The sequence below is a fragment of the Fringilla coelebs genome (assembly GCF_963513975.1).
Source record: "Fringilla coelebs genome assembly, chromosome: 6".
Classification (NCBI taxonomy): Eukaryota; Metazoa; Chordata; class Aves; order Passeriformes; family Fringillidae; genus Fringilla; species Fringilla coelebs.
This window is the reverse complement of record NC_140034.1, coordinates 16,465,330-16,609,508: the sequence shown is the minus strand read 5'-3', so window position 1 is coordinate 16,609,508 and position 144,179 is coordinate 16,465,330. Positions and strand designations below refer to the sequence as shown.

The window sequence follows — 144,179 nt, the reverse complement described above, 5'->3', positions numbered from 1 at the left end:
CTATTTCTGAGTATGTCATTAGTTAATTTAAAAGAAAACAAGATTTTCCCCAGAAATCAGTCTTTTTGTTTAAAAATGTGTATCTAATTTTCCGCAAAAGCTGTTTCAACCAATGCTTGGAATTAGTCACTGACAAAACTACTTGAAATGGATTTCATAATGTAGAGTAAAATCCAGACAATTTTTTCCAGATGACTTTAGAGTGATGTTGTTATTACTCCTAAACTAAAAATGATAAACCAAGAAAACTTGTAATTAAGGTTAATGAAAAAGTAGCACATTAAAGATACAAAAAATACATCATTTGACCATGAAAATTACTTCAGTCTCTGCTTTCTCATGCTTTAACTTGATGGCTATGAAAAAGTGGCTTATTTGGTTTGATTTACTTTGGAGCATTTTAAAGCAGCCAGAGCACACTGAATAATTAAATTGTCTTCAGAAATCGTTGGTATTGCCAGAGTAGCACAACTGTCTAGCCAAGCTCAGCTCTATTGCTTGTGTGTCAGCTGCCTGCTACCTTTTGGGCTTTGCTATTCTTCTGGGCGCCTGCATCTACACACAACTATCTTGTAGTCTTTCTACCAGCTTCTCCTACGGTTCCTTCTGCAGCTTCCTCTGTAGATACACACAAACCAGATGCATGAACTCACACAGAGAAGTCCACATCATTTTTCTACTACCCCTTAGCCATTTGGGCATGGTGTGTTCTTAAGTCTTCTGCTTCTTTCTTATTCTGTCTTCGTGGAATATAACTGATGCAATGAATAATCAATCAAGAAAATAAATAAAATTAATGATTATTCTGTAATTTCTTATTAACAGACCTATTAACAGCATTAGAAATTACTTTTCAGTAGTAACTCCATTGGTTTCTAAGGGTCTAGGACCTTACCTTGAGACCTAAACTTTTTACAAAAAATTAGCAGTGGAGCTAAATAATAGTAATTCTTTGTTTTGTCTGTTCCACAAGAAAACATCTTACAAAGAGAACATGACAATAAGTACTCAATTAAGTCACTTAATTCTGTTCCATTTAACAGAGCTTTGCATACAAATCTTGGAACCATTTATGGCCATTTGTTTTTTTAATTTAAATTAATACTCATTCCAAGGAAGAAGGTCTAAGTAATTATAAAATAAGCTAGATCATTTGCATATTCATTTTCATCTGTAAAAATATCTATTAATGATTTCTGTTGTGGTGTTTTTCTTGCTATAATACAACCTATGCATTTAAAAGCTTTCTGTGCCCAGAGGAAAACTCACAAGATCAGCTGAGCAGAGGTTGTATCACAGGTGTTATAAGAGCACTTAGCAATACTGCATAACAAATGGAAATGGGAAATTGATAACCACTTTAAACAGCTTTGGAAATTAATTTGATGCTTGCTAAGGCCAAGTTATCATAGTTGGCCTTTGTCCAGAGTATACATTTATAGTAGTTAGGTATTTGGTATGAGCTAAAATTTGTTTATGAACATGAACAAAACTTTTACTTAAGCTAGAAACTAAAGACAGAAAGGATTTTATAGCAGAATTCTTGCTGAAATTGATTTAAAAAAAATTTTCTGTTCTACTTTGTGTCTCTGAGAGTATCTAGGGTTGTGTGTGAGGTAGGTACTCAAATGATGTCACAGCTAATGCTTAGCATCATTTTCTCATAGACCAAATCCTTTCACACCCTTTTTAAACAAAAAGTTGGCATTAGACTGCACAATACTACAAAAGACTATATGCCATTCACATAGTGGCACGTTGCCAACAGGAAGCTCTGTAGTAAAAAAAAAGAAATGGTTTCAATGCATAAATGAAGTGTAATAAAGTATCATAATCAGAAAATCAACATGAGACATGGTAGGCCCAGTCCTGTTATACCTGAACTTGTTCAAGAATCAGCAAACTGCTTGTGCGTCAAACTCTTAACAAACATGACTGAATACAGAAGGGCTTTGAAATTCAGGATGTGCTTATTCAATTTAATCTGGATTATGATACAGACTATACTATAAATGTGGATAGGTTGGGACTGAAATGAAATAAATTAATTGTAAAAGTCTCTGGTGGTGCTGCTTGGGTTTCCAACTATGCGGTACAGATACGTAAGCAAAAGTTCCCTTCTTAAACTTTTCCCCATGCACGTGTCACATTAATACAGAATGTGGGAGTTTTTAAATTACCTTTTACTTGTTAACAAGCCAAAACATACTCAAGTTCAAAGCAGCCAACAGTTCACCAAGTTAAGGCAAATTCAGCTTAGAACCAAGAACAGACTATATTTTCTTGCTGCCTGTGTTCTGTTCCAAATTATTAGCATAGCTGCTCTCTCTGATGAATTCCTTGCCATCCCCATAGACAGAAACATCAGATTCCAGATTCTAAGTGAAAAAGAAACTGATGGTACCAGAGGATGACACTTAAAAAGAAAAAAACCTCTGAAATTTAAAGCATTTTTACTGAGTTCAGCCTGGTCCCATTTGTTTCAGGAGAGGTAACTGGAACAAATTCCATGCTGGTCATATGCCACCATGATTTTATTGCAGGCATCTTCATCTTGTTTCATTTAAAGTCACTGTTAATAACTACAATGATGAAAGTGGACTTGGGCAGTGAAAATCACTAGAAGAGCTTCCAAAATGAGATCAGGAAACAACACTTACTACACTTTTTCAATAGTACTTTATAAACTCATATTTCTGACTGATAGCCCAGCAAGGAACCCCGTGTGTGCTTGACACACCCCTTGCAAATAAAGGTGCTCAAGGAAGGTGTGATGAGGCCCCTGACTGAGGAACTCAATGAACCTTTGTTTTAGCTTTTTGTTCATACCTGATGTAATGGAAAGCTTTTACAGAGCAATGTTTGTGAGACAGAACAGACAGTAGGAAATTAGTGGGTTAAACAAAAGTGGAGAAGCTGTGTTTGCTGAAAGTTGTACTTTATGGTAATACTACCATTATATTTACCATGTGGACCATTACTGTATCAGAAATAAATATCTACCCAATGGGTGAATTGTATAAGGTCATTTCCTCATCAGTGGTGATATGAATGCACCACACTCCCTTTGCAAAATTAACTTTTGGTCAGTTTTATTTCTGAATACTGCCAAACTGCCATGAAAGGATTAAAAAGCCAGTCAAAAAGAGATGTAATTTTGATGTCACTAAAACTTCCCATATATAATTTTTGGGCTGCTGGAAAGAACTGTTTTTTAAAGACTCTTCTGCAGGACAGCAGACCAAAGAAGTAAAGAAAACCATCTTCTCATATGTTCAGTAATAATCAAACTTTTAAGATACTCAGGTTGTATCTGAGAACATTCTTTTTGCTTCAGTATTTTATAGAGATGGTGAAATATTGCTGGGCCATTTAAAAAATCAAAGCAGATATTTTCTAGCTGAAACTTCCTTGTAATCTGTGATGACATGAGTATTCAGTCATGTGAATGACTGACATGGAGACAGTGACATGGACATGGAGAACAGTCAACCTTTGTCTTCCTTTTCCACAAACGTACATATTAGAATATTAGAATTTTATCTCAATGCTTTCTCTTTTCCGTCTTCAACCACCCAGTACCTTACTCCTTACTCACAGGTCAGGTTTTCTTGTTCTTGATATCATAATTTCCTTTAAACTAGCTCTATTTTGCTCTGTATCTGTCTTGAAAGATGATGACTGCAGCTCAACACTGTCCTGCATCTGGGGCTTTCCCAGTAGAAAATGAAGCAATGCATAACTGTGTCATCTGTGCAAACTCTTAACTGTGGTCTCAGGATGGTACTTTTTTTTTTTTTTTTGAACATTAATATATTGCCAGTTCAAGAATCTTCATTCTGAAGCACAAAGTACCAGTTTCACCCTTTGAAAATGTGTGCTGTGCTCATTTGTGCTTTCAGTGTCAACCTCCAGAAATTACTGTGCCATAGTTTTGTCCTTACCATCTCCTTCCTGTAAATTACAACAGCAGGCTAACTTATTACAGCTGTCAGGAGATGTTTCAAGATTTTAAGGTTGTATGTAATTTGGGAGGTCTGCAATCACCTTTGATAAACACAAATTAAGCAATTAACCTCAGTACACTGGAATATTATTCCTGACATGATTGCACACTCAAAATTGAATGGACTACAAAGAATCAGTGTGATCATGTCATACCCTAATGGCTGCGTGGTACCAAAATGTGCCTTTCCTTCTGTCTGATAGTTGGCTGAATCTGTAGTGTCTGCATACAGATGTAATACTGTGCTCCCTTTGCACTTCAGATTGTTTTGCACCTTCTGCCTACACTTACCAAAAAGGTCTGCTGTCAAAGTGCTAAACAGCCTTTTCCTGTGGAAATACTCAGCATAGGCTTGTGAGAAATATATGTATGGGAGTAAATGACTGCCTGGTTGATAGCTGTAGAGAAAGATGCAAACTTCCCTGGGGGGGATCATAGAAATTCTCTCTCCCTAAGCAAAGTGTACTCTTTGGTGGTGTGGCATTTGAAGAAAGTTGGATTTATTTTTTTTGGCTGGTTTACTTCTATTCACAGTAACAAACTCACTCAACAGCAGGACCACCTCCTGGGAGGCTGCTGCCTAAACCATTTGTCCCCCAGTCTATGGGTGTGTGCATATGTGTGTGTGTGAGTGTGTGTTGACAGGTCCCAGAACTCCAAAATATCAGGATTTTTTCCTTTGTCATCTCTGGCTCTAACTGACACCAAGGCAGTTGGATGCCAGTTTCCAACATAAACACAGTCCCATTAATTTCTTAGCTTTCACTCTGTGACCTTGTCTGATAGCAGTCAGTATCTTGTGTGCTTTCATGAGAACCGTGTGCTTTACCTGTCACAACACAGTCCCCTGACCCTTCCACCACGAAGAACGCCTTTGGTAGTGGCAGTGTCACTGCTTCACCTCTGCCCAGGTTACTGGCATGAGCAATCTCCTGAGTGGATGTCCAGTCTACTGCATCTTTATCAAAATGCTGAACATTGTCTGAGGTTGTGCCATTTGCTGCAGCATGGAGATTCAGTGTGGGCTTTTCTTCTATAACCTCTTCATTAGTGTTACCTGCCTTTGTTCTGCCTTTGTTCTTTAGCCTTCTTCTATTATTTTGGTTTGCCTATGTAATCATAGCCATAGTAAACCTAGAGGAGCTGGATGTTGCTGCTTCGCACAGTCCAGTGGAATTATCCCAAATTTATTTTATGGTTTCCAGTGTCACAGTCTTTTATCTCAGTTTCCAGGTGGGTTCTGGTCTCCTCCTGGGGCCTCAATGAACTTCTCCAAATTCAAAGATTATAACATACTTCACTCTGTCTTTCTAAAAATGTGATTTTAGTAATTTTCCTGATTTCATGTAATGCAGTCCGTGTATTTCTGTAAGACACTTTCATACATGGTCTAAGTTAATCTCACTAACTAGAAAATAGATCTCTTTTGAGAAGTGATAAAAGCCTCACCACCACTTTGTCAGGTGGTGTCAGGAGACCAGACTCAAATGCCAAGTTTCCCCCTTTCCTATTTCTCTAGGCACGCTTTAAAATTACTGAGATCTTTATGTGTTGCAGATTCAGAACATTTCAGATTCTTGTTAGTGAAATATTTTTTAATGTCCCCAATTCTCTAATTTTATCCTTAGAACTAAGATTTGTTACATAGTTCTATTGGCTGTAGCCTGTAAGACATTAGTTACCTGTAAGACTGAGCACTGTGGAACTCAGACCCTAGGGTGAGGACTGCTGGGCTAATGGCTTAGCAGATGCATTCTCAAGTATGTGTGTTGGCTCCCCTGTAAAAGTCTGAGTGACAGAAATGAGAAATCTGTGCACAAGCACTTTACTGGAACATTTCTGGTCTTCCCTGTTGTTTTGTAACAGCTGCAGACACCTTCTGAGAGGAGATATCCTTGGAGTGAAAGCATTGCATTATTTTGCAGACTGTTGAACAGCCTGAAACACTACTTCCAGGGATAATCAGCCGGAGTCTTATTTGTACTTGTTGGAATTATAAGTTAGTAGCCAGTTCTGCATCCCTCATGACCTACCCTTCCTGTACATGCTTTGCCATCCTTGCTTCCAACAGTCTACATAATTTTTGTTTCACATACTGCATACTGATAAACAGGTATTGTAACGTAAAAATTAAACCAAAATTCAGATTTTAGATCCAATTCATTAAAACAAATTATTAAATATTCTCTACAGATAGACAGTTATTGAATGAGTACTGCATGAGAGAAGTTCAGTCTCACTCAGAGGAAATACAGCCAATTTATTTGCATTGCTCAAAGTCAGAAATGCAGGAGTTCAAATGAAGAAAAAGTAAACATCTGAAAAAATCATTGCTGGTTTAACTCTGAGTTATTTAGTAATATAGATATTAGTATATAATACTATATTTTAATGAATAAGCAAAATATTTGATGTTCCTATATTCTAATTAATAAGCATTGAATTTTATGTAATTATTGATGTAGGTCTCTTCCATAAGGCAAGAAAGAATTGTCTTTGTTGCATCACATGAAGAAAACAGATTTGGTGCCAAAGCATTAGTTTGTTGTTTTTGTGGGGGATAGATTCATAGGAAATCAGGCATAATTAGGTGTAGAGCTCAAAGGTCAATGAACAGCAGAATGAAGCCTTATATAAATAGAGAGGATGAATCCAGTCTCATGCCAGGAAGTGTTGGTAGAACCTAAGCAAATACCTACATGCGTAAGCATCTACCTTTAGCTATGTCAAATAAAAGCTTTGTCAATAGTTACAGGCATGTTACATTGCTTTGAAAAGCAATATTTTTCAAAACAAAAGCACTGCTTTTATTTTACCTCCTTCACTACCTCTCTTTCAACAATTCCCAACCCAACTTGCTCTTACCGCAGGAAAAGACAGCTAAGCGTATACAGTTCCACCTCTGTGTTGAAAGGACTGATGATACCAATGCAGAGGAAATGCAGCCCTGTTTTGGGCTGTATGTGCCCTTTTCTTCTGCTGTGTTCCACAAAGCAAGAATCCACTCCTCTCCTATGACAAGTGACAAAGCTTGGCTATATTCAAACTAAGTACATTCCTATGAGTGCTTTTTTAAAAGACCTCCAAGATCTTTTAGTCAGTTCTCTGCTTCACAGAAACATGTAAACCTTTTCATTCCTCCTATGGAAAATATCTCTATTTAGCCATTCCATAGCTCCAGAAAGTTTTGCAAGCAAGGATAAAAAATACAATATGCATCTGACAGGGGATCCCAGTCCCCAGGCTAATGAGGGTTTCCCAGATCATGCATGAAGGGTGTACAGGCTTCCCTCCACCTGAAGGTGCAGGTTTTTATGACTCTTCCTTGAGCCTTCCTCTGTCTCAAAGCACTGCAGTGGCAGTCAAACAACACTACTGTCCTCAAAGGTCAGAAGCACAAACAGTTTGCTCCTTCTCATCACACAAAATGATTTCCTAAGGTAATTTTTGGAGGAGGAAAAAGGCAAATGAAGATACTTAAGTACACATGAAAAATTACAACTGATTTGTCCCGTTGTTGTATTCAATAGAGGTAGACAACAAAGAAATTTGGGAAGCACCAAGAGAACCATAACATTGAAGCTGTGAACAAAGGTAGCTTAGACATGAAGAGCATCAGACAGAAGCCAAGCCCTGGAATGAAAGCCATCTGCTTATAGCTAGTTCTTTAAACAGCAAATTACACATGTATAATGTTGGTCCCAGTACTAGGTAAAGCAGGGGGAAACATTACTAGAAATGCAGAAAAGTTCATTGCAAAAAGCAGACTTGTTTACAGACTTGTTTATGCTGAGGGAGAAGAGCAGCCTACAGTCAAATCAAAGGAAGTAAAAAACTGCACGCTCAAATATGGGGGAAGAGTAAGAACAGAGGATTTATTTTAAAGACTCTGAAATGTATGGGAAGAATTGCTTTACATTAAGATATATAGGTCTGCTTTCATGAAATTAATTTTCTACAGAAACATCAGTGTGAAGAGATTTTCATTGATTTTAAAAAGAGATTTAAAATAAAGATGTGTGTAACCTTTTGTTAGATAAATCATACCATCACTAAACCAGCTTTGAAGACTGGTTGCTTCTGCTGAGCACAGTGGGAGTTCTGCCATGGACTGAGAGCCAACGGCCTGTTCCTCAGTGCAAGCTGGAGAAAAGAATGTACATGTGCTGGAGCAGTGTTTGTGAAACATGGTGCTGATTTTAGTGATGGCTTTTTCCATGCACCAAGCATGAGATGATGTACAGGGCTGTATTTACATGGTGATGTAATTTTGCAGCAGAAGCTGGAAAAACAAGGAGGGTATATTCCACAACTATGCAGCCACGTCATATATATGTTGGCAAGATGAAAATCAGATGTGGGACAGCCCTGCCCCAAACTTCTAGACAAGCTTATGTTTTGGCTGCAAAATCAACTTATAACTCTAAAGGGAACTTTCATCAGGCAAGCAATTTTGGAGTCAAACAGCATATGTACTTAATTGAATGCTTACAAAATCACCTTTTGTTTTATACAGATGTTCTGCCAACAAAAGGAAAAACCAGAGATGCCTAATAGATTTAACAACATGGCGCTATTTATGTTGTGATCACATAAGATCAGATGCTCAAATAAAATTATTTTCCACGTAATGTATGATGATGTGGTTTACAAACTGTTACATCCACTCATCTTCTGTGGTAGAATCTCATGTATTTTTCCTTAAAAAGGATGCCATGATGTGTCACTGAGACATAAAAACTTGAAAAATAAATTGGTTAACCTTGTTTACATACAGAATGCTATTAGCTATAAATAAATAAAACAGGATTGTTTGATTAACCAATGAAATTACACACACACTTTTTGGAAAATCTGATCAAGTTTAGTCTATGGGTGGTTTCTAACTATGCAGGCACAGATCTCTATATGAATAATATTTAATATAAGATCATAATTGTTCTTCCAGTTCACCCACATCCATTTGGGAGCTGACCAAAATAAAACTGGTGCATCTCTGAAACTCTGCTGCTTTATTAGAATTGCTTTAGGTTAGGAAACTGGGTGAGTCACTGACTAGAAGCAAGAGCAAATGCAACTATAAACCATGTGTGCCTTTTATCTACAAATAAAGTGAACTGGCAAAATAGCTTTAACAGTATTTTCAATGACAGTAAACTTGGATGTAACAATCAAAACACTGGCTGAGAATGCTTTAGAGGGACAACATACAGCTGTGACCAATGGAAGAGTGTCCCAGGACACCTCTTTTTCCTTCTTCTTCCTTGTCAGCTGTTGACTCATAGAATCCTTAGCTGAATGCACTCAAATGCAGAACATGCCAAAGCCTGGGAATGAGCAGAGGATGAGGCAGTGCCTCAGAGCAGCTCTTCAGAGTGCTGCAGTACCTAGGTGCATCTTGCATGCAGAAGCTTTATTGATCTCCGTGTGTCAGCAGTTAACTCTCCTACAGACAGCTCTACACAGAACCGTGTTTGTTAGCTGTTTTCTCAGAGAAAAAAGTAGGAATTGAACTTCACTTTGAGATGCTGTTAAACATTAGTATAAATGATTGGGGAAAAGGAATATTTGCTGTTCATAGATTTTATTATAAACATCTAGATTAAATATTAGCATAGCAAAAAAAAAAAAAACACAAAAAAAACCAAAAAAACAAAAAAAAACAAACGCTAGTTAGGCCTTTAGATGGGTAAGTCTCCTAAAACAGTCCCAGAAATCCATTTTATACAGCATCCACTGAGTTGGCAAACTCTGTAGAATCATTGCTGTGGTAATTGAAGTCTACAAAACACTGGGATATTCCCTGTTCTCTCTTTTAAACAGAACAGCATTCTGCATCAGGAAACAGTTAGTTTGCACTTTTGTTTATTGCCACAATGAATAAAATGTTCAGCCACAATGAATAAAAAAAGATCCCTGTATTCAAATAAAGATACTCCAAAAATATCAGTTCAGCCCACTTCCTTTTTTCCTTTTTTCCAGCAGGCCAGGCTCCTCCCGGCTGTTTTAACTGGAAATTATCAGTGTCAGTCAAGATCCTCTGGCCTACTGGGAACTTTGCAGAGTAAGAGCTAGAACCAATGTTTGTTCTATAAGTAACATGCAAAACCTTTTTTCAGTTCTTTTATAATGACTGGTTGAAAAGCAGAGTATGTACGAGTCTGCAAAAATCCTTCTGTGTTGAAAATATTAAATTTCTACAGCAACACAGTGGATGATTGAAGTTTCCAATGTTGCAATTATCAACTGATGAAAAAAAAAACAATTGTAAGTGATTCCATTTTTTCCTGACACTCAGAGACAAAAAACTTGAAGTAAGATGCTCTGAGCTATATGCTTGAAGAGGATGTGCTTTCCTGTTACAGCATTTTCTCTGCTCCCCATGTTCCTTTGCCTCCCAGCACTGAGTGCTCTCACTGCCACTCTAGCTCCTGTCAGATGGTGCAATTAGATCCCAGTTATGAAGAAAAGTAGATTTATTCAGCATCTATACCAACATACATATTTGTACAGGCCAGACAGCCAACAGTATGTATGTAAGCAGTGGAGTCAATTAAATATGTATTTTTTAATCAGGTAGTTTAGGTAGTGCTAAGAGATCTGTGCTTTTAGATTTATACATTATCAATTATATACTTGGTGTTTTCCCCCCTTAAAAATAACTGGGACTAAACACCTAAAAATATGGCAACTAATAGAAAATATAATCTTAGGATTTTGTTGGAAAAATACAATTTGCAATAAAAAATGTTAATTTCTTCTCACTCAAACAAGTAATAAAAATATACTCCCATACATAATTTTTTAGCATCCTGGACATGTAACAAATACTTTGGTAGTAGCAGCCCATCCTTTAGAAAAGTCTGAATCCCTTACAGTGCTGCATTTAAATTAATATCAAAAAGCACCTATGTCAGTAAAGTTTTGCTTACTCCTGTGTACTTGTTAGCTTGTTTTGGCAATGTAAGCAAATGCTAGAGCGTGTTGACTAGATAGGAAGTGGCTTACATATGAGTATTCTATATAAGAAAGCAATCTACAAATACTGGCTCTGATCCTAGGCAGGGTCATTGCCTCTTTGTACTATTCCATTGATTCCAGCCAGAATTTACCCAAACACAGCAAGTCTGGAGGAGTCTTGTAAAGATCACTAAGAGGAACTTTTATCTTTCCATCTCTCTGTTTTGGGAAAAGGTTGGGGGCAAGCTCAAGCTACAGCCTTCTGAGCAACCCTTCACCCAAAATGGAGATCAGAAAAGCCTATGGGTACTGCCTTATTGTGTACTTCCCTTTATGCCTTCTCCTGCTGCCACAGCTTCCCCACTTGCTCAGGCACATGTTATCCTGATCAAATGGTGTCAACAAGCCCAGATGCTCACAGGTACCCAGAATCAAGCCGCTGACACAACCCATTCCCTGGACTTTGGAGTCTGCCCAAGACAACAGTGCAGATGAGCATGATGTCAGTGGCTAGAAACAGAGTTGATTCAAGCTGCTTCTCTCCAAAATTGAATTTCTGTGCTTTTAGGAAATCCAAAATGGGCAAATATCTTATTTTCAAGATGGATTTTGTGAAATCAAATAAGCACTTTTTCCAGTTCCTGTTCTTCTTTTTAGTAGCATTTAGCCAGTATTTCTCTTGGTGAAACTGAATTTTCCATTTCCACAGAGGCATGATGTAGAGGAGAACTTCTGAAGAACTTGCATAGACAATATCTTTATTTTTAATTTATACTATTTTAGATAGCATATGAATTTCTGTAGAAAAATCAGTTCTGAATTTAATCTCCAGTCTTCAAGATGGGCCAATGCGGTACCATTTAACAACAACTTTTTCAGGATTTGCAATGGTATCTTTCCACTGCTCTGCTGCTTCACTGTTGCTGCTATCAGAACTTAACCAGATCTGCATTAAGGAAGAAAAAATAAAAATTAGTTTACCTGATATAACAAAACCTAGCGTTTACTAATTCCAAATAAATACCATGGAAGTGTAGGACAAGATACAATGTATACTGTGACCAAAGGATAACAGCAACAAATACAGTTCTGCTAGTACTAACATTTTGGCTTTCAGCTGGAGTCTGTGTTTAAATTTAGCCTCTAAAACAGTTTAGAGAACCCAGTACCTAATAATGTTTCAGTACTTCATAAGATGTTTTAAGTGAAGCATTCCTTGCTGCATTCAAATGCACATGCTGGGGCCAGGGGCTCCCCAGGCCAGTGGCGGCTCTGTGTGTCGGACACAGCTGGCTCCAGGCCATGCAGCATCCGGCACGAGCTGTCCAGCACTTTCATGAGCATTTCAAACTGCACACTCCCACAGCCAGGGCCAAACCTGCATTCCACAGAGGTTACTAACATGCCCATACCACACATAGTCACGTAGTAAGAGTCCCCTTCTTCTCAGTATTCAGTTAGTGGATAGTGGCCATTAAATGAGGAAATGAAGTACAAGTAGGAAAATTTCTCCCTTAACATTATCACCCGCCCCCATTGCCAAAAGAATGCTGCTTATGTAAGTAGGTAACGTTATTTACAGGACTCTATTTCCTCAAGTCTTCCAAGAATGAGTCCTTTTAAGACTTCTGAGAAACCTTGACCATGAAGTACATTTAGCCTATACTGCTGGGGCATGAGTCCTCAAGAAGTGAGAATAATGTCTTCCAGAATACCATAGACAGCTGACGTTTCATCCACAGAGATTCAATGTACATCTTGCTCATGATTAAAGACATGCCTGTAAAAGCAGCCTAATCTATGTATTGTCTGCTAAGAACAGCATCCAATTAAACACCATTCTCTGAAGAACAAAGTTAACAGATCCAGCTATATTCATTTTTTTCCAGCTACCCAGCCAATTGCTCAAAGTACATTTTTCCCTGAGCCATATTTTATGTCTTCATGTGTTATGTGGCAATGTCTGCCTTCATGAGCTGAAACAACCTTTTCCAAAAAAACTCTGAGGAGCACAAGTTTTCCTCCTCCTAAAAATAAGATCCACAATGAAATGTAACTCATCAGACTGAGACTACCTCACATATTGCTAGATGACTGCAAAATCATACTCAGTTATTCCCCCCCCTCCCCCCCCAAGGCAGTACAGCCAAGAAGAACAATTGTTTTCTTTTCCTATTTCAAATCTAATTCCACCAACAGGAAGATGGGACATGTGCAACATGAGGCTACAAAAAATGGAAGAAATTCACATAACTCTTGCTGGCACATCATTTCTATATCTTATAGCACATGAGCATGTCCTGTAGCTGCATGTCTTCAGCAGGCACAAAAACCATCACCAGAACAGGACAGTACCATTTTTTGTACCTAAGACAGCACATCTGACATGGGATGTTACAGCTGGGGTCTCAAAATAAAGTCTACATTATTAATTTATGCATTTATTAAAATTCTGCTACTGCATTTAACTGGGTTAAGAAAAGCACAGAGCATTAATAACAGCTATGGCTCACTATATGAAGAAGAACAGAGATAGAAAGTACAGGATGATGGTAAATTAGAACGAGCAGGGGAAGAGGATTGAAAGAATGATGAGACCAGATTACTAAGTTTTATGGTGGTTAAATAAATATGATCACACAAATGCTTTCAAGGAGATACTACTGAAATCATGTCTGTTAACTGAAAAACAATCAAAAAATATTTTGGATTTGGACCCTTATAGTATTACTTGATCATACATAGACTATTGTACTGCTTTCAGCATTGTTTTACCCAGGAAAGGAGTCTCATTGTAGCTGTTGGTAGTTCCTTTTACAGACCCCTGGTGTGAGAGTATTGGTACAGTAAGCCAACACCCCCCTGCTGTTCAGGACCTTGTAGGTTATGGAGCTCCTGTGAGTGATATGTTTTTCTTTAGAAAGCTAAAGGCAACCAGGAGATCCTATATCTTTTGGAAGGAATTTGTCACATAGTAAATACTCCACACAAAACTGACTTTAGGATTTCTTTTTGAAAGAAAAATCAAGTGTCAACTCCCATTCTCATGCTAGTGCATGTTCAAGAGCCCAGCAGCATTTTTGCTTGGATTACATACAGAAGAGTTTAGTAGAATTTACTATTTTGTTATATGTCACCTCATTTAAAGAATTTTAAAATTCATACCAAGAAACCTGTGGAACTGGATTTTAAGTAAAGGGTATCGGGCTGTCCAGCAGAAACCAACCTGTCCTAGGAAGTGTTTTCTTCTCACTGAGCTTTTGCTGTAGAGCTTGATGAGAAAGCTAATTCCTTGTTCTGCTTGGCTAACTGGAAAAACCATCATTTCTCCCCACTTCACTTGGCCATTCGTGGATTTCAGAAGGTGAGTCTTCTTTTTATAGATAATCCCTTCTGTACTAAACATTCCAACTTTCACAAAGAAACCTAGGACAAAAGGGAAAGAAAAAGGCACAGCACATAAAGGGTTACTCACAACACACCCAAAAAGGAGCCAACAAGATCCACATGTATGCTTCAAATTGCATCAATTTCTCAAAAGTCTGGCCAAAAGAACGCTACAATAGCTTTCCTGACCAGTCACATAAACAGAATATGTTCAGTAATATTGGACTGATTAACACAGTATCCAAACAGCAAGTTCGAGCTAATGCTCTTGTATGTCAGGATTAATACCGGGATAAAAATCTTCCAAAATACATAAACACACATCTTCAAACCAAACTTAATGTAATCAAGTAAGACATCTGGGAAAACAAGCCTTGGCAATGGAAATCTACCACACAATGTGTTAGTCTGAGGTTCTTAAAGAATGTTATGAATTGCCAACCCATTTGAGCAGCAATTTACCTGTTACAAGTGCTTTCAGGGAGGAGGCTGTATGTAACTTACTTGAAGACAGTGGTGTAGATGAAACAGGAAGGTTTTGTGCTTCAAGAATCTGTAACTGTATCCTCCTGTTTATTGCTTGAAAACAAGTTCCTATTTGAAGTTCTGCACGGCACACCTACGAGCAGAAGAATGTTACCATAACATCTGGATTAAGTTGCTTATAAACTCAGGAAACACAGGAATTTTGTCATATGTTGGGCTCCCACATTTCTATCTGGGATTTCCTGGACAGAAATATAAGCATGTGTTGTATACAGAACCTGCAGATGCACAGTGAGTGCATCTTGCACTTGTCATAGCTGCAGTACATGTGCTGCTGATGTGTGGTGCACAAATGGCCCTCGTGGGCTGCAGCCAGGGATACTGGCCAAATCCCCTAGTCCTCAGTTTTTACCTGGAACAGATTCTGCAGTGGTAAGAGCAGACACATAGAGGGGAAACCAGACATGCCTTTGCAACTCTTCTAAATCTGGGTGTGGAAGTGAGAGAGCATGTAAGCTCCACTGACACAAAAACCTCCCACACTTCTGAATTTTGCAACATGGAGATAAAAGCAATGGTTGCCATTGATACGAGGCCCTGTCACTTAATGTCACGAGTGCTTAGGGTGACTGCACACTGTGTAGTTTCCTGTGCTGTGAAAGCACTCATGTTCTACATGCCTGCACACATACACCTCTGCCACACACGCAGTGAATGCATCAAGATCTCCACTCTGATTCTTGGTGGGTTTTTTAGAATTTGTGCCAGTGGCAGAGTTGCCCTGAGTCATCCTCTTTGCTCTCCTGTCACACTCTAACATCCTCAGAACACTGTAAGAGCAGCAGGAAAAGGCCAGTGGAGACCCACCTTTCCTGACAGCCTTCATTTAAATGGACTCTGTTATTCGTTGCTGCCTTCAAGTTTTAATGCACTTTAATGAACCAAAATGCACTAAGCAAGAGAGCAACAGGTTAGATAAAGAAAAGTCAGGCTCTAGTTCATCAAAGAGACACAAATTCTCTTTGTAGCTCAGCCACAAAATGCCTGTGTAACCCTGTGAGGAAGCCACTTTGTCGACTCAGAGCTTTGTCTTTCTATTGGCAGAGAGGTTAGGGTTTGCTGCCTCACAGGCTACTACAGGGATGAATCCCAGAGTGTCTGGAGGGCTCTTGGATACCAGCTTCCTCTGTCATGCTATCTTACTGCTTTTGAAGCAATATGGTTATTCACATTAGAACTAAAAAATGTCAAGTGTAACTTATGTTAGAAATCAAGAGTATCATTCATATTACTCAGACGTACTTAAATAAAATTTGCTTTTGAATTGCTAATTCAAGTTTAATTTGTTGAAAATACAAATGTCTAGACACAATCTATAAAAGAAACAAACAAAGTGAGGGTAGGGGGAAAGGAAATCCCACTGCGAAAACCACCTGCTTCTTATTACACTAATGGAAATGAACTGTCTGAATTATTACTTCACAGCATGCAATCTGAACATTAAATATATGGCTGTCTCTGCAGTTTCAGGCCACTGAAGATCTTAGCACTTTTCTTCCATAACAAAAGCAGATTCCACTTGCTTTGAGGTCTTGCTGTGAGTCCTAAAGATCTTCTGATGCTTTTTTGGTCAGAAAAGAAAATTACCCTGTGTTCTTTGCTGAACACTTCCCCAGAATGTCCCTCCCTCAAGCTGTGAGCCATGGTGTGGAAGAGCTTGCTCTAGCTCTTTTCCTAGAAACATCTGCAGTTTATGACCAGAACAGCTATGTGCAGAGTTCAAAAGTCTGCATTTTTTCCCCATCAAAATGCCTTTCTCCAAGGAAGTAGAGTAAAGGGAAAATAAAAAAAAGAACCCCTCTAGTTTTTACTACTGAATTATTTTACTTTCATATCCAACAACCCCTTCTAGAAGAGATAAGAACATTCACAGTATTGGCACTTACAGGTGCTTTGGAAGGAGGAGATATATCCAGCCAATGATTGGACTCCTGTGAGCTCAGCTCCCGCAGTGCCAAGGAACATTCTCCAATCGTTTTTTTCCTGGGAGTCTGTGTCTGGATTTTAAATACCAATCTGACAGCTTGCAGGCTTTGCAGTTTAATGGCAAAAACAAAAGTTTCCATAAATTCAATGTCCTAGAAAGAAAAACAGATGAGTAACATTATCATTTTAAGAGAATCCCACTGAGCCCAAAACCTAGAAACCAAGGCATCCTGACTCTATAGCTGCTCCTGACTGCCACTTTAGGTTGCCATGGAAAAGTGTGCTTTTAGAGTGCAAAGTCCACACACACTCACCCCTGTGTTGTACACCCTGGCAGGGCTGAAGTTTTGGACTATTTTTCACTACCATAACAAGTTGTGGCCATCTCTTCTGGAGTTTTACAACAGCACACACATTGTGATAACAGATTCTCTAACCTTTTGCTATAGTCTCTCCAGCTAATTTTATTTTCTTTCACCTTTGGCTCACGTTATGTGAGATTTATGTTGCTTTACTTTCCACCCCCTGAATATTCCTTTACTGCCACTATCAGGAATCTTGTCCCACATGACCAATTTTTACTATTTTCTGTAGAGGGAAAGTGTGAAAATTGTCTCCTGCCAAATGAGAGGCAGTACCTCAGCTACCTTCCCTGGGATGAGTGTGCACCCACAGGTTCACCCAGTCTTCCTCTGGTCCCGATATCTGTCCTGCCAGCTTGTGAGAGAAGGAGAGCAAGAGTACAAAAAAAAAATGCAAGGCAGCATGTAGGAGGAGGAAGTGGAATCAGGCTTTTAATAGGATTTTGAGAAGCTGGGAGAAGTAAAACACACCTAGGCAGTTACTACAGCAAATATGACATAGGAGTGGATGTTTGGTCTATTTAAAAAAATCATTTATCTGTCACGTTTAGTATTTGTGGGGAAAAATATTTCTCAGTATTTTGCATGCCTCTACTTACATTGCAGCCCTCCTTGGCAGAAGATTTGAAATGCACTGGCTTGGGTAGTGTGAGAATTCCCTTGACACAGATACGAGGATTTTCCCCACAGCTAGAAGGCCAGCTCAGGTCCTTGCACTGCAACATTGAAAAAAGCCAGTTTAGACAATGCAAGACTTATGATTTGGTGTACTTACAAGGTTTCTGTCTACTCAAAGTTCTCTTGCCTGAAAATTATTCACAGTTCTGAAAGTACATACAATCACCATAACAATATCACATTTACTGACAAAAAAGCCTCAAGAAGCTTTGTGTCCTCAAAGTTCTGTTAGGGTTCTGCCCTGAAGGAACTGTTAGATTTAAAGTCATAGAATCACAGAAGTCACATAAATGGTGTCTCCACAGCTGCTCCCATTTGTTGCCTTCAGATTTTCACAGGAAAATGTCCATAGCAGGACCAGCCTGTGACCAGCTCGGCTTTCTAATGTGTGCTGAGTAGTTCCTCACTTCACAACTTGAACATATGTTAACGTATGTGTAGTAACAGAAGGAGATAGATACTATTTCTAATTGACTGCAGCAGAACAGAGATTGCAACAGAAAAAGAATTAAAGGGGAGGAAAATGCTTTGAAGCCTAGTATTACATTTGACTGAACTTTGTTTATATTAACACTTATAAATAATTTAATTTTTTTCCTAGAAGTATTTATTGAAGTAACATAGAGACAAATTTTATGACATTTAGCACTAAGTATAGTAGAATAGTCATTGGTTATTGAATAGTCATTATTTGAATAAATAACTGACTTATTAATATTTGCTTACATGTAAAATTGTGATCCAAATCTGTTCTACAGAAGAAACATAACACAACTTCACATTCAGTCTTCCAAAGTCTCGTTCATCACCTGATAATGTAATAGTATCTATGGAAGAAAGCCAATTAATATTTTTATAAGTAAAGCAGTGTCTTAAAAGTTCACTTCAGAAATAAGGGAACTCATTAGTAAGTGAACTGCTTATCTTCACAAACTTCTCTCAAAGTAAGTTTGAAATATTTTAACACCTACATTTCAAGGACAAAACATCCACCAAGTCCAGTAACCTGACCTTCTGCATGGCTAAAGGCCATCACATTTCATGGAATAGAATAATGTAATCATAGAATATCCTGAGTTGGAAGGGACCAACAAAAAAACATGTTCCTGAGACACCCAGAACACATTTATATCCTATCACTTCCCTTAATCTCTTTCACTGTTAAGTTTGTCAATTGGTCTCTTCTTTCTCAAATTTCCATTCCAGTCTAGTAAACATTTTACTGTTATGCTGTCTCCAAGTCAGAAGAGTCATTTAATATCCAGCATTTCTCTGTCATGACTGGAACCAGGTCACTGCCTCAGTCTTCTTTTAGAAGGAGACTGGGTCAAACTTTGACTTACAGCAGGGTGACTTTTGTGAGAACCTGATTAATTTTTGAGGGTTTATTTTGCTGTATCTCCACTTCTTAAGCATTCTTTCATAAATAAGGATACTGGGTTTGCACACAATATTCTTGTCTAATTACCAGTGTAATATGGATATTGGATTTCAGGCATCTCACACAGAAAAATACTGATACATGAAAAAGGACTAGATCTGGGACCTGGTGCTGCATTCTATCCTAAAAAGGTGTCTGTGATTTCATAGCTCACTTGGGTAGTATATCCAAGAATGAACTTCTCTAAAGCATGAGAACTTTTCAAAGTCTCATCTGCTCAATCTCCAAACAACAGGACAGTGCAAGTTCAAAACTCTTAATTTCAAATTGTCAAGTCATTTCCAGCTGATCTCCTAGTCAGACTCATCTCAAAAAAACCCAAACCAAACAAAAACATCAACGGCAGATTAATGTTTCATGTGCAAAGAGAAATATTTCATTACAAGGTAAACAAACAAAACATTACCCAGACTCCTGTTACTGCCTTGTGAATCCTTCCTGGAAGAAGAACTGCTGGGTACACTGGAGACTGAATCATATCTCTGGGGACAGAAAAAAAGGAATCAATTCAGAGCAACAGATGCAAAACCCAGAGATTATACCATCAGACATGATATGATGAAAACTAAATAGTCCATTTCAAATAACTGCCTCACTCCCTACTAGTTTCTTGATCCAGCAGCATGCAATTACTATTTTGATGCGACGAGCTAATTGAGGACCCATTTAACCAGCAGACATTTTTTTTGCTCATGAATATATACACAACTCCATTGCTATGTAAGACATGATTATTATAGAAGAAATAAATAAACACAGTGTTTTGTGTCAGTGGAAACTTCCACTGTTCCACTGTTCAACTGATGGGAGAAACCACAAGGTTATGAACCATGACATGCTGTCTGTCCTGTCCTGCCTGACTGCCTGCTGGGGCTTCCCAACAGCCCCACTGGGCCAGAACAGCAAATATTAGAGGAGACACCAGGAAAAAGCCTCTTCAAGCTGGTCAAGATGTTGAAATTTCCCCTCCAGTTGTCCCAGTGTACAGGGCAATGCCTCCAGTGTTTACTTTGGAAACATGCAGTGGGGACAGACACACTGAGTAAGCTTTGCAGTGTCACCTTGGCTCCAAGGGGAGCTGACCTTGATGAAGCGGTGAGGTGGGCTCCTGAGATCAAACATCGAGCGGCTCACATCGAGGGATCCAGGCAAGGCGCTGGGTCTTAAATCACTAACTAGTAAGACAAAAAGAACAATAAAAATCACATTAGCACCACTGCTAGGAAAAAAACCTAGCTCAGAATAACTTTCACAAACTGCTGGAAATTATTTGTTCAATCCTATAGATTACAAATGACCAAAATGGTTTAAAGGCAGTATGATCTGCTGTTATCTACTAATGTTTTTCAGGAACATGGGGATGGGGCAGGGGGGAAGAGATGGTGTCTTTTTCAAAAAATTAAATTTTTAATGAAAAAAAAAAGTCAATTTTTGTACAGAAAGCTCCCTGTAAAATATATAAAAGCTGAAAGATTTAATAATAAAAATATGTTGTTTACCAATAATAAGTAGAATTTCAGAAAATCATTAATGAGTTTACTTTTCAGTTTGTTCGTGTGGAGTTTTTTTAAGATTAAGAGAAGGGGTTTCACATTAAAATTCAAGAATTTCATTTTGTACCTTCCAAATAAATACAATCTGGAGTTCTAAACCCACACACATTAAAAATATCACAGCACTTGCTGTGACAAACTAGGTTTAGAGTTTTGTTTTAATTGTTTATAGATGTATGAAGATCTAAGTTCTGAAACAGCTGTCTGTAAACTCTGGAAGAAAAATTTTAGAAATGTACTCTAGACGCACTAGAAAAACCTTTCTTGTGTTTAAACTTACTAAGACAAAACTAGTAAAGTGTTCTCTTTGCTTGAGGAAAAATGGAAAAAGAGATGATGGACTGAAGGGAAGATGTTCTAGACAGTTTAATAAAATCCATTTGGCTCCCACCACAGGTGCTTACAAAGCCTGGTAAAACCATATGTGTTAAAGGCTGCTAAAATTCTACATGTGCTCTGTTCTCTTAAAAAATATATGGAATAGTCTTTTCATGTAGTCTCTATGGTGATTCAGAATTCTTTTAAAACAGAACACAGACTGAGACATTTTCCCCCAGCTGAAAATAAGAATGCTCTACCATCCTAAATAAAACATCTTTAAAAATGTGAGCTGTTGCCGGCTTCCAATTTCACGGAGAGCGTGCGCCTTTCCTGGGGTGTTGGAGTTTTCTGAATGCATTTGCCTTAGCAATCACAAGCAACTCTAGTCATTTACTTCAGTCTGAACAGCAGGCACTATAGGACACATACACCAATGAACAGCACAGAAGACAATTTTTACCTAGGTAGCCAAACACTTTCTAGCTAAACTTTTACAATCTCACAGCCCTCCCTCATTCTTACACACTGAGAAGTGGGGACATTGCTGTAGCTTCACAAGCAAACGACAAAAAAATCAGCATATAGCATCATGCCCCATTTTGCACCTGTTCTTATCCCATCTGCTCCTGAATGGTTTTTGGTACTTGCTCCTCTCCCCATATATGTACTCCTCAGGCACTCCTCCTACTCAACATACTGCCTGGCTGCCTTTTTCCATCTCCCTCACTCCTCTTACTGGCAGCTGAAATCTCCGGTACTGCATCCTGGTCTAGATCAGAGGCAGCTACAGTATATCACTTTGCCAATTTCTCTACCTTCGTGTGATGAATACAAGCCTTGTTAATCCTCTAAAAGACAAAAAAGTAACAGTGCAGCTGAAAACTATGCAGAGATTGATTCCCCAGCCAAGGAGTCTCTGCAGCACACCAACCACCTCGAGAACTGCGATAACCAAACAATTCTTCTGTAGACTAATGGCTTTTATTCCTCCTACCTATAAACCCTGAAAAGGGGAGGAAGCCAGAGAAGCAAGGGTGTGGTCCTTCTCACCTGATCCATACAATTTCCTGCTATCTGCTTTTGCTTGGCAGCGCCTGATGAGATCTGGTGAGACGCGATGCTCCAGATAGAAGGGGTTGTACACGTCACAGCCGGGCCACTGGTACGCGCCGTGCAGCTCTGCCTTCCGCTCGCCAAACGAGGCTCTGGCTGACTCTGTGCAGCACAAGCAAACATCATATGCAAGAGTTCCAGACATAACACATGCTGCCCGGCTTCAAAAGGCAGGCAGAGTGCCTTCAGGGCAAAGGACAAAATATTTCAGTATTATCTACTCTGGGTAAAGGGGGAAAAAAAGAAAAAGAAAAAGAAAACCCACATTCATGTTATGTCAGGTTTCCACAGCGTGTGAGCAAACACTGGAATTAAATTGGCCATAAAAAACTATGCATACCCTCTCTTGGGGTTTTGCAGTAAATGCCTAAGTAGTTAAATACAGAAGGTTCCAAAGACAGACAGCAAGACAGAAGTTAACAGGAAAAGTAGCACTCTGTGTATAGAAAACCTCCAAATTATTTAGTTACCTATCCTCAGCATATTCTTACTGAACTAATGGACCCCCAGACCTTCAGGAAGATCTTGTAGGGAAAGATAAGGCAGCTTGTGCTTATCTACTTTCCATGGCAAGTCTGTCCATGGTAAAATCACTGGTCCAAAATGACTCGAATTGTGGGCTGAGGCATAAGCAGACATATCGAGACAAGAGACTGCTTGAATCTCACCCCTTTACTCAGCTGATAATAATTTCAGAAAAAACATGCACGCCTCAGTCAGCAAAACAGTGAAGAACACTGCTGTAATGTTCTTAACTGTCTGGACTGAAAAGAAGCCATACCTAACAGCACATTAGAGAATGGGATGACCTGGATTCTGCCCAACTCTGATATTTGTTTCCTTCACTTCACCTCCCTGGACTTCAACTCATCTCTTAAAAAATTCTTTACCCCGCATTAAAGCGCCTTCAGTTCTGCAGGTGTCTTGCACCATAAGAGGCAAACTACCACTGCTCAAGAGTCCTCTCCTGCATGTGTTAGTAAAGTAAAAAACTTAAACACTGAGATGGAACATGGGCAGTGATAAAGCAAGAACTCAAGCAAAATGGGCTTGAGCATGATGTAAATCAGGATGAACACTAAAAGTGAGGTCATAACGAATTGCTACACAGCAGATGATGGAAAATCCAGTGTTCCAGACCAGGAGCACTTCTTCCTGTGAGCTTACTTCTGTGAGAGCATGAGACACACTGCAGTGAGCACTGAAGAGAAAGGCTGCCAGAACTTAATTGCTTTCAGAAGGGTTGCCAGCTAACACTAAGCATGTTCTGTTTCACTAAAGGAAAATGCCCAGACATGCACAGAAAATGGTGAGGAACTGAGAGCAGCACTTGGACTTCTACAGATATTTAACAATGGTCTAAGAAAAAAGTACTCTGAATAGATTTTTTGAGTATGCTGGTGCTTTGGCTAATGTGAAAAAAGAATGACAGCACACTTCACTCTATTTAGTAAATCTACCTTAAAAGTAAACACTGCATTTTTAAGCACAGCTTTATGCAGCTTAAAGCTGTACTTAAAAAAAATAGTATTTATATTTGGAAAGAGAAATGAAAGTTGCCTACTTGACATAAGAGTCACTTTTCAAATATTTGTTAAAAAATTTAAAATATTAGCTCAAGACTCAATTATAAAGAGTCAGGTCATCCTGCCAGAAGATCTAACAGCTTGTAGCCTAAAGGACCACTCTGTACAGGTCACTCAGAAATTATCACAAAGCAGAATTCTCAATGTAGACAAGTCAGTGACAGCTAAGATTGTGTAAGAACAGCATGAACATGGAAAACATTCATCTAAAGGCTGTTAGACACATCTTCCTTCTCTCTGGAGAACATCCACACCACAGAGTCCTCGATGAACTTCTCCGTACTGTATCTTGAGGATGAGATTAGACTAAGCAAGGCAGAGCCTAAACCTAGACCCAGTAAGAAAGGGGATAATAAGCAGCATGTCCTGCTTTTCCATAGCATATCCAACCACAGACTTACAAGAACTAGCTACTGAAATAGCAGGCAACTGGGGAGCTCGGGCTCAGAGATAAGGGGACCTCACATGTTCTACTTCCAACTCTTCAGCTGCCTGTTAATGGCTGCTGACATGCCAAATGAAGCCCCCTAGAAGGTGGGGCACAGAATGGCCAGTCTGTACTGAACAGCTCTGCTAGGCTGCTTAGCTTGGCTATGGTGCCAGTGGTACATGCAGCAGTGGGTGGGGAGGAAGTTTGGTAACAGCTCTGCAGGAGCAGGAAAGAAGCAACAGCAGGAACCTAGGGAGAAGAAGAGGGAAGGGTGGGAATAAAACCCCACAAACACAAAAAAGTTAGGTAGTATTGGATTAGTTGTTATGCAACAAATGATTGCCTTCTTTCAGTTATTAGGCTTTTCACCTTCAGAAAGGAAATAAAGTCACATGGGACTAAGAACATACAACCAGCTTATCACGTCCTTGAGGCAAAGCAATCCTAGGGAAAACAACTGCTCAGGTATGTCTCTGTGCCAAAATTTTCCCTTGCCTAATTCTATGCATCTCCTTGCAGGACTGAAAGCCTAACAGTAGCATATGCTCTGTAACTCACATTAGTGGGACAGAATCCTATTCTTTTTAAATGCCACTGTGTCTAGATTGCATGTACCTCATTTTGACAGTTTGAGTATGGGAGTAACAGAGGATGAAGTACAAGATTGTTGTGAAGCAGAAAAGAAATAACATCATATGAAACCTTGCAACAGGAGATCTGTGCCCCCTGGTCTCCCAAAACCAGCAAAAGGAGCAGGAAATAATGGGGACAAAAAATTCTGCCAGATAGTAGCACCTGCCATCTATTGGCAAAATTTGAAAAGGAAGATGTGTCAGTATGTTAAAACATACCAGAATATTAACCATGAAAGCCAGAACACCCTCCTCCTTTTATTTGAGAGATATAGATACTGGGGATACGTTAGGCCTTTCCTTGTCTCCACTAAATTCAATAAATTCCTTCTAAAGATTCCATTTCTTTTAAGCATCTTCCATTACTTTTGAATATGAACACTGATGTGCAATCATCCCATTCAGTTTTATTCATACAACATCACAGAGATTCATAGTTGGAGGACATACTTCCCAAAACCTCTCTGGGTGTCCAGAGAGAAAAGAAACAAGCTCCCCATACTCCCCAGGGATGTGGTCACAGCAGCAGCCTGACAGAGCTCAAGTGCTTGGACAATGCTCTCAGGCACCTGGTGTGACTCCTGGGGTGTCCTGTGCAGGGCTGGAGTTGGACTTGATGATCCTTGTGTGCCCTTCCAACTCAGCATAATCCATGATTCTTTGAAACAAGACCAGGCTTCTAGCAAAGTTCTGCAAACATGTTTTCAGTAGGAATACTTAACATTCAAGGTGCAGCAGAAGTTAAACAACAATTTCAGCAATACTGTCTGTATTTTACCTTTAATCCCTCCAGTATGTGAGATACTAGGAAGCTTCTTTGGCTGTACATAAGCCATTCTGAATGGAGGGACCACAAATGGTACCTCCTGACCATCCAGGGGCAGCTTAGAAAGCAAATAATCCTCAGAACAGCCAACTTGACGCTTCACTGACACAGAAGACAATGGAGGCTGCTCTACAATTGTTGGCTTGCTTGCAGCTACTGCTTCAGATTCCTGCACCATGGAAACTGCTAAAAATAAAGAGCAAGACAGACAGTACACATGTGCATTAATTTTTGAACAATACTATGAACAGATCTCTTTTATTTAATAGTATGTCTGCTTGATATTTTACTTAACAGCTGCTAGTATTCAGTTTTACAGCATTCAGGACTAGCACCAGGAAAAGATATTTATCCTCCTGACACCTGTACTGATCCAAACTCTTTGCTGCCCAAGTTTCTATATTTATAGCTACCTTCTTCTTAAGTGAATTTGCACAAGAGCTACACTTGTATCACAGAGGAGTTCTTCAAACAAACAAACAAACACCAAACAAAAACCTAACAGAGTTAAAAATACCCAGAGTTAAAAAAAAACCAAAAAGCATTCAAATTCTCAGAGTTTGAAAGATATAAGACCTTTACACAACCATGGGTAAAAAAGCTGGCTTTTTTGGACACTATTCTGGACTGCAAAGAGCAGACTTCAGACAACTGTTATTTCTCAGTTCCAATTCATAATACTAACAAGCACAGGTTCAATCTCCAAGTGGAGGTATGGAAAGAATTTTGGATGTTGTAAGAGAAATCAAGTTTATCAGGGGTAACACAGTAATTCTATTAATGGGAAGTCTCATCACTAATGCAGCAAAACTTTTATTAAACCCTCATTATGCCAGAACTCACGATCATTTCTTTCTTTTTCCACGCAGAAACACAATTTACAGCAGGTTTTTATATATTCTGTTGCCATTGTTTTCAGCGTTATAATTTAGAGGGGACCTCAATCAGCGATCCAGTGCCAGTGTCAGACCTGAAAAACACAATAAAACAAACCATAGTAGATGGAAGTAAGTAAAACCAGAATGCAGTATTATCAGCCATTCAATATGCAGTTGCTTTTTGTACACAGTCCCAGGATCAATCAGAAAGTTACTTCAGTTATAAAAGGATCAGAGCCATCAGATTTCTCCCACTGAGAAAAATCACTTTTATATAAAAGCACAAGGAAAGAGGTAGTTTTAACATATGGCATTCAAATACTTTCAGTGATCCACCCAGACAGGTCCCTGTCTTTTGGGAACACGAAAATTCTCCTCATATTTGTCTGTGCCACTGGGCTTTGGAGTTTACTCAGCTTTACAACTGTTTTGACTTGGTATTGTCAAGCCATTTGCAAGATGTGTTTTTAATTCTGTTTCCCTTGTTCATGTTCCTCCTATCCTCTTTCACTCCCCTACTATTTTCACATACATCTATATATGTTTACATTTTTCACTTGACATACTCCATACTTTTAACTTGAAAACAGGCTTTATGAATGATGCCAAAATTGCCTTCTTTGAGAAGCTACTGCTTTCTCATAATTGTATACACATGAAACTGAAGACCTGGTTTATTATATAATTGTTTGCTGTGCACACAGAAATAAAGCACGCTGACTTTCAGCAAAATAAGAGGCATGTAATCTACAAAAGAATGAGAACAAGTCTCTAACAGCTGGTTAACATTATAAGAACTTTATGACAATGCTAACTGGCCTCATTTAAATGTCTTTATTCATATCCTTATGTTCTCTTTTCAGAGAGACACAGACAGCTGTGCTGCCTCCTGTCCAAAACTTTAGCTGTCTAAGTCTAGTCCTTTCACATCCACCTAAAGTACATGAGGTTCTTAGGAGAACATACCCAAGACACAATTCTAACTCAATGAAGATTAGAAGACACTAAATAGAACATAAACATAGGTTGAAGGGATAAGGAAGATAACAAGTAAGATAGAGGGGGGAAAGCATGGAGAAAATATTCAGTTTTACCAAAAAATGAAAAATGGACATGTTTGCTCAGTTATTTCAATTGCAAGAAATTTTGAAAGCATCTGTGCACCAACACAGAAACCATTCCCACTGCAGCTTGAACAGTGCCATAATTTTCTTTGTAATCACACAAAGTCTATGGAAATAGCTCTAATATCCCCCAAATTTTTCTTGCATTAAAAGCCCCTCAAATTCTGTAGATGTCAAGTGGACTCAGCAAGCTATGGACACGTCCTCTAACTCAAAGACCATTACTTGGCACAGAATCCCTCTCTCAGTATTTGCCTTCATCTTAAAATTGCCCATGAGTGTGAGTACAGCAAGAGATCTGCATCAAAAATCTCCAGAGGCAATGCCACCAGCTCCAGAACCTTCTCTGCATCTTTACAGAAGCATGAGAATTTCTCATTCAATTCTCCCTGGTTCAAATGATCAGACTTTCACTGTTGCTCCTCCCTTGGAGTCATACTCATGATAGCCAAGGCTGCTAATTTACTTTGGGCTCCCTTGCAGTGATTTTCCTTCCCAGCTGTTATCAGTATACAGCTGGAGTTAATATGCTTCACTCTTGTTCACCATGTTTAAACTGGACTGAAACAGCTGCTCTGTTTGCTCTAAGCTTTGCAACAATGGTATCTAAGCCTCAGTGGCAGTTTGCACAGGCAAAACAGACTTTTATCTCAAAATGTCCTGATAGAATTTATTCACTACTGCTGATGAAGAAATCAAAATGTTAGTACTGCCCTACTTTCTAGCTACGTGAAGTAGAAAAATTCATTTTTCTGCATCAGAGAAAATTCAGTTCATGGTAGGGGATTGTTTAGCTGGAACAATTAATGTGAGCAAAGAAACAAATGGAAATCATCTGTCACAAGCAGCTGCCTTTCCTTCACAGGGATGAGTGCCTTACCTAGAAAGAAAGGGCTTCCTGTAGGTGTTGAGGATTTAACAGTCATAATGCACTTCTACACCTCCTGTTCTTCTATCATTAAAAACCACCATGTTTTTCACAGTAATGCCAAGTCAGCTGTGATAGTCTTTAACCATTAAATTTTCTCCCCATTTATCAACATGCAAATGTTCATACATTTTTCTTCTATCTAAAGACAAATATAAAGCAATTCATTACTGCCTACTGCAAAGAAGAGTTAGGATTACAGATTGCTCTTTAGCAACAGGCAGGGCAATATCAACAGTGAATGCCAAAGTATATAGACACACATCTTAAAGGTCCATTTCAGTTTTAGCTTAATTATAGGAGTTAGAGAAGAAACTTCCATGACTAAGAGACTAGAACACTGTTTACACTTCTTTAAGCTTACAAATGGAATGGTTTCAGCGACAAACCTTGCACTTGGGTCCCCAGACTTACACCACAGCCACATCACAAAAAAAAATCCTGCATTTGGTGAAGGACTGGCCATTTAGACACAGCGCTCCCTCATTCTGCTTGGAGCACTTTATGGAATCAATAACATGGATGGTCTCAATTACTTTTATAAAGTTTTAATTCACTTAATTAAACTACCATGATAAATATTGTTGGGTTTTTTTTTTTGTCTGAGCAATCCTGGCAGTAAATTAGATGGCTTGGCTCCCACTTAATATATTTTCTTGTATCTGTATTTTCCAAATTATGTCTACAGTTATTTATACAACTTTCACTGCATGCAAAAGTTTTCTCTTAACCACATGGGAGAGAAAGAAATTTAGCAGGTTCTGATGTATATTTTATGAACTGAAAATAAACAAAAACATTGAGAAGACTAAGCAAGTATTTCATGATCTTGACAGAAGTTGACATTTCTATCAAAGGTTAAACTTATCCCACATGCCCGATCCTTTTGCTGGTGTTTGCTACCCAAAAATCCTCAGTATATAATTTAACAGTTGTTAAAAGGTTGTACTAACATGAATTTATCTGGGAATATATTTATGAAATAAACCAAAACCGCAGAGACATTCGTTAGGTGCACCACCAAATCCCAAAGAATTACTGACTTCCCAGCAATGTCATCCATTTTAACAAGAAGGCTCCTTGACTTTCTACTCTACTTTTTGGGGTCAGTTTTTGTTAGGCAATATGCACAGAACAAGGACATCCTCAATTTTTGAGATTCTAGACTGACAAAAGGATGGGGGAAAAGAGAATTTGCCCTCATTTCAGACAAATAAACAGAGAGAAATCAGTTTGCAGAGGAGGGAACTGAACCCACATCTTGTCACTTGTGTGTCAAATTTTCTCTTTCTTGGTGTTTTTCACCAAATTCAGTAAGCCATTTCATTTCTCTCTTCTCAGTATCAAGCCAAAGTCAGATAAGCAAATGAAACTCAGCAAGAGTATTTCCACACTAAGGCAAAAAGAGAGCCAACCTTATTAGAACATCCTGGAAACAGCAGTTTAAAACCTAACCACACACATACACTGAGCCGAGAGAATTATAATAACTATTATTTTAATGGGTTTAGATGGAAAACATAAATTATCTTAACGATTTCCAGATTCCTCTGATAGAAATTTTGACTGAGCTAAAATCAGATAAACAGAGTATCAAAGACTTTAGTTCCAAATGCCTCCAGAACGATTACAAGACAGAGATGTTTGGAGAAGAAAGTAAATATTTTCAACAACTCATTAAACAAAAAGAACATGATAGAAAACTGATGATAGCAATATTAAATATTAAAAGCTGAAAGCAGTCTGAAAAGAAATGTCAGGTCTTTACTGCCTTATGAGGAAAGGGTGTTTGGCAACAAGACTGCAGGTTGCCAATGAATTTTACTGCATTTAGTCACAGCTCTGCTCCATAGGAGTTGAACAGGTAACACATTTATAACTGCACAATAGAAACAAAGGTGAAATAGCTGTTCTCAGACAGGGAAAGCTGGCTAAGCCAGTGGTTTCAAACAGTTTGAGATTTATTGCCAGTCATAAATGTATATAATGCATTCTCAGATCTGCATTTCAGAAACATACCACAGCAAAATTCTAGTAGCAGTAAGTTCTCACACAGCAGGATGTGTAAAACAAAATACCCAGAAAAAAGGGATTACCAGTTGTTATAAAGCATTTGGGACAGATCTTTGAATGACAAACTTGTCTACAGCTCCAGGAGCCCCAGAGGAGCCAGGACACTTTGCAACATACGAGGATTTGCCCTCTGGAGAAAGTGAGCTCAAGCTTGCTCGCTCACACCTCAGCCAAACACCTCATTTCTGATACCTCTCCTGCTACCTGTTTATGCTGCTCTATCACTTTCTGCCTTTTGGATCCAGAGGATGCAGTCAGTCCCAGTCATATAAATCCTTCAGAGAGCATAACAGCACCAGCTCAGGTCTCCAGATGTTTTACAGAAGCACAGCCCAGCAAAAGCTGCTTCTGATGTAGGTCAGATGGATTATCTTTTGATGGTGCAGATGCTGCTCAAGGCTTGGCTTCCACAGCCAGCTGTTTTGTGGTTTTGCTTCTGGGGGAGCGTGTCTGGGAGCTGTGCACCCCTCTCAGCACAGCTCTTCAGCTGAAGAGGGGTGGCTGATGGCCACCATGTCTCAAAACCAGCCAAGCCCAGTAAAACAGCCTAAATGGTTTTGAGACATTTGCCTGCACATACTTTGCTACTACAGCAGCAAGGACAGCACATGTACCCACACACACTTACCAAAAATATAATATAGCCCACAGTTTAAAAAAAAAATAATTAAAAATACTGTTTTTTTGGGGACTGTAGGCAGGTCTGACTTGTACTGCCCACATAGGAGAGACAGGTACTTCAAGTGGGTCTGAGCATGTGAAAAGAGAGGACACAGCTTTCATTCCTATTCATTATAAACTTCAGCAGTAGCAGGACGTCTGCAGCAATTACAAAGAAAGGAAACAAAAAATGTCATGCCAACACACGCCTACCAGGTGCATGATAAGAAGCTCCTTTCTGTACCTATTTCTGGAAGAAGCCCACAGCAGTGATATATGCAGGAACTAGTGGGTGGGTGTGTGCATACATACACCCCCTTCTCTGCTTCTAGCCACAGCTCTTGCAAGAGCACAAAAGCTCTGGAAATTTGCATGCAGAGATTATTCCACTTCTTCTGCCTTCCAAGAAAATTAAAATAATGGGAGATTTTCTTCTTTTTTTTGTGACTGGAAAAGGGATTTCACCCTGAAAGCAGCAGATCACAAAGAAGATGCTGAAATAACACAACAGAAAAAGAGAAGTTGTGAGAACACAACCAGAAAGACATTCTTGTGAGAGACATGTTACAAACTGTTCAACAGAAACATCATGAAGAGATGCAAAACTCTCCCAGTCCAGCAAATGAAAACAAGAGTGTAATTGCATATTTAAAACTGAAGAGAAGACCATGCATCATTAACCTAGTTTAGCTGATGGAGATTTTAGGACAGACATAAAAGGCACAGCCTGCCTTGGGCAAAGAGGCTCCCAGTGTTGTTTGAGCAGTTGTGCAGTGGAATCAGGTAACAGAAATAGATGGTAAAGTCACACTCCATGATGCAAACAAACCACCAACTGCCTGGGCTCAGGAAGCACCTTCCCACGCTGGTAAATGATGACACAGCTGCACATCAGGGGAAGTTTTACGTGTTCGTCTCACTGATCACAGAAACAGGAAACTGACCGGAACAGATCACGGGTCTGAACTGTCACAGTCCGGCGCTGCAACCTCCTCTCCTTCACTTACAGTTTGCTAAAGCAGAATTTTGCTTCTGAAGACCAGAAGGCCCATTATGTGCCCATGTCCCACTCCCCTCAGCTTCTGACACCTGTGGATTTCAACAAGTTATGCCTGCACTACACTCAGCAACTTTAGCAGAAAGACATGTTTTTATTTCAGAAAATATTACAGTAATTAATTTCCTTCACTACTAATATTTTAACTATCTGCAGGAACTATCCACCTCAGCCTCAACAATATCCCAAGATAATCTAAGGTGAGAAAATATTTCATTTAATAGCACTTGTAAAGACAAGCTTGCTGTCACTCTCACAGCACTGTACTGACATTCCAAACTACCAGTCCACTACTGGCTCTGCATCCTTCTGACTGTGTTTTGAGCAAGTGAAAAAGATGAGGAGGGTGGGAGCCTGCAGACAGCATCTCCACACTCCCTTTGGTGACTGCCATAGCATTCAGGTAAGATATTGTTTGCTGGGTTCTCTGACAGGTAACAGTTGTAGGCAATGTTTAAAAGTCTCGTAATCAGCAGGAGTGCTTAATATGTTGCTGCTATCAGTCAGGATGTGACAACTGTACAGAAATATTTAACTGCAGCAAACCTCTTTCGAGGGAAAGAAAACCACCTCAGATATCAGTTCTTGGCTTAGGTGTCATAGCAGTAAAGGCAGAGCTCACTGTGAGCCCACGAGCTGCTCTGCATCTTCTCCTGCCAATGAGGTCCAGCTCTAATTGTGCCAGGGCAGAAACTTCTCCTGGAGCAGCCACATCTTCCCAAATGCACTCTTGAGGGAACATACCGTGTCCCACTCCAGCTTTGCTTTCTCTTTCCAGCTTCTCTGCCCAGACAAAGATGATCTAATGTATGTCTCTCTTTGTGCAGGCCCTGAGCTGAACCCTAAAGATCACTTGTGCAATCTAGCTGTGGTCTCATTCAGCTCAGCAGCTGCTTCTTCCCAGGGCTCCAGCCTGGAGGAAGCCAAATGGCTCTGAGCACATCTGCACACGCAGCCCAGGCACAGAGCACCAGAGTACATCACAGAGAAGAACTAACTGCTCCTGCCTACTTGCCCTAAGAAAAATAAAGCTGAGCAGGTGTGTGTGCTGGAGCTATTGTGCTGCAGGAACAACTGCTTCTGCTTTTCAGGCACCCCTTGGAGAAGGGGAACAAACCCTGGCACGAGTACAGGATCTAAAGTTGTCCTTCTGACAGGGGCCCCAGGGACACCCTGCCTCTGGTTTAGCTCTACAGCCTTGCACCTGCAGCCCTTAAATGTAGACTTAATCCAATCCTACCCCAGTGTGCAAAACATTAATAACATAATTTACAAGTGCCAAAAGAAAAATTTCTGTAAATCTGAACCAGTTTTTCTTGTGTGAGATTTATATTTGAATTAAGAAGGAAACATTATAAATCTATCCCATGACAAAGCTTAAAACTTGGGATTTGAATATGCTGAATCCCCTCTTCTCTGGGCTGTAAAAGTTGATATAATGTTTCTTCCTAATGTTGCATTAGGCAAGCAACCAATTCATCCAATTACTGATCTGACAACACTGTTCCTGTGAACCAAAGATAAATTCACTGACTTGGACAAGAATGTACAATATTGTATGTATTGGGGCAGTAAACAAAAGAATAAATCCATTATGTTGGACTGCAGACCTTTCTGGATTCAGATGGAAAACGGCAAAGCAAGAGTTGAAGTCAGGACACCAGCAAAGAAAGCTGAAGAGACTAAAATATCCATAAAAAAAGAACTTGGCTTTTGATGAGAACATGGAAAGAATTCAACATAAGATAAGTCCTTAGCTCTAAGCAGATTAGGAACAAATTACAACAATCACCAATTGTTACTTTATAATCTAAGACTTTCTTTATGTATTCTGTGTCAGGTTTTAATCCAATTTTTTTTCTTTCTGCCGTTAATGCCAAGAAGCCATGAAAATAGAACTGTCAGCAGTCCTTCTATAGCTCTGATACCAAACAAAACTGGAAACATCTGGATTCATTTTTCAACAAGACAGCCAAGAAGAAGGTATTTTAGGCAAGAGCATCTGCCTGTGGAGTTCCCTAACATGGCTAAATGTGTCTAGTTTTGAAAAGATGGCCCTTGGAAACCAACTCAATGCAACACTGAAAAAGAGCATTAAATGGCATTCAGGATTCCTCAGCTGCTGCCATGACCACAGAGCCATACAGAAAACACATGGATACACATATACCATCCAGACAGCTAATGCAAACAGCTCTTCTGTATATTTGGGGAAAAAAAAGAAAAGAAAATAAAAGAAAGAAGGAAATCCAAGCAGTTTTGCATGGAAAAATAGTTTCATTACCACTGAAACAAGAATGAAGATGGACAATTTCTTTACATGTATGTGGGCACACACATCTACTGCTTTGTTTTAGGTGGAGCGCTATTTTAGAAGTTATTTTACACATAATTGTTATCCGTTTCATGATGAAGACAAAAAACCTGTCAATTATGGAGTTTCCAATAGGTGAGGCTTCCCAGTTCAGCAGTTCTGTCCCATACTGTCATTGTAGAACCAGTTACACAGGGCTGAGAGGAAGCAAACATGTAGGTTGTGGAGATGAAAGCTGAAAGACTGTGTCTGAGATCAAGAAAGGAAAGGTGACTCAAGTACATTTCATGTATGAGAACAGGTTAAATGAATGAATCAAGAACAGGAAATGGGAACTGGTCTTAAATAATTCAAATCCAAACCAGACTGGGAGTATGGCTCTGCAGGGCATGTGTACTGAGCTCAGGAAGCTGCCTAAACACACACTGAAATAAAAGTCCAGAAGGATACTGTCCTTATAAAGTACAACTATTTATTACTTTTTGCATGAAATCCACGCAGACCAGGAACCCAGAACCACTCTAACAGCCCCAGCAGTGCCTCTCAGAGAGCTGTGCTGGCTGGAGTTGCTGGCAGCTGCCCAGCCAGATGAGTGGTAACCAGGATTGTGTAACAGAGGCATTTTTCAAGGACTTTCCACAGACATGGGGAGAAACAGCAGAAATCAAAACTGTCTCAATTTAATGGCAGTATCGAAGATCCCAATCATTATTGGCCAAATGCTGCTACAAATCTGGGACGTGGTGGTGGGGCTCTGCTCCCTTCTGAGGAGACAGAGGTCCTGAGAGCAGAAGGCAGCATGAAGCTGCCATTCTCTGTTTTCCCTTAGGACAGAACTGTTGAACACAGTGAACAACTGCTACACCATAAATGGTTTTTTTAAAAAATCCTATGGGTTTTTAAAAAAAAAAATATTTTTTTTAATCCTATTGAGTTTAAATCAGCATTCTTCCTAAGAGATTTTGGACCCATGATTTCACACCCTGGTCAAACTAGATCTGGAAGTACATATACCCCTGAACGGAATGTAAGCCAATGTAATTTAGGCAGATGCTCTGTGTTTTATTAAGGCTTTGTGGAAGAAATTTTTTTGCAACTCTGGTCACTGCTGAGAAGACAGAGAACCTGAATGGGAAAGTCAGAGAAAGTTCCCAATCTAGAGGCCAACAACTCCCTTTTGCAAAATAAATCATGAAGAAAGAAAACCCAACAAAACCAACACAGAATTAAAAGTTTTAGAATTTCTCCCTACTGCAAAATTAAACTGGTCTTGAGAATGTTTTGTTGTCACTTGGAGACTTGTGAATGTTTTGTTGTCACTTAGGAGTGCTAAACAACAGAATTTCTCTCAGAAACAGGATACAACTTGCTTTTGTATCAATTCACCACTAACCACAAAGGCACTGCTCAAGTGACTTTTAAACCTTATCCTGACCAACCCTCCTCTCTGCATGGCAGGTGTGTTCCTTATTGGAAGATGTACAAACCCAGTGGACTGACTGCAGGCCTGACCTTTATAAAGAGAATTCTGCCATTGCTTATAAGGAGAATTCAGCCTTGCCTTTCTCTGCCCTCTCCAGCCCCTGTCAAGTTGTGGTCAAGGGCTGGGCCATCTCTGGCCACTTGAGCCACCTGACCCAGCTTCAACACGCAGGGTGGGCAAAGCCGCCTCCAGCCCCCTCTGCCCAGAGGCGTGAGAACTCTGTGGGAGAGAGGGGCTGCATTCCTTCAGGGAGAAGGGACCCCCAGCTCTGGAGATGAGGCTGTGCCACCAAAGGCAGGCAGCCTTAGCTCTCCACGCCTCAGCCAGAGCTACAGAGGCACTACAGGTGTGCACCCAGGCAGCCCCAGCAGGCTCTGCCAAGCAGGCTGCAGGGGCTGGGGCCAGAGCCAGGCACCCCTGCCCAGGCTCTGCACCCTGCACCTGCTCACATCCACGTTCCATCCTCCAAAGCACAGGTGCTAAATTAGTGGGGTGCCATGGAGGTTTCAAAGTCATTGGGACATGGCCCTTCCAGACTGCTTTTTTTCAAAGCTGGTTTAGCTGCCAAAGGAGTATCTCCAGAACTCACTCTTCAGGCCGTGGCAGTCACCATAAGGACCCCCCAAACATCAACACCCTTCATTTGGGACCTAATTATCTGTTCTCTTCAGTTTAAGTCTGCTATTAGATCACTGGAAAACAAAGATTCAAAACAAAATCACCAGGGTACAATTTACAGGAAAGATAAGCACCGGAGTGACGACGTAATTTTATTTTTGGCACTGAATTAGTGCAAACTTCAGCTGCAATGACCCGCAAACAAATACTCATGCTAAGCTTAAGTCAAGTATCCTCACCAATTCTGCATGGTTTGGTGTATTAAGATCATTAAAAAACATAATGGAACTCAAAGAAGCTGAAGCAAACCCAGGTTCTGAACCTCTTCCTACATGAGGCTTCTCAGTTTAGATGTGAAGATCCGTCCTGGCTGCAAGAGGCTCCCAGCCTAACTTCCCTCTGCACTAGCAGTCCTCCTGATGGAGCCTGAGCAGCATTACTAACTAGAACAACAACGTGGCTCAACTCTAACAGAGACTGGTCTACTGCAACTCAGAGCTTGCTCTGCCTTTCACTTTAAAGAGATGAGATCTTAAGTTCTCTGCTGACAGAGACTGGGTGTTGTCCTACTTAGATTAGAGAGAATATTTACCACATTTAAGGTATCTGGGGAGATAGAAATTCAGAGTAAACAAAGACATTCTTCTATAAAATTAAACAAGAGTCCAAAGAGAGGAGAAATACGTCAGGATATGCATCACATAAAATTCACTAAATGAAGTAAATAGCACCTTAATCAAGCAAAAAAGTTCAAGAAATGTTTCACCAGAGTCAAAGTGTACAGCTGGTATAAGCCACAGCAGATAGAGACACGGAGTCAGGAGGCCTAAGCTAGCCAAAGTCTGGCTCCCAGGCTGAGGCTGTCCTGGCATGGCAGGTCCCCTGCCTCTGCCTGTCCCAACCTTGCTGAAAGGGCTGGCTGCTACTGGGGGGGCTGTTCAGTCTGCCTTGCCAACAGCCACTCCTGCAGGACCCAGTAAACATGCAGCTGCACAGTGAGCTGGCCCAGCTCACTGATTAGATACAAAATCAAATGACCAAAATAAACAACTTTTTTTTTTTATTATTCCTTTAAAAAATAAGTAGTTTTTCAGCTCTCCCTGTGGATGACTGCACAAGGTGGGGTCAGAATGCAGTGGGGGAAATGGGGGGCCAGAGCAGGACTGCCCGTTTCACAGCCAAGCTACAGCCCTGGGGAGTGCACTTGGAGTAACTCACAGCTGAAACTGAACCACCCACCAGTAGGATGAGTGAAAAGCAAACCAGCAGATACTAAACAAGTGACAGAACAAACAAGGAAAACAACTAAGCCTGAGGTTTAGGACAAAGAAAAAGAGACCAATGCCTAAACTTTTTTTCCAACGTTGTAAATTAATAGCCTACACACACATGACTGAACAATCCTGCCCACATTCATTCTTTCCACAGCATAAGAAGAAAGAGGAATTAATCACCTGGGGATCCATCATCTAAATTAAATGCAGGGGAGGGCAGTGGAATTCATGTGACATCTGTGAAATCCAACATATCCTCTGGGTGCAACGTTTTTAGTAGGTGTCATTTTTATAAGTATTGGCAAGAATCAAGGGACACTTCAGTAATAAATGTATTCTCTTGAAATTAAGTATTGCTTAACTACATGTATTCTGAAAATACATATTTTAATATTTAGCATACAGTTGGAAAAGGATGAAAAATGAAACTTCCCCACTCCTGGATTTATGCCCTAGCCACTGAGTTGTAAGATCACAGCTCACCTAATGAATATTTGTGTACTGAAAGCAAGGTGAAAGAGTTTAATAAGTAAGAAGCCAGAGACCACCAGCCCAGAACAGCACAAAGGTTTATGGGTCTAGCACTCCCTTGAGAAATGAAAGATGCAAAAGCAGAACTTGATTCTTCACATGTGTCTCACAGCTATAGAAACAACCTAGAAAGAACAGGAAGGGGGGGAAGGCATGGTAAGGTATTCATTCCTTTGCATGGTTTTTAAGTAGCCCTGATTCCCTGATATGGACTTGGACTCTCCAACAAGAACTTATCAATGCTTCTGAATGCCTGGACAGCTTGGACACCCAGCTAATCACCACTGAAAAAACTAAAGGCACATAAAGCAGCAAACCTCAATGCATTCAGCAAGTGTCACTGAGCCTGCACTGAGGGTTGGGACTGCAAGGGTCCAGCTCCAAGGTATGGGTGCAGACATCCCTGAGACCTTGTTGTTTTCCTGCACAATTACAGCAGGCTGACTGGAAGTGTGCATTGTAGGAACAGTCACAATACCAACCTTCTCATTCTTATCTAGAGAAATCAAATCCACATCAAAGGAGAGTTACAAGACCAGCTTAATTAATGATGGTATTTATTTCAGATTGCTGCTCAACAACCAGGGTGATCCCAAACACCCAAGAATCCAGCTTCATAGTATGGATTTAACAGCTGTGAGCAGGACAGCTTGAAACAGCTTACAACTATACCTGCTGCTTTAGCAGTGCTCTTGGACATAACTTCAATAAATATGTGTTTTCTGATGCTAACTTCCTCCCGCGAAGAGGGAAGCTGTCTAGCTATATTCACAACTTCCTTTGGAGTTGTGGCTAAACCACATCTCTAATTACTTGAAGTGTAGATGATCTAATTAGCTATTGCTGGCCTGTGACAACACTTAGCTGCTAATTCACACAGAACATTTGAATTTTAGAAGGCCATTTTCATGCAGCAATACCACGTCGAAACTGCTCTAAGTACAACTGAACCTCGGACCTAATTTGAATGAAAATTCAATTCCCCAGTACTTCAAAATAGTTACCACTTCCCTACCTGCCTACACCTCCCAAAGTCGATGGGAATCACGGACACTCGGCCGCCTCCGCCGGGGCAGCTCCGGCTCCCCGCACCTCCGTGCCCTGCCCTGCCCGCAGCCCCCGGACGGGGATCCTGCCCTGGCCCCGCTGCCGGCCCGGTACCGGTACCTGCTGGGATGGCGCTGCCGGCTCGGTACCTGCTGGAATGGCGCTGCCCGGTACCGGTACCTGCTGGGATGGCGCTGCCGGCCCGGTACCGGTACCTGCTGGGATGGCGCTGCCGGCCCGGTACCGGTACCTGCTGGGATGGCGCTGCCGCCCGGTACCGGTACCTGCTGGGATGGCGCTGCCCGGCCCGGTACCGGTACCTGCAGGGATGGCGCTGCCGCCCGGTACCGGTACCTGCTGGGATGGCGCTGCCCGGTACCGGTACCTGCAGGGATGGTTCTGCCCGGTACCGGTACCTGCTGGGATGGCGCTGCCCAGCCCGGTGCCGGTACCTGCTGGGATGGCTCTGCCCGGTACCGGTACCTGCTGGATGGCTCTGCCCGGTACCGGTACCAGTACCTGCTGGATGGCGCTGCCCGGTACCGGCACCAGTACCTGCTGGATGGCTCTGCCCGGTACCGGTACCTGCAGGGATGGCGCTGCCCGGTACCGGTACCAGTACCTGCTGGATGGCGCTGCCGGCCCCTCTGCCCGCCGGAGCTGCCGCACGATGGGGACGGAGCCGGAGCCGGAGCCGGTGCCGCTCTCCCCGCCGCTCCCCGCGCTGCTCGGGCGGGCACTGCCGCCCGGCCGGCCCGGGGCGCTCCCCCGGCGCTTACTCACCGATCGCTATCGCCCAGGGGGAGTTTCCCCGGCGGCTCGGGACTCTCCCGCCTCACCTGAGCCACTCGCTGGGGCAAGCTTGCCTCCAAATGGCTGCCGGGGACTCTTCCTTGGCTCTTGCTGGACCGTGACACCTGCAAAGTCGGTCCGGAGCTGCCCCTCGCTTTGCTAGAACACAACCAGGCTTCTGTTTTAGAGCCAAAAAGCGAATTTTTAATGTTTTACAATGTTCTTAGAAAACGGCATGTCCAGTCGGAATATGGATCCGTGTTAGGCTTCACACGGACACGTGAGAGAGCCCCTGCCACTAGAGTGCACAGTTTGTAGGGTAATTTAGGGATCACACACAGCCGATTGGTTTAGAACTTTCAGCAGGAAGTTCTGGTTTGGAAATTCCTTTGCAGGAAGGAAAAGTTCTCAAAGTGTCGAGGTGGTTTCTCCTTGATTCTAGTTTTGGTAACTGGAACAATACCCCAAGAGGCAAATATGAGGAAAAGGTGGGGCTGAATTAGTAGGGAAAAGTGTATATTGCCCCAAAGAAATGTTGTTTACACTCTGAGAGCATTTAAATTTCCAGTCACTGAAGTTTTGCACAGTTGTCCTAACAGGTCTTGATTTGCAGTCTTTAGTGGCTTCCCCCTTCACCAAGACCGTATTTTTTCTTGTTACAATATTTTTCATTTTAAATTTAATAACACCACAGATCTGCTGCTAACTAAGAATTTCATGCCTGTCATCATGCAGTGTAACACAGCTACTTCAAGCTCCAGAGCCACTGCGAGGGGAGAGAGACCCTCTGCCAAAAGCACAGACTTATAAATTCTGAGCTGACAAAGCATCTCTGTTCATCTCTGCTCAGAGCCAGTTGCAAGTGCTGGTATCACATAGCAGAGAGGCTCTGCCTCCTGGTAATGGAACTCATGAGGTTATGAATGGTCACTGTTTAAAGAAATACCAGTCACCTGGTATGCTTCCAGAACGATCTGAGTGCTCCTGAGGTGCGCATTAATCACACATTTCAAGGCATCTCACTGGATTAATTTACACGACCAAACAGCTTTATTTTCACTGTTCACAGAAGTGTGTTGTTAAACTACTGATAAGGCCCCTGTATGCAGCTTGCTGCTATCAAGTTACCTCGGCATTGTCGTGCTCCAGGGTTTTTTGGGCTCTCAATGACTTCCAGTCCTGCCTGAACCCTTCTCCAGCTGCTGGAGTTGCAGGGCAGCAGCAGCCGTCCATTGGGACTGCAGGTTGCCTCTGTGATGAAGGAAAAGACATTAAAAGCGGTATTTTTGACAAGGCAGTTAGAGGAAAAAAACCAGTTTGCAACATGACCTTCCTTCTTCATCCAGGCAAGACCGTGCCCTGTAATTTGAGAGGGCCTATTAACACATCTCCGTGGCTCTTCTGATGGTTTGGGACATCTTTCAGTCTTTTCAGCTGCTTGAAAATTGGGAAGTTTGTTTCAATACACACAGAATTCAGCTGTGCATGGTAAGGGATGTGGACAACCTGATCTTGTGTGCATGGGGAGAGTATTACTGTGCTGTGATGTTTATAGCTGGGATGGGAGACAAACCTCCCTCCTTCCTTGAAAGGTTTTTGTTGCAAACAAACCTAGGCTGAAGATCAGCATTAAACCAATTTACCTCTTTTCTTGTCAGCTGCAAATATGATCTCGCTTCCCTGCCAGCCTCCTGGCAGCGCCCAGAGCGCTCCCTGCTCCGCTGTATCTTTCTGTAACTACACCTTGCCTCACAAAGCTGGTGATGTTCCCCTGCCTCCCTGGCTCCTGCTGTCGTCTCCCCTCTCCTCTGGTGACCATTCCAGGCTGTCATTGCAGCCGCCCATCCTCACTCATTCCTGGGTCTCTGCAGCTGCTCCTGCTCCAGGCACCCCCAGCACTAAGAGCGAGCTCATAAACTGGGCTGCTCTTGGCTGGCTCTCCCAAACCACAGCACTCTCAGCTCCAGAAACGCAGGGCTGAAATACTTGAGCAGACCCATGCAGGGCCAACAGAAGAGAATTTATTAGTCTGGGCTATGCTTCACCTCTCATATTCCCCAGTGAGGCCTGTCTCATCTGTTTTGAACCTCTGCACCACAGAATTTTTCACTTGCTGCTGAGCCTGTTTATGCTATTGGATTACAACTTCCCAGTGTTTTTCTTGTTGAAAGAGAAGTAGCCAGAAGACTATAGAAAGTAGCTGCAAGCAGGAGTCTGTATTATCATCTCTGGGCCTCAAACCTTTAGGAACTGGACCTGAAATAATAAAAACCCCACGTATAAATACTGACACAAAGCTTGAGTAATTATTTACATCTGCAAACACTTTCAAACAGATTAAGACCCTTTTTCTTCACTCTCTGCAAATGCTCCAGTGAACAAAGTTTTCAGCGGGAATGCTGATGGAGGCTGCAGCTTTGAATAAATTCGGACTGAATTCTCCCACGTGATCCTTTGCATCGGAAACCTGATCCCACCACCTGTGCACACTTACTGACATGCCAACTTCCATGTCAGAACTCAAGGAGTTCAGAGGTTGGATCAATGTTTGCACAGAGCACACTGAAATCTTTTAAGCACAAAAGTGGAAGACATAATTGCTTAGAAGTTCTTGCCTAGTTTATGAAGAATTACATGAAATTAAGCAGCTGATTCCAAATAGCTTTCCCAGCTCGCTCCCAGCTGAGAATCCTTCAGAGCAAGCAAGCATTTAACACCACTACTTATGAAATATTTTAGTTGCAAAAACGAACATCAAGTGATGTACTTGTGATCAGAGTTAAATTCCAGTGTACATGGCAGTAGCCAAGTGATGAGCTCAGCCATCAGGACCTGAAAGCAGGGCGTTATCAGGACAGTCCAGCACACAGCCTACACCATCTCACAGCCCAACTCCCTGTGTAACCACTGATTTTGGCTTTCTGAGGCTGAGACTTTTTGAGAGGAAAAAAAGGATTTCGCAACTTAGATTTCAGTGAAATGGCAGAGCGGTTTTAGCTAAAGTCTCAAAGAAGTTAATACACCTTTGTTACAAACAACTTCTGCAGCCAGAGGATTTTACTACCATTAAAGTTTTTGCAGCAGTAATCTTTGTCCCCTGAGGGTGTTTTGGGAGCAACATGAAACTGTTTCCTCATCCTCCTTGTCCTGCTCTCAGCTGGAGCCTGGTTTCTTTCCATTCCCATCATAACCTTTGGGTTTAGCTGACACCTTCCCTCCTCTGCCACAGATGCTGGGTGTGGTCCACACACTTCATTAGAGAAAACTGCTATAATTCAGTCCGTGACTATTATTTTTTATTTTCTCCTTTTATCAAATGCATGTTTAACATCACACTTTCTTGACATTACCTGTTGTAATTCTGCCCACCATCTGAGGCTGTAGCCAGTTGCCTTCTCCCAGAGCTGCAGAAGGACAGCTTTATTGCACAATGTCCAGTACCATTTGAAAATGTTGCTACAATGCCTAGACAAGCAATTACATGGAGATACTCTGCTGTTCAAATTAGACACTCTCTTTATCTCATTCAGATTTGCTGCACTGTGAATTTGAAAATAGATTTTCTGGCTTGTTATGTTTTGCCTTATGCTGTAAGGCAGATTTTCTTTGCATGCACACATCATTAACACATTCTGATGATAAATCCGAGGAGGGCTCATCCTTTGTGCACCAGAACACTTTGGTCCTGTCTCTCCACAGCCAGTCCCAGGTCTGTGTGAGCTGCAGCAGTCCTTCTGTGCTCCACAGTGGCCTTTAACATCGTCAGTGGCTGCCGGCCCCAAGCTGTCCAAAGCTGAGGGAAGGTTCCAGGGTGGATAATCACCGAGGCACAATCTGCTGCTCTGCACAGGCCATCAGCTTCAGCCCAGAGGGGTGAACAGGAGTAACTGTGGGTGCAGGAGCAAATGGTTCTGTTTCCTCCTCAGGAGACTTTTGCTGCTGCTGCTGGTGTCTATGGATCCAAGATGATGAATCCAACAAACCCAGGAGGTGTTATAAACCTTTATGTGTAGTTCAGAAAAGGATGTAACAGACCCAAAGTGTGCTCCTTGCAGCGTTTTCTAATCTTATCCTTTTCTTGCCTGACTTCATTAAGAGCCAGATGCTCTTAATCTGGCACAGGTTTGGGAGGACATTGTCACATCTACTGAAAAAAGATAAGACTAAATGTTATCAACATATTGACCCCTTCAGATACTTTTTATAGGTCTTATACCTGGAAGATTGTGGATAGGTTGTTCTAGCCCAGCTCTAAAATGAGCTTGCTACATCAAAAATCAGTTGGCATATCAAATGTATAATTTAGATCCAAACAATTCCAGTAGTTTCCTCTTTGATTCGATGCTGTAAGACAATATATTTATATAGTCTGCAGTTTAAAAATTAAATTTTTCAGGGTTCAGGATAAAAGAGAAAGAACCTTATTTGCTGCTGATTTCAGGAAAGATATGAAAGATTAATTATCTTAAGAATTCCTGTCTACCTTTCAGTGCAGTAGTTGGACTTGGTTCAATAACAGGGTTTCAAACTGTTCCCAAACCTTCATTGTTAGGGGAAAAACACCCCTACAACAAAACAGGAAAGACCTGTTTCAGGAAAGGCTGTTGTATCGCTGAAAAAGGGCCCATGGAACACCTGACTCTGAAATATGCTTATTTATTATAAATAATTTCCATGGCGTCACATTAACAAACATAAAAGGTCACGAACTCCCGTATTTGAAGAAAATGTGTTTGACATCTGGGATCTGGCAGAAGTTCCTCCTGTGGGATGGATTGTTTGTGCAGAGCTTTATTGAAGAATAATATTAAGAATGAATTACGAAATATTAGTGTAACCTAGTAAGAAATGACTGCATTTTACAAGCCAGAGACATAAGAGATCTTACAGAACTATTTCAGTTGCACCTGATGTAAAAGCACATCAAGGAATGCGAGCTGTGACCAGTCAGCAGTGCAGATCTGTGGGGCTGAAATGCTGCAGTTAGAAATGGACTGAAGGGGGAAGTCCAAATGCAGGCAGAGCCTTACACGCTTGTCTGTGCTTTCTTACACCCTGCTCTATGAAGGGAGGGAACTGGCAGGGAGCCTCAGGAGCTGGGGGAGCTGGGGCTGAGTGGGAAGCCAGGCCAGCCCTCTGCACCCCGGGCAGTGAGCTGGGCAGCATCCCCAGCCCGAGGCATCCAACACCTTCCTGGGGCTGGGGGGAGCTGGAGGCTGTCACTGCTGCACTTTATCCTCTCTCCCCTGTCTCAGCCATGCCAGTGAAAACCTCACAGGCACAGCCCTTTCCCTGCCTGGGCACTGCTCCCTGGGCTGTTTTTATCCCAAGAAAACGCTCTCCCACTAGGCTGGGGTTGTGCCACCTCGTGGGCTACTTCTGGGATGTCTTCCCAATCCCTGTTACAGTCCCACTTGCTTGTGACACTGCCCAAAAATGCCCTTTCAGTGTGGAAGAGGGGGTAGGAGGCAGCTTGCCCTGTCCCAGGCTACTCAGGTCCTGGGTCCCAGCCTGTCCAAGCAAAGGGCAAGCACCTGCCTGGGCCCTCTCCTCCCCTCTCTCTTCCTGGGACCTTGGGGCCAGGTGCTGCTCCCTGCCCTGTATTTTCACACCACCATCTCTCTAGAGCCTGCTGAGAGCCTCAGGGCTGGCCTGTCTCCCAAAAGCAGACACAGGGCTGCCCGAGGAGGAGCAGATGTTCCCATCCCCAGGAAGAAGAGGCCAGCCAGGTGTCACCCGTGCGCACAAAAGATCCTTTCTGAAAGGGACTGAGTCAAGAAAAAGGCCCAAAAGCACAAACATAATTTACTGTTTCCAGTTGTAAAAAACTTTTTTTTTTTTGCCTCCTATTTTCAGGTGAAAGCAAACCTCATTTACCTTGCTGAGAGGGGGTGATGACAAATAGCCATTACAGAAATCACTGCAATTTAAAGCCTCCTGGTCCCATTGAAGTGAGGGAGCTCAGAAGAAGATCCATGGAAGCCAGTGACTGGTTGCTCACAGAAGCTGGAATGCTGTTCTTCCATCAAAAATTGCTTGGTTCAAAAGGAGAACACACACTGACCTCCAAACTAGAGCTTTGGGCACATCCCTCTGGGAAAGGCAAGGTACTTACAGCCATTCAAGAAATGCCATAACTAGAAACAGGAGTTACCAGCCCACTCTACCCTAATGTTAACACTTTAACCCAGCTGCAGGTTGTTCTGCTCCTTTCCCAGGTAAAAACACCAGAATGCAGCACTCTTGAGGTACGGGCAAGAAGGGAAAACCAACCTGCTGCCCACGTTCCCAGCCTTGCCTGTGCTGCTCCTCAGCCTTGCACCCAGAATCACAGGGAGGTAAATGTGCCACAGCCCTTGCTGATATCACCAGGGGCTGCAGGGCAGGAGTAAGGATGAACTCTCACTGCAAAGGGGAGGATTTGCATGTTTAACCTGTTTGGTTGCATACAAAAACATTCAGAGAGGAGAGAACATACAGCCCTTGAGAGACACTAAAATGGGTTACATCTTGGTACCACTCAATGATACATCTGAGTGGATGGGTGCAGGTGTCACAAACCAGTGTTTTACCAGGAAGTTTAACAGCTGAAAACTGCAGGTTATTTATTCTTGGTAGTATTTTCTTCAGAGATTATTTTCAAGAATCCTGAGTCAGCCCCAATAACTGTAGGTACAAATATTTGTTTGTGGGATACAGTATCTTTGCTATGCTATTTACCCCAAGCCCAAAAGTTTATAAATGTATGACTAAGGCTGGCTTTCCATGGTGACCAAATACCCACTTGCCTCAAGTATTTTCAGTCCTCACTATTGCTTTAACTCAGCTCTATAAAAACTAGATTGTATGGTAGCAAGGAATTCAAGGGTGAAGGGTTAATTATTTCACTGCAGCTCAAGGATTTATTTAAGTTCACATTAAAACCATGTGCATTTGTATCCAAGTGACAGAATGAAAAGCGTGGAGCTTTTCTTTCATGGAGAACGTGGAAGGTGCAGTCATACAAGCAAGTAAGGATTTATTAAATTAGTTCTTCAAGATCTTAGAAAACCTGACCAAACACTTCTCAGCCAAAGCTGTGGCTGTTCTTTTGCTTCAACTGACATGGTGATCCCATGAGTGACAAGGGTTTTTATTAGCAGGCAGATGGAGGACGTGTTTTAGTACTGGATTTTAGGAGGCCTTGATGATGATTTTGGGATGGTATGGTGACTGAGCCTTGCCAGAGCCCAAGAAAGGAGGAATAAAACAGGCTAGAAAGAGTAAAAATGTGAGTGCAGAAGTGCTGTTAAAGATCAGCAGCCAGCTACCATTCAGAACAGTCCTTACAAACAGCGCACAGACTATAAACATCATTGTGAAAGAGCTGAGATCACACTTGCTGTCCTAATGAGTAACTGGCGTGAGAAAGTGTTCACCTGTATGAGACAGGGAGCTGCTGTCTGACTTCCTGGAAAAAAACACGTAGGCTCATTTTTTCCATCGCTGATTTGGTTGTGTGCAGGCTGACACCAAGGACAGGTTAACAACATTCAGCAGTACTTGCAGGGCTGAGGAGGAACTGGTGCCACCAAAAACACAGAGGGAGGAGATAGCAGGAGTTCTGGTACACAGAATACAGCCCGTGGGACTTCTCAAGGAAATACAATTCAGAGTTTACCCTTAAGGAAGTGCAGCAGGAGGTTAAAGCCCTGCAGGGTGTCAGTTTTATAGCCCAGCAAAACCCCAGCAGTGCTGTGTCCTTTACCAGCTGGCTGGATAGCACTGACAGAAGATTGAGTACAACCTATTTCAGGTTTGTCCACATTCGTGAGTCAGCTTTGGAGAGACAATTTCCTTATCCACAGAGCTCCACCTCCCTAGCAGGGAGGACACTGTCAGAACAGATTGGCCTTGCACAGTGAAAGAGCAACAAAGGGGAGGGGATCACACTATTCAGTCCCTGTGCAAGCCCATGTCGGACAGACATGGTAGTATGTGAAATAACAACATGAAAAGCAAATTCTAAACGACTAGATAAAGTGACTCAGGGGTGGAAAACCTGTATTGGGCTACTTCAGATGTATGTCAACAGCAAAGTCAGAGCAGCTGTGTTTTGTGAAGTGTCCATTCTCTGCCACATTCAGTGGAGCACCAGCCCCTTGTTACCTTCACTCATCAGGCCATTCAACCAGAGTGGACTGTAGAGCTGTAAGCCTTTGATCAAGGGTCACACCTACTTTCTCATTTTCTTTGAGTAGTTCTAGAGAGTTGTTTTCTTCTCTTGAAGAGAAATTTTGTAGTTCAGCATTCCTGCACTGGGCCTCTCCTCTTTCAGTTTGCATGTGTGCTCATTTCAGTGTAATTTTTCTTGAGCATGTGATTCAGAATTAATGTGTTTGCAGTGTAGTGAAGGGAAATGACGCCTTCTGGTGACACTGGCAATGAGCGGCGGCGCTCTCTTTGAGTGCAGATCAGCTTGCAGAGTGCCTTGTAAATCATCACAAGCCAGTCAATGGCCTCCCTCACTTTGCAGTGAGTTATTTGAGTGATGAGAATGTGAGAGAGACACTGTGTGGCCTAAGTGCCTTCACTTTCCACAATGCAAACCAGCTCCAGTTTTGGCTGTCCTTGCAAATTGCTGAAATAAGAGCATTCCACCTGCAAAACACAAACCCAAGCAAGAAACCCAAACCTCATTAGGCATGGGTCATTGAGTATCATGTGGGTGGAAAAGCCTTTGTTGTACTGAAGTCATAAGAATTGCAGTGCAGGCAGGAGTGAGAGCTAGCCTCTGGTTAATGATTTATATATGAGGAAACCAGTTCAGTCTAAATTATCTTTTATTAACACTACTTGTTATGGAGACAAGTTTATTCTGCCAGTTGGAAGCCAAATTCTGGCCGTAGCTTCACAGTCACTGTACAAACCCCTGCCTTCAATGGCTCCAAAGACCCAGGGCAACTGGGAGAGGGGTATGGCACCATGTCAGGCTGGGAGGAGAGCTCATCTCCTGGGATTCTCTGGGAATACTTCCAAGGCATGCAGCCTGCACACCCTCCTGTACACCCTCCAAATGTGGTGGGTAAAGCATAGCTGGTGCTTGAGGGGGAATGGGGCAAGGGAGCCATCCCCACCCTCAGAATCAGTGACCTTCTCCATCCTTCAGTGAAATTGCAGGGGGAAGAAATGCCTCAGATACGTCAAGCTCCTAGTACAGATAAAGCAGTATTACACAAAATATTAATTTGAGCCTTATCACATATAAACCCACCAGGAAATGAAGGTAAAATACACACAGGTACCTCCATTTATGGACAACTGCACAACATAAAAACTGTGAAAGAAAATTAGCCTCTGGAAAATTAATTGTATTTTGCTTTGAAGTTTTCTCTGCTAATGCCCATATGTTACTGGTGTTTATGACCAGGAGGTGTACCAGTATCACTGATCCCCATTCACCTTGCTTTCCAAACAGGCTACATAATTCTCTCATGCATACTTGCAGTGATCTTGTATGAACACCACCAAACCATTTAATGATCAAAATAAACTAGAATTCAATTATTATTTTTGTTAACAACATATTTATTTTAAAAAAACCCTTTAAAATACTCCCTACTGTTATTAAATGCAAATTGTTCACGAGCTGTAGAACAATACAAGCCTTAAAAGCTCATTTTCTGCTAGAAATCAAGTAATGGTTATAGGCCAAAGGGATAGGATGAGGGACATTAAAACTATCCTTTTAAAACTACAATACAAAATTATTCTTAAAAAAAATTAAAAGAAAAGAAGGCTTCAAAATATAACATGCTTATTAATCCAGACAGGTTGCAAGTAAGAGTTAGGGGAAAGACTGTTCCAGCAGCAACACTAAGGAGCATCCTTTGAGCTGGGCAGTGAATCCTCCTCCTTCCATCTCTACTGGCTGCAGGATAAACTCTTGGAATAAGGTGATACTAAAGGTGCTACACCTAAAATTGCACTTAGAGGTTTCTGGTATCCAATGCATCTCATTAGGTGACAGATTGGCCAGGGCATCATTTTTTTGTCAACTGATTCTGCATTCAAACACATGAATTCTGCCATCCTCCCCCATGCCCTGCCACCCATTTTTTTTTAAGTGATTGTATTTCCCAGGCAGGGCTAAAATGCTTCATACAGCAGGAGAGATCTGTCTCAGAGATCCTGCACACCGAGAGCATTCTTTAGGACTTTTACATTATCTTAGTGTGGCTCCCCCTTGCCTCTGGCCGTGCCTGCCTCTTTCTTGGCTCCACCATCAAACAGCCATTGTGTCTGTATCCTGATATGGATCAACTGTGCTTAATCCTGCTGTGGGAGACAAGGTCAAGGAGTGAATTCTTCCTTTTACAGATGTTGTCTGGGATGTCTTAATTCCAGAGCTATTTATAGGCTATATAGGTACTTATGTTTCTAAGGAGATAATCTCCTTTTTAATATTTTGTGTTTCTGGTTGAATATTTTTGTCCATGTCAATGACATCATAACCAAAGTACTGAAGGTTAACTAATCACCAAGCTGTTTTTTATTAACTTTCTGGTTCAATTGTAATTGTATCCCTCTGTAATTCTCTTGTATCCATGGGTATGACTACGCTGCTGTAAACCAAATGCCGTCACTTACACCACTGTGAACTTGCACCAAATCAGGCTGGGTAATTCCAAGTGAGCACAACCCTGAGGAAAGGCAGAGAGATACACTAAAGCTTCCTGCCTGTGATATGTGTGTGGTAGGTAACAGCTTGGTCCTTTTAATTTTGGTAATTTTAAATTTTGCCTTTATACAGATGCATAAATGCAGTGAGAAATTTTATAGACATTATGAAGTAAATCTGCACTTGATATCATTCAGAAGTCAGTGAAATTACCTCTCCTTCAGCTCTATGTCTCTAAGAGCTTTGTTTGTTCCTCGCTGACCTGGTGTGTAGACTTGGGCCAGCAGGTGTTTCTGGTCACTGTAGGAGCCCAGGGATCTCTGTTGAGCAGCTGCTGTTGTTTTGGAAGGAGTCAGTTTTTCTGTCCCCCTGCTCTTCTCGAATGGCATCAGATGTCAGGGTCCAAAGGAATATTTTTAAATGATGAATTATATTCCAGTATTCTTGGGAATACTGATTTTAATAACAAATCTGTGTCGTCTTGGCAGGCCTTCTTCCTTTTTGTTTGCATTTCACATAATCTACAAAGCAAGTTTACTGACCAAAATGTTTCTGAAAAACAGGAATTTCTCATGAAGACTGGGGAACTCTGGTCCTGGAGTTTTGAATTGGGTTTGCATTATGTGTAGGCAGCCAAGAAACACCATGCTTTGAAGACTTCTGTCAAAAACTAACCTTTGTAGCTATGATTTCACATGTTGGTTGGAGAACATATGCAGAAAGTTGATGATGAACAATCTCCAGACTAAGGTCCCAGTCTGGACAAACACATGCATGGAACACTGCAGAATCTCAAGGAAGTCAACAAAATCCCTCATAGGTTACAGAGGGGAACCATTCCTATCCATGATGTGACTCTGCAGAGGCTTGGGTGTAGCTTCATGTTTTAACAAAACAAAATCTAGTGCCTGGGCTGGCCTTTGAAGAGCAGGAGTGAGGAATCATTCATGGAAACACATCCATGTGCGTCTTGAAATACCAGAAGAAATGTTATCTCAGGAAATCACAAAGAACCCAAAGATAGTGCCCACAAAGAAAGAGATCCTGCAATCACACTATTTTTTATTTACAGGAAAGAAGCTTTCAGCTCTACTCTAAAAATAATACATATCTGCTTACATTTATACCACTGACACTGAGATTTGAGACTTGAAATAAAACTGGGCTAAATCCAGACCTGAGGTGAGGTGTTTAGTGATCACTGACTTCAGGACAGTGATGATCACATTGAACTCCTCTATCTGACTTGGGCCACGTACTCTGTTTGCAAACTGGAAAAACCTCATCCAAGGTTTGTAAAGCCTAAGGGTGTATTGCATAAGCATGTCCTTATCAGACTTCTTCAAACACCCTGAGACTATCAAGCCAAGACAATAACAGATGCCATTTCCAGAGAAAATCTGTACTCAGAAGAGCATCTTTCACCTTCAAAACTGAGGAGTTGTGGGGTTTTTAAAATCCTATTCATAAAGCCAGGCTCTACCAGCAGGCTGGGCAATCCCTTCAGCCATTCCCAGCTCATACTTTGTTGTAAGAGTGCTTAGAGCATGGCAGTGCCTGCACCTCCAGTGAAACACATGAAAACCTTGAACAGGTGGTGGCTGCAGAATAACATGGTGGGAAAATAATGGCTCTTCCCTGGGTATGAGAAGAGTAATTGAGGTCAGTCAGGCCCTAGAAAAGGCAAATGGCCAACAACTGATCTCCAAAAGCAACTGTTAAGTGCCAGGGAAGTGGAGTTAACTCAGCATGTGCTTGCAGTGCATGAGCGTAATGAGATCATTTGTCCAGGACAAACCAGAAAGGGAAAATGAGTGAGCTCAGGGATATGGGAAAGGGAATTGGAAGAGATTGAATATTTCAGGAGTTATTAATTGCTGTAGTGTTTCCTACAGATCCCTTTGCTACTCAGATGCATTCCTCAATTCTTACAATGAGGTTACTGCATCATTATTTACTTCCTGGTGTAAAAGCTGTACCCAAACTCTTCCTCGTGTGGCTTCACCAGTATTTGTTGAATTACCCAGGGGGATCAGTTTGCAAACTACTAGAGGGACCTCAGAAGTTTGAGCTAAGAATGGGAGTTGGTGAGATTTCCACAGCTGATGTGCACAGTTAAAAACTTCAGTTACACTCTGCACTGGCACAGGTGAGGAAAGGGGCAGGTGCAGAGAGCAGTCAGCTGTCACTGACATCCCCACACAAACGCCTCTGGACCATTACACCCCCTGTGGCACTGACCCTTTGGCACGTGTCACCTTTCTGAGGCAGGGTTCTGCAGAATCTCCAAAAGTCCAGTTATGGCCATCATCCTCAATCTTCATGCATGGCACCTGCTTTGGGGTTGAGCTGTTCAAAATTGGTTCAAAGACATAAAACAACAAAATGTAACAGGTGTAAAACACTTGTCTGGACCTGTGTCAGATGAGGAAACAGAGTTTGCTTGTGCCGTGTTGCCTTACAGCTCTTTGACTTCCACATGCAGAGCCACAGCACCACTTCTGTAGCTTCTGTAAATTCTCCTGTATACAGATACATGTCAGTACTTTACACAAACATAGGGAAGATTCTAAGGATGCTTATTGTCTTTTCATTGAAAAGCATCAGTCATGCAGATTAACACCACCTGAGGGGCTTGTCCATAGAGAATAGAGATGTATTTTGACAATTAGGCCTGTCAAGATTGAATAACATTAGGGCATACTTTTATTCCTTTTTTTTTTTAAACATCTTTATGTTATTGTGTTTATGTATTTTCCTAGTGCTCTAATACAGCTCCATGCTGTGAAAGATACACAGTAGCATATTCTGTGAATAAGCCAGACTGGAGAACTTGCATGACCACAAATTGTACTGATTGTATTGTTCTGCCAGCTCTAGACAGAGAAAAATTATTATACAAGTTCTGCTGATGCTGATACCATGTTTATGAGACAATAAAATTTGGCTCTTCTGAAGGCTAAGTCAAAAAAAAGGTAAATGTGAATACAGGACTCCAACTGAAGAGGAGAGAGCTTGTATGAACACTACACTCAGTGATGGTAGGTGACCAGGTTCTCAAAAGAAGTTGAGTTTTTTAAACAAAGTTATTGTAGTCAGTGAAAATCACCAGCTGAAAAGCGATTCTGGGGGTTCCAGGAAACCCTTGGGTGAAATAACATTTTGTTGTCGGTGTCAAAAAGGCCAATTCCCTAAAAATATCTCAAAGTCAAATAGGCAGATGATAGGGTTCATTCTACTCCCTCTGCACCTAACCCAACTATCATGAACCAATTTTTTCATTTATCAAAACAGCTTCTCCTTCCCAGTTATTGTTATCTGTATCAAAGATTACTGCCATATCTGCTTTCTTTTACCTTTATTCCAGTTATTGCATAGGCAATAGGCGCTGTACAAACACACAGTGGAGGGCAGTTTTTCTGCTGAGAACCCATGTTCAAACAGACATGACAGCTGACAGGCAGGAGAGGCAAAGAGCTGTCCCTTCCCTGCTTGGCAAGGGAGCAGCTCTGCCAGCCTGAGCAAGCAGAGCCAGGGGAAGCCCCACACACCCAGACCAGGCTCTGTGCTCTCCCTTGGTGCTGGGCACAACACTGGCCATTAACCATATGGCAAAACTCTTCATGTTAGAAAATCATCAGCAGTGGATTAGAGTAAAGAATCATTTTCTGAGCAGACCTGGAATTCTGTCTGCTTTTGAGGAGTCCTGGCCTCAAAGAAGAACATGAATATATGAAACAGTTGCATGTTTACATTTTAGCTTTCATACTGTAAAAACCTGACATGCGTAGCCTGCTTTTTTTTATTTGGTGAGAATTGCTGTAATATTTGAGTCTGCAATGGTCTATTGAAAACAGACCCCTGACTAGGAAATAGAGAGTTTAGATGTTATAAACTGCTAGTAATTTATTATTTTGAGATTGGCATATATTTTGGCAAAGTTTAAGTTGGCTGGAGTGATAGTGAGTGATGAAAGATGTTATGGCGGTTGAGAAGTGGCTGAATTCCTTTGTTTCCAGACTTTTCACTTTTTTTTTAAGGCGCAGAATGTTTATATAGAAAGTGTAATATTGTTTTATCAGTATTTGCTGGACCCTGCTAAAACCAAGCACTCATGCTTTACCCTTTTAACAAAGTGTTTTGTTATGGAACTCCTCTGGGTTTTGATGTTTCTAAATTAGGGTTAAATCAGGCTGGTATGTGGGGGCCATGGGAGAGAGGCCAGAAGTGACAAACTGTCTGATGTCTGACAGGGTGTGCTCCCACTCCAGGAGGTGATGTGGTGGCAGGAAAAGAGGACTCCTCAACTAGGCATGAAGAAGCCATAACACAAGGGCACAAAAAGGGGGGAAGATGGGATTTTAAGCACTGGGAAAGCTGTCAGCATTTTAAGAGTTGGACATTTTCAGTGCAAGACCCTGTCTGCCCCACGGCTGCCCTCCGGTCCACCAGAGCCTGCATGTTTCCCATGTTTTACTTCCATCATTTGGAGCAGGAGCACTTTAGTCCCATGGTTATAAATTATCATTCTTCCTTCCCAGTCATCTCTATTTTTCCCTCCAAGACTGTGGTACTAGATGAGCCATGATACACTCAGGAAACAAATTCTTGTTTCTGATATTTCTCTGCCCATTTCCTCTGCATTTATCTCCTCCAAGTCGGCTGCTCATAAAACTCATTGGCTTTCTGCCTTCAGCTTGGCTCACTAAACCCTGGAGTCAGTCTCCAGCCTTTTTGTTTTTACAATAAAGGACAGAGCTCTGAGCCACAGCATCCTGGGATGTTGTAGCAGCAGAGAGAAAACCTTTAAACCATTAAGAAACGGAAGCTGCTAAACTCAGTGTTTCATTGCTGAGAGCATCAGGGCTTCCTTCAAGCTGAGTACAAGGAAAAATAGCAGAGTTTCTACTAATTCACAAATCTTACTAGGGACAAGAGGCAGTTTTCTGATTGTATCATGCAGTCTGCGTTGTGTAATAACTTTCCATGTCTGTATTCTCCCATTTAATACTCCACTTTAATGAAGACCTCACATTGCTACTCTGCCCCAAGTTGCTCACATTATAATCTCTGTAAACTTCTCCCAAGTAGCACTGAGCACTTCCAGTTCTCAAAAGAAAAGCAAAGGTTATCCTTCCTGTCCTAGCAATGCTAGTGCCAAAAAGCCAATAAGGAAAAACAAAGTAAAAGAGCTTGTTTCAAACAGATTTAAGAACAAGGCATATAAACCCTCATCCCTATTAAAATAAAAGACCAAAGTTCCAGTGGCTTCAACATGCATTATACCTTCCAACTATACAATTTTTAATTTTTTTTCAAACTATTAAACATATGTATAGATTTAGCTTAGCACTGAGAGGCCTCAGCTGGAATACTTTTCACAGTTTTGGGCACTGTGCTTCAAAAAAGATGTGAACCAACTGGAGAGAATCCAGATGAGAGCAACAAGAATGATCAAAGGTCCAGAAAATGTGATGTATGAGGAAAGACCAAAAGAATTGGGTTTGTTTAGACTGGAGAAGAACAGTCTGAGGGGAGACATGACAACAGTCTTCAGACACGTCAGACTGCTGCAAAGGGGAAGATAAACTGTTCTCAATTTCTACTGGAAGTAGGCTAAAAAGCAACAGATTACAATGGAGATTCAGATTGGACTTTAGAAGAAACTTTTTTTTTTGGTTACAGCAGTCATACCTGAGAAGACAATGCCCATGAAAACTGTGGGATCCCACTGTTGGAGATTGGGGTACTGGCATAGGCTGGACTGCTTTGTGGTAGAAGCATGAATGAGACTGCTCCTGGTCCTTTTCAGCTACTGCTTCCCATGTTAGAAGTGTAGGAGAGAGATTGCAAGTGGAAAAAAAAAAAAAATATTTTCTGAAGGAATATGGACAGGTCTGACCTGCGTGGTATTTGAACAGGAGATTAATTAGCCATAACTACAGAGCTAGTATTACTACCTTGTAGCCATTACAGACTGTTTGCTACTATCACACTCAGGAAAACAGGGAAAAATAAAATTCTGATTCTTATCAGCTCCAAAGTCTCTACTTATGCTGGACACTATTCTGGCAGTGGAGGCCTTTGTCAAAAATCTTGAGTGTAAGTAAGCATAAAATCCTAAATGTTGTAAAGCACACCATCCAGTGATAGATTTCTATGAACTCTGTTATATAGAAAGATTTAATACAGAAAGGAACCCAAACATGTGACACTTTGTCAGAAAGCAAAAGATTACATAATACAACACGTTTTTTGGAATGAATTTACAATGAATTTTAACTATAAAATAGAATGAAAAAAACCAGGTGAAACTAAGACAAATGCAGGGTGAATTGAAACAAAGTGCCTGACTGATAATTCCAGAGATAATTGGGAATGCAAATTGGGACTCCTGAGGTCCCTTGTTTCAATAGGTGGGTTTTTTGTTTCTGTTTCTGCTTGTTTGTCAGCTTTTCATTTATAGTGAAAAAAAAAATTTAAAAAGGCAAGATTGCAAAAGCCAGCTTTTTCCTCAGTTTTTTTTGGTGCTTTCTGCTAAGCAGCCTTGGAGCTACAAAGGTTCACAGTCTTTCACATAGACTCATGCCCTAGAAGTGTTTACAGTGAGAAGAAGAGTCCTTTAAATACATGACCACACAGACAATCATATGGGATCTTCAGAGGTTTGCATCCTGCTCGGGACTGTGCATGAAGAGGCCTCTGGACAGGCATAGGTCACCGGCTCTGTGGAAATCGGGATTTGGTCTGGAGCTGCTATAGGTACTGGCTTTGGAGGAGAGAGTTCTGCAGAGGAGGAACTGTCTCTTTTGACTTAATGTTTCCAGGGCACAAACTGGAGGTTTAGAAGGAGTACTGTGACACAAATATCCTCAGCCGGATGACAGAGCTCCCTCTGAAGTTGATGACGGTGTTGACAGTGATCATTTCCAAGTCCAGCTCGATCGTGCGCGGCCCCTTCACGGGCCGGGTCATCACCAGAGTGGCACTGATGGGTCCCGTTTGCTGGGCACGAAACAAGAGAGAGCAGGTGAGTGCCAAAACTAGTTCTTCAAAACTACTGTCTCACTAGTCTTCAAGCAGCTAAAACAGGTTCATTCTTTGAAACCACTGCAACTGATGGGACAGAGTTTCATTGCAGCATTTGGCTTCTTTTCAGTGTGAGCTGTCACCTCCTACAGTTTGTAAAGCCTTTGGGAGCCCTGCACATTGAAGGAGCTATTGAACATAGACACTTGCTATTGCCCAAAGAAGAAAAAAATGAAAACATGGATGTAGGGTATAAACAAGTAACTATACATTGTTTGTTTATTTCTTTGTTTGAAGTACTCCTTAGTTTGATGTTACTGTGAAGCTGCAGACACCCAGAAGGGCTTTTGTTAAAGAACCTGGAGAACAGGCGTTCTCATGTGAATGGGGTCTGGGTTTGTGGTACATTGTGCATGTTAATGGTACAAACCTTACACTTTGAATATGCAATGGCGCTTCAGAAAACAGGTCCTTTATTAAATGGAAGCAGACCTTTGCAATAGCTGATCAGAACAGAGCATTTAAAAATCAGAATGTGCCTTTAAAAATCAGAACTGCTGATGTTAAAACCAACTGCAGTTTGTTTTCCATCAGGAGCTTACATAGGCACAGTGGGTCCTTCTTTACATGTCCAGTTCTACCTCAAAACTGGGTGTTTGTTACCTTTGATCAGAGAGGGCTGACACAGCCATGAGGAGGTGCCAGGCATGTTGCCTGGTCCGTGCCAGGCTGAGTCCTGGTGCCTCAGCAAGGGCACAGTGTCCCTCCCTCCCAGCTGGCCATGCCCTCCCACTGCCCAGGGAATCACTGGAACAGCAGGCTCGGGCACTGGGGGTGGGTGCTGGGGCCTCAGCACCTGCTAGATTGGCCCAGATGAGGGGAAAAGGTCAGTGGGATCAGTGGTGACTTTGCAACAGGAAAGCTCTTGTGAGATAAAAATGATTGTAACAGGACCGCTTGTCAATTCAGGATTTTGAAACATTTTCATTTTCTTACAGTGGGAATCTGAGGTTCCTGTGAGAAATATGTCCTGGAATCTATCCCACTACCCGTGTCCATGAGGGATGGGAGCCTTCAGTAGCCACAGAAAAGGACTTAATGTGAACAGGACTCCAGTTGTCAGAGCCAGGTTTTGCCTGGAGCTGAAAATCAACCTTCTGAGAGTTGATTGTGGATGTGCCCATTCTCTGCAGACACCCCTGTAACCTCTGCATGTGGGCGGTGTGGCAAAGATGACTGGGAAATACAGAGATCTCCTGAGGAAAACAAATTTAAAAACCTCAGGAAATTACATTTTCTCTAACAGTGTCTACATAAAGTGTGTGTTCTCAGTGGAAGGAAATCAGAACAAAAGAAGGCAAAGAACCCAGAAAGTCAATGGTTGGCATAAAGGGGTGGGTTTTTTGCTTACTTTTTTTGTTTTCATGATTTTCAATTTCCAATGAAAAGGTTTAATAAAACAGACAAGAAACATTGAGTCTTTTGGTCACAGTTATACATGGTCCATCACATAAAAAACAGTTTGGCACAATAGTTTCTCTTCTATACATTGTCCATCACATAAAAAACAGTTTGGCACAATAGTTTCTCTTCAGCTTGGGAAACCTGAGCTGTTCTTAGATATGGGTACAGCTCTGGGCTTTCCTAACCCTATTGTCTCATAGGAGAGGCATGTTTGCTTTGGGTAGGTTACTCTCCTGAGAGATCCAGCAGTTCCTGCAGATCAGCACACTGCTGTGCACATCTGTGCATAAAAAAAAAAGCCTCATTCTGAAGGTTTAAGTGACAGTCACAAGAAGCTCAGTTGTGCCATCAGGACATTCAGCTAAGGACAAGATGCTCCCTGTTTTCCCCCAGGGAGCACTGGACTTACCCGCATGTAGAATTCCCTGCCCTCGTTCCCTGATTTGATTTGGAAGATGTAATAGGCTCCAGGGTAGCGAGTTGTTGCTTGCATCTGAAAAATATCCGAAGGCACAGACCTCCCAGACACCATATCCATCACTCTGTACAGGATGGTGAAGGGCTGGTCTCTGCACCCAGGGTTTTCAGCTGGACACATGCAGCGGCTGGTTGTCAGAGAGAGGATTGTCAGAGACAGAATTGTCAGCAGGGTTACAAATTGCTATAATATTTGATTCTTTATATGCTAATATAGGTGCATAAATAAGTAAACAAATAATGTTGTTGACCAGCTAAAAGAATCAATGAAACTTGTAATGCATTTTCTCACTTTCAGCATTTTCTGTGTTGCTGTTCTGGCCTATGTCCTGCCTCCTTTTTCTTGTCTTCTCAGCCAAAATACCTTGGCATTCTCCTTAGATCACTCAATAATGTGAATTTTCTTTGAAGCAGCCCTGCAGGTGTAGAATACTCTGTACCTATTTGTTTTGATAGTAATTTATACTGAACCGTCCCCAGAATATTATTAGATAATTTCACTGGTAGTACTACTAAACAGTAGTGATTTTTGTTTCACTATATTTTGTACACTACCTGAAAAAATACAGTTGACAACCTGGATCAAACCAGAGCTCTAACATCAAATGCAGAGCCTTAAAGAAGAGGACTATACAACAAGAATGTGACACTTCCACCAACAGTCTCCAATTGTTTGTGACTCAGGGAATCCTTGAAACAAAAATTTCTTCTTTTTGTTTGTCAGCTTTTCTTATCCATCAGCTTTTCCAACTTCCCACATGAATGTTTGGCATCCACAGCCCCCTGTGGCCAGAAGCCCCACAGCCCCCTTCATCTCTCTTTGCATGGCCTCTTTCTGACTTTAGCTGGTGCTCCCAGCTGTTCATCCAAAAGGAGAGCAGCCAGTCAATCCCTGCTCATCCTCCTCACCCATCTCAGGCCTTCATTTGACCCTCTTCATGGCTGAACTGCTCTAATTTGGCTGTTATTCTCAAGGAAGATATTCCATACTTTTGAGCATCCTCATTGCTTCTTGTGAACCTTTATCCACTTGTATTTCTTTTGACAGGAGGGGAAGGAACTGCAAAGTCTTTAAGACGTGGTACACCATAGCATGTGCTCCGAGGATATTCTCTACCTATTAACATCTGAAATTCAGATTGCTTTTCTGACCTCTAGTGAGTACTGCAGATCATGGAACTAGAACCCTCAAATCTCAGTTTGCATGGACTGTGATCAGATCAGTGGTCCTTATTAATTTGTGAATTTGGGATTTTCTTTTTACTTTTAATTCATCTACACTGAATTTTATCTGCCATTTTAATTGCACAATCATTGAGGCTTATTCTGTAGTATTTTTCTACCCACTTTTATCTACTGTCTTCAGATATTGTTGCAGACTTTGCCCATCTCATGGTTTATTCTTTTCCCCAGGTTGCTTATGATGGACCAAGGAGGTCCAGCTCTGACCTCTGCAGAAATTCAGCATGAAAATTGACAATTTAATACTATCCTCTGTTTAATTTTTATCTTTCAGCTTCTTATTCTTCTGTTCCAGGGACTTTTCTCTGTTACTTATGACTGCTTGATTTCCATGATAACTATGTGTGGGTCTTTTCAGAAGCCTTTGGAAATGCAAACAGACTGCATCAGTCCCTGTGCCCTAGCCACATGCACAGATTTCTTCAGAGAACTCTAAGGAAGTTGTAAAGCAGGATATCCCTTTATAAAAGCCATGTTGGGGGAATTTGCTGGGCAAGGGTCTTTCTGACTATTTTTTCTATAACCTCCACTGCTGACATCAATTTCAGTCCCCCATCAAGAGGCTCTTGGCATTATGAACACCCAATTCCTTCCACAGAAAACACAGATGCAAGGAATTCACTTGGCTTTTATACTGACCACTTCTGGACATATGTCACTAATTAAGTGCAGGCCCATCTAGACATGAGCCAAAGCCACCAAACACAAAGCTCAGAGATCTTGTTCTGATGCAAGCTGCTCTGCAAGGACTCTGTAGCTGGGCTCTGGGGAATTTAGATACAGAGGATTCAGAGGATTCAAATTTCAATTTAAGACACTATCACCAAGGTAGGAAAACCCAGAACTAGACAGACACTATGTATCCACCCTTCAGCTGCCCTAGTTCAGAAAACAATGTAAATGCACTCATAAATTCTAAAGGAAAGAAGCTAATTACTAATTTTTTGCCTTTCTATAAAATATATTAGGCTACCAAGCAATTCCAGGTTATTTGGTTTAGTGCAAACCTTGTGGATGAAATAATGTGGACTGCAGCATATTGAGATCTGTCTGGAACTGAAATATTTTGAGCACCAGCAAATATATAGAAATGTGGAAGAAACAGGCTATTTTAAGAAATGGAGGGTTTATTGTTTGCCTGCTCAAATAATTCCCAGTTGAGACAGTAACAGTACTAACAGCCTCATCCAGACATACCCAATTTCTGGGCAAGGTGGATCAATCTGTGAACTATTCAGAACTTTTAACCTTTAAGCAATAAGAAACAATTTGTATCCTGCTCTAATTAATATTTTAAAGTACTTTCCAGGCACAAACTAGTTACCATTTGCAAGAAATATTCCTACTAATAAACAGGCTGCATTTGAGCATATATGAAGTCAGTAATGTAAGTAAATATCTCTTATTACATCACAAGCCTTACTGTTTTCTAAGTGATAGCTGTGTTTCCAGTCTAACTTCACATACATCTGAGTATGATATATCATGTCATATTATATCACATCGTACCTGGTGACCTGTAAAGCAGTTGCAGTTTATTATTTTTATAAAGCTTACCAGTGGTGAATTTAGCAATAGCATGTATGTATAGCTGTTTAGACAGACTTCATGGCTGTAGTAAAATTGCAGCTTCTTTGGTTTACCTTAGCTACAACTTTCACAGACAGAATTTGCTTTTGTGGCTGTGGGTATGTTACTCACTTCTCATTAATCTGGAGATAAGGCTCCTCGCATCGTACTGGGTCTAAACATTTATATTCTCCTGGGATATTGAAACATGTTTGCTGTGAAGTGCAGGTGAAGTTTCTGATTTCACATTCATTGATATCTAAAACACAAGGAATGAGAGAATGGCTGAAGCAGGGAAATATGTACTAGATACCATTCCTACAAACTGGTTTCCATCTTAAAGAATTAGCCCAAAGTTCATAAAACTCTTGCACTGTGGGAAGTGGCTTTTTTATAACTGTCCCCTCTGTTAAGATCAGTTTTTACTCCATTCACTTCTGCTAATTAGAGTGCTCCCAGATGCTAAATGCTGAAAAGAAAAGAAAAAAAAAAAAGGAAAGGAATTGGCTACTCAACCTCTCTGACCTTAGAGAATGGGAAAAGTGGAGATGTACAGCAGAGGGGAGAGCATTTGAGGTCTTTCCTGTGTAGCTGTTTCCTAGCCAATGAAGTCTTACTAAAAACAACATCCCAGTTCACCTCAGCAGGAATATTCACATGCTGACATTCTTACCAGAATTGCATAATTGGCCCCTACGAGTATTTCACTGTGCAATGCCAGGACCAAGCATCTCAAGTCTTGAAAACCTCTTTCTAGACACAGGATCTGCTTTCTGGTCCCCATGGGTTTTAATCCGTGCAGAAATGTTACCTTGGCAGCTCCTACTGTCGTCAAGCAGGTTATAGCCCGAAGGACAGGTACAGTAGTAGGAACCAGGCCCGTTCACACATTCGTGCTGGCAGAGGAACTCTGAGAAGCTGCACTCATCCATGTCTGCAGTGGTAAAACAAAAACCAGAGTTCAGTGTCTTTGGCTTTACTGTCAAAAGAGCAGTCCTGCAGGCAGGTGGCCACCCAGACTACCTGCCCATTACCTCAGCTGGAGGCTGGCACTCTCCAGCTCCCTAGAGCTCTGCAGCAGCCTGACAAAATGCTATACTACAGTTCTTCATGAAACCCTTTTTTCCTGAGGAAACCAAAGCTGCTGCTGAACACAATGTATGGCTTTTAATTATTTATTTTTCTTTTCTAATACCTGTCACCACTTGGCCATGTTTTCATTTCTGTTTTACGTCAGAGATAGATACTCTGACAACAAAGCTGCGACTGTAATTTAAAAGGAAAGACTTGGCAGCACTTTTATTTTATTTTTTTTCCCCTTCTTTTGGAGAACAAGCTTCACGTTCCCAGGGTTTCAGCCACATGGGTTACAACAGAACTCCTGCAGCCAGCCCTGTCTGTTTCATATTTTTTAGCCTCCAGTCAGTTACTTCCAAGTCATTCCAGCAAGACTACAAGAGCCCATCCCAGCCTGGGTCAGACACACTGGAAGACCCAGCCCTCTCCCAGATAGCCGGGAAGCCAGGCTGTCAAATACTGATTGAAAGCAGAAGCTGTGCTCTTTGCCCCTTGCTCTCATGAATTGACCAGTCATTGTGTTCTGCAGAGCTGCACTCAAGTGAGAAGGATGAACTTCAGAGCTGCACATGGAGCCATGGCTGACTGAGGGGAAAACACATGTAGAGGCACTAGGTCGAGGGAGGCTGCCACTAATCATTTCCTTATTTCCCCGTTCAGGGGAAGAAAGAAACAAAGGCCAGAGTCCCAGCCAGAAACTCCCAAGTTCTTATTCCCAGCTCTGACATGTTGACTCTCCCAGGGAAATCACTTTTACTCTTCAGACTGAATTTCCTTTTCTTCTAAATTGGGCTTAGTCCATTTATTCACTTCTGGTGTTTTGTGCAAATGGATTGGAAAGTATTTGAAGTCCAAATATATCCAAATGGCTTTAGGGCTGAAATCAGATTCTCAAAAGGGAGATGAAAGGAGCTCTTCACCTACACAGTCCTGTTACTGCGTGAGTTTCCCCAGTTCACTGCAGCAAACACCTTCCTGCAGCTACACGGACTGAGGGCTGACTCCATAAAGGGGCTGAGATATCAGCCACCCTCTGGCATCCTAGCCCAGACCTCCAGCGTATTGGATTTGTACAACTGGGGCTTGGCTGCTGTCAGGTGCTGAGGGACTTAGAGCCCCAAGGGCCCCACGTTCCTGCTCTTGGGCCACAGTGTTCCTAAACACTCCTGGCAGCCTCCTGGCTGGCTGTGTGCAGACAACAGGGTGGGTGTCGTTTCAGAGCACATCCAATGCGCTTGGAAGACCTCTGTGATTGGAAAATAATGAGGATGTTGGGAAAGCCAGGTTGAAATCTCTGCCTCTCTCCTTGAACTGGGGCAAGAATGCCTTCCAGCTTCGAGGTAAGTTGGCTGCTAGGGCATGGACTAACCCCACTCCTGCTGAAATAAATCTGAATCCTGGGCGTCTCTTCAGAGTGTCCCCCTGGCCAGGCATTCCCTTTGTGAGCCTGAGATGTCCAGTGATTGCTGTGAAGGAGCTCATCCAAAGAAACTTGACCTGCTTTGTCAAACATCTCTTGCACAAGATTGTCAGGAAAAGGTTTTCTGGTCTCTGTCTGGATGGTGGAAAGACCCTTTTGCTGGCTTAGCTCTCAGACATGGATGGGGCTCAAGCACCACCTTCTTGGGCATTGCAGTGAACTTCTCTGGTTCAGACACCCAGGGAGCTCAGGAGGTGAACACATAAAAAACATTCAGGAGTCTAACTTAGAAGAAGAAATCCATCAGGATGCAGGACACTAAGTTAGGTGTTTAATTCTTAAGACCCTTTAGATATTTAATATTTGTTCTTCCCCTTATAACAAGGAGATTTGCAGGGAAAATATCTCGGGAAACACTAATCATATACACTGCATCTTACATGTCTTCTCTCTCAGAAACAGCATATTACATCTGTTTACTGTAAATTAAAACTCAAGTATTTTCCAGTGTATTTTTCCAAGGCATATTGGCTGAATTTTCTAATTTTATCAGACCGATGGTGCAATAAGCAAAGAAAGAAGTTTTGCCTTCAATTAAAATAAAATAACAAAATAAAAACAAAGTTGAGAAAGGAAAAATTATAGTGAAATAAGCACAATTTATTCTGCTGTGTGCTGAACAGGTCAGCAATAACTGTACTAAGAAATCACGTATTGTTTTTAAAGTGAAGCCAGAGCCATACAGGGGAAACTTTCAGGCAGAAGTGAGCAGTTGTTAAGAGCAAGGGAAATACATGCATTCAACAGACAAATGGAAAAGTGCTTTCTATAAACTATTTCTTTAGTCTTGGAAGAATGTCCTCGGACTATCTCTACTTGCTCTAATAAAGCTTCCTGTTCAGCATTACAGAGTGCTTTCTTATGTTTTGCTGTTACCTTGGAGCTTTTGAATATTTAGCTTATTTCTTTAAAACCATTTGTGGCCGCCTCCATGGAGTTTCCTGGGTATTTGCTGAGTGCTTTAGCTGGAAAGAAGATCATATGGGTTGCAGCTATCCTGATGCTACCATGGACCAAGGCAAAAAACTTTGAAAAAGTACACATAATAGAATTAAAGAAACCAAAACAGTAAATAAGACAGTTACCACTGCAGTTAACTCCATCAGCTTCCAGTTCATAGCCGGGTTCACAGCGGCAGAGAAAAGAGCCGTAGGTGTTGACACAGGTCTGAGTGCAAGGGTTTTCACTCGTACATTCATTCACATCTATGGGAAAACAATGCCAAATTCATCAGTGACTTCTCCCCAAACTCCATTTTAATTTTTTTTCTGCAGAGGATTTCAAAGAGTTTAGCTGTACAGTCAGAACAATTTGTTCTGAAAAAATATAACCTAGTCAGTGTTGTTTATTTGGATTCAGGATGGTGCCTGGGAATAGCATGTTGGAAACAACATGTGTGGAAGTGAAGCATTTTGGGAATGACTTCAATTAAAAAATAACATGGAAGATGGGGATGAAATTTTTATTATAAATGTTTCTCTTCTTATCCTGCAATTTGAAAACCATTGAACTGATATTGTCATAACAGATCTGAGAAAACTGCAGCAGGATTTTCCTGAGAAAGATAATGCAATGATGAGGGGTCCTTATGGAAACTTTGGGCTAAGGCAAAAGCAATATTTTTTTCCTTGTAGGAAATTAACAACTTCTGGTCATCATGAGCACAGACCTTCTCCTGCAGCATGTGGGAAGATGCTCTCTGCTTTGCTAGGGAGACTGTGAAGAGGTTGTGTTGACTTTGAGGTAGCACATCACAGCAAAAGGTGGTCTAATGCTTAGGACTCCAGTCTGGATCTTGGGAGACTCCACTTTACTGATCTGACAAAGGTTTTCTGTCTCACTTGGGTCACACAATTTCACATTTTAATAATATATTCAGTGCTTGAACACTTGGTAATTCCACTGAATTGAGTGAATTGAGGTTTGGGCCTCTGTGCATATTTCTCCTGATACACCAGTCCTGTTGCACCCGAACCCCTTTGAGGCGAAACTCCAGAAATATCTGTCTGACAAACCTGTGAACATTTTCAAAAGCAATGCTGGGAAGGTCACTTGTGCTCTAAAAACCAAGCAAGTCTTAAGGGTGTGGCTGAGGGGGCACCAAAGGTTTCAGGGCTGGTTCCCCATGGTCCTACCTTGGCAGGATCTCCCATCGTCATTGAGGGTGAAGCCGGGGTTGCAGGTGCAGGAGTAGGAGCCGGGCACGTTGGCGCACAGCTGCTGGCAGTAGCCGTAGCGACATTCGTCTATGTCTGCAGGGGGGAGGGAGGGAAAGTGGAGTGGTCTGCATTTCCTCATGACACACCAAGCAGCCAGCACACTGAGCCAACAGAACTGATAACACAGAAATACCCCAGCACGCTGGTCACGGGTGTCACAGCCAAACTTCCCGGCATTCTGACGTGGAGTTAGAGTTAAAATATACCTCTCCCCAGTAAAATGTGGTAACGTGGCTTTATCCACATCTGGCATCTACCAGTGTGCCTGATGAATTGATTGGCATTGCTGTAACCTTCAGTTTAAATCAGGCAGCCCAGTTTGTTCCTTTAAGCAGCTCCCTCCAAGGATACCTGACAGCTGGCACAGGCTGCCAGCGCAACCACAGCCAACATTGCAGCGAAATTTTGGCAGAATCAAAATAGAAACCTTCTTTGCCTCCACATATACCAAAGCTGCTCACTGGAACAGCAGTGTTTGTTACTACAGGCTTCTTTTTTTGAATGAGGATATTTTTGAAAGATTTTTTTCCAAATAGTCACATTCTCTTTTTATATGAGTTTTTAACTGACAAATTACAGACTGTATAAACAGTTAGTTTAATGCCAAAATAGCAGTTTGGGCTGAATTGCAGCATTGGCAATGCATGCAACTGAGTGCTATGAGCACAAGAAAATGCTCTAAGATATGTAAGATGGTAAGTGCTAGAAGATTTTTGCCTCAGAACCAAAAACTAAAGTGAAGCACCTAGAATAGCTGTCCTTTCAAAGCCTGAACATTTTCTTTGGTATCAACCAGCTTTTGATTTATGGAGATTTTTTTAAATGGCTGTGTTAAAGCTTTGAAGCTAAATTTATGCAATAGAAAACCCAGTATATTATATGCAGTCAGTAAGATAACATAAAGGCCAGGTCAGTGGTGATGAGTACACCAGCAGCAGGCTTCACCAAATCCTGCAAAAATAACAAGGGTTTTAAGTAAATTAATACCTCATTCACTGGCACAATGCATTACATTAAGTACATGCTTTGTCTTTTCAGGACTGTTATCTGAAGAGTGCTATATTTTGAGGATAAGGACCTCTACAGGGCTGCTTCTTGTGGGTGGGTCATGTGGATACTGCTGCATTGGCTTCTCAGTGTAAACTTTACAGGATAATTGCAACAGATAGAAGTGCAGGTTTTTGTAATGATGATTTATGAACAGTAATTGGTAATTCCACTGAATTCCACTGCACTGCTAACAGTGCACTGAAAAAATTTGTCTCTAAACACAACTTGGCCCTCTGATTACAGTAAGTACTCCTTTACTGCTTTATTGCAGCAAAGATCACTTCTCCAAAGCCAGTAGAAAGTGTGGAAAATGGAGACTTCTTTGAAATTTAGGGGAAAATATAGCAATTCTAAACACAATTTGCTTTTCCTTTTTCACATTGCCTTGCAATAATCCCCCCCATGATTACTTAAATAGGGTGATACTGGGATGTTATTCCCCATTTTAGATAGCATAAGCAGGTACTCATATCAATTCATCAGTGCAGCCTTTTCAATTCTCTGCTATAACCATCAAGCAGAAGAGTATTTTAGATCTGTGTTAAAATCTTGAATGCTGCACACAACCCTTTCATTTGGCCTGTAACTGGGAGAAGTGAATGGGTAACAGAACAGGTGATGCAGATCAGAATCTGCCTTCCTTCCTTCCCTCACCCCTGCCCTATCACATATGCCTGTACATTCCCCAGCACAAACTTTGAGAAGCTGATCATAAATTAAGGAGCAGGGGCCTTGGAGACTTCTTATCCCAGGAGAACTGCAAGACAGTGGCTCCCTGAAGTGGCTATGGCTGCACAGACCCCAGCTTGGACAGGGCTCAGCCCGGTGCCTGCCAGGTGAATTACACAGCAGCTGTCAGCAGCACTTAGGAAAGCAGCCATGAATTCATGGAATTGGTACTTGGGAGGACAAAGCTGCAAAATAACTGGAGATTCTCCAGGGATGAATGGGCAGGGAAAGCCCATTCTCCTTCCAGTGGAGATGTGACAGGATGGTCCAGCTCTGCAGAGCTCGCACCAAGCGGCCTGCACTGCAGGGAAAAAACTAATAATGGGTAAATTTTCTTTAAAAAAAGTTGTATGCTGATTCCTAGGTCCTACCTGTGTACCTTAAATTAACATCTACAGCATCATCCCATGTGTATGTCAAGTGAGGGGAAAGGGCTGGAGGAGAGGAGAGATGGAAGCTTTGTTTTCCTGAACAATATTTTTTCAACAGGACTGAGCTAAAAGGACGAACAGGACATTGCTGCAAGGAAAATAATAAAATTGAAATAAATCTGCATGGAAGTTTGTGAAATGGCACCCAGTTCAGAGGTAATTTTTTTCTCACCCCTAAACAAAAGAATTGGTTGACTTAGGATTTACTGTCATTCCCATTTCTTGGTATCAAATATGGATCCCTTCAGGTCCACACTGTCACAGATATGAAAGCACAAGTCTGTTTGGGCAAAAACCTTTATGCACACATGCTTGCAGTTGATCTCACATGAAAGGGAATCCTTCAGACTGGGAATATGAAAAGCCCAGTTATTACACTATTATGATGCTAGTCATATGGCATTTACAGCTACAGTTTTGTTCCTTGAGGGAGTGTCTCTGCCAAACACCTCATTGGCACTTCCAGAGACAAAAGACAGTTTCCACATAGCTGAAGGTTTAACTGTGTCCTTGGCAAAAGGGCTTAGTGACATTAATTCAGGGAGTCCCAGATACTCAGATACTGTAGCAATTGAGGATTTTACCTAAACACTGGCCTTCTAACAGCCAGTAGCCTTCAGTGCAGGAACAGGTATAGCCCCCTTCAGTATTTATGCAGATCTGGGTGGGGTTACACTGGTGAGAATCTGAAGCGCATTCATCCACATCTGCAACACAGGAATACAGAAGGAAAATGTTAGAAATAGCAACAACAAAAGGTTTTTCATATTGTACAGTGCAAGGAATCAGAGTTTGGAGGAGTAGAGAGAATGACCATAACCTGAGGGAAAAAATCACAATAATAAATGTCTGAAGGCAGTGGGAACTGAGGATGCACATCAAATCTCTCAGTTTTGCAGGTGACCCTGCAGTGTTTTAGTTTTTCTCCTTGAGGAAAGTCTCCCATTATCTCGAACTTTTTGTAACTTCCACATTTGCTGTGTCACTGAGCTGGGATTTTCATGCTATAGAGTTGTGTTCAGTCCTAGGGAGAGGCTGCTGAAAGGGTTGTGCAATCCCATTGAAAAGTAAGAGATGAAGGGGAGTTTGAGAGAAGTACAAACACGACTCAGAGACATTAAAAAAAATACTTCCTACCCCCACCAATGCAGACCATCTCACTGTAATTTTTCAGACAGAAGGTTCAACCAAAAATCAACTTTTACCTGACCAAAAAATGTATACTTCCCTGGAATCAATTTCCTGGCAATAATACTATTTTCTTTTAATTTCCACCCCCCCTCCCCACTTCACCGTCTTTACTGGGTTTAATGCATTTGGGTTTTTATTGCAATCCCTTAGGGTGTTTTTGTTGTGGGCTTTTTTTTCCCCCTATTTTTTTGTTTTTTGCAAGGGAGGTGAATAGCATTCTTACATTTATATAAGCCAGGACCCTGGAACCTAACTGATTAAAAATGCCTTTCAGAGTCAGAAATTCATTTTGAATCACGCCTTGCTCAATATCTTTCCTGATATTTCAGGCATCAGGTTTACCTCTAGATGTCAGAAATGGAAATGCCAAAAGATAAATTGTGTCATTTTCCCAGCCAACCTAAATTTTTGTGTTTTATTTATTGATATCTAAACTATTTTTCATTCCAGCATACTGTGCACTGGCCTTTGCTGAAGCACTATGTCATCCTAGCAATGCTACTCCCTTGATCCTCCCCTGATTCTTATTAACCCAGACTTTGTTAGGTCATGACTGAAAGTGTCTCCCCAATGCCCTGGGCTGGAGCAGGCAGCAGAGGGCAGGAATTCCGTCTCTGTACCTGTCCCCAAGGCAGCAGGCACAGCCAGTGTCAGCTGTGCAATCCTAGCAGCCATGAAATAACTGATCCAGCCTACCACAGCAGCATATCTGACATGTTCAGATACATAAATAAATACATACATATTATACATATGGAGGGAGTCTAGGGTTCTTATCTTGCCAACATCTGTACTGGGGCAATTTATGGTGAGTCAAAGCTGGTAAGATAACAAGAGGGGCACAATTAGAGGTAATTAACTCTGTCAGAATTCAGTTCCCATGTATTTATTGGCCAGATGAAGATTGGCAGAATGGTGGGGGAAGTGGGAAAAGGGTAAGATAACAAGTCTAGACTATATAGGTCCATAAATATGTTCAGTTCAGCTATTGCTTCTGTGATTTGAGCTAAAAAATTTGGATCCTCCCTTCATAGCATATCACACATAATTGGTAGTATCTGAACAGAGATTTTATCTGACCATAAATTTAATAACAATGACATTAATGTTTTCTAAATGAAAAAGCTTTCTATTTGTCATGCTTGCTTATTGTTTTAGGAGTGGTACCTTGGGATCTGGCCAATTCTGCTTTTTCTAGTCTGCACTAAGCTTATAAAGGAGATTTTCATTTTCCATGTTCCCTGCTTCCAGTAATATTAATGGGTGAAGCAAAGTGATAACAAAATGAGGGCCCTGGTCTCACCACATATGATAGCAAGACAGTTTGAAGACAACAGATCCTCCACTCTTTTGTGGAGCATTTTTCTTGCAGGAATACAACGCCTTTCACTTAAAGCGACAGGTGGCTATGGGTTTGGTCTTGTTCCCAAATCATCCTTGTAGCAGCTGCTTGAGCTCCACTCCAGGGAAGTAAAACGTTGATCCTCTTCCATTTGTTTTATAACAATCAGATTTATTTGCTTACTCCCAGTCTTCACCTTTTGTGGTAGTGTTTGGAAGCATATTTCCATTTGAATGCAACATTTTTTACAATGAAGGCCTCCTGTGGAGTTTCTGCCAGAAAACCTGATGATTGTGAAGTTGTCTATGCAGAACACCTTGACTCCTCACATTTTGCACTGAATATTACCTTAGTGACTTCACTAAAGAAGTTTTATGCAACCAACAAGTGCAAACAACTTTACTGGTAGCAGCAAATCTTTTTGGTTGGGCCTGAGCACGCACACCCAGTTCTGTATTTCGTGTCTGGCATTCTCTAAGATTGCCCCTTACCATGAGGTGCCATTAAACTCTTACTGACACAGCCAATACAATCAAATGAAGTATTTCTGGCAAGCAGCCTTCACAGTTGAGACAGGTAGTATAATCCCAGGCTGTCTGCCCTGGATTAATCCAATTATATGGGCTCACTGAGAGCAGATATTTGTGCACTGAAAAAACTATTGGTGCAACAATTGGCCAGACATTAGGGATCTTCTTGAAGGATATCAGACCTGGGAGACATAAGGTGTTTTGCCCATTTGCGCAGCGCAGCACACAGTAAGAGCAGATTGTGGTTGGTAAAGTCAAGACTAGACATTTGGCAGGAAAAACAAGAAACAAAACAAAAGGAAAAAAACCAAAACCCAAACAAGCCCAGATTATTTCCACTGGGGAGAAAACTAGCCATAGAACTTCGAGAGATTGCCTGTAATGGATAGACATAGAAGTTACATCAAAACACTTCCAGGGCATTTTTGTTTGAATGGAAAATTGCAAGAGGTTGCAAGTGGAACATGACAATCCATCAATAAGGCATGAATAATTTCTTTGTCTAGTTGCACAGCTTTATTTTGCACAGCTGTCCCATTCAAGCATAAGTCTTAAGTATCTTCATGTTCTGCAACTTCAAAGCCCATTTGTTCTGCCTCTGTGATGGGTCATACACAATACCTGAGCAAGCTAATTGCACATGATTATAGATTTTCAATAGTTTTGTAGGTTCAAAGCAGATAAGACAAACTCAGATAATAAAAAACTGTAAGGCCTACTCAATGCAAGGATAGCACAAGTGGCTAAGAAATCCCTGAGGTGCATTTTCCTGAAGTTTGGAAGAATGTGTCTGACACAGCACAACTTATGTCACAGTCTTCACCCTGGACAGAAATACTGCAATGAGTTGTCACCTGAGCCCCAAGGTAAAGTCTAATCAGATGGAGAGCAGAAGAGTTATTAAAGGGGAGCATGAAACCCTATAAACTCCACTGCTCTCCATTCCAGATGTTAACAAATTGTGATATTTGATGATCCCAGCATCAGTGCCATGAAAGCATCAGATGCTGTCACCCATCTCTGATAATCCAAGGATGGTTTTCATTATACCAAACCTGCTTTTAGTGTCTTTCATCACCAAGATCCTTAGAAAATCCTACCTGCATTCAAACAACAAGTCTAGTCTTTAATAATAGCTACTGTTAAGGGATACCTCGTGATTTTGGCTAGATGACTCAGTATGTGGCAACAAAGAATTGCCATGAGGTGGACTGGGAAGGAAATACAAATTAGATCTGTCCTCAGTGAAGATGGATTAAAGTACCTGGTGGTTACTGTGCAGGACAAGGAGCCAGCACAGATACACTGACCACACTGTAGGTCATGGGCTGAGAATTTATCTTTTGGGAACTCTTCCTTGCTTTGCATCTTCCCTGCTTCCTATTTGAAAAGCAGGGATTACAAAATCCATGAAAATCCATTATCTCTGCCATAGTCCAGTCTCCCTCACTGTTTGGCACCTAAAACTCTTCAGGACAGGGCTTGCCCCTTTTATGTACAAAGCTTGTTCACAGTTAGTCTATTTTTATTTGATGCCTTCCAATCCTAATACAAATCAAGCTGGACTACAAAACCCTGCAATATCCCACTTGGTGATAAATACCAGTGCACCTGGATTTTAACGAGGAAATTCAAGATTAAGGAATTAAAGGACGAGCCTGTGGCCATTTAACAAAACAGAAACAGGAGCAGGTGACAGACCTTTCTGTCTTGTAGTCTCTCATGTACAACCTGCCCCTATTATATGAACATTTCAAGATACCACTTTTTCAGAAACTTTGTGCAGACTCTACACTGGCTAGTGACATCTAAAATAAAAGATTAACCATCATTCTGAAAGCATTAGGTTCTACTACGGTACCTTGGAAGCATCAAAGTTTCTTTCAGCTAAATTCTATGGAATGTTGCTGTTCTACCCTAATGTTACATGGAATGTCAAAGATTCCAGTAGTTACTGAAGCAGGAAGAGAATTATTGATGTAGTCTATGGCAACTTAAAAGAGTAATCTGGCTTTCATACCTCTTCTTACCCTGACAGACATGACTGTGAGTGTTGCTGTGAAATTACATATGAAAACAGTGAGGATGTTAAAGGTTGTCATACCTAATAATTTTGAACAAACTTAGATTTTTCCAAATGACTAGTGGCTCTGGGTGACTCCTTTGGGAGAGCAGTTGTTCAGCACTTTGTAAGCACATTAGAGAACCAAGGCAGGATAGATGGATCACTGTTCAAAACTTCTCTTGCCAAGGAATGCTTGGCCAAAGGTTCTAGTTTTTAGGTTCTAATTGTTTCAGTTCTTGAGTATCCTGCTGTGTGCTATTAAATTAGTGGTCATCTATATTCTCTCACCCAATCATTGTTGTATTCACCCAAATCATTGTTGTATTCACTTCTCTTATCCATCTTTCCAGTTGCTGTATTCACATTACTGTTCCCACAGCTAATTCCAAAGGCAGAAGTTCGGGCAGGACTCCAGATAAATTAAAATCTGACTTGAAGTGGGAATGATTTACTTTGTTACTTCCCAGATGAATTCTGAGAGCAACCACATGGCCTGTCCAGACCACTGCTCTCTGCCTCCTAAGAAATACCACCTACAATGAACAGAGCCTCATGGCTCCGAGCCATGAGATTTAAAGATCTCTGGGTTACTGACAGAAGGAGAGAAGAGGTAGATGGCATCTCCACATTCCTTTGTAAGGAAACATGGGCTGAAAGAGCTGAAGCCTGAACACTTCAAAATTAACCACATCCCTCTCTCTTAGATCAGTGTGTCTGCCTTAAAAAATTATGGCTGTGGTGGTTTGGTTTAGCAGCTCTGGGGTGTGATGTTGTCTTTACTTGACATTTTGACAAGAGGTGAGGTGACTGGGGCAATGGGATTTCATTTGGGGATTGCAAGGGTGGAGAAAGTTTTTTTTTAATTTCTGGCTGGCTGCCTGCCTTTTGTAGGATGTGATGTGCTGATGCTTTATTTTTATTGGTACACATTGTATTTTTAATGGATGGCAGGATGCCTGGTGGCTGGATAGATATCATTTATAATGTCAAAAAAAACCCCATGAACTCATGGTGTTTAACATGCAAATTACTGGCTTTGTGTTTTATTATCTGTAAAACCTAATATTAATAGATATTAGTGGATTCTTTAGAATTTAGCCACATCATAGAACAATGAATGAAATTTTTAATTCATGGCTCGTAAATTAAAGAAAAAAGAAATCATTTAAAAGCCATGCATGCACAAAAAATGGGGCAACATATTAATAGAAAGGAAACCTAGATGTGAAACTGCAGCACAACACAACATCTCACCAGGGAGGCTAATTCTTATCAGGAGGTCTTTTTATGGTACTGACTCATGTTCACCAAGAATGCAGGACTGAGAGCACTCTTATTTGTATTAATTATACTGCAAGAAATCACAGCATAAAAAGAAAACCAACACTCTAACCCTTTGAATTAAGACCAGATATATTCAGTACTTTTCAAACCAAAGAGATTAAGACTAGGAGTTCAATAATCTCAAGAGAGAATCATAAATGTGGAATTCTGAGGATCTGCTTTTGGCCCACTGTTTTCCACATTTGTGATAAAATGCAGAGGATCACAAGCTGGTGCAGTAAAAAACTAAAATGTGAAATGAAGTCTTATATGAAAGTATTTCACTAGTTATGGTGGGCACATTTGAAAGTGCTTTTCAAGACAGACAAATGCAAGGTCATGTATCAAGAGTAAAAAATGTAGGTCAAAAAAATAACTCTGGGGTTGTTACAGGTAATCACTTGAACATGAACTTTTCCTGACATCATGTTGCTGAAAAGACAAGCATTACCATGAGCACACTGAGTAGACACAGGAAATTGTTCTTACCACTGTACATTGCATTGGTGCAATAATTACTGAAATACGTTTCTGGCGTCAACACTTTAAAAAATGATATTGCAAAAGAAATATCCAGAGATTCCAAAGAGTTGTTCCAAGCCACAAAAATTTATCTTAGAGCAAGATAATGCTCCATTTAGTAATCTATTTAAGAAAAAGTTCAAGGTATATTTGCCTGTGATTTGTAAGCATCTTTGTGTAAACTACTTCTTATCTGAGATGGCTGCGAAAGCAAAAGACAGATATAATTCAGTGTTCAGAAGACAAATTCAAAATAAAAATAAGACACATAGTTTAGTGCTTCTGATTAAGCATCTGAAAAACATAATAAAACACATGCTAGATGGTGCATGGAACCTCAAAGTTTCCAGTAGTTACTGAAGCAGAAAGAGAATTATTGATGCAGTCAGTAGCAAGTTGAAATAATTATCTGGCTTTCACACCTCTTCTTACCCTTACAGATAGGACTGTGAGTATTGCTGTGAAATTAAATATGAAAAAAACCAGGATGCTGAAGATTGTTCCTGCCCTTTGGGGTCTTATACCTCAACAGCATTTATTCTTTCAAACAAGCTGTAGCAAAAAACCTGTGTTTTCAGAACACCATTTGATAGGTAAGGTTCTGTGCCCTGGGTCACAAAAAAGACAGATTATGTGGTCAAAATGGCATCTTAAAGTTTTCACTGAATAATCTAACACCTTTTAATGTTTAGTTATTTTTGTCTAGATCCATAACCATCATACCTGAGATTTTCTGTTTGCCTTACCTCATTTTCCATTTCCCAGGCCATTAGGAAATCTAACTGGGCCAGCAAAAGTACTGAAAATGAGAAGAGGAATTTGAAAAGTTCTTCCAAATGATTTTTCCATTGCAAATATTTAAATGTACATGTTTACATTTTTTTTTTATTTGTAGTTTAATCAATAAAAATAATTTTTAGTGAAAGAAATTGTACCTCTAATGCTTTTAGTAACTTCAGAAATATGTGGAAAACATAGAAAATGTTAATAACATTTTTTTGTGGTAGAAGATGTTAAGTCATCAGCCTAAATATGTTGGGTGTGCCAACCACCACAGACAATTCCTTGAATCAAAGAGCCTCAAGAGGACTAAACTGAAGGCTAACTGATGTGGTCTTGCAGGAAGTAGTAGATTTTTCAGCAAGCTAAGTTAACTTTATGAGGTGGATAGCCAGGGAAAGAAGCCAGCAGACAAAAGGAGAAGGAGCAGAGGTATTTAGGAACTGGGAGCACCTGCCCTCTGGAAGGTGTGGTTCAAAAACTGCAAACAAAGACACTGCTTTTCTTCTGCTCAGAAAAAAAAGAGGATTGTGCGTAAAAAGGACTTCATGCACTAAAGAATGCATGAAGGAAACAAAGTCCTTAAGATCACCTCATCAGTTCAGAGACTTTTCAGGTAACGAAAGATTTTCTTGATAAAAAGCTACTTTTAAAGGATAAAAAAAAATACCAAGATTTTTACGGGCATGTGGTTAAATGCCACATGACAAAGTAAATGCACAGAGTGGAAAGTTTACCACGGGAGTTCCATCCCAAGGAGATGATTTGCACCTGCCCCATCAGGAGCAAGGGAGACTATTGTCCTTCAGTGCATCCAGGGGTGTTGGTGGGACTCTGTGATTATCACACTCTCCCATGGCAGCTCCTTTCCCAGCTGGCTGACAGTGGAATAACAGCACTAGCAGAGAGCTGTTATGGAAGGATGTGGGCTTATCTTCTCTGAGCTAGAACCACGCTCTTGGAGACCATGACATTTAGAAGTGAAACTTTGCTTGGACTCTGTGATGAAGGGGGAAGCCAACGTGGACAGCAGATTTCCAAGACAATATGCTTTTGGCAATGTGTGCTGTTTCACAGATGGACTGTTACATTTTGTTCTCTTTGGAACATATTTAGCATGCATGACTTCCTTTCTTATATTATATTCTTATATTATTCTTATATTCTTCTGATAATCATGCTACAAATTTCTGTGGGTCACAGTAGTAACTAAGGTTGCTTTTCCTTCTTTTGGTCAGCCATTGACAAAAGTGGGTGTGCTTTGCCATCATGACTACTTGAGAGCCACTAGTACCATGGGGTTCAACACAGCAATACTGGAGTTTAATTTGACAGTTGTGAGAGCACAGGTCTTGTAGACTGGAGAACATTTACCATGGAAAATCTTCTTCCCCTTTTACAAGGAGGTGTGGGTGATTTTGGGGCCCTATGTCTTTATTTTATTCTGTCTTTCTTTTAGTCCCACTGTTTTACTGTCACAACCCCAGGAGCTAACCTGGCTCTTAAGATGCAATGATCTGGAAGAGAGGCTCAAAGCTGACAGCTTGTTCCAGAATCTCTGTCTGCTCAAACACTAAAGCTCATTCAGTCATTTATAACCCTCAGGGCTCCATTTTAAAAAAATACAAAGATTGGATGTCTGTTTTTTATAGGCATAATTGCAGGCCAGGACTAAACATCCGAGCTCAGTAACATGGGTATCAGGTCCAAGATTACTTGGAACAGAGCACTTTCCCCAGACTTCTCCCCCACTCCTTATTTGGACACTGAAAAATAATTTCCTCAGTAGTAGATTTTTACTCAGTGAAATCACATGTTTTCTCAAAACTTTTTTTTTTCTCAAGATAATTACATTTGATAAGAAAAGGGAAGAAATAACAATGCCACATTCCTAAAGTGCAGAGTGAAGCCAAATTCAAACTGCTGCTGTGTGGGGTCAGTGTTTTTTCCAAGGACAACTGACCCTGCTGAGCTTGGACACAATCCAAGATCAACTCCCTAAACACCTGTTTAATTGCATATTTCACTGTCTGAGGACTGGCCATTGATTGCTGAATTAATTTTCTATCTGCATCCCATATGCATTAGGTTATTGGCTGATGGCTAAACAAGGATAAAGTGAGCTTTTTCACACAGAGGGTCAGTCTGGAAATGGATACTAAATAAGTGTGAGGCATGAATCTGTAATTTTGCTCCCTCTGCCTGGTATGAAAATTGCTCAACATGTGTCACAGGTTCCAGGTCTCCTGCCAGCTATCTGAGCCTTTCCTTAGTGAGCGCACTTTTCACATTACTCAAAGATGATAAACAACAGCTAAACTGTGAAGGACTTTGCTCTTTGAACACTGTTCTAGCCCTGCTTTTGTGGCTGAGATTTATAGGACAGCCATGCAAAGAAGTGCATAGCAAGGGGACTAAAGGGCCAGCAGCCTCTCCCCTCTCTGCTCAGAACAGACCTGTGCATGGTTCGTACTCTTGGCATCACCTGCATGACCACAGATCCTCACTCCCAGCAATTCCCAGGGCTCTCTGTTGGGACAAGACTATTCCTGGTGTCCCATGAGAGCTTTTGCACAAATGCACAGTCAGTACGCTGACTCTGGGATCAAAAAAAAAGACAAGCTACTAATTTCAACCAAGGGCTTTGCTTAAAGATGGAAACTCCATGGGCTGGAATATAACTGTATTCTCTTGATTCATGATTTCCTGCTGCAGATTCTGCACATGCATGACCAGTGCCTGTGATTTGGGACTCTCAGCTATTTCCCTGCTGCACTTATTCGATGTCAAATAGCTGCAGTATAGCAGAACAAGAGTGACCCAAGTACCCTGCAGAAGTGAGGCAGACACATTGCCATTCCACTGATGACACTGAACCTGCTGAATTAGGAAGTACAAAGAAGTTTTTGTTCAACATGGTTCTATCTTCATAATCAGGAAATATATTTTTCAGCTGAATAAATGAAGTGTTATTGTGGTTTCTCAAATTACCTATTTTGTACGACCATATGCTACACTGTGATCTGCTGGCAGAGTGGTAAAAGGAGACAGTGAGCTTTTATTAAGAATGCTCCCAGTTGCTGGGAGGTTATCTAAGTGTCACTTTCTATTGCAATGGAAACAAAAAATGTGCAGTCAGATCCAGGAAATGCATGCTCAGAAATAAGAAAAAAGATTCTTACAATCATCAGTTTGCTGCATGATATGAAATAGTGTCACCCTAGAATCTCTAGAAAATGCTTATAAAACTTTACAGAAGAGGTGTAGAACTATTAATAGTAAAGAAATGAGTTTTGTATGGCTGAATTGTATATTTTCTCTGCATAACTATGGGTTAGTTAAAAAAGACCTTGAAAGAATGAATATATCAAAACTATAGGTGTTTAAAGCATTATTTACAAAGCTTTAAAACATGTCCGTCAAATGCTATTGGCTTCTCCTCCAACAAATTTTTTCACTTTTCTGTTAGGGTACAGAATATGAGAGAACTAAAAGCAGAGGACTGCTATTCCCACTTTTATTCCCTGGGGAGCTTTGAGAAATCTCAAGCACAAATAGTCCAGCCAGCTGGTTTAGCCAATTGGTGGTCAGTTTACATTTCCTCTAATAAGTGAACTTCTTGACCGTACATTTTAACTGAGTCATTAAGAGCTCCTTTTCCAAGTGTTTTGGCAGGCTAGAGAGGTCTGGGACTGTGAATAAACCACAATAACTAGTAAAGAAGAGAACAGTCTGACTTTTAATATGGCAGAAGAAATTGATCCAAATGGATCCAGAAATTAAAGCCACAGTGAAAACAATGGGATACAAATATCCACCTGCAGGTTATAACAGAAACTTTTATTGGAAGGGCTGCTTCTTCCACTAAAATGCAGCCACTTTTGATATGCAACATCAAGCATGTGGTGCAAATAACTGAAAAACCAAGTGAGATTCTAGGTGAGCAGTATGTACATACCCATAGAGAAAATTCAGTATGATGCTGTAGTCATTCAGTATGAATGCTGCAGTCATTCTGACAGGATAACTTGAAATCTTCAATATATACGAAAGAAGACAACAAGGGATCTCTGTCATGGGATATCACGATACAGATCCCTTGTATGGGATTTGTCACTAAGTGATCTCCCACAAAAGCTTCAGCAATAATCACCAGCATCTCCTTCAGTAAAGGAGTGGATTCAAAACAGCTTGGCTTGAGCATGCAAGGAGGCACTGCCTGGAGGTGGCATGGCTATAGATTGCCTCATGTCACTGGAAGCTACATGAGTCAAACACACATATCATGGGAACTTTGACTTTCTCCAAGAGGCTAACACCTTACTCCTTTTACATAGCCATTAAACCAGGGAAAAGAGCCTGGCTTGCAGAATGTGTGTCAAAGTTCCTATAGTGAAGTATTTTCTCAATTTTTGAGTGAAAGGAATCTTCAGTTTCATGGAGAGAAAATTCAGTCAAGACCATCCCGATGAAGACTTCTGTTTTATGCCAGGATCAATACAGAGAAAGATCTGCCCTTATCTCAATTGATTTATTGATTGACGGGTGGGGGACAGGACTCTTACAAATGTTAGGCAACTTTTATTAGAAATTTTCTTTGATGCAGTTGCAGCCTAACATCTTGTCCTGCTTGGGAGTTTTGCAACCATCTAGAACCTGGTCATGGTCCTGCTCAAAACTGGCAGTTCTTGGGGCAAAACAAAGCACAACTTTCTGCCTCTAAAGGCTCAGCACATCTCCTTTGAGATCTTGCTATATCAGAATTTCCCAAATCTAGAAATTTTCTGTCTTAATTTAGGCCCTACAGGTAACTGAAAGGGGCTACTGAGAGTGAGAGAATGGGAGAGTGTGAAAAAGCCCTCTGAGATGAAACGCCTCTTTTTCCAGGGAGCCATGAACTGAGAGTAAGGAGAGCAGGAAAACTGCCAGTAGACATCCACATCACACACTAATTGGAACAAAGTAAACCTCCCATATCCACACAGTTTTCATTTATCCAGGACAGTTTGCAACTCAGTTGGCTGGCGGTAGTTTTTGGAACATTGCAAGAAAATGTGGTTCAAGCATTATAAAGCAGTGAATGCCAAATCTGAGTTAAAGCCAGTTATTTGAGCAGGGCTTATAGGCATTTTCCAATGATCACCACCACTGAAATAAATAAATAGATGGCTTGCTATGTATACACTCAGGGGGGAATGTTGCCCAACATTCATAGCTCTTTGCTATTAAGAGTAATGAGGACACAGCTGTCTGAGTCTGGAAGCCAGTATTTGCAGAGATTTTTCTTCTCCACTGGCTTTATTCCATTACCCATTCTTTGCTTGTAAAAGAGCCCAAAAGGTCCTCACATTTATACAAGAATTACCTTAGCTTTGTGGCGCTTTTGAGATTGTTATAAAACATGCTGACACATGGACAGATTTGAAACTCAGATGAAATATGAAAAACAAGTTTCTCCCTGGTAAGGTCCCCAGTGCCCTTAGTGCCAAGGATAGCACTCTCTTTAGTCAATCATGACAGCTTCTGGAGCAGTTGGCAGGAGTTGCTGCCATGGGCAGAGATCTGAAGGTCTCCCTTCTTAAAAAGGACCTCTAGTTCTCACTGCAGACCCTGGGATGGTGATGTAAATTTTGAGTTACACTTAACTGGTCGGCTCAACAGAGCCTCCAAAGCAAGTACAAAAACACCCCACTCCATTCAAAGATCTGACAGCACTTTAAAATCAGTGCTAAAACTCATAGTCCATGTGACAAAGAGAAAATCACTTTCATTTTATGGGAGCCTTCGATATATTAAACCAGTATCAGACACCGGCTACTGCACTTCAGGCATTGCAGTTTCAGAGCTGTGGCACAAGGCATGTTGAAGATGGTTTCTGTAAATCATCTCAGCCTCCACTCAAAGCAGGGGCAATTCAGTCAGGCTGCTCAGGGCCTTTTCCAGTTGGGGTTTGAATTTCTCCAAGGGTATGACCTTTAGCTACAAAGTTTTTGAACCTCTTTTCCAGTGTTTGACCACCTCACTGTGATAAAATTTCTCCTGATAGCTAATAAGAATTTCCCATGTTACAACTCTTGCCCATTCGTGTCCACATTATCTCTGAGATGGATCTGGCTTTATCTTCTCTAACACTCACATTAGGCAGTGGAAGGCAGCAAGCAGCACAATTCCCTCATACGCCTTATGTTCTTAAGTGCAGTTCTCTCAACCTCTCCTTGTATAACATGTGCTGCCACCCTCTAACCCCCACAGCGGTCCTTTGCTGCATATCTTCAGTGTGCCTAGGTCTTTCTTATGCCAGGATATCAGAATGATTGGGAGAATTGGGTGCCTGTGAAGCCAGAAATTGACCACACTTTGAATTCTCCCCTGGAAGTAGTTAAGAGTAAATAATAAAAATGTGAATCTCTGCTTATTTTAGTAGCAACTCTTGAGGCTGGTGAACCATTTCATTGGATGCTGAACAAACAGAACCAGACTGCACTACTCACACACACAGACCTGCACACATTTGTTCCCAGATCTCCAAGGTAAGCCTACCTTCCATATACCAGAACTCAGAAATTCCTGACTAGTGCTACAAGCTGACCAGACTGGCCACATGAGCCAGGCAGTCCCACCAGCTCTCACATTATCCATGAAAGCTCAGAAAGACATGTTCACATTGAGCATTCCCAAACCAAACAGTTCATTTTCAAGTGGCCTGGCCTGAAAAAAACCCTATGTTCTCTTTGGGTAATTAAAAAAATGAAAAGTAAATAAATAAACAAACAGAAGAGACAATGTTCCCAACCAGCAGGAACATTTAATCTCTGTGATTATTCCTGGAGCAAACTCCTGCTTTTACTCTCTAGAAGGTACATCCCAGTGAATTTTCCATCATGTGGGCCTGCTGTAGTGGAAAGTTAATTTACATTTTTTTTCTTTATCATAGCGCATTATTTTATTAACCCTTATCACCACAAGGTCTCAGGTCATACTGAGTCACGCAAGGGAGCAGTTCCATTTTAAAAGGCACAGTCTCCTTTGCTAGAAGCAGGCCTAGCAAATTCTTAGCATGATTAACATTCTACAATTCCTAGTCTTTCTAATCATCTCCAATCAGATACTGTAGACAGTGCTTAGTTTAGCATTTCATGTCCCTCCCCAGGTCAAAGGGAATGAACCATGGATGGACCATGTATTTATGAAACAGTTTCATGTCCCAGTTCTCTAGATGTCAGCTTGTGACTTCTGTGGAGCAGATTATGATAGCATTTTGTATCTTTAGTTGATGAACATCACTTACCAGCTCCAGAATGCATGTGACTTGCTGGGCATCAATAGATATACTGCAAATTGTCAGACACTCATTATCTTTAGAGGCATTCTCTAGTCTGTATAGGACACACATATGCCATAGCTCTCTGGACTCAAATCTATATGTGGGCTTATTGCCTGAGAAACATGGAGATAAAGTTTTTATTTCTTTCCATTAAATTCATGGGCAGTGTTTGAAGTCTTATGTGCAACCCTGTAAAGTTCTCTTATACCACTTTTCATCTATGACTAGTTAAACCTCTTGAAAATGTTAACGAGAAAAAATTTTGTCCCGAAATGCAAAGTACCACCTGAAAAACACAATACAGATTTTACAGAACTGTATCTTCAAACAGGACTGATTCAGTGGAGAAAAACACCTCCTTTCTAAAGCTGGCATGCTACAGTCTTTTGGGATGAGTGCCTGAAATCAATTGATAGCTGTCAATGCACAGGTCTGGGCTATTCCATCACAAAGTCAGTCCTGCTTTTAATTAAAATAATTTCTGTCTGCTTCTGAAATAAAGCTCCAGATGCAGTGCTTAGTGAATTGCTGGCAATGAGTGTTATATATATTGCTTCAGTCTACCTCTGAAGAACAGGAGCCTGATCCAAGGCTGCTCCAGCCTATGCTGGGTTTGGGATTCCCCACAGGGTTTGCAATAGCAGGAAATTAGCAGCATGCTATGGCTTTCAGATCACATCTCCTCTCCCTGGCCTGGTTCCCGCTCCAGGATTAAGGAGTGGCAGTCTGGCAAACAGACTCTGCACTGCTCCAAGATTCCTCCTTGGAAAGGGGATGTCAGGCTACCCGTTCAAGCTCTCCCAGCTCTGCGTTGCTCAGCCACAGTGACAATAATTGTTGTTTAATGGGTGGAGGCTCTTACCCATGCTATGAGCTTTTCTCTGCAGAGTTAGATAAAGCATACTGGGACTTTTTCTGTGCCTCTGTCCCCACTGGAAGCTGGAAGTATATCAAAGAACTCAAAAGTACAGCAAACCACACCTGACAATATTTATTGCACCTCCAACTTGCGTGAGATTCTTTCTTGCTAAAAATTGTTCCAGGCAGCTTTTAAATGATTCTACTGTTACATTTTGTACTGCTCCTCCACTACAACATACCTAGTGTGTTCTTGTATAACCTGATACACTGCAGTGCTATAAAGGGCTTTATTATGTTCAGTCTAAAAGTAATTTTCCTTCCTTTCAGCAAATTTTACCCTATTCAGCAATAATCATTCTTTTGTACCACCCACCATACAAACTTCTACTTCTGTCATTTACAGTTCCAATTACTGTCATCTTACCCTAAGTTTTACAATCCACTTTACTAGTTCAATCAAAGTCAGCCTCAGTAATGGCCCCAACTTGCTGCTGCTCTGTACTGAGATTTCCATAAACTTGTCTACATTTGTCTGGTAGTAAAGTACTTACACCTAATGGCAGTAGGTTGGAGCCATTCTCAACAGAACATTCTGAAGTACTATTTGCTCTCTGTTCTGGAATGAGAAGTCTCAGTAACACTGCCAGAAGCTGCCTAGTGCTACACTGCTCTTGATATCACTGCCTTCTATTGATCATCTTCCACCAGATGACCCTGTGTTAGGTTATCTTTTCACCTACTGCTGGGTTCCAGTCCCTTAATTTCCTGATCAAAATTGTAGCTTTCCTAGACTTCTGTGTATTACTGTTTATACAATTTTCCCATTCAGTGTTACCTACAGATATGTTGGTTGTACCACAAAGCCAATTAATGCCTTTAATCCAACCAGCAATTTACTGACTCACAAGTTAATGCTTCATTTACCATAGGGGGCTGAATAGAAAACAAGAATTTTACTTAAAAAAAAAAAAAACAAACCCAAAGAACCAAGCTCAAAATATTATAAAAAAGCAGATGTTAAAATTATTTTGTGGAAAAAAACAAAAGGAAACCCAAAACAAACAACACAGTCTCAGTTCAAGCAGTAGATTCTGGATTCTTTCAGACCCTGCAAGTTTATGGTGCATTCCTCTCCCTCTCCACCTAGACTCTCCCTGTTTAGCTGAAGCAGTTCTTTTATTTTCAGTATCTGAATGCTTCATGAGTACAAACAGATTTATTCTCACTGTAGTAGCATATTACTGACATAGAGCTAATGCATGGGAAAACCAAGAAAAGTTTCCAGATGGACTTATGAGTTTGTATGTTCAAACTTGCAGATACCCAAAGGAAGACATCATTCTCACCCCAACTTTCAGTAAATGCTAAAGATCTCTTCCTGAAAACCCAGACCCCTCAAGGGTTCCCAGATGGTTGCTTGGATACTGAGATTCCTCAGAGAAGTAGAGAGTTCTGGAAGCAATATTGAGTGAAGAGGTCTGAGGTTGTACTGTCAGCCTGTGACAAAGGCTGCAGATCAGACCAATGGACATTTCTACACTAAACTCCCATGGAGGATGTAGGTCAGTGAGAGCAGGGGACTTAACCAAGCTTTGGGGACCTGGGCCCGCATTTCAGCTGTCCTGACACCTCTACTGCTGCCTACCCTCTGCACCATCCTTCTCCTCACACTGCAGTGTGCTCTTATACCACAGAGCACCTGCAACCATGAGCTACAGCTGAAAGGAGAGAAGGTTTTGCTGGTGTTAAAAATGAAGATGTATTTCAGCACATCTTGTCATCCCCAAGGGGCAGAACATCCCAGAAAAGTAGCAGAATGGTTAAAACACTGCCCTGAACTGGGCTGGTTGTAACTCACATTTATCTTCAAGCAGCTTTATTTTCTTTGAAAAATTCTCTCATGTCATTGAAGTAGTAAAATGGGAAGGCAGAGAACTGGCAGATTAAGGGGTCAGAGCATGTTAAACTCCATGCAACATCTTACTCCAGGCAGCTCTTCTATTTCTGTGTGGCAGCTCTGTCATGGGTCTGGTGTTTTAAGGACAGGACAAAGGAACAGTGCCAGCACATTATCACTTTCTATAGAGTCTGGCAAAACATATGGTCCATTTGGCTGATTTATACTGGCAAAGAGGAGAATTCATATTTTCTATATATTTTGGCTTAACATCTATATTGTGACATATAACCATGGCCAATTTCAGGTTGGAACCAAATGAAAAGAAACAAGACTGACCCAAAACATATAAGGGAGAGGCCAAGAAAAACATTGACTTTTAAGTCATTGAGAACACTGCCATCTCTAGGCATTGTGGGTGATGCAAATATATGCAAAAATGGACATAGGCCTGAGTAGAGTGCTGGTGCTATGAAGGGTACTGAAATAAATCAGCCTTCCCCGTGAGGAGAGACTATCACATACTGACCTCTGCACATTATGCCACAGGAAGGCAGAGAAAGTGTCACTCATAGGAAAATGAGAGAAAAACCAGCCAAAGAGCTGACAGATTGTGGCAGGGTACTCATGACACCTGTCAGTTTCCCGGCACTGTTAAGTGACTTGATTTTCTTTTAAGCCCTGGAATGGCCTAGTTGGTGGGACTGTCTTGCATGACAGCTATTCCATAAAGGAAAGCTCATGAAATCCACCCCAGAGCAGACAGAGCTAATCAGTACATAGTGGCCTTAACTGATTTGGCACTGCTGAAATCCCTGGAAGTAAGACATAATAAAGGCAGGGAGGCAACAAAGCCCCACGTATCAAACCAGTGCTGGCAGTGAGTCTAAGGAATCACTCTGAGACTAATGGCAGGGGTGCGAGCCCTGCCCTGGCCAGCACATGCCAGAGGATATGGCAGGCTGGGCATGATTACTGCTCCTCTGAATTGAGTCAGATGTAACCTCCTGCCAACCCACTCTGGGTGACAGCTGAAGTCTGTGTATTGTTTGGCTCAGAGCCCAGTGACCAATAACCCCCATTTCAGAGACCAAGCATAACGGAGGCCATTAACCCAGAGTATCTGTTGAACTTCTTTTCCTAGCATACCCTTTCCCTCTGTAGTCTACAGATCTCAAGGGAGATGAAATTCCTGGGTTCTTGCCTCTTTGTATACCAAAGTATCATACAGTTCCAAGAAAGAGGGAAAACTGAAACACATCATGAGATAGAGAGGTCACAGTCTAGAAAAATTTCAGCCTTCCTATGTCTGGACTGTAGCCTGCTCATCTAACAAGACATGGACACTGTCCTTTCTGTGATTATGCCCCTTCTCTGCACACAAACCCATTATGTTACAACATGACCCATTCTCATTCAGCTGTTCCCTCAGCACGCCACTGTGCTTCCCTCCTGGCTCACTGCTCAGTAAAAAAGAAACTAGAAAACTTTAAATCACTCCCAAATAGCAGATGCACACTTCCACAGACAGAATCAGTTTAGCTCAAGGTAAAGTTGAAACCAAATTCAAACACTCCCTGTGGTCACAATTTTTAATCATAAGATGATGATCTGATCACCTGTCTATCCTGACCTCGAAATGTCAAGGAATGCCACAAAATCTAGGAAATCCTTATTGTGGTATCAGGAGAAAAATATGGTACCTGACTGCCTGACCATAAGATACTTAAAGTTAGGTTCAAGACAGCTTAACTTAAACCTAGTAAATTCACTACAAGAACTGCTTTAAGAGCTTCACCCAAGTCAATAGGGACTGTAATCATGGGTCTAAGTGATTTTGTCCCCAGTTGTCCAGCTACCTACCCAGTATGACTGTAGTTCATTCAAGTTCAGTTGTGGCTATACTGTAGTTGTATTTATTCTGTTTTCACTTTTCACGTCATCACACATAAATACAGTCAGTGAGTGGTGCTTGAAAGGCACTGACATGCAGAATGATGGGCTTGCTCCTACTGTTACACTTTGGATACTCAGGAGCCTGCTAGTTTTCATTCCAGTGAAGAGTGCCCGTTTGCTTAATAACATGCCAGCATTATTGGCTTGCATGTTATATTTCTTGGTTCAATTTTACTAATTCCTTTGTTAGTAGTAGAAGTTTCACAAATAAATGAAGCACTTGCCCGTGCTTTAACCACCAGACTGTGTTCCTCCCACACTGCACTTAGGGAGGAATGAAAGCAGGAACAAGCCAAGCCACAGAAGGTTCAGTTTACCATGCTACAGATCGATATGTACAGCAGCTCTTTCTATCAAGCTGACTTCTCTACTACAAAGGGATTTACTTCAGTGAAAAACAGCATTTCGACCCTCATTCCCCATGGTAAGCTGGACAGGATACCTTTACTGATGGTCATATTTCTGTAGGAATGACTCTACTGATGGACCCTTCTGTAATGGCTGGATGAGTCCTGCCTTTCCTCAGCCCCTGCCCATTCTCTGTGCTGGTGCAATGGTTTCCTGAGAGAGGGGGGAAGGGAGGGAGGAGCTCTGACTGTTTTCAGATGTACCTTTTAACCCTTGATAATTTTATAGTTAACTTGTGATTACCTTTATGAAGATTGTTGGGATTGTGAATAGATCAGGCCATCAGATCAGAAACACAGAACCTGGATCTAAAAGATTTATAGTCATGTTTGTCTGGAGCTGTATAATGTGGGTTTATCCAATGGGACAGGATTATGTTAGGTTTGTCTGTTCTCCAGGATGTGAATGATCCTTCTTTCATTACTCTCCTGGCATATGGTCTTGAACCTTAATGTACATAGTTTGCATTTTCCACATGTTTGTTTTACCTGGCTTGTCTAGTCTCATTACATTAAACAATCAAGGGGAAGCCATCTTGAGTTGTGCTAAACCATGAAACAAATACAGCATAAGTAGAAGATGATTGAAAAACTCCAGGATCAAATGGCTGCTGAAAGCTTTTATAGCTTTTCCTTGAAGCAAATTGGAGATATAGGTAAAGGGCTTGGACTTCCCCTCTTTGATCTATGCAGAAACATAGACAAAAGTGGCCACTGAATTCCAGCCAGGTTAGTGCATTGGTGTTGTGGCTTAGGAATAGTACTTTCCAATTTAGTACTGTCACTAAAAAAACCACAGGCTGCTCTCCCTCTCCCTTCCTACTGGAGGCACAAAAGGCATCACAGGTTGAGATGAGAACAATATACTGGAAACAGCAATGAGATTAGAAAATGAACAATAGCAGCAACAATATTAATGACAAAAGTGTACAGAAGAGAGTGATTCACACGCAAAAATGCTCATTACAGCCTGGACAATAAACAACCCTGGATGAATTTTCTCAGCTGGAAGGGACCCCTTCTTCCTGGAAGACACAGACCCTTTGCCTGCCCCCAGCAATGACATGATGGGGTGCACAATAACCCCTGGGTCCTGGCCATGCCCCCTCCGGCTACTGCAAAAAATGCACCCTGTCCTGGCTGGAACCAGGGGAAGTAACTGAGTGCCACAGGTCTCACCTTGAGCTTCACTGCTGTAGAATTATTAAACTGGACCTTTATCTCCTGTCTGTGTATCTTTACACGATGCTTGCCTGGAAGTCACCTCTGCACCTGTCATGCCCTTGAGAAATTAATCTTGGTATCATCCTGAAAATGAATATTATTTCACTTTAACCCTAAAATATCTAGCATAGAATCACAGAATCATTCGGGCTGGAAAGGATCTCTGAGACCATCGAGTCCAACCTTTGACTATGTTGTCCCCTAGACCACAGTAATGTGCCATGTCCAGGTGTTTCTTGAACACTTCCAGGGGTGGTGACTCCAGGAATGGCATGCTTTATGGCAAAGCCAGGAACTGAACATAAACTCCTCCAAGCCAAGACTTAGCCACCAGCTATAAACTCTTGAGATGCTTGAGAGTAAACTTTTCTGTTGCTATGGCAGCATGAGGTCTCAATTCATATTTCCTCCTACAAAGCCCATCAGAAAAACCATACTACAAGTAAAAGCTACATATCATGGTCCTTAATTTAATCAGGAACTGTCAACAATTACCTATACTTTCAGAAGTCTGAGCTCAGCCTCTCACAGAATCTGTTCTCATGTAATCTTTCCTTCTTTTTCTGGTTAATTTGGACATGATGGCAGTCATTCCCTAACAGGGATCAAGCAAAACCTTCAGGAACTGGCCCTCTGGAGCAGCGAAAGAGATTGTCTCACAGACCAAGAGGAAAATGGAAAGACACAGAGCTGAACCAAATAGGGTTAAACAAGGAAATGGTGGGAGTGGATTCCATTGTTATTTACTTTAGCCAAACCCTTGTAAGGCATAATCTCCTTGCTGCATTTCCCTGCTTTTCTTCCTCTTGTTTCTGCATGCACAGAGAGGTCACTAGTAGAGTCATTAGTAGGAGGCAGCCTGGCTTGATGGCTAAGCTATTGGATAAGGAACTCTGGGCTCTATCCCAGCACAGCCATGAGCCTGATGCAAGACCTGGGCATCTCCTTTCAGTTCTCTGTCTGTTAATTTCCCTCTCCTTTCCCCACACAGGAACATCTGGTTCCTTCATTTTGCTTGAAAACTCATCTAGGCATAGGCTGCTCTTAATGAGGTTGGGCACAAGGCAGGGCAGTACAATTGCAGGCTTGGATGTGGGGTTTAGGTATGCTTGCAATATAAACGATAATGATCTAAAACCCATCTGTGCAAAGGTAATCTTTTGAAGGAAGGGGTTTCACTCCACAAATGTAGGACTGGGGACCCAGAGGTGGGGAATGTAGGAGGTCCTGATGATCTCTGAGAAATGAGGAAAGCTGAAGCAATGACTACTGCACAAATGGGGCATGAAAACCAATTCTCTCTTGCACTTGGAGACAGCATCCTCCCATTTCCTTCTTCCTTTTACCTTTTGCTTTAAAAATAACAATTATGTTTTGCTGGGTTTTTTTTTTTAATTACCTCCTCTGCCCTCCTCCCTTCTCTCTGTATCTAGGTCATACTCATCTGACCTTATGCTCCTACTTTTCCTAGCATTTGCCTCTCTATCTTTGAGGTCTGCTTTCTCTAAACTCTCTATTCAACCCTCTCCAACCCCATCATCTCCTCACATTGTGAGTTTTCATTAATTGGAGAGAAAGCAATAATCAGAGCCCACCCAGTACAGTTCTTTCCACAATGCCCAGAAGGATCTGTGTTTGAAGCATGTTTTGAAGATCATTGTAAATCAGGAAACAGCAAGGTGGAGTGAAAGGAAACTGGAAAGAGCTCTCAGCTTACGAATGCATAAAGCAAGAACACAGGCCCTCACTCCAGTAATCTGGAGCCAACAGTTACTAGACCAAGTTCCTTGTGCAAAAAGTCATTATTATGACTAACCCATTCTGTATTTATAGAGAAGTAACGTTAGAAGACAAACAGTTCAAACAATGCTCTTGCACTAGATGTTCTTTGCTTTTTTCTGCATGTGGTCTTTTATTCCAACATTAATTGTGGTTATAAATCATTCCCAACCTGCTTTGGAATGATTTACAAAAACTTTGTGCTGTTGAAAACACAGACCACTTACATATACAAAATATAAAGCACTCAGCAACTCCAGGGGTAAAAAATACCACATATTAGGAATCAAACCCACAGAAGATTTAAGAAGTAATTATCATTAAAACATTTCTCTGTCTGCTACCACAAATGCTTACAGGTACTTCTGCAGAACACAGAACACTGGACTGGGCAAAGCCATCACGGACAGGTGTCTTTGAGAGGTGCTTGAGCCAGGAAAAGTTTTGTTTTCATAAAGGACAAGATCTGGAGATGAAAGAATCTTGGCAAGACTGAGTGGTGACCAGGATAGGGAAGGATTGTGGACACTTAACCACTGTCTGTGACCGTCCAGGCCAGAAAGGATGAGGCCAAAAAGCTTGAAAGGGAGAAGAATGGATAATATTTCTTTTTTTTTGCTGCATCGAAACATATCAGCCCCACGAGGGGGAATGTTATGTGAACAGCCAGGGGTGCACATTCCCTTGAGAGCTGAGGAATGTGGGGCCTTGGCAGGCAGGCCAGGTGCCAGACTGGAACAGAGCAACCTTCTTGCAGCCTCCCTACGTTTTGTGGAGTGGTAGGAAAAAAAAAAAAAAATAGAAAGAGCTTGTTAAAACACACAACTTTCAGATCAAATTTTTGTCCTGTTTCACTTTGGAAGTCTCTTGAACAACCTCAGGGCTTCAAAGCTGAGGCTGCAAATCTTGCAATTCCCAGAAAATGCTCCTGTGTTTAATAAGCTGTTTTGACAGAAATTCAAAGTGAAACTAAAGATTTCTCTTGTCCTAGCATTAGAAAATGTGACTCTGATTTGTAACTCCATATCTGACCAGACAAAAATGTGTACTCTGTTAAAATCTGCAGATTGCTCAGACACATTGGCATGAGAATAACTCTGGTTCCCCTGCAGTCTATAGCAGAAAATCTCATTATCTCTAGTGGAAATACCTTTGGCTAATTTTATTTGGAAAGAAGGCGCTAGAGAGTGGTGTCTGACCATCAACACAACAAACCTGTTACATGTGGCCCAGCTACGGGGCAAAATTACTTCTAGTTCATTCTTTTCAACCATTCCACCACACAATTAGCCCTTGGAGTGCTTTGTATCCTAAGAACATCTGAATATGGGCAAGAAGGTAAGCACAGAGCAACTGAAATACCATTAACATGAGTGATGCTTATCATTGGCTTATGGATGCCATGATCCTGTGGGTCAGACTTTCTTGACCTGGGTAAAATTTTGCTTGCTCCTGAGGACCCTGTCAAGGTTCCCTGATGTCTTGCCTTCAAGGACTTCAAGCATGTCACTACACATAACCTTGTTAACTGCTCCAGGAATCTTGGAAACAGGGGATCAGGCCTTTCTACCATCACCACAGTGAGACATGGACCAAATCACTCCCTCTGTGACCACACTTTCCATCCTGGGGCACACGGATATAAAATGCACACAGGTACAACAATAAATACTGCATCAAGATAGGGAATATTTCCAAAGAATTTCACTAAATAAAAAATGAAATCTAACCCAGCAGAGACCCCTGACAGGTCTCGTTTTCTTTTAGTTTTGTTTGTCTTCCTTTGTCACACCATCTACTGAAATTCAAATCTGATGTAGACTTACAAAAACTGCTCCCACCTTGCCGTGGTACTCAAATGGCAGCCTGTCCTTTCCCATCCATTCTAATTAATGTCTCTCATCACCAAACTTTCTTTACAATTAAATCTCAAATATTTGAAAGTTAAAATGACTGAAGTGAACAGCCCTGACTGAAAAAAGTATAAGTTCTCCCATTTCTGCCAGTCTAAATAAGAACATATGTGCCCTTTGGAGGCTGGAAAGTTCACTGGAAAAGTTCCCTAAATCTTCCTGTTTTGATTATTCTGGTTTGCATGGAGCAGACCAGACAGTATAATTCAGAGGTTTCATTTCCACTTTCATTTCAGCCCTTCTTTTCTACTAACTACCCCATTTCCTGAATCATCCAAAGCAAAGTGAGCAAAATGAAAACACTCCTGGAAATCTGCAAATCAGTAGATAAAAAAACAGGTTGATCAATTTGCTGAGATGAAATGGACTAGAGGTTCTTTTCAAAGAATCAGATAGCAAAAATGCTTATTTTTACAGTAAACTCTTCAATGATCCCAGGATTTAAGAACTCTTCAAAAAAGCCCAGGGTTTATGATTTTCCTTTTCTTTTCCCCCCCTTTTTTAAATTTTCCAGTCGGTATTACTGTGAGTGCTGGTCAGAAAATATGTTTTTCCCACCTTGGAAAGGACAATAATTCAAATACAAAAACCATGTGTCCCAAATGTTAGCTGAATTTAACTCTAGACTTTCAAAGCTCCTCTGAAGCTCCTGTGGTCTCCTCAGTAGGGAAACAAAGAAAGTGCATCATCTGCAACCAAGTCCCGCCAGAAATTTCAGACAATAGGGCAGAATAAGCCCAAAAGACAAGTCAGTTTTAGGTTTTGTGTTTTTCTGCAGCAGTTTTGAAGTAAGCGCTATTTCTTAGTCTAAAGAGAGGAAAAATTCTCTGTTGGAAGCTCATGGCTTCTCTGCTTTAGGCTTTTTTTTCGTTGTCCAAGACCAGCCCGCATCCAGCCAAGAGATGAATGAAGTTTCCCCAGGCCCCACCTAACACTTCAAATGAAGGGCCACCTTCTGTCTCATGGGCAGAATCATAAGCATAAAAGGCATGCTTTTGATGCACTGAGAAATCACCAGACATCAGATGGCTGTTTATCTCATAAAACATCACTTTTTTCATGAAAATGGCTTTCCTGCTTAAATAATAAGACTGAGTCATATCTTAGTTGGCATGGAATAATGATATGAAACATACAGCTTGTATCCTTAAAAAAAAATTTGACTTCAAAATACTGGGCTTGACTGCTGCATTAACGGAAGGACAACTGCAGGACGATTGTTTCTGCAACGTCAGGCAAGCTCGAATAGCAATGCAAATCTAGGAGGAGGATTTGTACTGCTTACCAGCACACTGATTGTTCTCATCCAGCTGGAAGCCGAAGCGGCAGATCAGGGGCCGGGTGGCCGTGGGGTAGTTGGGCACGGGGCCGGGCGCGGGGGGCGGCGGGTACACGTTGGAGTAGGGGCTCAGGTAGGGCGAGCGGTACACCGGGTTGGTGCGGGGCACGCACAGGTAGCCCCCGTTCTGGTTCACGCACACCATGTCTCCTCTGCAGGCCTCAGGAATAGTCCGACATTCATCAATGTCTGCAAAGAAATTGCAAAGGTTTAAAGAGTGATCGCTCCTTAATGGGACCTATCAGGAAATAGTTCGCGTGTTTTTTGCATAGCGTTGCAAAATAAAAAATTATATTCTCCATCAAATGGCTAACCCTTCCTTATGGAGCCGCACTTTGAAGTTAGATTGTACTAAAACAGGAAACATCTCTTATATTCAACATATCCTGTGATCTACTCGTACTATTAGAGGATAGAGGGAGAGGACAAAGACTGCTTTGCTATTCCATAGAAATTTAGACACTGATTTACACATGGCTGCGGCATGCTACTGCCTGTTCCTGCTGGAGGGTCTGTCCAAACCACAACATGCAGATCAGGATTTCAGAAACTGATGGTTGGTCTGCCCAGCTGTGAAATTTGGATCCTGCTTTGGAAGTCTCGAGATCCCTCCCTCCGAGTTAGGGACGCTCAGACCTGGAGACACAGTTCAGGCCTCTTGCTTTGATAGAGATTAAATTTAGAAAGATATAACTGGTTTAACCAAATTGAGCATTCCCCTGGTTCTTGGGCCACAGAAACAGTAGGCTATGGCAGGACAAACAATCTGCTGCAGGTTATTCCCTTTCTGTTTGGGTCACTTTATGGCATGTAGAAGATGCTGCCCTGGAGACTGAATGCCATTGACAAAAAGATGCTACTGGGCAAAGGGCAGATTTCCTTACAGTACCTCAGCTCAATTTATTTGGAGTTTCAGTTTCTGAGAATGGAAGACTTTATTTGAGCCTGCAGGTAACAAAGGACAATAAATCCTGAATTTGAAGGAGAAGGAGGGTGAACAGCCCTTGACCTTTGGCAGCTACACTGAGCTTCTATGAAAATGCATCATTGTTGTTTGAGTAGCCCTGACAGCCTGTTAGTATCTCAACAATGTCAAAGATCAGTGCTATGTAAAGACACACACACACAAACACATACACACACATATTTATATATACACATATTTTTTGTATATGCATGTATACAAACACACATATTTGTCACACAGTAAGAACTTTTCATCTAAAACATAGTAAGAGCACCACAGTGTTAACTCAATAAATTCAGGAATTCTGAACCCAAATTTAGATGTATTGATTTAATTAAAGTCCTACCTAAGCATTGCCCAGAGGCACGGTCCAGGTCAAACCCATTAGTGCATTGCTGCTAAAATGAGAGAAAAAAAAGGACACTCAGTGATGGTGAAATGAGAGATTTGCAGAGTCAAATGCTCATCTGGATTATTATGATTAGTACAATTCTTCAGCAGGGTACAGTACATCAAAACAAAGCTCCTTCCCCAGAGGACAGTCAGCAAGCCATGAACCTGAGGCCTCAGCACAGGTTCCAGCCCCTTATCTCAGGAGTGGCACCCTCAGGTGATGGCAGTGTCAGGCTGCTCCTCTGCCCAGGGGTCACCAAAGTGTAATGAGTACAGGGGTACAATGTGTTATGAGTTGTTAGCGCAGAATTACAGTCTTCTAGCTTGGGGTCTTGGTTTTGCCAGAACAGAGGGGCTCATCTCGAAGGTCCTTGTTAAATCTCCCGCAGGCTCTAAAGCTCCCCAGACATCTCATTCAGCTCACAACACATCAGGCATTGACTGATCTGGAGCCACAGTTGAAACATAACAAGCTTAAAAAAATAAGGCTCTTCCTTTCCACCAAACCTTGTAGTTTTTAGAGGATAAATCTTTATACAACACATTCTAGGCATTCGAGGTTACTGGAAGCCTTGTTCCTTCCTATTCTGCTGGTCGCTATCAGGGCTGCAGCCTTGAGTCTTCAGTACCTCCTCAGTGACCTCAGCATCTCTAAATTGTGAAAGTCCTGGTGATAATGGTTTCAAAGCCTGTTAAAATGATTCTCAGCTCTTCCTAGTTTTTGGCTGGGCCTCCATTTATTTAGCAAGTGGCTAAGCAATTGACTCAAGCACAGGATCTTCCAGTAAATAGGTTGTACTAGGCAATGTAAGCAAGAGATATCCAGGAAACAGGAAACTGGAGCTACCAGAGGGCAGAGGGATGGAGTGTGTCCAAGATTCTTCCTTTTTGGTTGTTTCTTAATGATAAAGACACTTATTTTTGGACTTTATGGATGAAATGAGTGGAAGAGTAAAGTACTTAATTGATGTTTGGAAAAGTAGTAAGTTGTAGATGGGAGACAAAGGGTTAGAGGGGTGAGTCAGTGGAAGTGGGTCATTGCAGGAACCAGGGACAGGACATGAAGTGAAACACATGGCACTGTTTGGACTGCACCTGCCACTTGCACATATGAATACACAAAACCACTGCTAGAAGTGTCAGACAAGTATGGAGGAATTCTGCCTTCATTTATTTTGGCATTCCAAGATGTTTTGGTATCATACTGTGGAAAGCCAAGTTATTGTAATGGGAGAATGTATAATCACCCTCATGTTTTAAAGAATGTATGTTCTCTACCTTTTGTTCTCCTTTTTGTGTACGTACACTACACCTAGGTTAGCTGGAAAAGCTCAAATAGTTGTTAACAAAATTATTTTGTTTTGGTCAAAAAATGATGATTCAGAAACACTGAAACTACTGTAGGACTGGTTTCAACAACTTTCTAGAACTTTATTCTAGAAAAGATTCCAATATTGTCAAAATTACCAGTTTTAGTATCTTCAGAAAGAACTCATTGCTGTTGTTTCAGCTTCAGGTTGCTTTTTGAAAGCAACATCAAAAATCAATTTATGTTACAAGATGTTTTTATAAAAATTCTAATGCAAACAATATTTTTAAAATTATAAAAACAAACCTTAAAGACATCTCAAAAATTCTCCAGGGGCATGAAAAGCATTTTCCATACAGATCCAATAATCACAAAAATATCAATAAGCATGACCTGTGCAGGAAATTTTCAATGTAACAGAAGAAAAACAACTACATTTCAGAGGCTTTTGGCAAAGGTATTTAGAAACACAGCTCTGGACGCCGAATATATGTGGACTATCAACTAGAAATCCAAACAACATGCCTTTGGGAACAGTTTTTCCTGATTTAAAGTTACTTGGAGCCCGAGCACACAAAGAATGATTCTGCTATTTCAAGAACTGGACTGCTTTACTTCCATCCATCCTCTTGAACAGAAATGGGTTTGGGCATAAGTGAAAATGAAAACTGGGATACAGTCATTCAGGATCACAGTCCAAAACTAAACAGTCTTAAGACTTGATCCTGCTATACACAGAAAAGATGTATTTCTATGAATGAATTCTCCAGATATGGATGTTTCTCACAACAGAACTAAGCGGTCTCTGGTTTCATGGCATAGTTTTTCTTATTTCCTGTTCCAGAAGTGCTCAGTTTAGAGGCAGAATCAGATTTTCAGTGAGGTCCAGGTTTCTACAGGGATATTTTGCTGAGCTGGCAAGGATGAGTCAATAAGCTCAATCCATGTTCAACTCCAGAATCCTGCTGGCTCCAAGTTCTCCCCTCTAAACCCTTAGACCACACAACTTCCTTTCCATGTAAACCCCAGACCACAGAGCTTCCTATCCACCTGCTAGCCAGTTAAGTTTCATGCCATATAGCACTTCAGTACAAACCAGTACACACATCTCTGCATGCACCTCTCACCTGTGCTTTTCCAGGGCTTGAAAGGCAGACAGCCAGTGTGAAAGCAGTCAGTATCCTGTAATGTGCATAGAAAATAGGCTGAAAACTTCTGATATCCAGGCTTGTTACATAGAATTAAATACACATGGACAAATTAATTTCTAGTGACACTTCAGTGTATTCCACAGTTTTGCTAACGTGAATTTGGCCTTTGGAGAAGGAGTAATACAACTGTGGGCCAGATTCAGGTCTCAGACCAGTGACTGACGGTTTTATGCAACTGGGATTGAAACCAGACTGTACATGTCTATGGACTAATCTAATTTTTATGACACCCCATGCAGCAGCTGTTAAATGAACAAGTGTGCAATATTCAATAAAGCGGGTTTTCCCCTCTCTGACACCTTTCTTTTGCAAAAATGAAAGCTTCTCTTGCACACTGTGCACGTTTTACAGATGGGTAAACCCAAGCAAGGCCCTGCCTAAGCTCACAGTGTGAAGTGTTGGCAGGGCTGCAGACATGTCACGCAGGAGGTCCTGAATTCAAGCCAGCTGCTCCAACCGCTAAACCGCATTTCATCCCCAGGAGGCTCTAGATCAGATGAATCCATTTTCTTGGGGCCAGATCCTGTCCCTTTGCTCAGTCTTGAAGGAGACACACTGTGCCAGGTCACCAGCTACTAGAAGCTGTTATCTTCAATGGAGCCTTCCCCAGGTACATCATCTTCACATCTAGTGCTCCCTACTGGGTCTCTCTCCATTTGAACTGAAAGATGAGGCTCCCTCACTAAAAGAGCCCTATGCCTATTTTTGGAGCTCGTTACCTGGAGCATAAAAGTTATGGTCAAGTAACCTCCCACCTCCAAATATTTACTAAGAGATAGAAAACCATGAAAGCTCAGTCAGAAACTACTTTTTTCTCGGTCCTGTGGATTTCAGTGTATTGCTGCTGATTTATATAAAACTTCCTACTACCATTAGACCCACACCTTGCTTATCTTGGATTGTAATTCTAAATGGCAATTGGATACAATACATTCCCACAAAACCAGTACAGGAAGCAGGGGATATTTTAGGTAGCTTTAGTTCAGCTACCCGTGTGAACTGCCAACTTTCTCTCTTAGAGCTGTCCCTGATTTCCAGAGTGCAAACTGAGCTGCTGAGCAAGACCTACAAATGCATCAGACAAAACCACACATAATGACTGACACATTACAACAAATTTGACAAGCTCTGAAAAGTAAACATAAAACCCTAAAACGGTTGTTCAAAGTGCTGTGGAGACAGATTGTGCTCGTTGGTGACTTTTGAGTGACAAGAAAAGGCAAACTCTGCACGGAGTTTTCCTTAGAGTCCAATGTAAAGCATTCAAACTACAATTTTGTCCCTTTAGGCTTGCACTTAATTTATTGATTCCTCAGATCTTTTTGAAGAGATTTTTAAGTGCACACTTCTATAAAGACTGCATACTCACTTTGCATAGAGTGAGAAAAGCATTGGGAGGGAATACAACAGGTTATAGGAGAATACTGACATATGCAGCAACTGGGCTGTGCTGCACATTGCTGCAGGACAGTGCACGATAGCAAAATCCCCCATAAAACAGTCAGACAAAACTCAAACATTTTTAGACAGTCTTTAGTTTCCTTTGCTACAAGATGATATATTCTTTCCTTTTGGTGGGGGAGTGACCTTATTGCCTCATACGTGTTCTGTCTGCACCCATGATCTCAATTTGCTCGTTACTTTAGATCTAAAATCCCCCCAAGAATTATTAACAGACATGCAGCACAACCTATCAACACTACATGCAGCTGGTCACAGTAGCTTGCCCAGCAGGCAAAATATTTTAAACTAGCAATTAACTTCTGCAATAGTAACTAATTAACTTCAATCAATCACTGTAGCCAGTGGGATCGTTGCTGCTGCAGTTCAGCACTCCCGCAGATGCGCAGAGTATAAGCACAGATCAAGAAGGAACTCGTCAGAGACAGCACAGCTTTAATAACAGGCAGATCGTCTTTCCCCACCTCTGACCATTGAGATCCCATCTCTTTGCAAATGGCTTTTGCAAGTGGATTGGCATAACATGTCCCTGCCACAGCTATTTTCCACAAGCAGGTTTCCCGTCAGTAAGCAAAGAAGTTTCATGCATACCACTTACCTTCTTAATCCTTGCATGTCCAAAACCGTTGGGGAAAGGTGGAAAAAACCCAGAGTCTGTGCTGATGAATAACTAGAAAGTTTTCCAAACATTACCCTCTGCTAGCACTTCAGTTTCTCTGTCATTTATAGTCCAAAGAATGAAATGGCAAGTAGTGGAGAAGATCGGGAGCCGTCTGTACCTCCTCAGACACTGGAGAGAATACAGAGAAAGCACCTGGTTTTGCTTAGTTCTCTTCTGTAATTCAGCATTAAACCAATTGGAGGAGGAATGTTAAAAATGAACACTTCATTTTCTAAGTATGTTAAACAATGCAAATGGGGGCCTCAGCCTGGGACAGCTGGTTTAGATTACAAAGCTCACCAACTGGCTAGACTCCTCACAACAACCTCGAGGAGCCTGCCAGGATAAAACACTAACAGCTTGAAGGAAAGCCTCTCCCGCTGCAAACTTCACAGTTAAATGTGCCTCAGAGCAGAGAGCACCGTTATTGGACAGAAACCCTTATCAAGGGACTGGAGAAGGGAAGGGATTGTTTTCCTTGCTCTGAGAACAAAAAAAGTCAGGCTTTTTTGGAGGCCCTCTAGCTGGTGTCCTGGACAATGAATATGCAACACTCGCTGCTCTGTGCCAATGGCATACTGATGAAAGGTCTGACTGACCCTCTGGGAGGTGAATAACTCAAATTCATGATGATCACAGCTACAGGAACTATATTGCTTGGGGATTATTTGAAAACAGGAATAAACAAATTAAACATTTCAAAGGAAAACAAATGGCTTGTCTGCAAACACTGGCTCTTTTTAAACTGACCCCATGCTTAAGGGAGCAGTTTATGATATGAAATATTTCTTCAGGAAAAGCATAACTTGCAGATCTCCAGTTATGACTGAAGAGGAAGGAAATAAAGTACTTTTTCAGGTGTTTTGCAACTTTGCCACGGGCAGAGCTTTAGTAGGTCAAGAAGAACATTTATGGGATGTGAAAGGTAAGCAATCAGATGCAGCAAAGATTATAGTGGATCCAAAGATGAACACTGAAATTAAAGAAAGACATGGACATTAAACAACTACTTTGAATTTCTGTTGAGTGTCCCATTTGAGAAAGCCCTTTATTTCTAAGGAACTTGAAATTATTATCCTACATCTCTGTGTAACAGATTGAGAAACAGAAGTACAGTTGACATAACAAATAATAATAAAATTTGCCTCTAAGCATTGATATCCAGCTTGAGATACAAGGACTGAGCTGCTTTAGAGGTGCTGAGCCCCCACAAGTTGTATTGGAGCCAAAGGGAAGCTCAAGACCTCTGTATCTTGTTAACTGGCTGTAATTGTCCAAATTACCTTTCAAAAATGACAGCACCAGAGGCTCCAGGCCATTTCTGACAGTTTGTCTCTCAGTTAATTTCTTGCATCACTTGCACTGCATAGAAAATTAAACACTCACCTGGAATCATTCAAACAGTGTCTATACATTGGCAGATAAAAAAGATCCAATTTAGTTACTTTAAATAAAGCTCCCAAAAGCCTAACAAAAAACTCCCACAAGGGACTTCTGAAGAAGCTGCTGGGCATGTTGTGAAGTTTTGTCATGGGTCAGAAAACAGGCAAGAGAGGATAGAAAGCAAAGACTAGGAAAATTTTCATTGTGGCAAACATTTAACAGTGAGTATTCTCACTGCTCCATACCACCAGAGTTTCTCAATACACTCAATAACCTGGAGAGCTAACAGTTTTAAGAGTAGCAATGCTTACTGTATGTTAGAAGTGTGAAAAATCTACTGAAACAATGAGAAACAGCTTTACAGGAAAGCAAATGTGTTCTGTGCATCTAGCTGTGTGGACGAAGAGCTTGCTTCATCTGATAATACTTCACTTGCTAATCCCCTGAATTTTTCTACAATCACATGGTAAAATCATTGCATGCATGCCAGAATCACTGTAGGAGCGCAGCACCAGTCTGCTCCCAAATAGTTGCCTCAAAGTTCTCATCCATCAGCCAACTGGCAGAGGTGCCCCAGCCCTGGAGACAGGAGGTGAATCCAGATCTCACCACCTTAGGGGCTCCCTTAAGAAGAAATACTGTACAAATGTTTTGATTTTTCCTGTCTCCATCTGACAGCTGGAATGGATAAAAACCAGAGTATAAAAAGTGTACCAAACCACAACCTGGCTAGTTTACAGCTTGGTGACTGTTTTTTTTCCAAAATAAAAGGATTTGATGTTGTGGCTAAGTGGAATTTCTGCAGTACCTTTCTGTAACTACCATCAGTCACAAAACAATGAGATGCAGCCACAGCCTTTTCACAACTGTTTGGTATGAAGGGTTGTATAAAGGAAGGATTTTGTGGTGCATAAGCCCCCTTTTGTTCACCCTATAAAAATGAACAATTTGTTGCATCTTTCAACACCCTGCTCTGACACCTTCAGCATTTATGGTTAAGATGTTGGCTAAACTTCATATGTAGTGGTGCTCTCACTTCAGTGGTCTCAAATATCCCTCCAAGTTATAAAATCCATTACTTTATTTAAATTACCTTGACATTGCCTTTGTCTTCATGAGGAGGTGCAGAACTGTCCCCAGTATAAAAGGGGGCTCTGTTAAACAACTATGTTCTCAAAGTTTGCTTTGTGCATAGCTAGGGTTGAAACCATATCTCCAATTAAGACTTGGATTTTGAAAATTGTGTAGTTTATAATAAGGGGGACATCAAATGTATTGTATAACTTGACTCTCTTTGGATGGGACAACTGCACATGTGAACTGAGCTATGCTCCTGCAGATAAAGCACAGCATTGGATGAACAGGAGCCCTCAGCACTGGAGAACATAATTTGACAGATTCTAAATGCTAAGACAAAAGCTGTAAATAGGTCAGGGAACTTAAAAATAGTTAATTACACTTAGCATCCTGAACAGAAAATCTTCCTTGCAGAAACAAGTCTTCTTCCTCTAAGTTTCACAACATTTAATCTCTTTTTTTAACTCTGATTTTGTTCTTACATTTCCCCAGAACCACATCTGTCGAACACCCTTCTTGGATGTTCTTGTCATTTTTTAAAATTACCACACTCTGAACATTTTCAAGAAATTTTTCAAACTGTGAGAAGAGTGAAAGCATACAAGTCTGTATGGTGGTAGATCTGTGAGCCCAAAGTCATTCTACATGCCAAGTCATAGACATCTTTTACCCAGCCACACAGACCTAAATTCATTAAAGGAATTTTCCAATAACTGACATTTTAGGCACTGCATGTCCAAGCTTTAGATGCTAAAAACATTCATTTTGCTCCTATCAAATCTTATGGAATCAAATGTTTTTACCAGCAAAAAAGGTAACACAGCAAAACTGCTTGGCACTTGCAGAAACAACAATGTTTTGATAGCATCTAAGCTTCAAGAGATTCACAAGTTGAGCTTTTGCCTGACTGTGGAGATTGATCTAAGTGTTCCTGGAGACTGCCAAGTAAGCAGGCTTTTGAGATTGTCACATGTTATGTTAAAACACAGGCAGTGATTTGACACACGCACATTTCACCTTACTGTCCCTTGAATTACCACCACACAGGAAACATGGTGTCAAACCCTAATTCTGCCTGAGAAACGGCAGGGCTCATTTCTTTCACCCAGGAAAGAATCTCTGTTGCAAACTCCTGGTGTTAGGGGAGGTTTGCCTATAATTTTTCAAAGACTGCCTTAGATTATCAGCTGAGGTCTGCTTTGTTCACTGTCTGAATTATAATTGCCATCTCATAACATGACTGATGAAATAACCTGTTCCAGATGGCTCAGGCCAGACGCTCAAAGGCACAGTGCTACACATATTTTCCTTTCCTAGCCAAACATAACACAAGCTAGAACTAACAGTGAAAATTAACATGGTATATAATTGTAAAGACATCAGTAGTGCTAATTAAAATGTACTGGGAATGTAGGATCCCTGAGATGTTGTGGTGTGTTGATCTGCAGCTCACAATACAACTTTTAGGAAGAAGAAAATGTAACAGTTCCTGTTGTGCTGCCATCTCTTGGGGCTCAGCTGCTTCAACAGTTCCCACCTGCACAAGATATCCATGCAAAACAGAGCCAATACAGCACCCCCTCCTTCCTCCTGTGCAGGGATGCCACCTGTCTGTCTGAGCCATGTGTTCCTTTGGGCACAGCACACTGCTGATATCAATGCTTCCAAAGAACAGTGTGCTGAGCCCCACTGCAGTGTTGTCTCACAGTGGCCCAAGCACATGGAATAAATACTTAAAATCATTGGTTTACTCCAACTCTGCAATTTTGTCCTGATTTCAGCTGGGGTTAAACCACACCACTCCGCAGCTGTACTCTCTTTACAGGTCTGTGGTCACCCTGATACCAGTTTCTAACAGCCAACCTCTTTCAGGACAGAAATTACCAGTGGAAAGCCCAGGCATCACCGTACCCATCCTGAAATGCAGCTACTTTAAACATGGACTAATATCTGACTCTACTGCTTTGAAAACATTACCTGTCCCTTTGGATAGGGAGTATTAGGATCTAGCAGGTACATACCAATACCCAAACAGTTTAAAACAGCCTGGTGAACTGTATCTACTGTAAGACAGAACCATTTCTGGAATATTCCCTTTAGTGAGATCAGGTTTTTAGTTCACGATCACCTGTTTAGCTGTAGTACTTTCTAGGACAGTCTAATAAGATGCCCGAGGCAAAAAAAGAGCAATATTCTTGGAAGAATTCTTCAGTATTGTTCAGGGTTTTTTTAACAAATAAAAGTAAGGCAAACAACCAAACTAAATTATTACTGTAACTTTCTCAGGAAAAAAACAGAGCCTTTCACAGCATTTTTGGTCTATGTGACAACTCTCAGCAGAGAGTAATAATTATTCATGGTAGTAGTTTGCAACAGCCTGCAAAATTCTTGAGTTTTCAATCCTTAGATGACTGACATTTGTATTTTTAAAATATTTTCCTGTAAAAAGAGCATGGAACATCATCCTCTACCTAAAGACAAAAGATGTACTTGAGAACTCCCATCTCCCCCTTGGTTGCTCTGAGTATCGAAGAACAAGGTGCCCCAGCCCACTGTTCATATTTTACTTCTTTTTCTGTTAAATCTCAGCATAGCTCTGGTAACTGCAGTTCACATTTTGCCTGAAACTAGACAGATATTTTAGTTTGTTTTTGTTTATTTTATAAGATTGACATGTACATAAACTGGGCTGTAGCCTTCTCTGCATTTTTTTCAAATGGTCTAGACAATGTGGCTGAAAACAATGCTCTTTAATCTTGTGACAAAATGTTTACCAGCTCCTTTTAACAGCAAGCATAAATCCTTTATGGCCTGTTTCAGCTAATAATGACCTTCCATAAATAAAGACCTAAAACTCTGAATACTTCTGGACCAAGACTAAAGTCTGTTTCACTGTTGGAACAAGCCAACATTCAGTCTTCACAAGTGCCTGGGATACATAAACCATTGGGCTCCAATTACGACCAGACAGTTAGAAGTATGTACTAAAACCCTCCTTAGAAATATTCAGGACTGATTTATTTTATGCTGAAATACCTCAAGACTGCTGAGTCTTTTGCAGTTTCCCAAGCCCTTTACTAACACAAGCACCACACTGGGCACATCTGGCAGGATCAGGTGGCACCTTAGAGCAGCTGACTGGAGACAGTGGTTCACCTTTACTGGTTAATCTGGCAGCTTTCCCAGGCTGCTGGGCATCAGTGCCAGTAAAACATCAGCTTCATCTGTGCTTCCTCAGCTCCCAGGTACTTTAATTCCACCACATGGGACTTAGGGGGGTTTTGTGTTTGGGGTTGGGGTTTTTTTTCAGATTTAGTTGGGCATCCTTTCTCCTTTTTATTCTGCTTTGGCAATTCACCTTGTTTTTATCCAGAGCAAAAGATCAGCCACTGTAGCCTTGAGCATATTCTGTGTTTTCCATTAAAACACTTCAGGTTCTGAATAAACCCAAACAAGTCTGTGGAAATGCCATCTCTCAACAGGGGTGTTTGAATGTTCACAAGTATGTGCACTATTTTTATAAGGGCACCTGCCAGAACCCTGGTGATGAATCCAGAGTAGAAAATATTTGACATCAACCCTTTCTTCCAGAGCTTCTCTTCTTCCAAGTGGTGGAAAACATTCCCTTTTTAAACATGCTTCACTCTCATGGGTGAATGAATGCAATGTAAGCAAAGACTCCTGGCTTCTTTTTCCAATAAGACACTTGGCACATTTTTGGGTATTTTCCTTATCTTAAGATCTTTGGGGTTATATGTTAGTCAAATACAGGAGTAACAGAAAGTTCCCTTATAAGGAGAGAAATAATTTTTGACTGTTTTATACTTTCTCAACTGCTTTCCTAGGCCCAGAAGATATTTATAAACCTTTCTTTGATTTAAGAACTACTACATTTAATTTACTTATTCCCACAGCAGGGATGACACCATTTCACAAATTACCTGTTTACTTTTGTGACCTAACCATGCCATTCATAAGAATTGGCTGGGAAACTGGGTGGTAAACATGATGTGTGTTGGCTGCTTGTTTTCAGACATATTAGTCACTGCTCTGCAGCAACAAGTGCTGCTGTAAGGCAGCAATTTAGCATGCTGAACGCAGAAATTCCACTGAACAGGGAGGTACTCCCTTTTCCTAGTTATGCTATATGTGCTGTAGAGCTTCCCAAGTCTTCAAACAGGATGCAGTTTCTAACATAGTCTTTTGTTTTTGGTTTTTTTAATATCTGCTGGCTTTTGCCTTGAGTTGCACTGGTTGCCACAGCAGAAGGAGATGAGCAGTACCAGGAGTTCCCTGTTCAGAAGCAGCCTGGCCATGCCCAGGGCTTCCATCCATTGTGGGGTACCAGAACCTCAAGCAGCTATATGAAAAATCAGTGGAACTAGACCCACCTTCCAACAGAGGGACTTGCACTGCAAATGGAGTCCATTGCCAGAGACTGATAAATCAATCAGTCCCCATTTTGTCTACAGTTCCATAACAAAATTCAAGTTGAATTGTGCCAGATAAAGAAAATAGAAAAGAACAAAAACTCTGACAGGTTAAATGTGAAAAACAGAAAGTCAGGCCAAGAAGGTTTGAGAAACAAATCATAAGAAGCATAAAAGCTAATAATAAATTCTTTTTCAGACACACCAAGAGCAGGAAAACTGCCAAACAGTCTGCAAAGCCAATAGATGAACAAGGTATAAAAATAGTGCTTAGAAAAGATAAAATTACTGTAGAAAGTGAAATGTTTCTTCTTTATCTGCATTTGCTAGAGAAACTTCAAGAGATTACCATAGTGGAATAAAAGAAAAAAAAAAAAAAAGGAAAGAAAGAAAGAAAAAGAAGTAAAACCAAATCCAGTTTGGGAGGATATATCTGAACTGAAATGCCAGCAGGAGAGGTTGTAGAACAAATCAAGAAAAATGAAGAAAAACCATTCATCAGAACTCACTTGACATTTAGAAATTAAGTATCATTTACTGAATTAAATATGACCATTTGCAACAGCTGAATTGTTTATCTGAATTGCAATCTCTCACAAAAGTGCCTTGGTGCTAGAAGAAGTGAAAGCACCAAATACAATCCTGTATTTCATTGGTTTATGTATAATGAATAATAAAATACAGAACAATAAGCCCAAAATATCTGGAGATCAGTAGCAGAGCACAGGAGACAGTGAAATTCAGGATGAATTTCATCATGGAAAGGGTTATTAAGCATTGGAATGGACTGCCCAGAGAGAAGGTGAAGTTACCATCCCTGGAGGTGTTCAAGAAATGACTGGATGTGTCATTAGTGCTATGGTCTAGTTGATGTGATAATCCATCAAAGGTTGGACTCGATGCTCTTAAGGGTCTTTTCCAACCTTAATGATTTGGTGATCTTTTAGGCATCTTTTAGAAAATTTTTTAGATTTTCTTGGAGATTATCCTTAAGAACTACGTATCTCAGAAAAATAGCTCTGCTCCATGTAGAGGTTTAGAGGTTTAATTTTGCATTTACTCTAGCTCCATGCACTTGAAACCAGCTCTAGCCAATTCCATTTGAGTTTCTAGTGAAAATTTTTCCTTTCATGAACTAGATTGCCTAGTCCCATTTGGCTAGGGCAGTGAAGGCTTCAGGTTGCCAGCAAAGCATTGGGCTATTTAAATATCTGTACAAGACAGTTGGAACCACTGATTCAGTTCAGGAGAAGAACAGAGTACAGCAGGCTCCTGGAATCTTCAGCCCTGCCTACTTGGCAGGTTCTGGGAAGCACACTCTGTTCAGAGTCCAGTAAGGACAGAGGTACCACCTGCATCCCTTCTGCCTACAGTGGCACTCTCCAGGCCCTTCATCCAGAGCACTCTGCAGACAATGTGCTATTCAGTCTGCAGCTGGGTCCAGACAGATCTGGCAATCCTAGTTATGACTCATTCATTTTCTTTAGAATCCTGTACTCCTCAAATTTTTGTAGTTTCATATTAAGCCTTCTCTAAGTTAGCTGAAAACTGTTACATCTGTTACTGTCCTATTGTCAAAAATAAGGCAGTGTTCTGTTTGCCTTCATTTTTATTGGCACCCACTACTTAAGAGTAGAGTGAAGTGCAGTCTAAATATTTTCCAAATCTATTTCCAGAAAAAGTTTCACTTTTAATTACTATTTTTCAGTGCTCCAGTCTAACATTCAAACCACTTTCCTTACTATAGTTTTATTCCTGCTACAATTTAGCATTATATCCATGGCATGGCATGTAAACCAAAACACATAGGTGAACGAGAATCAACTCGGTAATTTACTTGTAGTTCTGAAAATACCCTTTTATTACAAACAAAAGCATCACTTAAATACTTTAATACCTTATAACAATAAGGAAAAGTACTGCAGGAGATAAGGAAACAGTTTTACATAAAGGTTAATTTTACAATCTGTGGTTGGCTTTCTTCATGACTCGTTGAAACCTGAATCCCTTATTTCCCTTTCTCTATGCAGCTTCTTGGACACCTGCCCCAAACAGTGTCTGGAACCACTCTCATGATCTTTATTCTCCTGAGAAAGTGACCTTATTACTCTCTATTTACCTGAAAGGAGGATGTAGCCAGCTGGGAGTCAGCATCTCTTCTTCCAGGCAACCAGATGAGAGGACAGCAGCCTCAAGCTGCCCCAGGGAAGGCTCAGGATGGACATCAGGAGGAATGTCTTCACAGAAAGGGTTGCCAAGCAATGACACTGTGCCATGGTCTAGTTGACAAGGTATGTTTGGTCAAAGCTTGGACTCAGTGATCTCAGAAGTCTTTTCCAACATAATGGATTCTGTGAAATAATGTTTGCAGCTTGCATCTGTTATACTTGCTCCCATTTAGGAACTAATATTCTTATACAACTTTTTGTTCCTGATTTACTCAATACTGCTACTACCTCTAACTGTTGCTCTATTTACATCCAGTTGCCACTTTGTGGCTTAGGCTGAATATAATTTTTGGTCATACTACACTAACTGTTCAGGAAACTCATGGACTTAGGCTACCTAAGTTGTACAAATGAGGATAGCTTTATTTAGTTCTAAAAATCCAGCTGCCTCCACCAAACTTAATGTGGGCTTCTGTCTTTCTCTGCAGTCTTGAAAAGGTCAAAATAATTTTCAAAACTTTAGAACAGCCTTAGCTCCCTACTCCCTAATTTACAAAAAGGTAGATTTGAAGTGTTCTAACTCTTGGGCATTTGGTTCTCAGAGGGTTGTTTAACAGTGCTTCCCTTCTAGGGAGTCAGGAGATGCCACTGGTCAGTTTTTACTGCCTCAAAATCAACCATCTGACTTTGCTCACCTTCTAGGAGAGCCTTAGCAGAAGCTGTCAAATGACAAAATATGAACAGCTTGAAGCGTGTTACACACTTCTTTTTCCTAACCCCTTGGACCATTCCATCAACAAAAATTAGATACTAAGTGGTTGTACTATAGTGCTGGCTGATAGCTACTATTTCATAAGTGACATGAAATAAATAATTCCTAGCTGCCTCAAATCTGTAAAACCTCCTTGGTCTGTACTCCCATATCTGATCATGCTGCAATTCAATCCACCTTGCACAACCATCTGGAAATTCACTCGGGGGAAATGCAGGCAGAATCTGATGTCAAAAATGAAAACCTTGGGGTTAACCACATGGTACTGTCAAGATTCCCTTTACCTTTGTACTGGCAGATATTCAAACAGTATCCAGGCAGATCTCTGAAGAGTGTCCTTTACACTGAGGGAGACAGAACATTCCAGTTTGTACAAGGTAAGCTCACTCATTTTGTTAACAAACACAAAACAGGGGTATAAATAACCTGTTTCCCTGATACCATTGGTCTGTGGCCTGTCAGTGCTTGCTGCAATACCACATGTCACAGGGCTTCAAAACTCTTTTCTATCAAAAACCCTCTAATAATAGTTGACCATAATTCAAATATCGTTAATATTTTTTCACTTTTCCCACAGACTACAGATTGTAAGAGGGTAGGGTTTGATTAGATACTAAAAATAAATTCTTCCTTGTGAGGGTGGTGATATTGGAACAGGTTATTCAGAGAAGCTGTGGATCCCCCTGCTGAAGTGTTCAATGCCAGACTGGATGGGGCTTTGAAAAACTTGGTCTAGTGAAAGGTGTCCCCGCCTATGACAGAGAAGTTGGAAATGGATGATCTTCAAGGTCCCTCCTAAACCAGACCATTTCATGATTCTATGAAAAATCCAGCAGTATATCAACACAAGCAATACGAAGAGCTTAATTAACTGAAAAGTCTTTGTGAGGTATGTAATAATGTGAAATACTTACAAGGCAAGCATCTTCCATTCTGTCTCTTCTGCTTTAGCCATCAGTCACTCCAACACGTAGTCCAGATCGCCTGCCTTATTGGTAACTACTTATGCAAAACAGTCAAGAATGACAAAAAGAAACAATAATAAAATGCAGGGGACTGGCACTTGGTAAAAAACCCAGTTATTTCTACACTGGTCATTATAACGTGTGAAATTACAATGCTGTGACTAGCTGGTGTAATGCAGGAAAGTTTAAAAACTCCCAAACCTCACACTGTGCATTCCTTTACAGTGGCAACTAGAAAGATCAAGCAGTTACTTCCTTCTCTGTGCATGGAATGCAGGATAAGCAAAGAACAGCAAAAAAATTAGAAAGTCTAAAGAGAAGAATGGAAAACCCTAACCTTCATTTCCCCCTTACATCAAGCTTGCAAAATGAATCTATTACTAGAATTCTGTTACTTTACAACTAAAGATAATTGACAGCTTGTTAGACCAAAACTAGAAGAATCAGACACCTTTTGCTCCTGGCAAAAGCCACAGAAAATAATTACATTAAATGAAAAAATGAAAAATTTCAATTGCTGCACCTTGTTCATAAATTCCAGAGATTTTTTCCTCATGCTGCTGTGTGAAAAACCCACACAATCAACAGGACAGACTACATGAGTCACGTATGTACATGTGGGAAACTGGTATAGCAACTATATATGGAACAGTTATCAAGAACAAAGTAAACACAGAAGAAAAATTAGAGGAAAAAAATATCTACTAATCATTCAATGAAAACAAAGCTTGAATGTTTGTAATGGTCTGTGAAACATTCAAAGAAGGAAGAAAGAAAAAAGTAATGAAGCTCTTCTATACTTTTCTGCACAAAGGTACTGCCTTGAACACAGAGCCTAGTTCATTTCTAACAAAGCATCAAACCTCACCACTGTACCTGTGGAAAAAGCCCTAGAAAAGAAACCTCTAAGCCATGAGGATTTTCTTCATAGTTCAACAGAGCTCACCTTCTAGGACTTAAGGACTGAAGCCTTTTGTATGTCTGCTGTAGAAGATTTTTGTCTCCATCAAGGAGATTAACAAGGAACTCTGAAGTTCTTCAGCAACTCTGCTTGGTATTAGATTTCCCTCTTCAAACTCATAGCTTAGTGTATAAATAGAACTGATTTACAGCATGCAGAAATAAATGGTCTTGCTATGTTTTCTTTATTGCAATTTAGAAAGCTTCCTGAAAGAGAAATGTGTACATATTAAGTTCTCTGCAGTTAAAGAAGAAAAAAATGGATTAAAAAAGTTAAAAACTGCTCAGTTAGCATCTTCAGAGAATTGTGAGCAGCATGACTCCATTTGTAATTTACAACACGTAAGTCACATAATTTTTATAAACTAACCATTTCCTTCTGCTTTGGCTCACCAAAAGGCAATTTTATTGCGAAGCAGCTATATATCATTAAACAGACATGACTACAAGACCAAGAGAGATTGCACAGAAGCCATCTGATTTCACTTTTCTTTATAATTTCTATATAGAAAAAAAAGTAGCTGTTTCAGTCCAGTTTAAATGAAGATGTACTTTTGAAGTATCTAACTGCAATATTCTCAGCTGAGGTAACTTGAGATTCTCATTACATGTACGGCATAACACAAAATATACTTTGGTAAATATGTGGCTGCTATCTTTTCAGAAATCAAACTGCCAAACTGTCCATAATCGGGTAAAAATTTTAAAATCAAAATCCAGTATGGTAGGTCAATCCAGTTACAAATTTGCTAAGTCTTCCATGAAACATTACTATACTGGAGAAAAGGGTTTCAAACAGCTCTTACAATAAGCACAGCAAATAAAAAAACCTTTGCTAGGTTTCAAGGCAATAAATGAAATTCACTATATGACCTCTATATAAAAAAATGCAAAGATTTCTTGCATTGTTTTGGTTGATTATGTACAAGTTCACTAATTAGTTTTATTTAAATATAACTCTTACAACAATTTTATCCAGAACCTTAATGAAAATGAAGAAGGTTGACAGTTCTAATATAGAACTTGCACAACAGTTATCTTAACACTGACTTAACAAGGAGTGGCATATAAAAAGACATAGAAATTACACATTTTAAACTGAAGATGTTTTATCTCAGATTCATTATGAGGATGACTCTTATTCTTTAGTATGCAACTTCATTCTTTACCTGTTAAACCAAGTGTACAAGTTAACACAGCAAAATTTACAGAATAATTGACTTTGGCCTTGGTTGTACAAAGACCTATTTACACATTTGAGATAAGCAAGCACCTTCCTCCCTTTTAATTCTATACATGTGTTCAAGCTTTAAGTCTGTATTTGGATCTACAAAATCTTGCAAGATAAAAAGTCTCTCATATATACACCTTGGACCATTAGAGCACAGTGTCTTTATAAATGTGAATGTATCATCTGCTATATCAGCCATTCTTCACATGGATGTGAAGCCTCACTTCCGTAGTTAACTCCTTGGTGCTGATGGGTTTGACTGCTGAAAACAGCTGTTAGTCTGGGGGGGGGGGTACACCAAATCATTGTGCAAAGAAATTAATGTCCCTCAAATTGCCCCCAAATGCAATCACAGTTGTAAATAAGAGATACATGTCCAAAAGTACATTAAATAAACACCATTAATTGGGTGTTTATTTTTTCTAGTTCTGGTTCTTGAACATAGATGGCAGATCATTTTAATGGAAAAACAAATCTCAACACCAAAGAGTTAATGCTGTCTATGCATATCTGAAACATACCCAAGGTTTTAAAATTCTTTGTCTTGTGACAATCTAGCAACAAGATATTTTCCTCAGTTAAATATTTAACCAACACCCAAAATGAATGCCTGCTATACAGAAGGCAATTATTCATTCCACCATTAGAATTTCTGAAGCACTGATAAGTTTGTAAGTACAAGAAAAGCAAGGTACAATTGCAATCAAATACATGACTTTTTACAGAAGGCCTCATTGTGGTAAATTATATACAACATAGTGTTCTCATTTTCCTTAAAGTGCTTTCATCGTACTGATACAAGATCATCTATTGTTTTAGGAGGTCTTTTAATACAGCACCAGCACTGGCATCAGGGGACACTGGCAGTGGTGTAAAAGTAGGCAATGCATCAGAAATAGGTTTCATAAGCAGATGTCCAGAACTACTAGCTGGTGTTATGAGAGGCACTGCTGCAGATCGAGGTGCTAAAAATGGATTTGCATCTGGTCTTCTACCCATTCCCGAGACTGGAGAATCTGGAATATAGAAAAACCCAAACCAACAATGAAAACACTTTGTTAAACAGCATTCCTAAATCTATCCAATTTTTCAGCATTTGTTCAGAGACATGTTCTAAAACTGCCTATTACTTCTGCAACATGCAAGTCCTTGAAAATCTCCTTGCCATGGACTGTAGACACCTTCAAAGACTTTTATTGTCTCTGACTACTCTCACAGAACCACAGAATCCTTTAGGCTGGAGAAGACTCTTAAAATCAAGTCCAACTGTGCCAAGTCCACCACCTCTGTAACAGCTCAAACTACCCCAGAAAATGTGCACATTTGACAAGCAACATGAACACCCTTTGCAGGTCACTTCACCTTTGCAATGCCAGACATGAAGTACCTGTCATACTGACTCCAGCACTGTGCAGAGGTGTAAGGGCACACGCACTACAATGCAGAGCATAGGAATGTTTCCCAACACATGGCACAGCTTCCCCAGGGTCAGTCCCAAGAAAACCCCCATAAATAAACAGCACCTTGTAACATCCAACTACTTTAGGTGAATTGAAAGAGGGTTTTTCAGCATCTATCTCTGTACATACATATAACATGTAAGGGTTTGGTGTTCAGGGCTCTTTGTTTTGATTTTCTTTTGAGTTTACAGCTAAGTTTAAAGCAAAATAAGCTTCTGCAAACCAGCAGGCCTATATTAAGGTGAAGTCTTAAACACATTAAGAACAAACTGGAGCACCTAAATTGAAGATTTGCATTTTAAATTAAGACAAAAGTACATTAATTTAACATGCATAATATAAGCTGAACTGTTCTGTCTTAGAAAAAGTCAACACTCAAAAGTCAACACTCCTGCACAGCTTACAGAAATTTCATACCAGGCCACACACTTAACTGATTTTATTTTGGTCCTCTCTGAGCAACCAGGTTCTACACACCAGAGAGACATTGCCAAGTTGTATTACTTGCATTCTTCACTCACTTCAAAACAAGCTAATCAACAGGGATGTTGAAAATTGGGACTGGGTTCACTGCTACACCATATGATGTTGTCTACACAGCAATAGTTTGGCTCTAACAGTTGCTGTTAAATTCTTCCTATATTGAAGAGAATTTGGTCCCTCTAATCTTCTGTACTGAGAGTTTAGAAAGTGAGGTAGAGATGCAGTGGGAAGCAGAGATAGGAAAAGAATTACAAAAAAAAAAAGACAAAAGTAGAGCATTTTAATGCTTTGTGCTTCCTCACTTCCTTTACAAGTGAGGAAGCACAGAAGCATTAAAATCCTCTTGAAAATTCTACCCTTAGTTATTTATGTTCTGTGTAAAGATTAGAATGTTACCTTGCATTTGACTGTTGGGTGGAGTACTGCTAGTTTTACCAGTTCCTGCTGCTCCTAAAGGTTTCATGTGATGAACAGAAAGCTTGGGTGGGGGAAGGCTAGGGCAAGATTCAGTTTCAAGGAATTTCACGAACAGTTCTGAAAAAGACTGTAAGAAGCTACTAGTTATTATATATTTCACTGATGCTCTAGTGAAAAGCACCAAGTCAAAAATACATATATACATAAAATAAACAGCTGTCAACTGCCTGCAATCAAATTTACTTGTACTTAGTACTAAGCAGTCCTCAGTGAGTGACAATGAAATTTATTTTCAAAACACACTTCTTGTTCTTGTCTCAGAGGCATTTATATAAAGAGGCATTTATATAAAATTGATAAACTAATGATAACACACATACTTTTGCCATGGTTCCATTATTGATTTAAGCCAGTTATTTCAAGAATTCTATGCTATTACTGACATTACAATATTTCCTTAGTCTTTACTCAATCTCTCCTCCAGAAACCCATAAACCCCAATCTTTTATCTTAAAGCCCCTCTATGCTCTATTTCATAAAGAATCTCAATGATTAAGGAATGATTAAGGTGTCGGTAGCATGAGAAGATAAAATTTGGCTTAGTAAAGTCTGTCCTATTCACACAAAAGCATTAAGTTTTCTCTTTTAATTCTACAGTTAATCAGACCACAGCCCTTTAGTGGCCTAAGTGCCTGCACTATTTTAGGGAGAAAAAACCAATCCCTACACTTCAAGATGATTTCCAGGGATCCACTCTCAACTGAGCAAAAAAACACCAGTCAATCCAAAAACCCCAATCCCTCAGTGCTTGGTCCTTGAGTACATTATTTACTGGCCTGCAAAATGGAAAGTTCCCTAGAAAAACTGCTCTCGTGGATCATACTATGAGATCTGTTGCTTTATACTACTTGAAAACTTAAAATATCAGTTTTATATGCTGTAAATAAGAGGCACTAGCTGCAGCAGCTGAGAAAGCTTTTCAATTTAAATGTAAAGGACATATGGGAACACAGTCATCGAAGTACAATGCCATGGTATACTATACTGTTGAGAATTGCGCAATTCCATACTCTCACATACATTTAACTTCCAGCATTCATAGTTTGCAAGATGAAGTTCATACTGCAAGAAGAGTGATGCCAGGAACCAGTGGAACAGTAATTGTCTTCTGATACAGAAGACAAGATTTATCACTGTGGAATTTTCAATGTCTAAATATTTCCTTAGTGCAGGAAAAAACCTTTTGCCAAAGCAGTTGCACAAAACAACTAAGACAATATACAGCAGCACCAGTAAATACAGCTCAATATACTGATGAACCAAACATAGGCATTAATAAGCAACTTCCCTATTTTTCCACTCAATCCAAGAGAATGAATGGTTAATTCTTACACTGTTAAAAATGTTCTGATGAGTTGGTCTCAAAGGTGTATTAGGAACACTCTTTGACCCAGGTCCTCCACCAAGCCAGCCAGTAACCCATCTTGTAACTCCTCTTTTCTCTTCAGATAGTAACTAGAGAAGGATTAAGGAAAAGAAAGATTAAGAAAAACAAAACAAAAATAAAACAGCACATGAAAAAAAGTGAATAAATACAAGCTGCAATGTCACATAATGTGGCACTCAGAGATACACACAAATTTTTATTATTGTCAAAACCACATTCTCCACCTCCCAAAGAGGTGGCAGTCTAAAAACTTGCCTCTTTATTTAAAAACATAGGCCTCATATTTTTCACAATAACTACTGGTACATATATAACAGGCTTACTTTTCCGTAACTGACATATTACAGCTACTCTACACAACAGCACAAAATCCTTTCCTTTCTGCATCAGCATGCCTCAGCAAAATGAAATCTACCCTATTAAAACAACATTATCAAAAGATTAAGATCATTATATAAAAAACATTAAAAAGTCCTACATAAAAAAGTGGGATGAAAGAAGAAAAAACAGTTTCCCCACTAAATGTACAGGGACATTTAGTTCAGCAACAAGTCATTCTATTTTCAGGTAAGGATACTGAAAAAAAAAAAAGAAAAGAAAAAAAGAAAAGAAAAAAGAAGTGCCTTGTTTTCTGCAAAGTATTACCTGATCAAGTTCGTCCTTTTTCAGTCCCAAGATGCTTCCCATTAACCTTAACACTTCAACACGTTTATTTTTTGGAGTATGAAAATGTCCAATAAAGAGATTTCTCATCAACAGTCTGCAGAATCAAAGAAGGTAGTTATACAAGATGCTATTGTGTAACAGCTGATACCATAATTTTGATGCATTTATTCTTCATACTCTTGCCTAATTTACAGTAATACAAATAAACACATCAAATACAAATAACTAAAGGGTACCTCACCAATTTCTTCTAAGTAATTACCTTTCTTAAGCAGTGTGGATTTGGACAGTATTAGCAATATTGTATGCAGTGAGGTGAAACCGAATGGTAACATGAGCAAATTTGGATGTACATACTATAGTCAGGGAAAATGCTTGTTCTAAGATCTTGATTCAGCAGAGCATTTAAAAAGAAAGCTCTGTGTAGTCCCAAACCAAGACATAATGAAGGGGACAGGGGAGTCCATCTGCCTATCCCTGTTTCAATTCTGTTGTGTAGAAAAAAAAAAAAAAAAGGACCAAGGAAGAGATTTACATGACGTCCAGGTGATGCAGACACATGAAAAGGCTTGCTGTTCACAGCCTGAACATTATAAAATATGTTCATTAAGAACCCTCATCTTCCTTTGCAGAGCTCAGGCTACAGAAGTGCACTTCTACTTTAGAAACACATCAGTGAACCGAAGTCACATATCTATTGGTTTTACTAATCAAAATGACTATTTACAACCACCAAGCAATTGAAAAATGTTAAAATAATATAAGTGTAATTACAGGGCAACATACAGAAGTGCATTCCTCTACTACACCTGCAGCTGTGAGTGCCATATCTGTACATTGAGAGGAATAAACCCAAAAAACTTAGACCAAATCCTTCATTAAAGACTTACTTGTCCACTTTCCCTTCTGTGCTGTTCATAAGGTTCATTAATTTATTTTGTACATCTTCTAACATTTCTCTTCTGATCTCACCTATAAATGTAAGGTCACAGCAAAAGAAACAAAAACTTTGAAACATTGCAATAATTAATCAGTAATACATACCTTCATAAATATTGCTATTGTGCTTTTAAATAAAAAACAAAACCTTAAAATCGATGTGATTTTTTAAAAAAGGTGTCAACTTAGTAAGTCATTGCTATTTGAAACCACAAGCTGAAATTTCAGGAATGATACTCAAAGCTGAAGTACAGGACCACACATTAAATATATCCATTGCAGAAGGTCTGATGAACTGCTTTTTTCTATCTAAATAGTACAGAACTAGAAAGAAACTCTTCAGCAAGGTTTGTAGTCCTGTGCTGGCAATCTTTTTTATAATGACCAAATTCCACAGTGGCATCAGATCTTTTTGATCTCTGCCCATAACCTCCAAAATTATCCAAGCCCAGGTATTCTTGTACCCTACTATCAAGCTGCTCCTTTGAAGCACCAAGGAGCTCTTAATTTTCCTAGATGTATTACTGGCTAGCAGAGCAACATCAGGAGCTTGTTGAGGGTCTGTTCTGTTTGGACCCTTCCCACTCCTGTGACTGATGCAAGCCCTGGAAACAGCATGCTGGGACACACTAATGTATCGTAGAGACAGTGCTGCGCTTCAAAATTCAGTATACAAGCAAGAGAGGCAGACATGCAAGATTACCCCTACTTTTGGGACGAAAAACATGAATGGAAGAGATGAAATGCTACCCTGAACCAAAAACAAGACTAAGAGAAAAATGGCAAATACTTGTCAGGCATCATGGCTTGCAAGCTGAATGAGTAGGCCAGAATTCTAAGTCAATGAATACGAGGTGGCCTAAGACCAGAAAAACAGCAAAAGCATCATTTCTCACCAAACTGGGGTTCTGCAACATACGACTTCTGAATGTTGTAATAAAGTACAATTAAGCCTTATTCACACACAAAACCTTGACAAATATACTGTAAAATGGACTTTCCATGTGAAGACCAACTCTACGTTACAAATATAAGCAGATGGGATGAACTTTTTCTCCTTTCTCCCTATGAAGTGTAATGCTTATCTCCAAATCCTTTGGAAAAACTGCTAATCAACTTAGTTTTTAACAGTTTTTGGGCTCATGTTAGTTAAAAATGCTTCATTAAAAATGAAAGATACACTTTTGTTTTATCTGCCTCATAGTAATTTCTAAAAAGCCTCAACATCTTTGTAAGAAAAATGACTTCTGGGAACTTTTACAACCTTCAAATAATCTGTGGTGCATGGAAAGGGATTCCTCATTTCCACAACTTTCAATCTTTAATAACTGCATGCCACAACTATGTTAACAAAACATGGTTCTCAATTAACACTAATTAATTAACTCCATGAGAATTCACACAGATATTTCATATGGATACACATCAAAGAGCCAGTCTGTGAAATGGATGCAACCTAATACGCCCTGTTCAAATACTCCACATCTTTATGCAAACATTTTACTTCACAAATATGAATTTTAAGAAGAAAGAATAGAACAAACTAATGTCATGCTGGGAAAATTCTTATTCAAGGAACACACAGAGTAAGCTCCTCATTCAAAGCAAGTTAAAAACTAAAGGAAAACATCTATTATACAACAATACATCTTGTAACAACTACATCCATATGCATCAAATTCCATTCCAATACTGTGACTGCTCTTCAGCACTTCTCTCTCAACACTCTAGGGTGAGGCACAGGAGAATTAATCCATGGTTTCAAGGTTTACATTTACTTAAAATTATGTTACTTTGTAAATATGGTTAAATAGGATACCAATACTTGAAGGAAAGCATAGGTAATAGGATTATAGAATGATTCAGCTGCAGGAGCATACATTGGTGAGTTGTTGTTTGCATGTCCACAGAACAGAAGGGAATAAAGAGACTTATACTACCAATGCCACAAAAAGATAAACAAGCAGCATTTGAAAACAAATTTCAATTAAATTTTACACTGTTGCTATTTCTCTACAAAGCAAGATAATTGTGAGTTGCTTTTTCAATTTTGATTAATTTCATTTATTCCTTTAGGATGGATCTTAAAACAAAAGTATTAATAATTTAAACAAAATGAAAATCATTAATAATTTAAATGAAAATTTATATCAAAGAGGATCAACTTTTCAGGATCACTACACAGCTATATTCTATCCATAGTGACTATGCAACTTTATCTTAAAAATATTTTTTACATGGAACATTTCCCTCTAAAATAGAATCCTACAGCTGAAAAGGACTTAAACATGTACTTCGGGTGTATGAAAAGACTAAATAACAAAAAGGTCCTGAGCCAAAATTCAGCATGGACTTCTGTAAACCAGACATTTACAGTCTCCAATAATTTGTTAACCATTTATGGCAATCCAGAAAACTGCATCTGGTACATCTTATACTTTTCCATTAAAATCACTTCTTCTGCCAAAAATTCCATGAAGAAATCCTTCAAAAGATTTGGCTAACAAAACTGTGTCTGGGAATGTATTTGGCCAATTTGCAATAAGACATTTTATGTTTTCTTGTATAAATAGAGAATACGAAGTGTTATTTTTTTTCTCTATAAAAGTCATTATTTACTCTACAACAACATTAAAGTGCTGTTTTCTTTATGCAGTAATTCCATTTCAATTTTTTTATCAAGTAAATTGCTTGCCAATACAACACTGCTTGATACTCAGTTTTCTCCGAGTTTAAACCCCTCCTGCTTTCTTAAGCAAGGGTCTAACAACAAAATAAACAGTACTGAAGAACTGCCCATTTAAGAGCATTTGTTTGCCTATGCCAAAGTTAATTTCAATGCAGGATTTATGAACTTTTGCTGTGAACGTCTGTAGTGAGACATAGATATACAGATCAGTCAATTCAAAAACAGATCAGCAGTTGTACATTATGTAGCAGTTTGAAATTTAATTTCGCTTATAAAATTCATATGTGAACTCACGGAGCACTTCTGTGATGCCCACTTGGATGCCAAACTGCACTTGGAGAGAACTAAATTTAAGTAAGTACACATTCAAATATATAGCAGAAAAGCAACAGACTGTTTTTTGTAGAGCTCTTGCTGGAATCTTGAAGATTTTCAAATGAGATCTCACACCATCTATCTGTCATAAGCAAGAATGCTTCAAGAAAACATCACTTATAACAAGAGTAAGACTCATTATCATTTAAAAAGGTATAGCAATAATTAGTTGCATATGTTAAAAGCATGAGTTACCACTGCACCAGCAGAGATGGCAGTCACATCTGTGCAAGTGCTGCTGCCTCTGTCTCTTACCAATTGCACACCTTTACCTCACTGTACTCTGTATCTATGTCAAATATGGTAGCTATTTTGGAAAATCTGACAACATTTGGCATTTCACCAACTTTTAAAGAAGACACGTACAGAGCTAAAACAAGCGTCTTGCTATTTACAAGGAAAACCCCCCCAAAACTTCTACAGGGCTTTCTTTTGAGAAAGACCTCTAACAGAAGGTAAATTTACTTTTTCATATTTGTTTTATAAATAAGGAAGTCCTCAGAATGTGGCACAGAATTAGTCTCTCACAGGATATGAATTTTGGTAAGTTTCTAAGAATACTACATTATCTCCTCAGCTGCTTGAAATATTTTAAGCAGAAATGAAAAAAATGTAGTTACCTTCTTTCTTAAGTTCTTCAATCTGCTCCTCTTTGATGTCAAGCTGCTCAGTAAGCCTGGATGCTGCATCCAGAGCAGCATTTGCCTCCTCTAAACTCACCTAAATAGAGGGTAGGAAAGGGGGAAAAAAACGAGAAGCAGGGAGATTACAATTACCCTAATTACCCTACCACACATATCAGACATAACAGATGAAGGCACTGCATTACTAGTTCTTTCAAATAACTGGACTGTAAACACCCTCAGAAAATCGAGGGTTAGCACAAAAATGCTACTTTGCTTGCTCACTGAGGGATTACAATATAGTTTCACAAGGTTCAATTTCATTATTCAGCCCACCTCCAGTGATACAACTTTTTCTTCTAGGCTTTCTGCTTTCTTCTTCCATTCTGCACTCTGTTTTTGGTGTTTCTCCAGCTCTGCTGAATACATAGCTTTTTCTTCTAAAGAATTAAAAATAAGAGACAAAACAAAACTAACTTAATTTACAACATGTAACTCTTCTTGGGATATGCAATTGCAAAACCTCAGCATTATCATATCTGGTCTTCACAAGATAGAGGTGGAATTTAAATTCCATAAGTGTGATATTGATCAACAGTTTTCACAGAATTGTTTTTCTAGTTTTTTAATAGAGAAGAGATTCTGAAGTTCAAGGTATCAAAAAGGAAACAAGGTAACCAATACTTCAAAAGCACCAAAATATAGTAACTATTCAGCTCCAAAACACTTGTTGCAATCTTTGCTACTTCTTGACAAACCTTACCCTGTTGGAACTGCTCTAGTACCATCTGCAGGTTGGCCAGAGACAGTGCATATTGCTTCACTTGGTCCTGGGAGATGGTCAGCTGCAGCATGGTTTCATCTCTCTGCTTGGAAACTAGGTTTAACTGCTCTTGCAAAGATTCAACTTGCAGACTAGCCTGATGACTTAATGAAAACAAGATACATTACTTAAATAACAGAAGTTATCACAGTGAAAATGAAATCCCACCAAAAAACATCTTACCAAAATTTGTGAGCTAAATTTGCAAAAATTACCAATTCCTCTTTAAAAATAAACAAACAAAACCTAAAAAGAGATTTAAAAGAAGTCTGGCAACAAAATTTTGACAATCAAAGAAAAAAAATCCCAATTAACATCTTTCGTTTGAAATGCATTAGAAAAAATCCTAGGTTTTGTTCATTATTATAACAGCATCTTTCAAAAAAAAAACAAAAAAAAACCTGCATCTTCCTAGGTGTCTGCTTCAATTACTATGAATGAATGGGTCTTTCTACCAGTTTTTACTTTTATCCCCACTCTGCAAGAACTCAGTATATCTTCCTACTTATTAATGACTGAATGCTCCACTTAATTTCCCATTGTGCAAAAATATTCTAGCCACCCAGATTCTGCTACTCATGAGAAATTCAGTGCATCTATATGCTCTATATGTTTACACTATGAAGAAGGAAGTTCTCAGCAGTGTATACCTTCCAGGCACAAAATACAAATGTGTATGTCTCTAAAGCAATTCATAAGTCATGACCATCACAGACAATGCACATTTGTGCACTTAAGTATATAAAATAAGACTCTTTCAAACTTTAACACACAGCTAAATTGATGGGTTAAGGATTTTTTTTTTCTAGTTCTGTTGATGATGTAAGGTTTCAATAGTTGCTACTGAAAGGAGAAATACATTAAATTCTTGACAGTAGCCAAGTATATTTCAAATCACCCTCACTATTCTGAGTAACAAAAGTTTGTATCTTTTTGGTTTTTTTCAAGTGCTTAGTATGTTACAGGATAGCAGCTCAATATAATAGAGACATCAGCATTAGTTTAGTTAACTGTGATATTTAAGACTACCTGGCATTCTCCACGGCAGTAGATGAGGATGCAAGTTTTTCTTCCAAAACCAAAACCTTTTTTCTTAGCTTGACCTCTCTGTCTTCTGCAGCTAAAGCTTCTCTGGTGTACGAGTCTTCCATTTCTAAAAGGTGATTCCGCAACCTCTCCAGCTCCTGATTTAGGCGCTGCTCCTTCTCATGCAAATGCTGTACCTGTGTAGAAAATAAGTTGCTTGGACTGCCACTTCATTAAAAAAAAATTAAGTAAAAACTAACACATATCCATTGAAGCACACTGCAAGTGTATTAATTTTAAGTGCTTTTAACAAGTGACTGCTACTAAAATAATCAAAAAAATATTACAGATGCAGTTTCTTATTCTTTTTTTGTTTATTTCTTGCAACTATAATTTATTTGGTGGTACCTCACTCTGCAGAGCACTGCTCTCCATTTGCTTCTGTTTGAGTGCTACCATGACTTGATCTCTCTCTTGCTGAAAAGTAACAGCCTTTTCCTGCATTGATTTAACTTCATTTAACAGCTGATTCAATTCTCCTGTCTTGCCCTGTTGAAGACATAAACAAATATTTCAAACATCGGCAATAATTGTACCTGAGGCATAGTGTTTGGCAGGAAGAGTGTAAAGATACTAGTGATCTAACAAGGAAAAGGGCAGGACATCTATGCTCTTGCAACACTGAAAAATATCCAGGAAGTATATTATTTTGAACTCATCTAGTTTGAAGAGATAGTCATAAGTATGAACGTACATACCTGTTCCTTGTCTTTCAACAGCTTCTCAAAAGCAAGAGCTTTTTCCTTCATTGAGTGAGACTCAAACTCTTTCTCTTTCAGCATCATTGAAAATTGCATATTAGTCTCCTGAAGTGCACGGAATTCTGTTTCTTTTTCCCTGCAGCTTGCGACTATTTTTTCATTTTCTTCTTTCAGTTTTCGAATATCCATTTCTAAAATTAAATTTCTTTCTTTTAGATTGGTTACAGCTTGCTTCAAAAGCTCATTTTCATTTTCTTTGTTACTAAGATTTTCACTCACTGAAAGTAACTGATCACTTTTAGATTTAATTAATATATCTTTTTCTCTTAGTGACTTCTGTAACACATCATGTTTTTCTTTGATCTGTCTCATCTCTGATTCAGTTCCCTCTTGACTCTTTCTTTCAATCTCTGATGCTGTAGCAACAGAATCAGATAATCGCTGATTGTTTTCCTGAAGAATCCTGATAGTTGAATCTTTTTCTTGTAACTTTTTTTTCAGTTGCTCCAACTCATTTTGAAGGAGTTTAGACTCCTCACTGAGTGCTTCAGGAAGACTGCATTGAACACCTGAAAGCTGTGAAACGGTGGCAGCTGTTGCCACAGATGGTGTTACCAAATCCAGTTTGCTCAGGAGAAGATCCTTAGTGTTATAAAGCTGTCCTATGCTGTGTTGAACTTGGGCTAATTCTTGACTGAAACTTTTCAGTTTTTTCTCATTCTGTTCATAACTCTGAATCAAGCCATTATAATCTACTTGCAGCCTTGAAGTACTATCGCTTTCAACTGAAATTTGTGCTTGCAGTCTGTGCAACTCTTCTTGGAGGTGAGCTGACTCATGCTGCATGTTCTGGACCGTGGTTATTACTTGCTGTTTCCACTCTTCCATTTTCTTTACTTGCTGTTTTAGTTTATCACGTTCTTGCAGAAGTTCCTCAAACTGGTTACTGTTCACACCCCCTGCCCCATTATCAGCACCTGTACTGGAAGTCTGCAAGACGGTCAATAAAGTTTGGCATTTCTGACTTAGGGCATCTATTTCAATATCTTTTTCTCGAATGATACGGGATAGATTCTGAATAGTTTCTCTAGACATGTCTTGACTGCTGTTTTCAGATCTATTGGATAACCTTCGGTTCTCCTCTTGCAACCTCACCAAAGCTGCTTCTTTAGCAGCGACCATATCCATGATATTACGATACTCTGTTTTTAACTGACTGTTTTCCCTTGTCTTTTCACTTAGAACTGCTAGTACTTGTTCTCTTTCCAGAACATAAGCTTGCAGCTGCTGCTGAAGGGAAAGAACATCCTGCCTGTAGGAAGCTGAGGAAACTCTTGCATTAAGAGCTTGTATTTCTAAATCTTTCTCTTGAATGATCCGAGTAAGTTTACCAACTTCATCCTTAGACAACTGATCAATTTGCTGACTTAGAGAAACATTCTTTTCATTTAACAGCTTAATCTCCATCTCCCTTTCCTTGATACCTTTGACCAGTCTTTCAATTTCAGCTTTAGATAAGTCATGTTTTTCATTTCCATTTTCTCCATTAAGAGTCTGAACCTTGGTTTCCTGAAAAAGATAAGAAGCATCAGTCTGAATTATCTGCCTCTCTTTGTGCAACTGAGTTTTAATTTGTTCAATTGTTTTCTGCAAATTTTTTATTTCCTCATCTTTTTCTAAAAAGAGTCTTTCATGTGTGACATTCATTTGCTGACACTGCAATTTGGACTCATCTATTTCCTTTCGCTGCTCCTGCAGTGACTGCTGAAGTTTCACTGTTGCTTGATTCTGATCTTCTATTGTTTTTTTGTGAACTTTTATTTCTTCTTCAAGATTATTCTTTATCACTTTTAACTGTGTTACCTCACTTTCAAGTTCAATAATAATATCTAAAGTCTTAGGCTCAACCACAGGTGTAGATCTACTCTGCTGATCCTTAAGCCGTTCAATTTCTTCTTTCAAATGATTATTTTCTTCCTTCATGACTGCAAGACTTCTGTCTTTTTCCTCCAAGTTCTGTCTTAAGACATCCTGCATTTTTGAGATTTTCATATATTCCTCAAGTTCCCGCTTTGCCTGTAAGGCTTGATTTTTGTATTTTTCAATGAATATCTCTTTCTCTTTTACAAGATCAGTCAACTGCTTTTGTCCTCCTAAGCTAGTAGTCAACATCTCTTTTGTTTCTTGATGGTCAATTTCCATCTGCTCAATGGTCTTTTTAAGCTCAGCAAGCTTAAAGTCTTTCTCTTGATGAAGCTTAACCAGGCGCTCATGTTCGAGCTGCAGCGCACTGGTATCCATACTACGCGCCTTTGATAACTCCTCAATAGTTTGCTTATAATTGTGTGCTTGTTCCAAAAGCCTCTTCTCTGTCTCATTTAATTCACTCTCTAACTGCCTTTTCTCCATTTTCAAAGCCTCCACAAGAGTGTCTTTTTCCAAATGAACTTTCTTTTTCTCAGAAATGGCATCACTTAACTCCTGTTTTAGTTCTTCAATGGCTGTTATCAACTTTCCATTTTCTGTTCTGAGATTAGACAGAGATTCCTGTAGATTTTCATTTATTTGTTTGTTTTCTGAAACATCATTCTGCAGTTTTGCAATTTCTACTTCTCTTTCTTTCAGAATCAGATCTTGACAAGCGTAGTTAGATTCCTCATTCCTTTTTTCTGTTAACTTGCTCAAGGATACACAAAGTTCCTCCTCTCTTTCTTTTAGTCTCTGCTGCAACTCTCCAATTTCTTTTTTACTATGTGAATTACACTCCTGGGCTTTCCTTAATTGTTCCTGAAGATCTTTAATACTGTCTTGTAGCTGCTGCTTAGTTATATGCAAATCATTAAGCGCATATGAACAGTGGCTTAGTTTTTCTTTCTGACTATCTAACTCTTTAACAGCTTTCATCTTCTCAGTTTCCAATTCTGATACTTTCTTTCTTTCACAATCTATATCAAGTTTCAGCTGTTTGATGATACTATCAGTTTCTGTGTGTTGCTTCGACAGCTGTTCTCTCAGTGTAATCATATGCTGGAAATGAACACAAAACAGAATTCATTATGGTAGCAAAAGCAGCTGAACTATGCATTTCATTCACTTCTATCCTCTAAACAATAAAAAAATTGAGAGGAAAAAAATGTTTCTTAGTTGCCAACATAGGTTGGCAAGTAGGACCAACTAGTCAATGCTAAATTAATTAAAACAGATTACATTTCACTACAAAAAAAGAAAAAAAAACCACCACTCCTAAAAGAACCTTAACTACCTAAATGAAGAAATAAGAAAAGACCTGCTTAAAAAAAAAGAACTGTCAGAATTAGTCAAGACATTTGGAATTCAGCAAACATCCATTGCTTAAAAAAAGGTGGCATTACATTTAAGTTATCTGTATATTCTATTTTCAACTTTTTGTTTCAACTTTGGATTAATTTCATAGGTGATTCATTGGTAAATCAATAAAATTGAAAACACCTGGCTTGTAGTTCAAATTAAAGGTCAAATCTACTGGAACTCTGACAAGAAGGTATAATTTAATTCTGATTATATATAATTGGTGACTTTTTTATTTCATGAATGCTCATATTGTAAAGAACTTGCAATAAATGACTTAAATATTCAACATAATTAAAAATTATAAAAGAAAAAGTTTCAAAAATCATTGTAGCACATACTGTCATAGCACAGATCAGAATATTACCAGGATAAATTTCATCAGAAATGTTGCAATGAAAAATCAGGAACTATTTAATGGGACTTCGTAAAGTAACATCTCTTATGGACAGCTGACACGCTGTATTTCTTCTTTGTCTATAACAAGTGCGTTTTACTTGCACTTCTGAATTTCACATTGAGAAGGTAGATATAGAGAAATATTGGCCCCAAGTATTTGTTTTTAGGCCTCAAAAGACAACTTATATCTCCCTGCTATCTATGTTCAAAGATCAACTTAAAAGACAAGCACACATACACAGAATTCAAAACATTTATTCAGCAGTTCAGTAATTAGTTGTAGTATTTATTACCTGAGTAGCTTCTTGATTCTGCTTGTCTAGTTCTTCCAACTCTGCTATTAATGTTTCTCTTTCAGCAACACTTTCATCTAATTCATGCTGTTTCCTTTCCAAATCTTGTCTTAACTGATTTATTTCTGAATTCTGATCCTCTGTATTCGAAGAAAGAATATTCTCATGTTTATGCTGTGCACTTGTCAGTTCCTTCTCAAGTCCCTCAAAATAAAAAAAAAAATAAATTGTAAATATCAGCTGAATCTTGCTGAAATTACATTAGAATCTCTAAGCCTGCATAAATAATACCCCAATTAAATTTTTTTTGCTGGGAATTATTTCTCTCTACCATTCATATATACATATTTATTTCTTCATCACTTGGTTTAAGTGCATAAACTTCTGCACAAAAAGCCATGGAATGGTAGGAAGTTATATCCACCTCTGAGATACGGATTGACAGCTGGGATAAACTATCATAACCACAAGAGCCACCCTAAACACAGCAGGCTGCATGGTGGGATAGAAGTTTTAATCAAGGGCATCTAAATAACATCATTATGAACAATGCTATGGGAACTGTGGAATGCATGCAAAACACAGAAAACTCAGTTGGAAAATACTACTGGATACAAAGTAAAATAAACCAAATCTCTCAAGTCTGAGAGTTTATAAAGGACCAAGACAACACCACCAAGAACTAAAGGTGTGATATGTTCCACTGCTTCACTTCATCAGTAAGATGGAATGCAATATTATTATGAGTACTACACAGAAGAGAAATATTTCTTTCAAAACTGGTAAGTGCCAAAACTGAAACATGCTAAAGCAGAAGAGAAAAATGACATATTTTACAGAATGTACTATCAGTACTTTGAAAATATATGTTACAGCTTTCCAGGCAACAATGAGATGGGTGGAACTTGAATGGTTTTCCTAATAGAATACACTGTGGAGTTTCACAAGCAAAAATGTATTGTTTCTATAAATTCCACATATAATTACAGAATTAAACTACGATTATTTCCTTTTACATTACAATGTTATTTATGTAGAAATACAAATGTTAAAAAAAAAAAACAAACAAGCTACCAAAACTTGTTTTCCATCAGTTACTATTGTTATGAACTTTTTTGTTGGCCTAATTTAGAAATTGCTTTACCTGATTTAAACTGGAAAGTCTTGCTATTTCATTTTCTGCTTCTACAAAGGAAAATGAAATCAAATAGATAATTTACTGCTTTTCAAACAACAATAAAACAAATACATTTTCCCATCTTTCCCAAATAGAACTCTGCTGCTCTGAAGAGAACAGTTTCACAGCATTTTGTGATGACAAGCATCAGTGCCATAAAAGACTCAAGTATACCATCAGTCACCACCTCAAAGCAGAGTATTACTTTCACAACTCATCCCACATTAGGTGGACTTTGGCACTAGAGTTTATCAGTTATGAATTATTAAAATATTTTCGACCTACAGATATGTTTCTAAAACAGGTATGTTCGTGTTTCCTTAAGGAGATGATATTAGCAACTGAGTACCTTTATAGACACACACAAAAATACACTTTTTGAATTTAAACAAACAACTTCTATTGAGGCTTACCTACTTTTAAAGAAAAAAACCCTTACCAAACAGTTGGTAGACATGATAACTTCCCTAAGCAGAAGCCCCTATGACAACCACACTAGTCCTAACAGGATCCTCTTTTCTGCTTTATCTTACTTCGATGGACAATGCTTTTCTGAAACAGCAATACTTTAAAAGGTATACATTCTCATATTCAGTTTTAAATTAATAAAATAAATTTTGAGTTTTAGAAGTGAAAACTTGTAAAAATATATTAAAAAAAATAAAAAATCATAGTCTTAGTACCTAACAATGCTTGCTGTAGGCTGACAACATCTTGTGGTAGTGATGGCTTTGATTGGAGCTGCTTCTGTTCTTTCAGGAGAGCATCTTGCTCTGCCACAGATTTTTGAAGCGCATCAAAGTCAGATTTAAGCTTTTCATAATCTTGTGCTATTTGGATTTTTTCTAGCTTTGCAAATTCTTGCTCTTTCAGAAGATTTTTGTTTTCTGCTTTGGCAGAAGATAATTTGTGATTTAATTTTCTTATTTCATCCTCTAGGTCCTTTACAACCTGCAACTCTTCCACCTGTCCTCCATCTGGACTCTGAGTTTTTTTTTTCTGTTCAGTAATTTTAGGGTCATCCACAGCATCAGTGCTCACACCATCTAAAAGACAAAAGAGATTATTTGCAATATTAAACAAAACCATCACTCTAGATCTTGTACTTCTCCTCTTTCACCTCTTCTCCTGACAGAGGGAGATAGACTAAAACAAAGACATGGTCATCATCAACAGAAAGCTTGGTTAATTAGGTTTAACATTTGAAGCTGTGCTATACATATTACTGGTAGGACAAGTAGCTTTTTGAACACTTTCACATGTGTGGCTCAAAATAACTTTAAACATAAGTGTTGCAAGACACTTACATATATTTTGTTTGCAATTTAATTAGAATATACTTGATCCCCACCTCTCCTGGTAAGGAAATGACAATCTAATTTATCAGGATTTGGAATCTCATAATTTTCTAAGAATAATTTATCAAATCTCATCTAATTCAGATTGATGCAAAATCCATTTATAATTTAATTAATTACATTTTAAAGGTTTGCCCAGTTGTTACAGAGAAAAATTTGCTCCAAATAATTTGCTAAATGATACACAAAAGTTTTCAACTGAAGAAAAACATTTTTCAGAATTAACCTTTTTACAGATCCATCATACTCTCATACTATACTGACATTCGTATTTCTGTATAATCTTTTATAATTTCCAGATAAGTTAGACAGTACAAAAAGGTATCATTGGAACAGTGCAGGAAAAAAAAAAGTTAAATGAAAGCACCCTACTTGCGAATTCACTTCTGTGTCAGCTCAAACACTTGACCCTGCCCTAGTACCTATTATGTTGTCAGACAGAATGAACAAAATAAAAATATAAAATACTCTAGTTCTTCAAAAGCCACTAGCAGTATTTATTTCGCAGATAAGTGGTAATGTGAAAGATAAGGGACTTGTGCCTTCAACTTTCTTAAATTAGTCCTACTGGTGTATGTATGTAAAACGAAAAAACATATTATATCTTAACAGGCATCTGATTTTAAGGAATAATTCCCTATCAGTACTACCTTTAAAGTTAGAGAAGCTGTAAAAAAAAACTTCCTTTCCTTCCAAGAAGGGAATAGATCTCTCGTTCCAAAAGGAGAGTATATACTCTCTAGAAGTGCAAATTTTACTCTGTAAATACAGAGGTTTACAGGCAAAGCTTATGTACTTGTGCAAAGAAGCCTCTTGAGGAAACCTAACTGGCATGACTATATTTAGGGAGGATGAAATACTTACAAGGCAACAAAAAGTTATTTGTGGGAACTACTGAGCTTCTACATTTTAGTTATGCCACACACTAAGGTGTGGCCCTTATGGCAATCATAGAATCACAGCATAGTTTGGTTTGGAAGGGCCTTTAGAACATCTAGATTCAACACCTACATCATCATGGGCAGGGATGCCACCCACTGGATCAGGCTGTTCAAGGTCCTATCCAATCCGGCCATGAACATTTCCAGAAATGGGGAATCCACAACTTCTCTAAGCAACTTGCTCCAGTGTCTCACTACCCAATCTCTGAGCTTTTGTCAAATAACCCAATTAGAACATAGTACTTCTCACAAAAGTTATTTTTTTGTCCTGTTACTTAGTTATCTTCAATTCAGTATGTCTTATTCCTACTTATATTCAGTTTAAGTTAAAAAACCAACCCAGAAAGTGCAAAATTCAGAGCACAACAATTGGTATGTATGCAAATTGACTCTCCAGAGGTTGATACATGCCACAGATGAAATGCTATCACACCAGAGCTCAAGCCAACCAGAGTGAATAAAAGATATGGGACACGTGTCTTAAATACGAAGTAGAACTGAAATTGAAATTTAAATTCTAAACATCATGTATTTGATATATATTGTACTGCTACATGCATATTCAACATTTTAACCCAAATTCTCTCTACCTAAAATGAAACAGAAAGCATGTGGTAACAGAGACCTTGCTGTAACCGATTCTCAAGTTCTTCAATTCGCTCTTCATATTCGCGCAGCTCTTCTCGGTGTCGACGACTAATCTCTACTAACTTCTGTCTGTGGGCATCCTGCAATACTGACAGCTCGTGCTGATGTTCATCTATTTCTTGACTTAAATTCTGTTTGAGCTCCTAAAAATATCATCAGAGAAACAAAATGGCAAAATACAGCACAGAATCTTCTTACGTAAGAAATAATACAATACAAGAGAAAGAAGTTTTCCCCAATCTAATTAAAGGATTTATTGAAGGATTTCTTACAGAAGCCAGGTTTTTTGATCTTTGTTGATTGGGATTTTTTAAACATGAGGAAAGAAATTCCTTTAAAAATATGTTTACACAAATAGTATGTTCTCCACAAGAGCAAATATTAAACCAATATAAATCAATTACAAGTCTTACATACAAAATGGATACACTAGAATGCACTTTTAGTAACTGTCTAGGATGACAGATAAAGTCCATATCTTGCACCTTCAACAAAAAAAGGCAACATGTTTCTGAGAAGGCAGAAATTATTCTGTATATCTAAAATGCAGTCTCATAACTCACCAACAGCTTCACAAAGTGATTTGCCCTTGTAAGTACTCATGTCACTGTTTCAAGCTAACATACTAGAATTATCAAATCATACAAACACCCTTTCTCAGAGTAACTGCTTTTAAATATTGTACTGCTGACTGAAGGGTTGCTATGCTACTACATACCCCCATGCATTTTTAATAATGTTATAACAGTGTTAGTTAAAATATTTACAAGTCATGTGACCATATGCAAAACCATGAAGAGTAAAGAAGACTAGTTTGTCATCTTACCTTAACAACATTTTGTAGTTTGCATATTTCACTTTGCTCAGCATCATTTGTGCCTTGCACTTTGGAAGACTAAAAAAAACCCAAAACATATATCCATATGAAAAAAGTGATAAATACATGTATTTTTATCTAAGTGGTTCCTCTATTGATACTCAAAAGTAGAAAACAACAAAGCTAACATGCAGCAAAATAAAAATCCACTGTAATTCTGATTTTTTAAAAAATACATTTTAATGGAAACATTTAATTTTTCATGGATTTTTATTATTACATTGCTACATATAATAGGTAAAAAATTGGAATGGGGGTGTTATTACTCATAGTAAGACAACAGGGTTGCTTAGTTTTGAGTATTTTCACATGGGAAAAGTATACCTCTAAAATCAAGCTATACCTGAAAAATGGTAACTCAAATCAGCAGCAGCCTGAAAGATTATATCCATTTTTGTCTCAACAAACCATGAATTATAACTGACATATCAAGGACTGGGAGAAGAGAAAGTATAAAAGCATGCAACTATCCAACCATTACTTTGAACAGTACTGTGCTATCAATATAAATCAGTAACTTAGCCAAGAGGAAGGGAAGTATTTTTTTGAAAGACTGAACAACAATGAAACCCTGAAGTAGCATTCTAGGTGAATGTTCACAAAATCCTTTACCTAGCTTGATAAATCATGCATAAAAGCATTTGGAAATTGGTCACTGAATGTGTCCTTAGTGATGTGACAGCACAAAAGGTTTCATCTTTTTCATCACAACATGTTCCTTCTAGAAATTTTTCAGCATGAGCTTACAAAAAATCCACCAAATGCAATGAAAACAATAATTTGGAGGGGAGATGGAAGGGCAGGGTGGAAGAGAAACCACTCACCACTGCAATCTGCTTCCAGTGGTCAACCTCAGATTCGAGCCTGGAAACTTCATTGGACAATCTGTTTATTTCTTGTTGTGACCAGATTATATCTCCAAAATCCATGTCATCTCCTTCAAAACCTGAGGAATGTCTGACCTCTGGAACATAGGAGGCCGATGCAGTGGCTGCTGGCAAAACACTACCTCCCAACTGAGCAGTCTGAGCAGCTGTCTGTACTTTCTGCAGTTGTTCCTGCAGTGCATTCTGTCTGGCTTTTAGGTGGCTGATTTCCACCTGGATATACAAAATAAAATGCATTGTTAGAATAACAATATCAAAATACACTCTACTTTACCCTTTGTGGTCTTATGAAATGTGAACCAAACAACACCCCCCGCAAAAATAACTGATCACTTTCACTAAAAAAAAGAAAAAAAGAAAAAAGTCCAAACATTCTCATAATGGAGAAAAAGAAACACCCTTAGCTCAAGTGTTATAAAGTACCTCAGATAAAGACATGGAGTTTTTTAGCAGCAAAGGTACACAAGCAGTACAGCAATATCCAGGCTAACCAGTTATACAAAAAGAATTAAACATATAAGAGGGTATTCAGATATCAAAGTTAAGCAATGTATGATGATTTTCTAGCTATTTTTACTACAATTGAGTTCTTTGATGCTTAACAACTCAATGTAGTGAAAATTTACTTACTTACAATAAACCGAAATTAGCTGCATGTAATTTTCTTGTAACAACTCTGTTATTGTATTTAACAAGCAGAATTTCATACATCTCATAATTCTGCTTCCTCTAGTTCCCACATGAATTTGTGAACAAATCAGAAATTAGACTCCTTTTTGTGTAAATCTCAGCATACTGGCAACTTTTTTCATTTAGGTCTATAAAATCTCTCACAACAGGCTATAAAGCTGATGCTTCCATCACAAAGGGACATTTCACGAATTTTGAAAGCTAGCTCTGCCCTCTTTAATTGTATTTGTTAAGATAAATAATGATACCTAAAGACAAAATAATTGTTTCAAATGGGAATTTGTTCCTGCTGCCTTCTTTTAAAGTAACTGAATCAGAAATACAAAGCAGTAGAATGCCTGTTCTCACAGTGATCCCAGAAACGACAGAAATTCTGACAGCTGCACAACATTCCCAGAGCGTTTTCTCTTATCTTAACTATCTCCTGGCAGCTTGACTTACATGACATGATTCAGTGACATATGTCTCAGTCTACATTAACAAACTAAGAAGCCATAGCTGCGATCACTATTTCCCCTGGAAGAGAACAGATACTAGAAAAAAGGCATCAAACAGCACAACAGGTAAGTTTATTAGACATACTGAGAAATTTTACTCTGTCTTACCTCTTTCTGTTGAAGCTGATTGCGGTATTCGATAGACAACTGCTTTATTTGCAGCTCTGCTGCTTCATGCTTTTCTTCTAAGTCACTACAGACTTTTTTCAGTCTATCATTCTAGCAAAAATGAGAAATGAAATGTTGGTAATCTTAGAACAGTCCTCAAAGAATCAGAAAAGCATAAAGCTACCGGACAGCAAAGAAATTAAATTGTACAGATTTTTCATGTAACTTCATTCAAAACACACAGTAACAGCAATGTGTGGGCCCCAAATAATGGTCATGTCCAAGCTTTCCATTTTTATATGGCATGGACTCCAGCTCACTTCCAGAAAAAAGGGTTGCCATGACCAATAAATGCCAAGAATTTAAAAAGTCAGGGCTGAATCACATCTTTGCAAGATCCGCAGGTAGAATTTAAGAACAGCCACAAAGCACAAACTGGAGCTAATACCCAGTGTTTTCTCTATGACCTCAGCCAAGAGCAGATGGCAAGAAACTAGAAAGAGGACAAGCAAGAACAGTTATGTCCCAAAATAGTATCTTCACAATCCTCTTGAGGCCTGAAGGCATATATGAAAGTTGTTTATTTAGAGACACAAAGAAAGTCACATGACCAACAAGTCCTATTCAAGAGCACAGAAAGTCACTTTCCATGAGGGTACATGAGATTTTCAAGTAGTTTTGGAGAGGCATGAGCAGCCTATGTCAGAATGACTAAACAGCAGGACAACAGAGAGAGAACAGGACCAGGGAAAATGCCCACTCTTTTCAGAGCCAAGCCTACTGCTGCAGTCCAAGTCCACCTGACAGGGCAGGAAAAGTCACAGAGAGCAAAAGATGAAAACTTGCAGCACATGCACACACCAATAAACATATGTGTCCCTAAATAAAATGTGTGTTCCTAACAGTGATGGCAGTTTGGCACAAAACCAGAGTCACATTCTAACACCACTGTAACCCTTGTTTCTGGATTTACCCAGGGACAAAGAATCTCAAAGCAATATTTCAACTTCATACAAAACAAATCCTATGCACTGCTTTTAATTACAAAATAGTGATCTAAAATTTCTTACTTCAAACTTTTGAGCTGCATTAATACTTTCTATTTCTCTGAGTCTAGAATTGGACACATGGAGTTCTGTTGCTGCATCTGAAAGAAAATGAAAATTTCCATTTTAATTACAATCCTTTAAATCTGTTAAAACCAGTTATTAATACAAATCTTACTTCAGACTACTTTAATGTTCATTCCTAGATAAATATCAAAAGCTGTTTTTATCAGAACACTGTAAGAACTGTTCAGACAGTCTTTCTGCATCTAATTTAGTTCGCTCATATTTAGGCTTTAAATCAAATCAAAACCCTAACAGATTAGTATGGATTTAAGCTTTAAAATAAGGGAGATAAAAATGCTTTACTTGACTATTTTGTATCCCTGAATCTGTTTCTCATTTCAGAGTTGTTTCTGACCTAAGAGCTGTGTTTCTCTGTAATGCCACACGAAGTTTCAAAACAGATATTAAATCCATTAAATACATATAACAGTGACTGAAAAAACCCCAAACCACCCACACTCAATAAAACATCAATCCCATGAGACTCATTGTCTCTAAAAAGGTGATACATCTACCATCCCAGTTTATCCAACAGGAAAAGCATGTAATTCCAGATACATTTTTATGATCAATTGTCCTCAAATTGACTATGTTTACTTCTCCTGTGTCCCACCTTTAACGGACAGAAACACCACATTTCCTTTTAGCAATGACAAATCATCCTGAATTGACTATAAAGCAACCTTGACAATACTCCAAAATTGGAAATTAGTACAATTTCCAAGTACATACTATATTTCATAATTTGCCCCGTGCTGTTTAAAACCAAGACAGCTTAAGCACTGCAGAGGAAACAATCTACACATGAAAAACTGCAAAATGGAAGATGTGCAAGTTCATAATCCACAAACAACTGATGGGAGTCAAAACACTGAATTTCAAGGCATAATATTAAAACCTAGGAAATTTTAACCAATTAGGAAATTAAACCCAGACTGTAAGGAAGTACTTGAAAAGTATTGTTAAGGCCACATATTATTTAAAGGTTTTTACAGAAGAGTACTTGGATGGCACTAGATTTTTTACACCCTGGAGTCTAGTCACCCAAATGAATGGACTACCCTGAAATTTTTAGGAGACAGAAGTTGTTCACAGCAGTTTCCAGCAGTGAAGCACATCTGGAACTAACTACTAAACATCACTGCATCTCTCTTGCACAAACTCACGCACCAATTTGTGAGTTCACAATTTATCTTCCAAAAAAGCAAAACAAACACTCTAGATGACTGCACAGCTCAGGAAAAGAAAATAACTTTCCAAACTAAACTACTACAGATTTTGAAATTTACAACATTTCTAAGTAAGTCTCAGAAAAGTGAAAAAAAAAAATTTCACAGTTGTCAGAATTTCTCTCTTCTGAGCATTTTACCTGTTCACCAAAAAGGCCATTCATATGAGACCCATTAGATCAGCTTGCCAACAAGGTTTATACAACATATGTTTCTTTAATATTTTTTCACAAGGCTTCATAGATGAGATTGTAAAATGAAGTAGAATTGCTTAATTTCACATTTAAAATGACTGTTCAGAAGTCTCAGCTGTTCTTTGTAGTTTCTATCCTTAATACTGTTTTGAGAAAGCTAACTTTTAAAATAATTTATAGCTACAAGATGGTAATACTAGGGATATTAATCTATTGATACTTATTACCATATTATACAACTGCTTCACTAAAGTAACCAGAAGTCATTACTAAAAAGTCAAAGAAAATAGTAATTTACTATTAGCAAATTTACTGTTGGTTTATAGAATATCTTACTCTGATGTCTCTGGGTTTTTTTTGTTGTTGGGTTGTTTTTGTTTGTTTGTGTTTGCTTTTGTTCTAACTTCCTGTTTCAAAAATAAATCGTTCTAGCCTCTAATCCTTATAAAGCAAGGGCCATGTTCTACTTGGCTGTAGGGGACTTGTAGAACCCGACAGGTTTCTCTGGGCCCAAATGAAAGATAAACAAAACAATGACGAACATTGAACCTTTGCCTGTGTGACACGTCAGACTTAGATCACACCAGTGGCAAAACAACCTCTGTACGACAACTCTGCAGTTTTATGGAACCGGTGTAAAAGCAGCTAATTAACTGAGAGTTTATCTAAACTAAGCAAACAGAAAGGAAAAAGAGTGTTGTTTGAGTGCTGTCATTCCGGAGCAACATAACACTTCACGGAATTCAGAAACCTCTGAATAATAAGCCTAAAACAGGTTCACAGCTGCTATTAGAGCCTGGGACTATATGTGTGTATTCAGATCCTGGAATCACAAGAGCGGATTATAAACAAAGGCAGCAAAGCCAGCAGCATTCGCGAAAGGTACCAAGCCACGACCAGCTCCCTCCGGGCCGGTGCGGGCAGCGCAGGCCCCGCCGCGGTCGGTCGGTCTGGAGGGGACCGGCGGCCGGAGGAGGAGGAGGAGGAGGAAGAGCTCCCTCACGGAACCAGGCCCATCCCGAGACCCCTTACCGCCCACTTCCTCCGCGCCTTCCAGAAGGATGTCCTTGGTGAAGCTGGAGATCTGCCCGGTGAGCGAGGACAGGCTGTCGCCCACCTGCCCCAGGGACTGGCCCAGCCCCGAGCCCAGCCCGCCCAGCCACGACGCCATCGCGGCTCGGAGGGCTCCGGGCCTCGCTCGGCCCTGCCGGGCGGCCCCCGCAGCCGGTGCCGGCGGGCCAAGGGGCCGCCTCCGCCTCCCTCCTCCTCGCTACTGCGGGTCGCGGCTCCTGCTCCGAGCTCAGTACACCGGGCTCGGCAACTCGTCCGTCAAAGCCGCGCGCATCCTCCCGGCTCCTCCGGCTCAGCTGCTCCTCCCGGCTTGTCTTGTCCCGTCCTGGCTCAGCGACTCCTCCCGGCGGCTGCGGCCGCTGCCACCTCAACGGCCGCCATGACACCCCTCCCAAACACCACCGAGAGCGGCGGCTCGGGCTAGAGCGCCGCCTCGGAGGCGGATATGGCGTGTGGGCGGAAGCAGAGGATGCCGGAATGGCGGCGTTGAGCGCCGCGTGATTTTGGAGAACTCGTCCGTCCGGGTGGATCTGGGCCATTAGCAAAACAGTGTGCTGTGCATGAGATGAGGCACGATTTGTGTTTGAATATGTGTTCTCACAACACACACAAGACCCTGAAGCCCCGGCTGCTTTGGATGTACGTGGAGTGGAATGGGAAGGGAAGACTGAGGGGCCCTGATCGATGTCCATCAGAATCTCAGGGAGAGGTGCCAAGGGGCTGCGTCCGGGCTCTTCCCGCTGGTGCCCAGCAGCAGGACAAGGTTTCTGCATCGGGCAGAAACTGATGCACAGGAAGATCCACCTGAATATCAGGAAAAACATGTTTACTGTGCAGTGACTGCTCCCTGGAACAGATTGCCCAGAGCGGCTGTGGAGACTCCCTCACTGGAGATACTCGGGAATCATCTGAGTTCGGTGCCATGTGCTCTAGGTTGACCCTGCTTGAGCAGGGAGGTTGGACCAGATGACCCACTGTAGTTCCTTCTAACCTGACCCATTCCGTGATTCTTGCTTGTATTTACAGCCAGAACCCCAAAACTGCTGCAATTCAAATTTCTTTTTGTTTTTTGATCAAGTGAGGTATTTAAACTTGGGACTACAAGGAGTACTGCACTGTTACAGAAAAAGCAGTTTTGTATCAGTCAGAATGATAGTTATAAAAAATGCTGATATAAATACAGGGAAATGTATTTATACATTTACATATATATTTATACATATACACAATGCTGGACGTAAAATACAGGGCACTTGGTTCATTGCCCATTTCAAATTGAGAAGTACATGAAAAGATGTGTAATTAAAGCACCACATCAATGGCAAAATGAAGCTGAGAAGAGCATTTAACAGGTGAAATCATTTTTAGAAGTCTGAGAATGCAGCAGGCACAAAACACAGGCTCTAGAGTTACATGCTGGCAAACATTACCAGACAGACATGGAACAACCTGCTTGTTGCTCCCCAAACAGGATTTTGCAGAGCTTGGTGAAGGGTTCACGGCTGGCCTGCAATACTCTATCACCTTGTAGTGGCCTCTGTCACTCACAGGCAATGCTAAGGCTGGGCATGGTAAGTGCTCCAGGAGTTTAGAAGTTAAAAGTTCTCTAATAAAGATTGTTTTCCCTCTTCATGGAACAATTTTTCTATCAGGTTTATGACTGATTTCACCACTATATTAATTTAATGGCATACTTGTCACCCTTGTGATTATCCACAATAAAACCAATCATACACCAAATCCATTTCTGCCTTTAAAAATAAAAGTCATTAGTGCTGTGATATAGCATGGAATGTAGACATGTACCTTTATCAGTTTTATTCATTTGCACTTTTGGGTTTAATGGAGATGAAAAGTTTACAATACTCAAAAGACCCCTTATCATTGGTTTAACAAAACCCATATGGGTCCTCATGGCAGTAAAGATGTGTCATTTAGTGTGTGGCTAAATAGTTTTTATGGGAAATTCTCTTAGCATTTTTTCAACTAAGATCATGGATGTCCTGCAAATATTTAAAATATTTAGGAATGATAAAAATGTCTTTTGTGGTGGTAAATTTTATAATGCCAAGTAAGGCATGTAGTCAATTAAGTAGCATAGACTTTTTTTGTACTGCTCTTTTTAATTACTACTCTTGCAAAACTGGAAACTATTTAGCATTGCAACTAATTTTTTTAGCTAACTGACTTCATCCACTGTTAGTAAGGGAAATCATCCGGTATATTCTGTTTTGACTAAGCTACAAGA

The 144,179-nt window shown here is 40.2% G+C and overlaps 3 protein-coding genes across 9 annotated transcripts; all 3 read right to left on the bottom strand.

Moving 5' to 3' along the window:
• Window positions 1–9,117: 9,117 nt before the first annotated feature.
• Window positions 9,118–40,731, bottom strand: TC2N (tandem C2 domains, nuclear). 4 transcript variants are annotated; one of them, XM_084207860.1, is made up of 12 exons: window positions 40,594–40,731; window positions 26,611–26,737; window positions 25,720–25,953; window positions 22,231–22,395; window positions 20,390–20,481; window positions 19,713–19,788; window positions 18,592–18,692; window positions 17,787–17,903; window positions 16,786–16,977; window positions 14,858–14,972; window positions 14,193–14,392; window positions 9,118–11,912 (listed from the first exon to the last, which is right to left on the bottom strand). In XM_084207860.1, exons 2-12 carry the CDS (start codon window positions 26,675–26,677, stop codon window positions 11,802–11,804), a joined length of 1,470 nt encoding a protein of 489 aa, XP_084063986.1. In that variant the 5' UTR covers window positions 26,678–26,737; window positions 40,594–40,731; the 3' UTR covers window positions 9,118–11,801. The 4 variants fall into 4 exon arrangements, with proteins under 4 accessions (XP_084063986.1, XP_084063985.1, XP_084063988.1 ...); XM_084207859.1 differs by lacking the exon at window positions 40,594–40,731 and adding an exon at window positions 40,377–40,514; XM_084207862.1 differs by lacking the exon at window positions 40,594–40,731 and adding an exon at window positions 40,377–40,514 and having other exon boundaries at window positions 25,720–25,950.
• Window positions 40,732–57,362: 16,631 nt separating this feature from the next.
• Window positions 57,363–102,777, bottom strand: FBLN5 (fibulin 5). 2 transcript variants are annotated; one of them, XM_084208061.1, is made up of 11 exons: window positions 102,366–102,777; window positions 100,223–100,277; window positions 97,740–97,791; window positions 96,373–96,615; window positions 70,558–70,680; window positions 67,680–67,796; window positions 66,630–66,749; window positions 63,799–63,921; window positions 63,120–63,246; window positions 60,109–60,304; window positions 57,363–58,211 (listed from the first exon to the last, which is right to left on the bottom strand). In XM_084208061.1, exons 1-11 carry the CDS (start codon window positions 102,455–102,457, stop codon window positions 58,050–58,052), a joined length of 1,410 nt encoding a protein of 469 aa, XP_084064187.1. In that variant the 5' UTR covers window positions 102,458–102,777; the 3' UTR covers window positions 57,363–58,049. The 2 variants fall into 2 exon arrangements, with proteins under 2 accessions (XP_084064187.1, XP_084064188.1); XM_084208062.1 differs by having other exon boundaries at window positions 97,740–97,788.
• Window positions 102,778–114,351: 11,574 nt separating this feature from the next.
• Window positions 114,352–142,173, bottom strand: TRIP11 (thyroid hormone receptor interactor 11). 3 transcript variants are annotated; one of them, XM_084207906.1, is made up of 21 exons: window positions 141,893–142,173; window positions 139,396–139,472; window positions 138,326–138,436; window positions 136,968–137,243; window positions 136,093–136,161; window positions 135,244–135,409; window positions 133,003–133,365; window positions 132,287–132,327; window positions 131,143–131,346; window positions 127,121–130,150; window positions 126,771–126,911; window positions 126,366–126,559; window positions 125,277–125,440; window positions 124,850–124,953; window positions 124,511–124,610; window positions 123,910–123,972; window positions 120,778–120,859; window positions 119,867–119,981; window positions 119,167–119,289; window positions 117,754–117,901; window positions 114,352–116,430 (listed from the first exon to the last, which is right to left on the bottom strand). In XM_084207906.1, exons 1-21 carry the CDS (start codon window positions 142,029–142,031, stop codon window positions 116,222–116,224), a joined length of 5,919 nt encoding a protein of 1,972 aa, XP_084064032.1. In that variant the 5' UTR covers window positions 142,032–142,173; the 3' UTR covers window positions 114,352–116,221. The 3 variants fall into 3 exon arrangements, with proteins under 3 accessions (XP_084064032.1, XP_084064033.1, XP_084064034.1); XM_084207907.1 differs by lacking the exon at window positions 123,910–123,972; XM_084207908.1 differs by lacking the exons at window positions 114,352–116,430; window positions 117,754–117,901; window positions 119,167–119,289; ... (1 more) ...; window positions 120,778–120,859; window positions 123,910–123,972 and adding an exon at window positions 120,895–121,685.
• Window positions 142,174–144,179: the final 2,006 nt, after the last annotated feature.

Coding starts and splice junctions, on each gene's coding strand:
- TC2N (XM_084207860.1), bottom strand. CDS start 26,677: ATGGCAACAGAATATATAAAAACCTGCTGTAAATTGTGTTTCTGCGTG. Junction 14,973..16,785: donor CTCCTCCTTCCAAAGCACCT/GTAAGTGCCAAT, acceptor TTCTGCTCGTAG/GTGTGCCGTGCAGAACTTCA. Junction 11,913..14,192: donor GAAAACACTTCCTAGGACAG/GTTGGTTTCTGC, acceptor TCCTTAATGCAG/ATCTGGTTAAGTTCTGATAG.
- FBLN5 (XM_084208061.1), bottom strand. CDS start 102,457: ATGTTTGGAAAACTTTCTAGTTATTCATCAGCACAGACTCTGGGTTTT. Junction 97,792..100,222: donor CAAGCCCTGGAAAAGCACAG/GTGAGAGGTGCA, acceptor CTCTCATTTTAG/CAGCAATGCACTAATGGGTT. Junction 63,922..66,629: donor TGATGGAGTTAACTGCAGTG/GTAACTGTCTTA, acceptor TTACCACTGCAG/ACATGGATGAGTGCAGCTTC.
- TRIP11 (XM_084207906.1), bottom strand. CDS start 142,031: ATGGCGTCGTGGCTGGGCGGGCTGGGCTCGGGGCTGGGCCAGTCCCTG. Junction 120,860..123,909: donor CAAGAGCTCTACAAAAAACA/GTCTGTTGCTTT, acceptor TTACATTTATAG/GTGAGATCAGAAGAGAAATG. Junction 117,902..119,166: donor ATCAGAACATTTTTAACAGT/GTAAGAATTAAC, acceptor AGCTTCTTACAG/TCTTTTTCAGAACTGTTCGT.